Genomic DNA, 129335 nt, shown 5'->3' with positions numbered 1-129335 from the left:
ATTCCCATGACAACCCGATGAGAAATCTTCTTTGCAAGAAGTGATTTCAATGTGAAAATTCTCATATTTGTGGATCCCTCACACTATTTATGGAAAAATATTCCATTTCACATTATTATGTAAATTTTCTTTATTCAAATTATTGTAAAGTTGTCTCACCATATTTATACTTTACAGTAAAATTGATTCCATTGATTTGTGAACAGCACAAACAGCGTAAAAAAGTTGCATAAATTTGGTTTGCAATAAATTGGCTTAAGATATTATTGTATTTAGCTAATCTCAAGTTTTATAACCAAATCACCTACAATTTCACTTAAATTTTAATAAATGTAATTGATTTTTTTTCCTAGACAGGAGTTCAAAGCCTTAAACAGCATTAATTCCCGAGCATTAGGATGATGAAGTTCATACCAGCAATAAGAATCCATTAATTATAAGATGATACTGGGAGTGATTGATCATCCATCATTAATGACCATGCATTAAGATCTAACTAGTCACTTATGAGGAGGATAATGGGAAGTGAATGTGGTTAGGCCAACAAGCCAACAGATACTGCAAGTGCAACTCTTTCCAGGAAAAAATGGTTTTCCTCCATTATCAACATCAAGGCAAGGTTTATCTATTTCCTGAAGGACCCCTATTCAATATTGTGTCTGCAGGAGCAACTGAAACGCAGAACCATGAGGTGGAGATTCAGTGGATTTAACAGCTTGATGATCTCCTCACACAAGTTCAAGAGAGCCAGTGCAGGTATTCAGCACACAGTTCAGAAAGTTGAACTTAAATCACCTGACTAGAAGTCACTTTAGTTTTCTATAAATAGTCGAGCTTTTCAAGATTTACCTTCTGATTTTGTGCAATTAGAAATGCAAATGAGAAGCATAAAGCTTTAATTGAATTATATAGTCATCGGAGTACAATATCGATGAGTTAAAAAAAAAAAAAAAGACAGATGAATAGATCTTCATAAGCTGGCAGCAATTACGAAGATGGCGATAGCCATATACTGTATTAACAATCATGATGTACAAAAAAACTTTCATGAATTCTGAAGCGAGTTTGCTACAGATTGTTTATTAGAAAGATGTAGACCTGCATACTAATTTCTGCTGTTGCTGGCTTTGGCACTGTACATGACATGATCTGGCTTTATCTCTTAGTTCTTGGAATGCCCTCATTGTTTCAACATCAAACCCTCCAGCAAACTGGTGCATTAACCTCTCGTCAGCAAAATTAAACAAAAGCAAACACAGCTGTTGAACTTGAATGATTATAAATAAGTTTTCACCTGATGTACACGGAAGGCAAATCTAACACCTTGTACTATCAGCTCTTCTTCTTCTGGGCCCCCACAAACACTTTCAAGCTCTGCAGATACTCTCTTCATATACTTCATTGCTAGTTTTACAGAAGCCAACTTGATCTGCAATAATGTGGAGTAATTAGCCAACCCTCAACTAAGATACATTGGAAATTCTAGTTCTCCATCTGATCTCTATTCTGATGTGTTTTAGTAACATAAAATAAGCATTACAAGAAAAAGGGGAGAGAAGAAAAAGAGAGCTAGCCTATAGGTTAAAGATGGAGAATCTTTACTAAAGAATCCAAAGTAAGAAAGAAGCAGACAAGCAAATGCATTTTAAAATTCTGGGTATTCATATGTGCGCACGCAGGCATGGGCAGAGAAAATTAGGCAAATATCTTTCTTTCTTTTTGTCATCTAGTTACCACTACTCTTTGTTTAGTGATGCACATGCAGTGGATTGTGCGTCAAAAGCAAGTTTAGTTGGGCTCTCCAAGACAACCATGACGCATTAAAGGGACCATCAACTTAAATCCATCCCTAGAGTCTAGATTATAATAAAGGGATCTTGCTAATAATGCAAGATCCCTGTTTTTGGGTCTAAAAACCTGCCAGCTAAGCTGTGGTATACTTGGTCCTTCAATGGCTGATATTTGCAGTAAAAAAAAGAGAAGGTATAGGTTCAGTTACCTGGCTTACAATTCCAGTTTCAAGCATCCAATTCGTTGGAATTTGAAACCCCTTGTATCTGTTTGTAGCAGATTCTCGCATTCTTGATAGATTGTAAGCACCGTGCTCTAATCTGTGCAATTCAATCTCACACAAGTAACAGTTAATATAACCATAATGGTAGATGTTGAAGTGAAAGCACAAATTGAGCTGCTAAAAAAAATGTGTACTTTTCAAGCAAAGCCTGCATTTTCTTGAGAGCAGGACCACATGGATGACAAGCGTCATCACGAAACGATGACGCCTCTGATCCTAACTTCTTGAGATCACAGTAACCAAATGCAGCCTCACGCAATGCATCTGCCTTCTGCTCTGGCCAATCAAAGTGTTTAAGCACAGCTCTCTCGTCCACCTAAACAGGAGACACAAATAATCAAGTCTCTAAACAATATTCAAACACACAGTAAACTGATGGGTTTGGCAAAGGACTTGAAATTTTACCAGATAAGATAGCTCATCGTCTAGCCATTTAACAAAAGGCACCACATCTTCAATGTCTGTAAATGCAGCATTCTCCACTTCTTTGATCAGAAACCTAATAAAATCTCCCTGTGTTTCCACATCTGTTTTTATCTGTAGAATTGAATCTTATATTATTGGATTATCTACAAAGTAATCTGATAAAAAAATTATGCTAATCAATTTGGAGTAAATTGTCCATTTTGCCACCCAAATTTCTAGCTTTCCATACTTTAATTTCAAATACCAACTTTGAATCCAAAAACTGTCTTATATCACAAGAAACAATAAAATCTAAAACTAAAGAAAGTAAGGGTAGCAATAAAGCCACCAGACATGTCAGTTGTCACAGACTTTAAGTAGCAACAGTGGCAATTCCGTAATTATCATTAAACTTAGAACACCCAACCGGAACACGGCACTTACCGCCAGCAAATGCGTCGACCGGTTCTCGATTTCTCCTATCATATCGCGAGCATTGGCGGTTGCAGGTAACACATCCTGTGCTGCGGCACCAGATTCCTTCCGGGAATCTCTCCGCATTAGAGAATGATAAAACTCCACCACCTCTGGCACTCTCCTGACCTTAGCAGGCCCCATTCTAGTACCCTTTGGTGGTGGCGGAGGCGGAGGCGGTGCAGCTGGTTTGACAGCCGCTGGAGGATGGGGAGGAGGCGGAGGTGGCGGAGGTGGCGGTGGAGGTGGTGCTGAAACGGATTGATCGGACATGCTAGGTGAGGTTGATGAGGATCTTTTCGGTGGGGGTTTTGGAACCCTAGGAACGCGAGATCTCAGGTTAGACAGAGTGGAGTCGACGAGTTCCTCAGAGTTGCACCTGGAGTGCCTGGGTCTTTCAATTTCGGCTTCTTCTCTCTTGAAATCTGAAGTTTCAGACTTTTGAATTTGAGTCTCATGATTTAGACTTACAATGTCCGTACATTTCACTCCTTTTTTCAAATTCCTGATCAGATTAGACTTTGTCGAGAAATCCATTAACCCATGAAATCTCTGCGATGAAGAAAGCTCTTCACTTTCTTTATCCAACAATGTCTTCTTGAGCTCCACAATCTCAGCCTCCAAGGCTTTAACCTTATTCTCGCTTTCTCGTTTCCTTTCTTCAAACACAACCTTCGCTTCACTCAACTCTGTTCTAAGCTTCTCATTATCACTTTCCAAGCATTCAATTTTTTTCACTGCATTTTCAAGCTCAGCATTCTTTGTTGAAATCTCATTCTCAAGTATAGGAACTATAGCTACACTTTCTCTCATCAGTTTGAACTCCAGAAGCTCCGTTTTCAGTCTAGCTTCTCGGTCACGGAGCTCTTCCACAAGCTGTAAAAGTTCGGTAACGTCTGGAGGACGGGGCTGGACCTGGGAAGAGGAACGTGGGAAGTAAACACCGAAAGAGCGTGAGAACACCTTCTGAGGGGCAACTTTCCCGGAGCTGGGGGAAGGAAGCGGTGGTTTAGGCGGCGTTTGAGTTTTGGGATTCCCAGGAGACTTCTGCAAACCCATTGCCAACTTGACCTTCCCAGCAACCATTATCGCAAGCTTAAGAAGCCTTCTCTTGTTCTCCTCCTCCTCCCTGTTTGTTCCTTTTTTGACGGTCTCCTGGTTCTTGATCCGGTAGAGTTCAAGCTCAAGCATATACAAAAAGTCGCCGTCTCTGCGGTGTCTGTGAAGAGAGAGAGAGGTAAAGAGAGTTAAAAATTAATGGAAACTGAACTAAGCTGAAAGGGTTAGGCACTGATATCGATGAACGGTCTTCTTCTCTTTGATTCGGTTTGAAAAAAAAATTGACAGGACGAAAAATCATAAAAAAGAAAATAAAGGAAATTATTACCAATGCAGTAATGTGAAAAGAATTTATTTTTATAAACATTTAGATGAAAGTAGAAAATTGTTTTAAATGATAAAAATGAAAATGGAGAGATTCCTGAATACATTTTTTGTTATTAATTTTAACTGGGTGACAATTTTTATTTGGGGGAAACGTAGGATGTGGGCGCGTGGGAAATGTATTAGAGAACTGTTTATGGTTTTGTTTTTGGGGTAAAGTCTAGCTGAAAAAATAAGAGTGTAGTTAAATCAATCTACGAACGGTGGGAAATTTGGAAACCAGAAAGGTCTTCCTAACGGTCACCTTATTATTAACTCGTCAAATTCTAAGATGACCATTTTCTCGGAAGTTTATCGAGTAATTGACGATAAATTGACCCCAGTGGATAGCTGTTGACACTTAACCACTAACCTGCCAGGCGTAGTCAAAGCGCGTCTTTGACCGAGTGTTAACAGTTTCTCCTTTCAAAAAAATTAGCAATTTGTTGTTCATCTGCTAGATACCTGAAAGGAACTCCATGTTTTTCTCTTCTCTAAATGACAATAAGCTGCAGGATTTCTATAATGCAGATTGGCTCACCTGTAATGTAGCTTATGTCTGCTCTTATTTCATGGAAATAATTAAATAATATAGTGCAAAAAATAATTGCACCGAATGGTTTAATTTGTTGAAGTAAAAGATAAGAGAGGATAGCTAGCTAGCTAGCAAGAAGGAAAGCATGAAAGGAATGTAACACGAAGGAAATGAATGAGAGGGGTCCATACTCCATTTGAAAGACTCTTATCCTCCAAATCATGGGATGGCCAACGAAGCATTACTTAATGTGTTTCTCTTTCTCCTTTATATATTGAATCTACCAACTTTCACCCTTTGTCTCTACCCATAACTCATGCATGGATCGTCATCCGCCTCATCTGAGATGAATTTCGAAGCTGGGCTCATGTGTATTATGAAGGAGCGTAGTCACTCACGTGATGAGATTTATTTCGACCATTGCTTAACTCATGATAATGATCCAATCATGTGATTGTCACAGTCAGTTTGTCTTATGCTATAAAATATGGACATTTTGTTATTAATAGATTTGCTTAATTAATTACTTAACATGCTTATTTAATTATACACAGCAGCAATTTGAGAAATACGTCCACTATATTATTTATTATGTAACCATATAAAATTTGATTTATCTAGTAAGATGATAAAGGGTCCATAATTTTTTTTTTTTTAAAGAAAATAAAGATTGTCCATTTCCAAAGGGAACCCACATGAGAGGGAAGAGCGAAAACAGCACACCAATGGGCTAGATTTAGAATACCAAGTGGGCTCATTAAGAATGGGTCCACGACTGTTGTCTCACTTTTTTGTCCCTAAGACACTTTCAGGCTACAAGACAGACAATGATACGTTGGTGAATAGTAATTTGTCTGGGCTTGCATGGACAATGATATGTATATGAAATTGAAAGCATTTGTAAAATAGAATGCTCTACCTAAATTCCAATTGGCCCCATTTACTCTGTCTTGCTATGTGGTTTTTTTTTGAGAGCATAATTACATTGCACTCACCTGAACCTGTCACCTTTGACATAGGCCCCTCCACCCCAAAACAAATGGCATTTGAAAAACCACGCCTAAAGTTCCTTATGCAAGGCCAAGTGTTGCATAGATAGGCTACTAGAAGGCCCCTAGCCACAAACACCCACTTTAGCTATACTCATCATTCACAGGCCACACCCCGGTTACCACCATCAGTTTACATACGAAGCCCACCAGCATGGCCATGGAGACGAGAAAGGAAACCATCTTCCTTACAGCCAGTCCAGCCCACCAAAGCAAATCACTGTCGTCTCTACTGAAAAATTTTATAAGAAAAACTGTTCTATATACAACCACATCAGCGCCTAAAGTTTTTGGTATACGTTTACATCTTTAAACTTTATTAAGTAATATTTATGAGTTTAATTAATTTTATTTCATAATTATTAAAAATTAATAATTTTAGTAATATTTAAATTAATTTTTTTAGATAAAATTATTAAAATAATAATTTTAAATATTAATTAAAAATATTAAAATAATTATCATTATAAGATTTACATTTAAATATTAAATAATTATAAAATAATATAAAATAAAAATTTTATTAATATTAAATTATTCGATAATAAATGGTTCTTTTAATTATTAATAATTATATCAAAAATTAAAATTAAATGTTAATTAATTATAAAAATAATATTTTTGATAATATACAATTATTACATAATGTGTTGATTTTTTAATTATAACAATTGTATTTTATTTTTAAAGTAAAAATAATTTTATTATAAAAATTAATAAATATATAAATTTTTAGGATATACATAACTAGTAAAAATATTTAAATTTTAATATTAAAAATTATAAGATAATAAATGATAATATAACTCGAATAATGAATAAAAAATTTTAATTAAGAATATTTAATATTAAAATAAATGTAAAAATATTAAATTATTAGATAATAAATTTAAATTTATAAAATAATAATTAAACTGATTATAATAATTTTAAAAATCAACTATCAACTATATATAAAAACACTAACAATTTTAATATAATTTAAAAGCTTCTTTATGTAATTATAAAAGATTAATAATTTTAATTATATAAAATTATTTTGTTGCTTTAATTATTTAAAATTATATTTAAATTTTAAAGTGAATAGTAATTTTTATTATTTCAATTTATTTAAATTAATTAAATAAAATATGTAAATTATGATATATATATATAATAAAAAAGTCAAAATTTTGATAAAAGTTTATCAAAAAAACACATTTAAATATTGATAAATTTTGAAAAATAATAAAAAAATTAACTCAAAATTATAAAGAAAAGCAAATAATTACAGTGATAGATTATAATTTTAAAAATAAATTTAATTTTAAATGTTAATATTTTAATATTTTTTAAAAATTAATTGTATGCTATAAAATATTAATAAATTTAGTAATATTATATTATACAATAATAAGTTGCTGTTTATATTATTAACCATTATATTGAAAATTTAAAGTGAATAATAATTTTATTATCTAAATTAATTTGAAGTTAGTAAATAATTATTTTAATTTTAAAATATATGTAAATAGTAAAATAGATATTTTGAGGCAAGATTTTTAAAATAAATTTTGATAATATTAATCTTATATTTTTAGAAAAAAAAATAATAAAATAATCATATAATTAATTTTTTTAATATTTAAAAGAGCCATAAAACAATAGTTATATTCGTACAAATTATTTTTGATGCGTTAAATTAAATTTCAAGATAATCAAAATACTTTATTTATTATTTTTATTATTTTATGTGCATCTCTTTATTCTAAGAATTTTTAACATAGTTTTTTAACTTATAAATATTAATTATTTTCAACATCATTTTATTTTGTTTATACTTGTAGAATTAATTTATAGATGACATTATTAATATAAAAAAATAATAATAATTAATGCATAAATTATTTTTATCGATAATTTATAATTTTAATAAAAAATAAAAAATTATTAAATTTTATTGTTGATTTTAATACATAATTTTAAAATTAATTCTGATGATCTGAGATCCAGAGAAATAGGGTTTTTTACAATGAGCTCTGTAAAACTTAGAAAAAGTTTGGATATAGAGAGGAATATTTCTCCTTTTATATGTTTCCTTTTGTCTGCTAGTGACGTGCCAACAGAACGAGTATCATTAGACCACCTGTCCCTGCTACGCTGATACGGACGTACGAGGGAATCAGATCTCTGCCCCATGCGTAACGGCCTCTGATTCTCTCTGGGCGCGTGTAGGCGGGTCTACGAGGCGGATGGATGAATCCTTCTTCGGGTTCCGAGCTGGGCCGGAGGATAGGAACAAAGCTGGGCCCAAATGGGATCGGCCCAAGGTGCAGTGAAGAAGAGGCCGGCCTGGTGGAGAAAGCCAGATGAAACCCGGTTGTGAGGCTAAGCGGACTGGACCCAGTTCGCGTGAGTGGCTTGAGGATTTCTAAGTAATGGGCTATTGTCATGGGTCTGACCCTAGACTGGGGTGAGGTGAACCCAGAGATCATCAATTGCCCCTTTACCTTCTCGGCAGTTATTGCCCCAACTGTCGAGGGGGTAAACCCCTAGAATCATTATGACCGCGCCTGTTTGTATTCAGCTTGCCCTTTCATCTTATCGTGACTTGTAGCTTTAAATCTTCTCTGTCTTTTTTTTTCTATTTTTAGCTTTCCTCTGCTCTTTGTGCACATTGTTATCTTCACTTTCCTGCTTTTATCTTCCCGGTATGCTTTCTTTCCTTTCTGGTGAATAGCCTTTAAGGATTCTGATGCCGCTAGCCTAGGGTATAAAGTCGCCCTGTTTCACATTAAAAGCTCAGCCTCTGGCTATATATTACTAACATTTCCTTCTCATCCTTGGGATCCTTAACGGAACAGCGAGATCTCTCTTTTCGATCTTCCTTCCTCTTATTCAACCGATTTCCCGAAAGATGCGTGTTTAGTTTTCTTTGTTGTGTGGAAGAGGTATGGTTTGCCCTTCCCTTGCTCCAGCTCGGGCTTCCATGCCGAGCTCTCGAGGTTCCAAATCTTCAAGGTTGTACATCAGTGTCAAGTCAGTCTCAGCTGCTCTAATTGTTCGAACTCTCAGGTTCTCTCGAACTTTGAGATCAATCGAGGACTTCAGGTCGACAGGAACAAAGCCTACCCCACCTCCTGATGATGCCTTTCCACATATGTTTCAGGATATTGAAAGTTTAACCTACAAGCATATAAGTAATGATAATGCATCAGGGTCTTCGTTTGAATTAGGAAGCAGGGGTAATCTGCTAAAATTAGTCCAACATAGTATGTGTGTAGGTTCGCAATTTTCACTTGTTCCATTGCTCTTCAGAATGCCTCGCTGATTTTCCTGGGTGTGCACGAGTGTATCGTGCATCACATTTGGGCGTAGGTTTGCAACATTCACTTGTTCCATTGCTCTTCAGAATGCCTACCTATGACGGAACAGTGAGTGATGCTTATGGGGATCGGCTTGTTCAGTTCCCCTATAATAACGAGACAGAGCTCAGCCGGCCTGCGAAGCTCATCTTCCGAACTACGAGAATTCTTCTAAAGTCGAAAGCTAAGGTAGTGGTGTAGGTGATAATGATGTAAACGTAGATGATGATGTATCCGGGCATGTAAATCCTTTAAGGGTAGCCCTTTATCCCGTAGTATAGGTATCTGTGACATGCTGTAATGTGCTTTTCTTTTAATGAAATTTTGGTTTCTCGTTCATACTCGAGCTGTTCTTTCCTTATCATGAGCGAAGTATTTAGATCGCGTGTTTTGTAGTTTTGCTGAGGGATCCGCTGTATCATTTTTTCCTTCTCGCCTCCTAGCCGATCCGAACTAGAGTTTATTTAGCCGACCGAGCTTTCGGTTTACTCTTTCCGAGCTGGACTAACCGCTTTTGGTTTACTCTTTCTGAGCTGGACTAGCCGTACTCGCGAGCTCTGTTTTTAAACCGTGAGCTGAGCTCTTGACCTTCTTAGGTGATGAGCAGGTCTGGTCTTTATCGTGCTTCCATCTGCTTGCGCCTTTGAGCTTTTTATTTAGCTAATTTGTCCGAGCTGGACTAGTCGTACCCGCGAGCTCTGTTTATAACCAGTGAGCTGAGCTCTTGACCTTTTTGGGTGATGAGCAGGTCTGGTCTTTATCACTGGGTGAGAGGTCCAAGTGGAGCCCGGTTTTAAGGTTTGGGCGAGTTGGGTTTGTTTTAGGCAGATAGCATGTGGGCTTTCGGGTGATGGGCTATTGCCGTGGGCCCAACCTTTGACAGGGGTGGCGAAGTCCAGCGGCCATCAATTGCCCCTTTACCTTCTCGTCAGTTATTGTCCAACTGATGAGGGGGTAAACTTCGAGAGTAATTAATGACTGCGCCGTTCCAAGACAAAATTGTTCAGGGCGACACTTCGTCTCATTATTGCCTTTCATTTCGAATTCTCTCTGTCTCCTGAAGAAACTTGTTCTCATCTGTTCTCTGTTTTCCTTCGACTTCTTCTGCTTTCTCAACCTTATTGCATTTCAGGTACGCTCTCTTACTCTTCCATGGAGGGTTCTAGGCTTCCCGATGTTGCTAATCTCGAGTCGCACATTACTCCTTCTTCCATAACCAAGTATATTTCTCGGAGTTATTTAGACACTCCACTTTACCTTATTCGAGCTCCTCTCCGGAATGAAAGGATAGTTCTTCCAAACCCTTCCCCTCTTGGTTTGATAGATCCCCAAAGGGGTCGTTGCATAGTCTTCTTTCTTAAACAGAGGGATTTCGGTCTGACCTTCCCTTTTACCCCTTTCTTCATTGAGGTTTTTCGATACTTTGGGATAACCCCCCGGATGTTGTCCCCAAACTCCATTTTGTTCATGTCTTGTTTTGAATCTATCTGCTTGAGTTGGGGTTTTACACCCACGGCGTGTTTATTCGTCACTTTCTTCTGCCTCGTTAGGGCGATGCAGAATTTTTACTATTTTTCCCCCCGTAGCGGATTGTCTCTTTTCACGGGCTATAAGGATTCAATAAAGGGATGGGTAGAGAATTTCCTTGTGGCGGAGCTGAGAAAAGAGACCGCTTTATCGTGGGGAGTGGGGCTAGACTGGGAGGATGTCCCCCCTGGCATCAATGACCTGCCCCAACTAAGCCTCACCGAGCAGGTGGAGTATCTTCGACTGACTTCTGTTGACAAGAAGTATGACGTCGAGAAGTGTATGTTCGTGTCTAACCTTAGGGATATCCGAGACACGGGTATAGCGCCTTGTTCAGCAATTCTGCTTTTTCCTCGTGAGTGATATTAGAAAGTATGCTAACTCTTTCTGGTTTTGTGCTTTTTGGCAGCTTCCAACGTTAAAATGGATGAGATCAAGCCCCCGAAGAACTTAGTTCTGTCCCGGGAGAGTATGCACGCCGCCTTAGATGCCCTTCGGGCAGGGCGCCGCGTGCCTGAGATCATTGATGAGGTGGCTCAAATGGTGTCTTCCAAGAAGGTTAGCCGACCACCTGCCAGAGCTTCCTCTAAAGCTCCTAAGTCGAGCTCCCACAGTGCCAAGTCCTCTCGGCCGTCTGGCCGTGGCAGGTCGGCTCCTACCCTAAAACCTATTCAGGAGTCAGAGTCTGGTCAGGGTTCTACGGAGGATGCGGAGGGAGCTCCCCTAGTTGTTGTGAAGTAGGCTGGGGACATCGAACAGGCGAGGGTGGATCTTGCTCTTCCTTTTGAGGAGGCACCAAGGGGAAGGTTTGAATCCCCTATTATTGAGGAGGAGGCTCCTGGGACAGGACTGGAGATCATTCTTGTTGAGGATAGTGTCCCAGAGGCTCCTACCAGAGATGTAATACCCGGCTAGACTCCGGTATCGGAATCCCTACCGTCCGGTGGGATCTCGGATGTCGAAAACCTCTAGAAGGGTAAAACCATGTTTTTATAAAAATGTTTTAATATGTTTTATGATTTTAAGTAAAAAGGAAGTTAAGTTTTGAATGAAAATAGCCTTGGAGGAAGACCCAGGTTCGGCCGCCGAACCTCAAGTTCGGCCGTCGAACATGCATGCACTTCGGGAGTGCTTTAGGCCCCCGAAAGCATAAGTGAGGGAAGCCCAGGTTCGGCCGCTGAACCTTATGTTCGGCCGCCGAACATGGCATGCATGTGGAGGCACGTTCGGCTCCCGAATGTGGCCTGGCCAGCCACCTATAAAGGGGTCCTTTAGCCGAAAACGGGCAAGTTTTTCTCCCCACTTTCGGCCAAGGTGAGCTCTCCGCCGTCCCTCACCGATCTTGAGTTTCTTCCTTCAAATCTTTCACGATTTTCACTAGTTTTCACTTTGTTTTGAAGATTTTCAAGCATAAAGCAAGTTTTGGAGCTTTGAGGTTCAAGAAACTCAAATCTCTCCCATCTCCGAGCTAGGGCCGTTTTCCTCTCGATCTTCAAGAGGTAAGGGCCGATCTTGAGCTCACTTTATGTTTTAAACAAGTTATAGGTTGTTTCATGAAGTAGAAATGCATGTTTAGGTTGTTTTGAGTTTATGGGTTTAATGTGTGTTTTTGAGCAATGTGGGTAGGTTTGATGTGTTGTAGTTGGGGCTTAGGCTAGTTTAAGACCCCTATGAGCTTGTATGCTTGATTGTGTATGTTTGGGAGTGTTGTAGAATAGGCTTATGCATGTTTGAAAGGTTTGGGAGGCGTTTGTGCATGTTGGAGCTGAGTTTCTGCCACTTTGGAGAAACTCAGGTTCGGCCGCCGAAGGAACTTTCGGCCGCCGAACCCGCTTGTGGAAGCAGCCTTCTACTCCCAAAGCCTGCCCCCGAAAGAGGACTTTCGTCTCTGGAGGGCAGTTTTGGCCGCCGAAGGTGCCGCCGAAGGTGCCGCCGAACCTGCCTGACTTTCGGCTCTGGAGGGACTTTCGGCCGCCGAACCTGCCGCCGAAAGTGCCCTGTTCAACCTTCCTTTGCATGTTTTCCATGGATGTTTCATGATGTTCTAGGGGGTTTTTGGGGAGTAGTTTAGAGTTATGTTCATATATGTTTGGTCCCTCATTTGAGTCCACCTGTGTAGGTTCGGACCCGAGGAACCGAGGACCCCAGCAGTGAGTTCAGCTGCTTCTGTGTCTGTCAGAGCTAGCCAGAGGTGAGTGGAATAACTCTTTATGCTTTAAAATAAATAAATCAGTTTTAGCATGATTCATGCATCATGAATGCCATGAGATATAATAGGGTGTTTGCATTAGAACTCACGAATATGTTGCATTGCATAAGATGTTGATGATGCAGATGAATGTTGAATGATCCTTTAGTCCTCATATGTTACGATATGATGATGATACGATACGGAAGACTAGTGAGGCCCATTCTACGCCCCTGGCACCATGTAAGAGAAAGACCAGTGAGGCCCATTCTACGCCCCTGGCACAGTCGGAATGTTATGTTATGTTATGTTATGTAAGAGAAAGACCAGTGAGGCCTATTTTACGCCCCTGGCACAGTTGGACCATGTAGAGGACTATTGGTGACAACTTCATCCTTGATGTGATATGACTGTGATGTGATGCATTCCATGTTATCATATGTTTTAAATGTTTTATTATTCTGCTCACTGGGCTCTTGTAGCTCACCCCTCTCCCTTAACCCCCAGGTTTGCAGGTATAGGGTAGACCAGGAGGTCAGCAAGAGTAATGAAGTCTTGGTTATGTAATAGATAGTGTGGACATGAAAAGTGTTGAGATATTAAGTATAAGTATAGTATAGAAATGTAATGTAATGTAAAAATGTTCTTGGATGTTAGAGGTGTGCTTGACCATAGAGTATTGTTATCCCTTTTAATACATGATCTCAGATGTTTTATGATGTATGTGTAAACCAACTCAACGCATGTTATGTCACCCATTGGGGCTTTAATGAGATCCCAAAGAGGGGTCAATGTTTATAGTTATGTTTATGTTCAGTGCATGCACAGGTTGAGTTTGGTGTATGAGAGAATGTATGAAAGAAAAGTTTTAATTTTTATGTATATTCTTGATCATGTATGGGATTAAATAGGTTTACAGGTTTTATGTTAGGCTTGCTACGGGTTCCGGCTGCCTTAAGCCGACCTGGATCCTAGCGCCGGTAGCGGTCTGATTTCCGGGTCGTTACAGAATGGTATCAAAGCCCTAGGTTCATATGGTCGGACCTAGAGTGTCGGGCTCATAGAGGTTATAGAAGGTCAAGCACAATAGGAAGATCATGTCCACTAGGATAGGATGTGGAGTCCTGTCTTGCATGATGATGTGAAATGCCATGATTATATGCATGTGCATTAATGATATGTGATGTATGTGATGCGGGTTCATGTGTGCTCACATGATCCATATGATGCTAATGTTTTTGTGTAATGTGCACTGTTTTTTAGAAAACAGGATGAGAGGAACTCGTCGATCAGCAAGATTGACTGGAGTACCACTTGAGGATGAGGGAACGAGCGCCCGTCCTCCTGCATTGCCTAGGGCAATGTCAAGCAGGTCTAGCAGAGAAAGAGCAGTAAGAGACCCTAGAAGGTCTTTGGATCTGGGTAGAAGCAGATCAGTGAGGGGAACAGTTCAGGGAGGAATGTCAGAGGACATGGGGGATGATATGGATGTAGAGCAAAGGAGGGATGGCAGTCTGGGAGTTAGCATGTCAGAAGAAGGTATGGGAGAGTCTCAAGGAGGCACCCATGCCTCGGGATTTGTTCAGCCACCTTACTACCCACCCTTCTCACAAAACCCCGTGTAATACCCGGCTAGACTCCGGTATCGGGATTCCTACCGTCCGGTGGAATCTCGGATGTCGGAGACCTCTAGAAGGGTAGAATCATGTTTTATAAAAATGTTTTAAGGTGTTTTATGATTTTAAGTATGAAATTAAATGAGTTTTTACATAAAAAGTCCTTGGAGGAAAACCCAGGTTCGGCCGCCGAAAGTCAAGTTCGGCCGCCGAACATGCATGCGTTTTGGAGGCACGTTAGGCCCCCGAAAGCATGAGTGAGGGAAGTTCAGGTTCGGCCGCCGAAAGTGAAGTTCGGCCGCCGAACATTTGCATGGATGCGGAGGCACATTCGGCCCCCGAACGTGGTCTGGCCAGCCACTATAAAAGGGTCCCTTAGCCGAAAATGGGCGAGCTTTTTCTCCCCATTTCGGCCAAGGTGAGCTCTCCGCCGTCTCTCACCCATTTCTGATGTTCTTCCTCTAAATCTTTCGAGATTTTCACTTGTTTTCACTTGGTTGTGAAGATTTAAGCTTTTGAAACAAGTTTTGGAGCTTTGGGAACTCAGGAGCTCATTTCCGTGGATCTCCAAGTTTAGGTCGTCTTCCTCTCGATCTTCAAGAGGTAAGAGCCGATCTTAAGCTCCTTATGTGTTCTAAATGAGTTTTATGCAAGATCTAAGGGTAGAAATGCATGCTAGGGTATATGTTGAGTTATGGTTATATATATTGATGTTTTGAACAATGTGTGTTGTTTGAGTATGTTTGAAGTGTTGTAGATGGGGTATATGCATGTTTGAGGCCCCTAGGAACTTGTATGCATGCTTTGGTTGAAAAATATGCATGTTTGGAAGGTTTGGAGGCGAAATGTGCAAAGGGAGCCAAGTTTCTGCCCTTTGGCAGAAACCAGGTTCGGCAGCCGAAGGTACTTTCGGCCGCCGAACATGGCTGGGGAGGCAGGCCTTTCGGCTGCCGAAGTTGCCCCCGAAAAGAGACTTTCGTCTCTGTCTGGCACTTTCGGCCGCCGAAGGTGCCGCCGAACCTACCTGAGTTTCGTCTCTGTCCAGGACTTTCGGCCGCCGAAGGTGCCGCCGAAAGTGCCCTGTTCAGCCATTTCATGCATATTTTCTGTGATGTTTTCATGATGTTTTAGGGGGTTTTTGGGGGATATATTAGAGTCATGTTTATATATGTTTGGTCCCTCATTTGAGTCCACCTGTGTAGGTTCGGACCCGAGGAACCGAGGACCCCAGCAGTGAGTTCAGCTGCTTCGGTATTGTCAGAGTCAGCCAGAGGTGAGTGGAACTAAACTGAATCTTTTAAATAAAATGCTTTACCATGTTTCATGCATCATGATTATGCAGTAGGATGATTGCATTAGTTTTCACGAATATGCCGCATTGCATAAATTGTTGTTGATGTGGGTGAATGTTGGATGACCCAATTAGTCCAAGACAGGAAGACCAGGACCCCATGCTACGGCCTGGCACAGAGTAAGAAAGACCAGGCCCCAGTCTACAGGCCTGGCACAGAGTAAGGCATGGTTATGGGACTCGAAGACCAGGAGCCCAGAGGAGGCCCTGGAAAATGGTAAGTAATGTATGTATGACAGGAAGACCAGGACCCCATGCTACGGCCTGGCACAGAGTTAACTTGGACTATTTGGTGACAAGTTCACCCAACCCTTATGTGAATTGTCTGTGTTATGATGCATTCCATTTGAGCATAGTGTTAATGTGTTTTTACTAGCTCTACTCACTGGGCTTTTAGCTCACCCCTCTCCCTTTTCCCCCAGGCTTACAGGTACAGGATATAGTGCGGGAGTTCGGATAGAGTGAAGAAGTCATGCTTATGTAATAGATAGAAATGGACATGATCAAATTGTAATGTAAAAGTACAGTATAGTTATGTAATGAGTTTTATGGATGTTAGTGTGTGCTTGACCATAGATTGTTGTATCCCTTTTATACATGATCTTAGAGATTTTGATGATGTTTATGTAAACCAACTCAACAGATGTATGTTACCCATTGAGGGCATAGATGAGATCCCACAGAGGGATCAAAGTTATGTTAATGTTATGCACAGGTTGAGTTTGGTTGATGTTCAATGGAAAGAAAAGTTTTAATTTTTATGCATGTTGTTGATCATGTATGGGATTATACAGGTTTACAGGTTTTATGTTAGGCTTGCTACGGGTCCCGGCGGCCTTAAGTCGACCCGGATCCTAGCGCCGGTAGCGGTCCGATTTTCGGGTCGTTACAGAATGGTATCAGAGCCCTAGGTTCATATGGTCGGACCTAGAGTGTCGGGCTCATAGAGGTTATAGAAGGTCAAGCACAATAGGAAAAGATCATGTCCACTAGGATAGGATGTGGAGTCCTGTCTTGCATGATGATGTGAAATGCCATGATTTTATGCATGTGCATTAATGATATGCTATGATATGTGATGTATGTGATGAGGGTTCATGTGTGCCCACATGAACCATATGATGCTAATGTTGCTTGTGATGTGTACTGTTTTTCAGAAAACAGGATGAGAGGAACTCGTCGATCAGCAAGATTGACTGGAGTACCACCTGAGGATGAGGGCATGAGCGCCCGTCCTCCAGCATTGCCTAGGGCAATGTCTAGCAGGTCCAACAGGGACAGAGTAGCAAGAGACCCTAGAAGGTCTCTGGATCTGGGTAGGAGCAGATCAGTCAGAGGGACAGTTCAGGGAGGAGCGTCAGAGGATATGGGGGATGAAATGGACGTAGAGCAGAGGAGGGATGGCAGTTTGGGAGTCAATATGGCAGAAGAAGGAATGGGAGAGTCCCAAGGAGGCACTCAGGCCTCGGGATTTGTACAGCCACCTCACTACCCACATTTCTCACAACATCCCGGGTATTCGATGGGAGGTACATCGGATTACCCTAGTTTCACCCCTTATCCCACACAGATGCCATACCCACCATACTACCCACCATACTCTCAGTACCCAATGTATCCACCTCCACCCTACTATCCAAATCCAGCAAACCCTACCTCAGAAAATGTTGCACCACCTCCACCACCTGCAGAACCAGCAGCCCCAGTTGCTCAACCTCATAGACCTAGCTCAGCCAGTGGGAGCAAGGTTAAGATGACAGACTATATGAAGCTGGGTGCTCCCCAGTTTGAGACAGGTGATGATCCGTTCGTGTACTTGGAGCGGGTCAAGGCAATTACAGATGAGATAGGGGCGGATGACAGTAGAGCCATTCAGATGGCAGGGTTCACGCTTAAGTGCAAGAAGGCACGGGAGTGGTACAAGAATTATGTGAACCCGAGAGTGGACAGCATGACATGGGAAGAGTTTGCAAACGAGTTTGCAGGATGGGCATTCCCTGATAGTTCAAGGGAATTGAAGATGATAGAATTCGAGCAGTTGAGGCAGACTGACGACATGAGTGTAGACGAATATACCGACAGGTTTATGGAGTTGCTGCCATTTGCAGGGCAAGACCTTAGCACAGACCAGAAGAAGTCGAGGAGGTATATCATGAAGCTCCATCCCAGGTATTCCTCCTTGGTACAGTCAGCAGATAGAGAGAGTTTTCACGCCATAGTCGACATGGCTAGGAGAATGGAGGCTAGTGCCATCATTCAGGGGACAGTTAAGCAGTCAGTGGCACAGTCTTCCGGTTCTAAAACTCCGGGTGGGGGAAAATTAGATCCCTCTACCCTGAGTGCAGCAGCTTCAGGCAGTAAAAGATGGGGTAAACCCAAGGGTAAGAAGAACAAGTTCTGGAGTAAAGTCAAGTCCAGTCTGGGATTTGGGAGTGGCTCAAGCTCTGGTGCGGATAATGCAGTTTGTGCGAGGTGTGGTAAACCACACAGGGGAGTATGTCGGTTTGGGACGAACACCTGTTTCAGATGTGGTCAGGAGGGGCATATAGCTCGAGACTGTCCAAGAGCGGCCCCAATGGCTCAGTCCCAGCAGACAGCTTCAGGCAGTGTAGCGCAGCCAGCAGCTCCAGCCATGACTCAGGCCAGTGGCAGAGGCAGAGGGAGAGGGGCAGCCTCTTCTTCAGCGGGTTTCAGAGGTGAAGGTCCATCAGCTCCGGCACGGATCTTCACAATGACACAGCAAGAGGCAGATGCATCTAACACCGTGGTGGCAGGTAACTTAATTATTGGTTGTTCAGATGTATATGCCTTGATGGACCCTGGTGCATCTCATTCATTTGTTGCTCCGAGAGCCGTCCAGAGGTTGGGGTTGATGATCTCTGAGTTAGAGTGTCCTCTCTGGGTCAGTGGACCCAAGTGTGATCCATCAGTGGCAGAGTCAGTCTGTCAGTGTAGTCCAGTTTTTGTTGAGGGGAGATGCATGTCCGCCGACCTTGTGGTTCTAGATTTGACAGATTTTGACGTCATTCTAGGGATGGACTGGTTATCTACCCATGGTGCTACCTTGGACTGCAGGGACAAGGTAGTCAGGTTCAGAGGTCAGGATGGATCAGAGGTTGTCTTCAGAGGAGATAGGAGGGGTACACCTAGAGGTATGATCTCAGCTCTTCAGGCTCGTAGGTTGCTTAGGAGGGGATGTCAGGGGTATTTGGCTCATGTGAGAGAGCTAAATAGTCAGGTTAGAGAGCCCGCCTCGGTGCCAGTGGTTAGAGAGTTCTTAGATGTGTTCCCGGACGAGCTGCCAGGGTTACCACCTGCTAGGGAGATAGAGTTCGAGATTGAGTTAATGCCTGGTACCAGACCGATCTCTATCCCTCCCTACAGGATGGCACCAGCTGAATTGAAAGAGTTGAAGGAGCAGTTGCAGGAGCTGGTAGACAAGGGCTTCATCCGACCGAGTACCTCACCCTGGGGTGCTCCAGTTCTGTTTGTGAGGAAGAAGGATGGATCCCTTAGGCTTTGTATCGACTACAGGCAGTTGAACAAAGTCACTACCAAGAATAAGTACCCATTGCCAAGGATCGACGATCTATTTGACCAGCTAGCAGGAGCGGGTTGTTTCTCCAAAATAGATCTGAGATCGGGGTACCATCAGTTGAGGATCAGGGAAGAGGACGTACCAAAGACAGCTTTCAGGACCAGATATGGGCATTTTGAGTTCCTTGTGATGCCGTTCGGGTTAACTAACGCCCCTGCAGCATTCATGGACCTCATGAATAGAGTGTTTAGCCAGTACCTGGACCACTTCGTTATTGTCTTCATAGATGATATCTTAGTGTATTCCAGGAATGCAGAGGAGCATGCCCATCATCTGCGGTTGGTTCTACAGACCTTGAGGGAACATGGCTTGTATGCCAAGTTCTCTAAATGTGAGTTCTGGCTGAGGAGCATTTCGTTCTTGGGGCATGTAGTGTCAGAGAATGGTATAGAGGTAGACCCCAAGAAGACAGAAACTGTGGCTAACTGGCCTAGACCCACTTCAGTGACAGAGATCAGGAGTTTCTTGGGTTTGGCAGGTTACTACAGGAGGTTCGTTCAGGACTTCTCAAAGATAGCAGCTCCTCTGACCAGACTAACCAGGAAGAATCAGAAATTTCTGTGGACCGACCAGTGCGAGGAGAGTTTTGAAGAGCTCAAGAAGAGATTGACTTCAGCACCAGTTTTAGCTCTGCCATCTAGTGGTGAGGACTTTACAGTCTTTTGTGATGCGTCCCGTGTGGGACTGGGTTGTGTGCTTATGCAGAATGAGAGGGTGATTGCTTATGCTTCTAGGCAGCTAAAGAGGCATGAGTTGAATTACCCCACACATGACCTTGAGATGGCAGCAGTAATCTTTGCACTCAAGATGTGGAGGCACTACCTCTATGGGGTAAAATGTGAGATCTTCACAGATCATAAAAGCCTGCAGTACATCCTGAGTCAAAGAGATTTGAATTTGAGACAGAGGAGATGGGTAGAGTTGCTGAGTGACTATGATTGCAAGATTCAGTATCATCCGGGTAAGGCGAATGTCGTGGCAGACGCTCTAAGCCGGAAGTCACTAGGCAGTCTATCCCACATCATGGCAGAGAGGAGACCAGTGGTGAAGGAGTTTTACAAGCTCATTGAGGAAGGTCTACAGTTGGAGTTGTCTGGTACAGGTGCCTTGATCGCTCAGATGAAAGTGACACCCGTGTTTCTGGAGCAGGTGGCTCAGAAACAGCATGAGGACCCAGAGTTAGTGAAGATTGCCAGGACTGTTCAGTCAGGCAAGGACAGTGAGTTCAGATTTGACAATAGGGGGATCCTCCGCTATGGGAGTCGATTGTGTGTACCAGATGACATTGGGCTAAAAGGAGACATTATGAGAGAGGCTCATAATGCAAGATACAGCATTCACCCCGGAGCCACCAAGATGTATCAGGATCTAAAGAAGGTTTATTGGTGGCCAGCTATGAAGAGAGAAGTGGCACAGTTTGTGTCAGCCTGCGAGATATGTCAGAGGGTGAAGCTGGAACATCAGAAGCCGGCTGGAATGCTTAACCCGCTACCCATTCCAGAATGGAAATGGGAGAATATAACTATGGACTTCGTAGTGGGGTTACCGGCGACGTCCAACAGATTGGACTCCATATGGGTGATTGTGGACAGACTCACCAAATCTGCTCACTTCATCCCTGTCAGGAGTGGCTATTCTGTGGACAAGTTGGCGCAGGTGTATGTTGATGAGATAGTCAGACTGCATGGGGTTCCTGTTTCCATCGTGTCAGATAGAGGGCCCCAGTTCACCTCCAGGTTTTGGCGGAGTCTGCAGAACGCCATGGGTACTAGATTGGATTTTAGCACTGCCTTCCATCCACAGACAGACGGACAGTCAGAGAGGACCATCCAGACCATAGAAGATATGCTGAGAATGTGTGTGCTGGATTTTGGCGGTTCTTGGAGGCAGCATCTACCTTTGGTGGAGTTTGCCTACAATAACAGCCATCATGCTAGCATCGGGATGGCTCCATATGAAGCTTTATATGGAAGGAAGTGCAGATCACCTGTTTGCTGGGAAGAGGTAGGAGAGAGGTCCTTAGCAGGACCCGAGCTAGTAGAGATCACCAGCAGGGTGGTGCCCATGATCAGAGAAAGAATCAAAACGGCTACAAGCAGACAGAAGAGTTATGCAGACATCCGCAGAAGGCTAGTAGAGTTTCAGGAGGGGGATCTGGTATTGCTTAAGGTGTCTCCAATGAAAGGAGTGGTTCGGTTCGGGAAGAAAGGTAAGCTGGCTCCGCGGTACATCGGACCCTTTGAAGTCTTGCAAAAGATTGGGAATGTATCGTACAAGCTGGATTTACCTGCTTCAATGGAGAGAATCCATCCGGTTTTCCATGTTTCTATGTTGAGAAAATTCGTGTCAGATCCGGGCAAGGTTCTTAGTGAGCCTGATGTGGAGATCCAAGAGGATCTCACCTATGTTGAGCAGCCGGTACGGATCCTAGACACCCAGATCAGAAAGTTAAGAAATAAGGAAATCCCGATGGTGAAAGTCCTGTGGAACCACCACAATATGGAAGAATGTACTTGGGAGACACGGGAGTCCATGCTCCAACAGTATCCCCATCTCTTTTAAGGTTAGATCCTTATGTGTTTATGTATGTATGTTATGTTGATTGCTATGCATGTGCTAGTTGAGGAACATTCGGGGACGAATGTTCTTAAGGGGGGGAGAATGTAATACCCGGCTAGACTCCGGTATCGGAATTCCTACCGTCCGGTGGAATCTCGGATGTCGGAGACCTCTAGAAGGGTAGAATCATGTTTTATAAAAATGTTTTAAGGTGTTTTATGATTTTAAGTATGAAATTAAATGAGTTTTTACATGAAAAGTCCTTGGAGGAAAACCCAGGTTCGGCCGCCGAAAGTCAAGTTCGGCCGCCGAACATGCATGCGTTTTGGAGGCACGTTAGGCCCCCGAAAGCATGAGTGAGGGAAGTCAGGTTCGGCCGCCGAACCTCATGTTCGGCCGCCGAACATTTGCATGGATGCGGAGGCACATTCGGCCCCCGAACGTGGTCTGGCCAGCCACTATAAAAGGGTCCCTTAGCCGAAAATGGGCGAGCTTTTTCTCCCCATTTCGGCCAAGGTGAGCTCTCCGCCGTCTCTCACCCATTTCTGATGTTCTTCCTCTAAATCTTTCGAGATTTTCACTTGTTTTCACTTGGTTTGGAAGATTTAAGCTTTTGAAACAAGTTTTGGAGCTTTGGGAACTCAGGAGCTCATTTTCGTGGATCTCCAAGTTTAGGTCGTCTCCCTCTCGATCTTCAAGAGGTAAGAGCCGATCTTAAGCTCCTTATGTGTTCTAAATGAGTTTTATGCAAGATCTAAGGGTAGAAATGCATGCTAGGGTATATGTTGAGTTATGGTTATATATATTGATGTTTTGAACAATGTGTGTTGTTTGAGTATGTTTGAAGTGTTGTAGATGGGGTATATGCATGTTTGAGGCCCCTAGGAACTTGTATGCATGCTTTGGTTGAAAAATATGCATGTTTGGAAGGTTTGGAGGCGAAATGTGCAAAGGGAGCCAAGTTTCTGCCCTTTGGCAGAAACCAGGTTCGGCAGCCGAAGGTACTTTCGGCCGCCGAACATGGCTGGGGAGGCAAGCCTTTCGGCTGCCGAAGTTGCCCCCGAAAAGAGACTTTCGTCTCTGTCTGGCACTTTCGGCCGCCGAAGGTGCCGCCGAACCTACCTGAGTTTCGTCTCTGTCCAGGACTTTCGGCCGCCGAAGGTGCCGCCGAAAGTGCCCTGTTCAGCCATTTCATGCATATTTTCTGTGATGTTTTCATGATGTTTTAGGGGGTTTTTGGGGGATATATTAGAGTCATGTTTATATATGTTTGGTCCCTCATTTGAGTCCACCTGTGTAGGTTCGGACCCGAGGAACCGAGGACCCCAGCAGTGAGTTCAGCTGCTTCGGTATTGTCAGAGTCAGCCAGAGGTGAGTGGAACTAAACTGAATCTTTTAAATAAAATGCTTTACCATGTTTCATGCATCATGATTATGCAGTAGGATGATTGCATTAGTTTTCACGAATATGCCGCATTGCATAAATTGTTGTTGATGTGGGTGAATGTTGGATGACCCAATTAGTCCAAGACAGGAAGACCAGGACCCCATGCTACGGCCTGGCACAGAGTAAGAAAGACCAGGCCCCAGTCTACAGGCCTGGCACAGAGTAAGGCATGGTTATGGGACTCGAAGACCAGGAGCCCAGAGGAGGCCCTGGAAAATGGTAAGTAATGTATGTATGACAGGAAGACCAGGACCCCATGCTACGGCCTGGCACAGAGTTAACTTGGACTATTTGGTGACAAGTTCACCCAACCCTTATGTGAATTGTCTGTGTTATGATGCATTCCATTTGAGCATAGTGTTAATGTGTTTTTACTAGCTCTACTCACTGGGCTTTTAGCTCACCCCTCTCCCTTTTCCCCCAGGCTTACAGGTACAGGATATAGTGCGGGAGTTCGGATAGAGTGAAGAAGTCATGCTTATGTAATAGATAGAAATGGATATGATCAAATTGTAATGTAAAAGTACAGTATAGTTATGTAATGAGTTTTATGGATGTTAGTGTGTGCTTGACCATAGATTGTTGTATCCCTTTTATACATGATCTTAGAGATTTTGATGATGTTTATGTAAACCAGCTCAAAACAGGTTATGTTACCCTTTGAGGGCACAGATGAGATCCCACAGAGGGATCAAAGTTATGTTAATGTTATGCACAGGTTGAGTTTGGTTGATGTTCAATGGAAAGAAAAGTTTTAATTTTTATGCATGTTGTTGATCATGTATGGGATTATACAGGTTTTATGTTAGGCTTGCTACGGGTCCCGGCGGCCTTAAGTCGACCCGGATCCTAGCGCCGGTAGCGGTCCGATTTTCGGGTCGTTACACCCCGGGTATTCGATGGGAGGCACATCGGACTACCATAGCTTTAACCTTTATCCCACACAGATGCCATACCCATCTTACTACCCACCATACCCACAGTACCCCATGTACCCACCTCCACCCTACTATCCAAATCCAACAAACCCTATCCCAGGGGATGCTGCTCCTCCTCCACCAGCAGAACCCACAGTTCCAGAAAACCCAGTACCTAAGCCTAGCTCATCTGGTGGGAGCAAGGTCAAGATGACCGACTACATAAAGTTGGGTGCTCCTCAGTATGAAAAAGGGGATGACCCGTTTGTGTATCTTGAAAGGGTCAAGGTGATCACAGATGAGATTGGGGCTGATGACAGTAGAGCCATTCAGATGGCTGGGTTCACGCTTAAGTGCAAGAAGGCACGAGAGTGGTTTAAGAATTATGTGAACCCGAGGGTGGACAGCATGTCTTAGGAAGAGTTTGCAAACGAGTTTGCAGGATGGGCTTTCCCTGACAGCTCAAGGGAATTGAAGATGATAGAGTTTGAACAGTTGAGGCAGACTGATGATATGAGTATGGATGAGTTCACAGACAGATTCTTGGAGCTGTTGCCATTTGCAAGGCAAAATCTTGACTCAGACCAGAAGAAGTCAAGGAGGTATATCATGAAACTCCACTCCAGGTATTCCTCCTTGATCCAGTCAGCAGATAGAGAGAGCTTCCATGCCATAGTGGATATGGCCCGGAAGATGGAGGTCAGTGCCATCATTCAGGGGATGGTTAAGCAGTCAGTGGCACAGCCTTCTGGTTCTAAGACCCCAGGCTCTTCTTCTTTAAGTGCAGCAGCTTCAGGCAGCAAGAGGTGGAGCAATACCACCAAGAAGCCAAAGAAGAACAAGTTCTGGAATAAGATCAAGTCAGGTCCGGGATTAGGGAGTGGCTCAAGCTCTGGTGCAGATAATGCAGTATGCAAGAAGTGTGGGAGGCCGCACAAGGGAGTATGTCTGGTTGGGACGACAGCCTGCTTCAGATGTGGGCAGAAGGGACACATGGCTCGGGAGTGTCCTAGGGTAGCTTTTGGAGCACAGTCTCAGTAGACAGCTTCTGGTAGTATGGCTCAACCAGCAGCTCCAGCCGTGACTCAGGCTAGTGGCAGAGGCAGAGGAAGAGGGACAGCCTCTTCTTCAGCGGGTTTCAGGGGTGAGGGTTCGTCAGCTCCAGCGCAGATCTTCACCATGACTCAACAGGAGGCAAACACATCTAATACCGTGGTGTCAGGTAATCTCATCATTGGTTGTTCTGATGTGTATGCATTATTGGACCCTGGTGCATCTCATTCTTTCATTGCTCCGAGGGCCGTCGAGAGGTTGGGATTGATGGTCTCTGGGTTGGAGTATCCCCTATGGGTCAGTGGACCCAAGTGTGACCCGTCAGTGGCAGAGTCAGTCTGCCAGTATAGTCCAGTTTTTGTGGAGGGAAGATGCCTGTCCGCCGACCTTATGGTTCTAGACTTGACAGATTTTGACGTCATTCTAGGGATGGATTGGCTATCTACCCATGGTGCTACCTTGGACTGCAGGGACAAGGTAGTCAAGTTCAAATGTCAGGATGGGTCAGAGGTGGTCTTCAGAGGAGACCGGGGGAGTACACCTAGAGGTTTGATATCAGCCCTACAGGCTCGTAGGCTGCTCAGGAGGGGTTGTCAGGGTTTTTTGGCTCATGTGAGAGAGCTGGATAGTCATGTCAGAGAGCCCGCCTCAGTGCCCGTGGTCAGTGAGTTTTTAGATGTGTTCCCAGACGAACTGCCAGGTTTACCACCTGCTAGGGAGATAGAGTTCGAAATTGAATTGATGCCTGGAACTAGACCGATCTCTATCCCTCCCTACAGGATGGCACCAGCAGAATTGAAAGAGTTAAAAGATCAGTTGCAAGAGCTGGTAGATAGGGGTTTATCCGACCGAGTACCTCACCTTGGGGTGCTCCAGTGCTATTTGTGAAAAAGAAGGATGGATCTCTCAGACTTTATATCGACTACAGGCAGTTGAACAAGGTCACTACCAAGAATAAGTACCCGTTGCCAAGGATCGACGATCTATTTGACCAGCTAGCCGGAGCAGGTTGTTTTTCCAAAATAGATCTGAGATCGGGGTACCATCAGCTAAGGATAAGGGAAGAGGATGTGCCGAAGACAGCCTTCAGGACCAGATATGGGCATTATGAGTTGCTTGTTATGCCGTTCGGGTTAACCAACGCCCCTGCAGTATTCATGGATCTCATGAACAGAGTGTTTAGCCAATACCTGGATCACTTTGTTATTGTCTTCATAGATGATATCTTAGTGTATTCCAGGAATGCAGAGGAGCATGCCCATCATCTGAGGTTGGTTCTGCAGACCTTGAGGGAACATGGCTTGTATGCCAAGTTCTCCAACTGTGAGTTCTGGCTGAGGAGCATCTCATTCTTGGGGCATGTGGTGTCAGAGAATGGAATCGAGGTAGACCCCAAGAAAGTGGAAGCTATAGCAAACTGGCCTAGACCCACTACTGTAACAGAGATCAGGAGTTTCTTGGGTTTGGCAGGTTACTACAGGAGGTTCGTTCAGGACTTCTCAAAGATTGCAGCTCCTCTGACTAGATTGACCAGGAAGAATCAGAGGTTTGTGTGGACCGACCAATGCGAAGAGAGTTTTGACAAGCTTAAGAAGAGGTTGACTTCTGCACCAGTGTTGGCTCTACCATCTAGTAATGAAGACTTCTCAGTCTATTGTGATGCGTCCCGGGTGGGACTGGGTTGTGTGCTAATGCAGAATGAAAGGGTGATTGCTTATGCTTCTAGGCAGCTAAAGAAGCACGAGTTGAATTACCCTACACATGACCTAGAGATGGCAGCGGTAATCTTTGCACTCAAGATGTGGAGGCACTACCTTTATGGGGTAAAATGTGAGATCTTCACAGATCATAAAAGCCTGCAGTACATCCTGAGTCAGAGAGATTTGAACTTGAGACAGAGAAGGTGGGTAGAGCTGCTGAGTGATTATGATTGCAAGATTCAATACCATCCGGGTAAGGCGAATGTTGTGGTAGACGCCCTAAGCCGGAAGTCACTAGGCAGTCTATCCCACATCGCGGCAGAGAGGAGGCCAGTAGTGAGGGAGTTCTTCGAGCTCATGAATGAAGGTCTACAGTTGGAGTTGTCTGGTACAGGTGCTTTAGTAGCCCAGATGAGAGTGGCACCCGTGTTTCTGGAGCAGGTGGCTCAGAAACAGCATGAGGACACAGAGTTAGTGAAGTTTACCAGGACTGTTCAGTCAGACAAAGACAGTGAGTTCAGATTCGACAGTAAGGGGATCCTCCGCTATGGGAGCAGATTGTGTGTACCAGATGACATAGGGCTAAGAGGAGACATTATGAGAGAGGCTCATAATGCAAGATACAGCGTTCACCCTGGGGCCACCAAAATGTACCAAGATTTGAAGAAGGTCTATTGGTGGCCAGCTATGAAGAGAGAAGTGGCACAGTTCGTGTCAGCCTGCGAAGTGTGTCAGAGGGTGAAGCTAGAACATCAGAAGCCGGCTGGAATGCTTAACCCACTACCTATTCCAGAGTGGAAATGGGAGAATATAGCTATGGACTTCGTGGTGGGGCTACCGGCGACGTCCAACAGATTGGACTCCATATGGGTGATTGTGGACAGACTCACTAAATCTGCTCACTTCATCCCTGTCAGGAGTGGCTATTCTGTGGACAAGTTGGCGCAGGTGTATGTTGATGAGATCGTCAGACTGCATGGGGTTCCTGTTTTAATAGTGTCCGATAGAGGGCCCCAGTTCACCTCCAGGTTTTGGCGGAGTCTACAGAATGCCATGGGTACCAGGTTGGATTTTAGCACTGCTTTCCATCCACAGACGAACGGACAATCAGAAAAAACCATCCAGACGATAGAAGATATGCTTAGAATGTGTGTGCTGGATTTTGGTGGTTCTTGGAGGCAGCATCTACCCTTGGTGGAGTTTGCCTACAATAACAGCCATCATGCTAGCATCGGGATGGCTCCATATGAAGCTTTGTATGGGAGGAAGTGCAGATCACCTGTTTGCTGGGAAGAGGTTGGAGAAAAGGCCTTAGCAGGGCCTGAGCTAGTAGAGATCACCAGCAGGGTGGTACCCATAATCAGAGAAAGGATCAAGACTGCTGCAAGCAGACAGAAGAGTTATGCAGATATCCGCAGAAGGCAAGTAGAGTTTCAGGAGGGGGTTTTGGTTTTGCTCAAGGTATCTCCAATGAAAGGGGTGATTCGATTCAGGAAAAAAGGTAAGCTGGCTCCACGGTACATCGGACCCTTTGAAGTCTTGCAAAAGATTGGAAATGTATCGTACAAGCTGGACTTGCTTGCTTCAATGGAGAGAATCCATCCGGTTTTCCATGTTTTCATGTTGAGGAAGTTCGTGTTAGATCCGGGCAAGGTTCTTAGTGAGCCTAATGTGGAGATCCAAGAGAATCTCACCTATGTTGAGCAGCCAGTACGGATTCTAGACACCCAGATCAGAAAGCTAAGGAACAAGGAAATCCCGATGGTGAAGGTCCTTTGGAATCACCACGATATTGAGGAGTGTACCTGGGAGACACGGGAGTCCATGCTCCAGCAATATCCCCATCTTTTCTAAGGTAAGTCTTATGTGCTTTATGTGTATGTTATGTGTATGCCATGCTATGTGATGTTTGGTGAACATTCGGGGACGAATGTTCTTAAGGGGGGAAGAATGTAATACCCGGCTAGACTCCGGTATCGGAATCCCTACCGTCCGGTGGGATCTCAGATGTCGAAAACCTCTAGAAGGGTAAAACCATGTTTTTATAAAAATGTTTTAATATGTTTTATGATTTTAAGTAAAAAGGAAGTTAAGTTTTGAATGAAAATAGCCTTGGAGGAAGACCCAGGTTCGACCGCCGAACATGCATGCACTTCGGGAGTGCTTTAGGCCCCCGAAAGCATAAGTGAGGGAGGCCCAGGTTCGGCCGCCAAACCTTATATTCGGCAGCCGAACATGGCATGCATGCGGAGGCACGTTCGGCTCCCGAATGTGGCCTGAACAGCCACCTATAAAGGGGTCCCTTAGCCGAAAACGGGCGAGTTTTTCTCCCCACTTTCGGCCAAGGTGAGCTCTCCGCCGTCCCTCACCGATCTTGAGTTTCTTCCTTCAAATCTTTCACGATTTTCACTAGTTTTCACTTTGTTTTGAAGATTTTCATGCATAAAGCAAGTTTTGGAGCTTTGAGGTTCAAGAAACTCAAATCTCTCCCATCTCCGAGCTAGGGCCGTTTTCCTCTCGATCTTCAAGAGGTAAGGGCCGATCTTGAGCTCACTTTATGTTTTAAACAAGTTATAAGTTGTTTCATGAAGTAGAAATGCATGTTTAGGTTGTTTTGAGTTTATGGGTTTAATGTGTGTTTTTGAGCAATGTGGGTAGGTTTGATGTGTTGTAGTTAGGGTTTAGGCTAGTTTGAGACCCCTATGAGCTTGTATGCTTGATTGGGTATGTTTGGGAGTGTTGTAGAATAGGCTTATGCATGTTTGAAAGGTTTGGGAGGCGTTTGTGCATGTTGGAGCTGAGTTTCTGCCACTTTAGAGAAACTCAGGTTCGGCCGCCGAAGGAACTTTCGGCCGCTGAACCCGCTTATGGAAGCAGCCTTCGGCTGCCGAAGCCTGCCCCCGAAAGAGGACTTTCGTCTCTGGAGGGCAGTTTCGGCCGCTAAAAGTGCCGCCGAACATGCATGAGTTTCGTCTCTGTCTGGGAGTTTCGGCCGCCGAAGGTGCCGCCGAACCTGCCTGACTTTCGGCTCTGGAGGGACTTTCGGCCGCCGAACCTGCCGCCGAAAGTGCCCTGTTCAGTCTTCCTTTGCATGTTTTCCATGGATGTTTCATGATGTTCTAGGGGGTTTTTGAGGAGTAGTTTAGAGTTATGTTCATATATGTTTGGTCTCTCATTTGAGTCCACCTGTGTAGGTTCGGACCCGAGGAACCGAGGACCCCAGCAGTGAGTTCAGCTGCTTCTGCGTCTGTCAGAGCTAGCCAGAGGTGAGTGGAATAACTCTTTATGCTTTAAAATAAATAAATCAGTTTTAGCATGATTCACGCATCATGAATGCCATGAGATATAATAGGGTGTTTGCATTAGAACTCACGAATATGTTGCATTGCATAATATGTTGATGATGCGGATGAATGTTGAATGATCCTTTAGTCCTCATATGTTACGATATGATGATGATACGGTACGGAAGACCAGTGAGGCCCATTCTACGCCCCTGGCACCATGTAAGAGAAAGACCAGTGAGGCCCATTCTACGCCCCTGGCACAGTCGGAATGTTATGTTATGTTATGTTATGTAAGAGAAAGACCAGTGAGGCCCATTCTACGCCCCTGGCACAGTTGGACCATGTAGAGGACTATTGGTGACAACTTCATCCTTGATGTGATATGACTGTGATGTGATGCATTCCATGTTATCATATATTTTAAATGTTTTATTATTCTGCTCACTGGGCTCTTGTAGCTCACCCCTCTCCCTTAACCCCCAGGTTTGCAGGTACAGGGTAGACCAGGAGGTCAGCAAGAGTAATGAAGTCTTGGTTATGTAATAGATAGTGTGGACATGAAAAGTGTTGAGATATTAGGGTTAGAGATTACAAATTAGGAATTAGGAATTAGATTTAATTTTATTAGGGATTAGGGATTAATTAGATATTAGGGATTAGAGATTAGGATTAGGAATTAGGTTAGAGTATGGATGTAAACGGATCGGGTATTTTCGGGTATCCGATCCGACCGAACCCTAATAGAACGGATTTGGGTAGTTATAATCGGGTTTGGGACGGGTTCGGATTTTAAAAATAATATCCGTTGCAGGTTCGGATCAGATTCGGATTTTATGTACAGGTATCCACTATCCGAATTCGTTTATATAAATAATTAATCTAATATAAAAAAAATATATTTTATAATAATATTTATAAAATTTTTTTATATATTTTTATTTAAAAATTTAAATTTAAATATTCTTTAGAAATATTATATTTTTTATATGAAAATTATTAATGAAAAATATTTTTTATATAAATTATTAATTAAAATATATAAAATTAAACGGGTTCGGATTTTATTCGGATAATAATAATTGGGTTTGGAACGGATTCGGATAGTTTAAATTAATTTTTAATCGGATTCAGAACGGGTTCAGATATTACTAATATAAATCGGGTTCGAATTCGGATAGTTTAATTTTCACGGGTACCCTACCCGTTTACATCCCTAGATTAGAGCATCCTTAAATTGTCAAAACGACGTCGTTTTATATACCGAATTGAAATTACTTAATTTAAAATTTTAAATAAAATAAAATTTAATTAAAAATTAAATTAAAATTTTAAAAATAAAATGGTCGTTGATTAGTCGCTGATTGGTCGCTATTTAGCGACTAATTATTTTAGTCGCTAAATATGGTCGCTAAATATCCCTGCCCAAAAAGTTGTCGCAATTTCGTCGCAAATATGGTCGCTAATAACTCGCGCCATTAATTCCCGCTAAATTAGCGACCATTTTATATTTGGTCGCTAAATAGCGACCAATTAACGACCAAAAATTGGTCGTTAAGCTTTTTGTTAAATAAAAATATTATTTCATTCATTCAGTCGCAGAATGGTCGCTGATTGGTAGCTATATAGCGACCAAAAAATTTGGTCGCTAATTTTGGTCGCAATTTCACAATTTTTTTGTATTGATATATGTAATAGATAGTGTGGACATGAAAAGTGTTGAGATATTAAGTATAAGTACAGTATAGAAATGTAATGTAATGTAAAAATGTTCTTGGATGTTAGAGGTGTGCTTGACCATAGAGTATTGTAATCCCTTTTAATACATGATCTCAGATGTTTTATGATGTATATGTAAACCAACTCAACGCATGTTATGTCACCCATTGGGGCTTTGATGAGATCCCAAAGAGGGGTCAATGTTTATAGTTATGTTTATGTTCAGTGCATACATAGGTTGAGTTTGGTGTATGAGAGAATGTATGAAAGAAAAGTTTTAATTTTTATCTATATTCTTGATCATGTATGGGATTAAACAGGTTTACAGGTTTTATGTTAGGCTTGCTACGGGTTCCGGCGGCCTTAAGCCGACCTGGATCCTAGCGCCGGTAGCGGTCCGATTTCCGGGTCGTTACAAGAGATGCCCTTGAAGAGGTGGGGTCTGACCTTGCCAAGGACGAGGATGTCATAGAGAAGGTAGGGGACAAACGTCCTGCCTCCCTCGAAGTGCCATCCCCAGCTCCAGCTCGGAAGAAATCCAAAGCTTCCAAGGGATCAGCTCCAGCTCTCCCTCCTATTGGAAAAGAGAAAGAAGTCCCTGTGATACCACTGCTATCCGCTCCTGATAACGACATTCTGAACGCAGAGGATATCACTCATCAGTCCCCAGCGAGCGTGGTTGCTGAGATTGTCAAGGAACGGATGTTCGGTGGCGTCTTGGAGGCTTCGGATCCGCGCTTGCTTGCTCTCACTGGTCTCTTAGCCAGCTCTACTAGGGAGCAAGAAGCGTTCCGTTCCCGACCTCGTGGGGAGCTCGGAGACACGATCAGGGAGATGCTTCTGATGGTAAGCTAAGCTACCTCCTTTGTTTTCATTCTGGTTTTGTTTGTTTTAACAGTTTTTTCCTTTGTTTTAGGTGATGGGCCTCTTCATGGAGGTGGATGCCCGCGATCACTCTCTCCGGGAATCTGCAACTAGTGATGCTAGGGGCAACCTCACAGCAGCTCGAGCTCATACCCAGTGTAACGACCTGAAAATCGGACCGCTACCGGCGCTAGGATCCGGGTCGACTTAAGGCCGCCGGGACCCGTAGCAAGCCAAACATACATCCTGGAAACCTGTTTAATCCCATACATGATCAAGAAAATACATAAAAATTCAAAACCTTTCTTTCAAACATCCAACTCAACCTGAACATATACTATACATAGTCATAATCATAATTATGATCCCTCTGTGGGACCTCAACAATGCCTCAAAGGGCAAATACATCATGAGATGAGTTGGCTTCCATAACATTATAAAACATTTTGATCATGTAATAAAAGGGATACCTCAAAACATAATGTCAAGCACCATATCTAATCCTCAATATCATTACACATAACATAACTATAATATACTGAAAACTCTTACATTACATCATAATACAACTGTCATGTCCACAACTAACTATTACATACACACTTCATATCTCTGGCTAACCTCCTGGTCTACCCAGTACCTGCACATCTAGGGTTAGGGGAGAGGGGTGAGCTACAAAGCCCAGTGAGCAGAATAGAGAAAACATGTATTAAAATTTCATGCCATTATGTAATGCAACACATCACAACAAATCACATCTCGGATGGTATTGTCACCAATAGTCCTCTACATAGTCCAACTGTGCCGGGACGTAGAATGGGTACAACCGGTCTTTTCCTTAACATAACATATCATACAGTCCAACTGTGCCAGGGACGTAGAATGGGTACAACCAGGACTTCCTCTTACATCGTGCCAGGGATGTAGAATGGGTACAACCTGGACTTCCATACCATATCTCATGCCGTAGCATCATCATATCATATGAGGACTAAGGATCATCTAATGACCAATCCACATCAACATCATAAATGCAATGCAACATATTCGTGAATACTAATGCAAACAACCTACTATATCTCATGGCATTCATGATGCATGGATCATGCTCAAATTTCATATTTCATTTATTTTAAAACTTAAAGTTTATTCCACTCACCTCTGGCTAGCTCTGACAAACTCTGTAGCAGCTGGCTCACTGCTGGGGTCCTCGGTTCCTCGGGTCCGAACCTACACAGGTGGACTCCAATGAGGGACCAAACATACATGAGCATAACTCTAACATACTCCCCAAAAACCCCCTAAAACATCATGAAAATATCACATAAAATCATGCAAGAAATGGCTGGACAGGGCACTTTCGGCGGCAGGTTCGGCGGCCGAAAGTCCCTCCAGAGCCGAAAGTCAGGCAGGTTCGGCGGCACCTTCGGTGGCCGAAACTCCCAGACAGAGGCGAAACTCATGCATGTTCGGCGGCACCTTCGGCGGCCGAAAGTCCCAGACAGAGACGAAAGTCTCTTTTCGGGGGCAACTTCGGCAGCCGAAAGGCCTGCCTCCCCAGCCATGTTCGGCGGCCGAAAGCTCCTTCGGCTGCCGAACCTGGTTTCTGCCAAAGGGCAGAAACTTGGCTCCCTTATGCATTTTTGCCTCCAAACTCACCAATCATGCATAAACTTGTTCTAAAACATGCATAAACACCATAAATCACACCTAGGGGTCTCAAACTATCAAATACCCCAACTACAACACTTCAAACACACAAAATCAACATACATTGTTCATCAAAACATCAAAACCATAAACTCATCAACAAGCCTAAACATGCATTTCTACCTCATAAAACAACTTAAAACTTACTTAAAACACATAAGGAGCTTAAGATCGGCTCTTACCTCTTGAAGATCGAGAGGGAGACGACCTAAACTTGGAGATCCACGAAAATGAGCTCCTGAGTTCCCAAAGCTCCAAAACTTGTTTCAAAAGTTCAAAACCTTCAATGCAAGCTTAAAACTCAAGAAAATGGTGGGGATTTGAAGGAAGAACACTAGATTTGGGGAGAGGGAGGTCGGAAGCTAGCTGTGGCCGAAAATGGGAGAAAGCTCGCCCATTTCGGCTAAGTGCCCCTTTTATAGTGGCTGGCCAGACCACGTTCGGGGGCCGAACTTGCCTCCGCATGCATGCCATGTTCGGCGGCCGAACTTGACTTTCGGCGGCCGAACCTGAACTTCCCTCACTCATGCTTTCGGGGGCCTAACGTGCCTCCAAAACGCATGCATGTTCGGCGGCCGAACTTGACTTTCGGCGGCCGAACCTGGGTCTTCCTCCAAAGACTTTTCATGCAAAAACTCATTTAAAAAACATACTTAAAATTATTAAAAACATGAAAACATATCATAAAAACATACTTTTACCCTTCTAGATGTTTTCGACATCCGGGATTCCACCGGACGGTAGGAATTCCGATACCGGAGTCTAGCCGGGTATTACATTCTCCCCCCCTTAAGAACATTCGTCCCCGAATGTTCCTCAACTAGCACACATAGCATGGCATAAAACATAACATACATACATAGCACATAGACACAAAGAGGATACAAACCTCTAAAAGAGATGGGGATATTGCTGGAGCATGGACTCCCGTGTCTCCCAAGTGCATTCTTCTATATTGTGGTGGTTCCACAGGACTTTCACCATCGGGATTTCCTTGTTTCTTAACTTTCTGATCTGGGTGTCTATGATCCGTACTGGCTGTTCAACATAAGTGAGATCCTCTTGGACCTCCACATCAGGCTCACTAAGAACCTTGCTCGGATCTGACACAAACTTTCTCAACATGGAAACATGGAAAACCGGATGGATTCTTTCCATTGAAGCAGGTAAATCCAGCTTGTACGATACATTCCCAATCTTTTGCAAGATTTCAAAGGGTCCGATGTATCGTGGGGCTAGTTTACCTTTCTTCCCGAAGCGAACCACTCCCTTCATTGGAGACACCTTGAGCAATACCAGATCCCCCTCCTGAAACTCTAACTGTCTCCTGCGGACGTCTGCATAACTCTTCTGCCTGCTTGTAGCAGTCTTGATTCTCTCTCTGATAATGGGCACCACCCTGCTGGTGATCTCTACTAACTCAGGCCCTGCCAGGGCCTTCTCTCCTACTTCTTCCCAACAGACGGGTGATCTGCACTTCCTCCCATACAAAGCTTCATATGGAGCCATCCCGATGCTAGCATGATAGCTGTTATTGTAGGCGAACTCCACCAAGGGTAGATGTTGCCTCCAAGAATCGCCAAAATCTAGCACACACATTCTGAGCATATCCTCTATAGTCTGGATGGTCCTTTCTGACTGTCCATCAGTCTGGGGGTGGAAGGCAGTACTGAAATCCAACCTGGTACCCATGGCGTTCTGCAGACTCCGCCAAAACTTGGAGGTGAACTGGGGCCCTCTATCTGACACTATTGAAACAGAAACCCCATGCAGCCTGACGATCTCATCCACATATACCTGCGCTAACTTGTCCATAGAGTAGCCACTCCTGACAGGAATGAAGTGAGCAGATTTGGTGAGTCTGTCCACAATCACCCATATGGAGTCCACTCTGTTGGACGCCGCCGGTAACCCCACTACGAAGTCCATAGCTATATTTTCCCATTTCCATTCTGGAATAGGTAGTGGGTTAAGCATTCCAGCCGGCTTCTGATGTTCCAGCTTCACCCTCTGACACACTTCGCAGGCTGACACGAACTGTGCCACTTCTTTCTTCATAGTTGGCCACCAATAAACCTTCTTTAGATCTTGATACATCTTGGTGGCTCCGGGGTGAATGCTGTATCTTGCATTATGAGCCTCTCTCATAATGTCTCCTTTTAGCCCTATGTCATCTGGTACACATAGTCTGCTCCCATAGCGGAGGATCCCCTTGCTGTCGAATCTGAACTCACTACCATTGCCTGACTGAACAGTCCTGGCAATCTTCACTAACTCCGGGTCCTCATGCTGTTTCTGAGCCACCTGCTCCAGAAATACGGGTGCTACTCTCATCTGGGCCACCAAGGCACCTGTACCAGACAACTCCATCTGTAGACCTTCCTCAATAAGCTTGTAGAACTCCTTCACCACTGGCCTCCTCTCTGCCGATATGTGGGATAAACTGCCTAGTGACTTCCGGCTTAGGGCGTCTGCCACGACATTCGCCTTACCCGGATGATACTGAATCTTGCAATCATAGTCACTCAGCAGCTCCACCCATCTCCTCTGTCTCAAATTCAAATCTCTCTGACTCAAGATGTACTGCAGGCTCTTATGATCTGTAAAGATCTCACATTTTACCCCATAGAGGTAGTGCCTCCACATCTTGAGTGCAAAAATTACTGCTGCCATCTCCAGGTCATGTGTGGGGTAATTCAACTCATGCTTCTTTAGCTGCCTAGAAGCATAAGCAATCACCTTCTCATTCTGCATTAGTACACAACCCAGTCCCACACGGGATGCATCACAAAAGACTGTAAAGTCCTCCTCACTAGATGGCAGAGCTAAAACTGGTGCTGAAGTCAACCTCTTCTTAAGCTCTTCAAAACTGTCTTCGCACTGGTCGGTCCATAGAAACTTCTGATTCTTCCTGGTTAACCTGGTCAGAGGAGCTGCTATCTTTGAGAAGTCCTGAACGAACCTCCTGTAGTAACCTGCCAAACCCAAGAAACTTCTAATCTCTGTCACTGAAGTGGGTCTAGGCCAGTTAGCCACAGTTTCTGTCTTCTTGGGGTCTACCTCTATACCATTTTCCGACACCACATGCCCCAAGAACGAAATGCTCCTCAGCCAGAATTCACACTTAGAGAACTTGGCATACAAGCCATGTTCCCTCAAGGTCTGCAAGACCAACCGCAGATGATGGGCATGCTCCTCTGCATTCCTGGAATACACCAAGATATCATCTATGAAGACAATAACGAAGTGATCCAGGTACTGGCTAAATACTCTGTTCATGAGGTCCATGAATGCTGCAGGGGCGTTAGTTAACCCGAACGGCATCACAAGGAACTCAAAATGCCCATATCTGGTCCTGAAAGCTGTCTTCGGCACATCTTCATCCCTTATCCTCAGCTGATGGTACCCCGATCTCAGATCTATTTTGGAGAAACAACCCGCTCCTGCTAGCTGGTCGAATAAATCATCGATCCTTGGCAGAGGGTACCTATTCTTGGTAGTGACTTTGTTCAACTGTCTGTAGTCAATACAAAGTCTAAGGGATCCATCCTTCTTTCTGACAAACAAGACTGGTGCACCCCAAGGTGAGGTACTCTGTCGGATGAAACCCTTTTCTACCAGCTCTTGCAACTGTTCCTTCAACTCCTTTAACTCGGCTGGGGCCATCCTGTAGGGAGGGATAGAGATCGGTCTAGTTCCAGGCACCAACTCTATCTCGAACTCTATCTCCCTAGCAGGTGGTAAACCTGGAAGCTCATCAGGAAAGACATCCTGAAACTCTCTGACAACTGGCACCGAGGCCGGCTCCCTGACCTGACTGTCTAGCTCTCTCACATGAGCTAAGTACCCCTGACATCCCTTCCTAAGCAACCTACGAGCCTGAAGAGCTGATATCAAACCTCTAGGCGTGCCCCTCTTGTCTCCTCTGAAGACGACCTCTGACCCGTTCTGATCTCTGAACCTGACTACCTTGTCCCTGCAGTCCAAGGTAGCACCATGGGTAGATAGCCAATCCATCCCTAGAATGACGTCAAAGTCTGTTAAATCTAGAACCACAAGGTCGGCGGAGAGGCATCTTCCCTCAACAAAAACTGGACTGTACTGGCAGACTGACACTGCCACTGACGGGTCACACTTGGGTCCATTGACCCATAGGGGACACTCTAACCCAGAGACTATCAGACCCAACCTCTCAACGGCTCTCGGAGCAATAAATGAATGAGATGCACCCGGGTCCATTAATGCATACACATCAGAACACCCAATGACGAGATTACCTGACACCACGGTGTTGGATGTGTTAGCCTCCTGCTGAGTCATGGTGAAGATCCTGGCTGGAGCTGATGGACCTTCACCTCGGGAACCAGAAGAAGAGGCTGCCCCTCTCCCTCTACCTCTGCCACTGCCCTGAGTTGTGGCTGGAACTGCTGGCTGTGCCACACTACCAGAAGCTGTCTGCTGGGGCTGGCCCATAAAAGGTGCTCTAGGACAATCCCGAGCCATGTGTCCCTCCTGTCCACATCTGAAACATGTGTTAGTCCCAGCTCGACACACTCCCCTGTGTGGTCTTCCACATCTCTGACATTCTGTACCATCTGAGCCTGAGCTCGAGCCACCGCCAAATCCCAGACCGGATTTCAGCTTGCTCCAAAACTTATTCTTCTTCGACTTCCTGGTGGTGTTATCCCACCTTTTCTTACCTGAGCTCTGAGAAGAGAAACCTGGTCCTCCTCTGCCTGGGGTCTTAACCCCTGAAGACTGGGTCACTGACTGCTTCACTGACCCCTCAACTATAGCACTCGCTTCCATCCTTCGAGCCATATCCACCACAGTGTGGAAACTTTCTCTCTCAGCTGACTGAACCAACGAGGAGTACCTGGAATGCAGCTTCATAACATACCTCTTGGCTTTCTTCGTATCTGTATCTAGAGCTTGCCCTGAAAAAGGCAATAGCTCCAAGAATTTATCCGTGAACTCCTCTACACCCATGTGCTCTGACTGCCTCAGTTGCTCAAACTCAATCATCTTCAGTTCTCTAGAACTGTCTGGAAAAGCCCATCCAGCGAACTCATTTGCAAATTCTTCCCATGTCATACCGTCTAGTCTCGGGTCCACATAACACTTGAACCATTCCCGTGCCTTCTTGTACTTTAAAGTGAACCCTGCCATCTGAATGGCCCTGCTGTCACTTGCCCCTAGCTCATCAGTTATGGTCTTCACCACTCTCAGATACTCAAAGGGGTCATCCCCTGACTTGTATTTGGGAGCATCTAGCTTGAGGTAATCTGTCATCTTTACCTTGCTCCCATCAGCTGAGCTAGGTCTAGGAGGTTGAGTAACTGGGGCTGCTGGTCCTGTAGGTGGTGGAGGTGGAGGTGCAGCATTCCCCGAGATGGGGTTTGCCGGATTTGGATAGAAGGGTGAGGGTGGATAAGCTGGGTACTGTGTGTAAGGTGGATAGAAAGGTGGATAGGGCATGTAGGTAGGGTAGGGGTTAAAACTGGAGTAATCCGATGTACCTCCCATCGGATACCCTGAACCCTGTGGGAAGGGTGGATAGTGGGGTGGAAAACCATACCCCAAGGCCTGAACGCCTCCCTGAGACTCCCCTGTCCCTTCTTCCTGCATGCTCACATCCAGGTTCCCATCCCTCCTCTGATCCTCTTCCATAACTTCCCTCACATCTGATGAACTTCCTCCTCTATCAGTCCCCCTTCTGCTAGCATCAAAAGACCTTCTAGGGTCCCTTGAAACTCTTTCTCTGTTGGCTCTACAAGACATTGCCCTAGGCAATGTAGGAGGACGGGCGCTCGTGCCCTCATCCTCAGGTGGCACTCCAGTCAATCGTGCAGATCGACGAGTTCCTCTCATCCTATTTTCTGAAAAACAGTACACATCATACAAACATTAGCATCATATGGTTCATGTGGGCACACATGAACCCTCATCACATAAACATATCATAGCATATCATAGCATCAATGCACATGTATATAATCATGGCATTTCACATCATCATGTAAGACAGGACTCCACATCCTATCCTAGTGGACATGACCTTTCCTATTGTGCTTGACCTTCTATAACCTCTATGAGCCCGACACTCTAGGTCCGACCATATGAACCTAGGGCTCTGATACCATTCTGTAACGACCCAAAAATCGGACCGCTACCGGCGCTAGGATCCGGGTCGACTTAAGGCCGCCGGGACCCGTAGCAAGCCAAACATACATCCTGGAAACCTGTTTAATCCCATACATGATCAAGAAAATACATAAAAATTCAAAACCTTTCTTTCAAACATCCAACTCAACCTGAACATATACTGTACATAGTCATAATCATAATTATGATCCCTCTGTGGGACCTCAACAATGCCTCAAAGGGCAAATACATCATGAGATGAGTTGGCTTCCATAACATTATAAAACATTTTGATCATGTAATAAAAGGGATACCTCAAAACATAATGTCAAGCACCATATCTAATCCTCAATATCATTACACATAACATAACTATAATATACTGAAAACTCTTACATTACATCATAATACAACTGTCATGTCCACAACTAACTATTACATACACACTTCATATCTCTGGCTAACCTCCTGGTCTACCCTGTACCTGCACATCTGGGGTTAGGGGAGAGGGGTGAGCTACAAAGCCCAGTGAGCAGAATAGAGAAAACATGTATTAAAATTTCATGCCATTATGTAATGCAACACATCACAACAAATCACATCTCGGATGGTATTGTCACCAATAGTCCTCTACATAGTCCAACTGTGCCGGGACGTAGAATGGGTACAACCGGTCTTTCCCTTAACATAACATATCATACAGTCCAACTGTGCCAGGGACGTAGAATGGGTACAATCTGGACTTCCTCTTACATCGTGCCAGGGACGTAGAATGGGTACAACCTGGACTTCCATACCATATCTCATGCCGTAGCATCATCATATCATATGAGGACTAAGGATCATCCAATGACCAATCCACATCAACATCATAAATGCAATGCAACATATTCGTGAATACTAATGCAAACAACCTACTATATCTCATGGCATTCATGATGCATGGATCATGCTCAAATTTCATATTTCATTTATTTTAAAACTTAAAGTTTATTCCACTCACCTCTGGCTAGCTCTGACAAACTCTGTAGCAGCTGGCTCACTGCTGGGGTCCTCGGTTCCTCGGGTCCGAACCTACACAGGTGGACTCCAATGAGGGACCAAACATACATGAGCATAACTCTAACATACTCCCCAAAAACCCCCTAAAACATCATGAAAACATCACATAAAATCATGCAAGAAATGGCTGGACAGGGCACTTTCGGCGGCAGGTTCGGCGGCCGAAAGTCCCTCCAGAGCCGAAAGTCAGGCAGGTTCGGCGGCACCTTCGGCGGCCGAAACTCCCAGACAAAGGCGAAACTCATGCATGTTCGGCGGCACCTTCGGCGGCCGAAAGTCCCAGACAGAGACGAAAGTCTCTTTTCGGGGGCAACTTCGGCAGCCGAAAGGCCTGCCTCCCCAGCCATGTTCGGCGGCCGAAAGCTCCTTCGGCTGCCGAACCTGGTTTCTGCCAAAGGGCAGAAACTTGGCTCCCTTATGCATTTTTGCCTCCAAACTCACCAATCATGCATAAACTTGTTCTAAAACATGCATAAACACCATAAATCACACCTAGGGGTCTCAAACTATCAAATACCCCAACTACAACACTTCAAACACACAAAATCAACATACATTGTTCATCAAAACATCAAAACCATAAACTCATCAACAAGCCTAAACATGCATTTCTACCTCATAAAACAACTTAAAACTTACTTAAAACACATAAGGAGCTTAAGATCGGCTCTTACCTCTTGAAGATCGAGAGGGAGACGACCTAAACTTGGAGATCCACGAAAATGAGCTCCTGAGTTCCCAAAGCTCCAAAACTTGTTTCAAAAGTTCAAAACCTTCAATGCAAGCTTAAAACTCAAGAAAATGGTGGGGATTTGAAGGAAGAACACTAGATTTGGGGAGAGGGAGGTCGGAAGCTAGCTGTGGCCGAAAATGGGAGAAAGCTCGCCCATTTCGGCTAAGTGCCCCTTTTATAGTGGCTGGCCAGACCACGTTCGGGGGCCGAACTTGCCTCCGCATGCATGCCATGTTCGGCTGCCGAACTTGACTTTCGGCGGCCGAACCTGAACTTCCCTCACTCATGCTTTCGGGGGCCTAACGTGCCTCCAAAACGCATGCATGTTCGGCGGCCGAACTTGACTTTCGGCGGCCGAACCTGGGTCTTCCTCCAAAGACTTTTCATGCAAAAACTCATTTAAAAAACATACTTAAAATTATTAAAAACATGAAAACATATCATAAAAACATACTTTTACCCTTCTAGAGGTTTTCGACATCCGGGATTCCACCGGACGGTAGGAATTCCGATACCGGAGTCTAGCCGGGTATTACACCCAGTCCCTCCAGGCGGAGCTGCATTCTGCATTAGAGGCCCTCAAAAGAGCTGACGAGAGAACGGCTGAGGCGCAAGAGCACACCAAGTCCCTGGAAGCAGAGTTGTCTCATACTCGCAGGGTTCTCAAGGAGTCTGATGAGAGGGCGGCTGTAGCAGAGATTCGAAGTGAAGAAGTTTTGAAGCAGCTGTCCTCTATGGTGGAGACCCTTCGTGAAAGGGATGAGGCTATAAGCCAGAAGGAGGAGGTCCAGCGCCAGTATGAGGCCCTGAAGGCTGATTTTGAAGGGCTTCAAGTTCACCTGAATAAGGTGAATATTCAAAAGGAGAGGGCCTTGGTTCGGGTGGAGGTCCTTGAGCAGGAGCTGAGCACGAGTTCTGAACGTATCAGAGACCTGGCTTCATCGGCAGAGGAGTCTGTACTTCGTAATCAGTAGCTTAGCCATGAGTCAGGACTTTAGAACGTAAATGTTCAGCCCTGCTTTAGGTGGCTAGACATGCTGAGAGCAAGATCCAGCTGGAGTGCGAGAAGCGCCTAGGGGAGTATCAGGAGTCGGATGCGCTGAAAAGAAAGATTAAGCAGGCCTGTGAAGCTCACCTCCAAGACTATAAGGATTCCTCTGAGTTGAAGGGAGTTATAGCTGAGGCCTGCGAGTCACATCTGGCGGAGTATAAAGCCTCTGCGGAGATGAAGACTGCTATTTGGCAGAAAGCCTTCCATATGTATAGGACTGGCTACAATCGGGGCTTAAGAGATGCCAGATATGCCCCTGATACTCCTCTGGCGGAACTTCGAGCTGCCGAAGTGGATTCTGACGGCGAGAATGTTCTTTATGGAGAAGATGATTTCCCCTTGCCTAGAGGAACCTCTCGCATTGCAGCTGGGTCTTCTGGGGAAGAGTCCGAGCAACAGGGGGACAATATGGAGGACTTCGGGACTAAAGGCGATGACCCCGAGCCTGAAGAGGGAGACCCTGGCCCAGGGTTGGAGGGTGCCAGATCTCCTCCGGATGTAAATGTAAATAAAGATACTATAGGCGATGACATTCTTAGAAATGTAAGTCCCTTAAGGACTGTTTTTCCCTCAAATTCATCAGATAAATAAGTTGTACTATCTTCTTCTTCTAATGAAATTTTAATTTCTTTTACTTGGACTATTTTTGCTTTTATTTCATTCTTGAGCTTACCTCTTCTTATCGTAACTGGAGCACTTAAACTTCATACCTCGTGATTTTTCTTGAAAGGTCCTCTGTGATGTCTTCTTCTTTTTGCCTTTAGGTCCATTAGAACTGAAATTCTGGATCAGCACTGAAATTCTGGCTTGTAGATTTATCTATTTTACTAAGATATTTCACTAAGAAATTTTTATTCATGAGCTTTTTCCGATCTGAGCTAGTCGAGCTGAACTAGTCTTTAGCCATGAGCTCGGCTTTTAGCTAATTGTCCGAGCTTATGAGAAGTCAGATCACGTACCTTTTAATGGTGAATAACAGGGCTGACTTTTTGCTTTTAGTTCTGTCTTGTCTGGGAATGAAGTTGAGGTTTCTCCTGTTTATACCATTGGGTTTCTCCCCGAGTTGCCCCTTTACCTCCTCAACACGTCATTACATGAGTGGTGAGGGGGTAAATCCCTAAACTTTGGTCGTATTCTACCTTTCTTCTTGGTTATGAGTTCGGATGTCTGTTCATGGCAAACTGACTCGAGTTGTGAGCATAGCTCTTCGCCTTCGTTTATCCTCTTATGCGCTCCTACATTTATGGGCCTTTTCACAGAGGGAGCTCGGTTCTCTTATTATTTCCTCCATACTTAGCTTCATTTTACCTGAGTGTTTTATGTTGCGAGTCTATCCGAGCTGGAAGCTCGGCCCTTCCCTCTTTGCTTAGGCTTTTCTGCTTACAGCCCGTGATGCTTCTTATACCCCTGAGTATTTTCCGAACTCTTTGCTGTTTAGACCTCTCTCTAGGCTAGTTGAGCCAGTTTAGTGCCAGCGGTCACTTCTCGAGGTCGACGTCTCTTGACTATTATGCTTCGAGTTCCTTCGGGAGGTCGGAGTCTGGTTTTTCATTGATAACTTAGGCCTTCACCGACCGTTTTTGTTTTGTTTTCTCGGGAGTTTTAGGGGATCCCGGTCTTCTTTGTTTTTCCGGGAGTTCTACGGGATCCCGGTCTTCTTTTTTTTCCCGAGAGTTCTAGGGGATCCCGGTCTTCATGCTCCGGGAGGTCTTTTAAGATCCTCACCGGCCGTTTTTGTTTTGTTTTTCCGGGAGTTCTAGGGGATCCCGGTCTTCTTTGTTTTCCCGGGAGTTCTAGGGGATCCCGGTCTTCATGCTCCGGGAGGTCTTTTAAGATCCTCACCGGCCGTTTTTGTTTTGTTTTTCCGGGAGTTCCAGGGGATCCCGGTCTTCTTTGTTTTCCCGGGAGTTCTAGGGGATCCCGGTCTTCATGCTCCGGGAGGTCTTTTAAGATCCTCACCGGCCGTTTTTGTTTTGTTTTCCCGGGAGTTCTAGGGGATCCCGGTCTTCATGCTCCGGGAGGTCTTTTAAGATCCTCACCGGCCGTTTTTGTTTTATTTTCCTGGGAGTTCTAGGGGATCCCGGTCTTCTTTGTTTTTCCGGGAGTTCTAGGGGATCCCGGTTTTCATGCTCCGGGAGGTCTTTTTGAGTCCTGTTCTTTTCTTTTCTGGGGAGAGTTATTATTCATAATAATAGAGATAATCTCATTGCAAATAACGGTGTTGTTTTATTTATTCATGTTTGTCAAAGTACAATGCTTTTTCTTTTACAAATATATCAGGGGAAATACCTCTTTAGGTGCTGAATATTCCAGGCGTGGGGCTCCGGGTTTCCTTGCATATCTTCAATTCGGTATACTCTTGGTTTGACTACTTTTGTTATCCTGAATGGGCCCTCCCAGGTCGGTGCTAACTTGCCCGCTGCCGCTCTTTTTCCTGTAGCCTCCAGGTTTCTCAAGGCTAGGTCTCCCACTTTCAAGCTTCTTTCTCTGACTTTTTGGTTGTAATATCGTGCTGCCCGTTGTTGATAAGCGGCAGTTCGGACTTGAGCTTCTTCTCTAATTTCTTCGAGAGCATCCAGGTTACTTCTTAACTTGTCATTATTAGTGTTCTCGCTAACGAATTGGACTCGATGAGTGGGGATTTGCAACTCCACTGGGACTATAGCCTATGTGCCGTAGGCAAGTGCAAAAGGTATTTCTTTAGTGGACGTTCTGGGGGTAGTTCGGAGTGCCCACAGGATACTGTTGAGCTCTTCCGCCCAGTTCGCCTTTGCTCCATCCAGCCATTTCTTTAATCCTTGGAGGATAGCTCTATTAGTAACCTCTGTTTGGCCATTAGTCTGAGGATGGGCCATGGAGGAGAATTTGTGCCATATGCCCACGTTTGCCGTAAATGCTTTGAAAGTACTACAGTCGAACTGTCTGCCATTATCTGAGATAAGCACTCTTGGTATGCCAAATCTGCAGATGATGTTTCCCCATACAAAGTCTATCATCTTGCGAGCTGTGATCGTGGCTATTGCTTCTGCCTCTGGCCATTTTGAGAAGTATTCTACAGCCACCACCATGAACTTCCTCTGCCCCGTGGTCTTGGGGAAGGGTCCCAGGATGTCTATTCCCCATTGTGAGAATGGCCATGGGCTGGATATGCTGGCTTGAGGAGTGGCTGGGACTCTAATGGCATTAGCAAATCTTTGGCATACGTCACACCTTCGGACAAACTCTTCTGCTTCCCTTTTAACAGTGGGCCAGTAGTACCCTTGCCTGAATATTTTATTGGCTAATGTCCCTGCCCCTTCGTGAGCTCCACATATTCCCCTGTGTATCTCTTCCATCACCTTTGTAGCCTCCTCCGAGCTCACACACCGGAGCCACGGGCTGGATTTCCCTTTTCTGTACAAGGTCCCCCTTACTGCTTGATAGTTGGCGGCACGAGTTGCTATCTTTCTGGCCTCGTCGTTATCCTCGGGGAGCTTTCCCTTCTCCAAGTATTCTAGGTATGGGGTCATCCAAGTTGGGCTTTGTTCCACCTGTAGCACCGTGTTTGTTTTACTAAAAGTAGGCGTAAGGACGTGTTGTATGTACACTTCGTCGGGGAGCTGTTCTAGTTCTTCTTTGGACAACCGACTAAGCAGGTCTGCTTCCTTATTTTCTTCTCGTGGTATTCTTTGAAATTTGATGGTAACTCCCTGATCTATGAACTCAGCCTCTATTGCTTTTACTTTTGCTAGATAACTCTGCATGGTTGGATCCCTGGCCTGATATGCCCCAGTTACTTGATTGACCACCAGTTGTGAGTCGCTATTTACTTCGAGGTCGGTTGCCCCTACCTCCATTGCCACCATCATTCCATTTATTAGGGCTTCATACTCCGCCACATTATTGGAGGCCTTGAATCCTAAGCGCAGGGCGTAGCAAACCTTAAATTCTCTAGGCCCCTTAAGCATTATTCCTGCACCGCTGCCTCCGGCGCCTGAAGCCCCGTCCACATATAACTTCCAGCTGAACTTTTGGAAGAGTTCTTCCTTTCTTTCCTTCCTCGATACTTCTGAAGATGATTCTCCTTGTTCCTTACTGAATGTGCACTCTGCTATGAAGTCGGCAAGGTTATGAGATTTTATAGCTGTTCGAGGTCGGTACTCTAGGCAGTAAGGACTGATCTCAAGGGACCATGCTAGCATCCGGCCTGAGGTCTCTGGTTTATGTAGAATCTTCTTGAATGGTTGATCTGTCATCACTACTCCTTGGTGGCTTTCCAGATAAACCCTGAACTTCTGGACTGCCAGCAGTAGAGCATACGCTATCTTCTCAATATTCAAATATCTGACCTCGGCATCTTTAAGCACCTTGCTGACATAGAAAACAGGCTTCTGCTCTCCTTCTTCCACCCTTACCAATATGGCGCTGACTGCTTGTTCAGAGGCTGCCAGGTATATCAGAAGTTCCTCACCTTCTATGGGACTACTAAGCACGTGAGGCGAGCTGAGATAACTTTTGAGTTCTTTGAAGGCTTCTCGACAGTCTTCTGTCCATTCGAAGTTTGGCACTTTCCTCAACTTCCTGAAGAATGGTAAACGCTTTTCTGCCGACCTTGACATGAATCGATTAAGTGCCACTACTCTCCCGGTCAGTCTCTGGACGTCCCTTACGCAGGTCGGTTCTGGCATATTTAATATGGCCTCTACCTTCTCCGGGTTGGGCTCGATGCCTTTCCCACTCACCATGTATCCCAGGAATTTTCCTCCTCTGATGAAGAAGGCACACTTTGCTGGATTTAGCTTCATTCTGTACTGATCTAATACTCCGAACACCTCCCTCAAATCTGCCACGTGCTGTTGGAAAGTTAGACTCTTGACCACCATATCGTCCACATAAACTTCTACGTTTCTGCCGATCTGTTCTTTGAAGATTTTGTTCATCAGTCTTTGGTAAGTTGCCCCAGCGTTTTTCAATCCGAAAGACATGGCTCTATAGCAATAAGTCCCATCTTCTGTTATGAACGAGGTCTTTTCTTCATCCGACCTATCCATTGGGATTTGATGATAACCAGACATTGCGTCCAAAGAGGACATATAATCAAAACCGGCCGTAGAATCGACCATTTTATTAATATCAGGGAGGGAATAACAATCTTTAGGGCAAGCCTGATTCAAGTCAGTGAAATCTATGCACATCCTATATTTGCCATTGGCTTTTTTGACTAGTACAGGATTAGCTAACCACTGCGGGTACATGACTTCCCTAATGAAGCCTGCCTCTTCTAACTTCTTGTAATACCCGGCTAGACTCCGGTATCGGAATTCCTACCGTCCGGTGGAATCTCGGATGTCGGAGACCTCTAGAAGGGTAGAGTCATGTTTTTATAAAATGTTTTTATGTTTTAAATGATTTTAAGTATGAATTAAATGAGTTTTTGCATGAAAATAGCTTTGGGGGAAAACCCAGGTTCGGCCGCCGAAAGTCAAGTTCGGCCGCCGAACATGCATGCGTTTTGGAGGCACGTTAGGCCCCCGAAAGCATGAGTGAGGGAAGTCAAGGTTCGGCCGCCGAACCTCATGTTCGGCCGCCGAACATTGCATGGATACGGAGGCACATTCGGCCCCCGAACGTGGCCTGGCCAGCCACATATAAAAGGGTCCCTTTGGTCCGCACGGGCGAGCTTTTTCTCTCCCATTGTCGGCCAAGGTGAGTCTCCACCGCTCCTCCCTCAATCTTGAGTGTTTTCCCTAGATCTTTCATGGTTTTCACGAGTTTTAACTTCTATTTTGAAGATTTGTGAACAAAGAGCAAGTTTTGGGAGCTTGGAGGTTCAAGGAGCTCAATCTCTTCATCTCCAAGCTAGGATCGTCTTCCCTCTCATTTCTTCAAGAGGTAAGCTCGGATCCACCCTTATTATGTGTTCTAAATAAGTTTTATGCAAGATCTAAGGGTAGAAATGCATGCTAGGGTATATGTTGAGTTATGGGTATATATATTGATGTTTTGAGCAATGTGTGTTGTTTGAGTATGTTTGAAGTGTTGTAGATGGGGTATATGTTTGTTTGAGGCCCCTAGGAACTTGTATGCATGCTTTGGTTGAAAAATATGCATGTTTGGAAGGTTTGGAGGCGAAATGTGCTAAGGGAACCAAGTTTCTGCCCTTTGGCAGAAACCAGGTTCGGCAGCCGAAGGTACTTTCGGCCGCCGAACATGGCTGGGGAGGCAGGCCATTCGGCTGCCGAAGTTGCCCCCGAAAAGAGACTTTCGTCTCTGTCTGGGACTTTCGGCCGCCGAAGGTGCCGCCGAACCTGCCTGAGTTTCGTCTCTGTCCAGGACTTTCGGCCGCCGAAGGTGCCGCCGAAAGTGCCCTGTTCAGCCATTTCATGCATGTTTTCTGTGATATTTTCAGGATGTTTTAGGGGGTTTTTGGGGGATATTTTAGAGATCTGTTCAGGTATGTTTGGTCCCTCATTTGAGTCCACCTGTGTAGGTTCGGACCCGAGGAACCGAGGACCCCAGCAGTGAGTTCAGCTGCGGTGTTGTCAGAGTCAGCCAGAGGTGAGTGGAACTAAACTGAATCTTTTAAATTAAATGTTTTATCATGTTTCATGCATCATGATTATGCAATAGGATGATTGCATTAGTTTTCACGAATATGCCGCATTGCATAAATTGTTGTTGTTGTGGGTGAATGTTGGATGACCCAATTAGTCCAAGACAGGAAGACCAGGACCCCATGCTACGGCCTGGCACAGAGTAAGAAAGACCAGGCCCCAGTCTACAGGCCTGGCACAGAGTAAGGCACGGTTATGGGACTCGAAGACCAGGAGCCCAGAGGAGGCCCTGGAAAATGGTAAGTAATGTATGTTATGACAGGAAGACCAGGCCCCATTCTACAGGCCTGGCACAGAGTTCACTTGGACTATTTGGTGACAAGTTCACCCAACCCTTATGTGAATTGTCTGTGTTATGATGCATTCCATTTGAGCATAGTGTTAATGGATTTTACTAGCTCTACTCACTGGGCTTTTAGCTCACCCCTCTCCCTTTACCCCCAGGCTTGCAGGTACAGTCTAGTGCGGGAGTCCGGATAGAGTAAAGAAGTTATGCCTTTGTAATAGCTAGTAATGGACATGATCAAAATTGTAATGTAAAAGTACAGTATAGTTATGTAATGAGTTTTATGGATGTTAGTATGTGCTTGACCATAGAATGTTGTATCCCTTTTCTTACATGATCTTAGAGATTCATATGATGTTTATGTAAACCAGCTCAACACAGGTTATGTTACCCCTTGGGGGCACAGATGAGATCCCACAGAGGGATCAATGTTATATTCATGTTTATGTACAGGTTGAGTTTGGTTGATGAGTATGCAAAGGAAAGTTTTAATTTTTATGCTTATTGTTGATCATGTATGGGATGATACAGGTTTACAGGTATTATGTTAGGCTTGCTACGGGTCCCGGCGGCCTTAAGTCGACCCGGATCCTAGCGCCGGTAGCGGTCCGATTTTCGGGTCGTTACAGAATGGTATCAGAGCCCTAGGTTCATATGGTCGGACCTAGAGTGTCGGGCTCATAGAGGTCATAGAAGGTCAAGCACAATAGGAAAAGATCATGTCCACTAGGATAGGATGTGGAGTCCTGTCTTGCATGATGATGTGAAATGCCATGACTTTATGCATGTGCATTAATGATATGCTATGATATGTGATTGTATGTGATGAGGGTTCATGTGTGCCCACATGAACCATATGATGCTAATGTTGCTTGTGATGTGTACTGTTTTTCAGAAAACAGGATGAGAGGAACTCGTCGATCAGCAAGATTGACTGGAGTACCACCTGAGGATGAGGGCATGAGCGCCCGTCCTCCAGCATTGCCTAGGGCAATGTCTAGCAGGTCCAACAGGGACAGAGCAGTAAGAGACCCTAGAAGGTCTTTGGATCTGAGTAGAAGCAGATCAGTAAGGGGAACAGTGCAGGGAGGAGTGTCTGAGGATATGGAAGTAGACCAGAGGAGGGATGGCAGTCTCGGTGTGAGCATGCCGGAAGAGGGCATGGGAGAATCAGAAGGAGGCATTCAGGCCTCGAGTTATGTCCAGCCACATCATTACCCACCCTATTCACACCATCCAGGGTATTCGATGGGAGGTACATCGGATAACCCTAGTTTTAGCCCTTATCCCACACATATGCCATACCCACCATACTACCCACCATACTCTCAGTATCCAATGTATCCACCTCCACCCTACTATCCAAATCCAGCAAACCCTACCTCAGAAAATGTTGTGCCACCTCCACCACCTGCAGAACCAGCAGCCCCAGTTGTTCAGCCACCTAGATCTAGCTCAGCCAGTGGGAGCAAGGTTAAGATGACAGACTATATGAAGCTGGGTGCTCCCCAGTTTGAGACCGGTGATGATCCGTTCGTGTACTTGGAGCGGGTCAAGGCAATTACAGATGAGATAGGAGCGGATGACAGTAGAGCCATTCAGATGGCCGGGTTCACGCTTAAGTGCAAGAAGGCACGGGAGTGGTTCAAGAACTATATGAACCCGAAAGTGGACAGCATGACTTGGGAAGAGTTTGCAAACGAGTTTGCAGGATGGGCTTTTCCTGATAGTTCAAGGGAATTGAAGATGATAGAATTCGAGCAGTTGAGGCAGACGGATGACATGAGTGTAGACGAATATACTGACAGGTTTATGGAGTTACTGCCATTTGCAGGGCAAGACCTTAGCACAGACCAGAAGAAGTCGAGGAGGTATATCATGAAGCTCCATCCCAGGTATTCCTCCTTGGTACAGTCAGCAGATAGAGAGAGTTTTCACGCCATAGTAGACATGGCTAGGAGAATGGAGGCTAGTGCCATCGTACAGGGGACAGTTAAGCAGACAGTGGCACAAGCTTCTGGTTCTAAAACTCCGGGAGGGGGAAGGGTAGATCCCTCTACCTTGAGTGCAGCAGCTTCAGGCAGTAAGAGATGGGGTAAACCCAAGGGTAAAAAGAACAAGTTCTGGAACAAGGTCAAATCTAGTCTGGGATTTGGGAGTGGCTCAAGCTCTGGTGCGGATAATGCATTATGTGCGAGGTGTGGAAGGCCACACAGGGGAGTATGTCGGTTTGGGACAAACACTTGCTTCAGATGTGGTCAGGAGGGGCATATGGCTCGAGATTGTCCAAGAGCGGCCCCGATGGCTCAGTCCCAGCAGACAGCTTCAGGCAGTGTAGCACAGCCAGCAGCTCCAGCCATGACTCAGGCCAGTGGCAGAGGCAGAGGGAGAGGAGCAGCCTCTTCTTCAGCGGGTTTCAGAGGTGAAGGTCCGTCAGCCCCAGCACGGATCTTCACAATGACACAGCAGGAGGCAGACGCATCCAACACCGTGGTGGCAGGTAATCTCGTCATTGGATGTTCGGATGTATATGCATTGATGGACCCTGGTGCATCTCATTCATTTATTGCTCCGAGAGCCGTACAGAGGTTGGGGTTGATGATCTCTGAGTTAGAGTGTCCTCTCTGGGTCAGTGGACCCAAGTGTGATCCATCAGTGGCAGAGTCAGTCTGTCAGTGTAGTCCTGTGTTTGTTGAGGGGAGATGCATGTCCGCCGACCTTGTGGTTCTAGATTTGACAGACTTTGACGTCATTCTAGGGATGGACTGGTTATCTACCCATGGTGCTACCTTGGACTGCAGGGACAAGGTAGTCAGGTTCAGAGGTCAGGATGGATCAGAGGTTGTCTTCAGAGGAGACAGGAGGGGCACACCTAGAGGTATGATCTCAGCTCTTCAGGCTCGTAGGTTGCTTAGGAAGGGATGTCAGGGGTATTTGGCTCATGTGAGAGAGCTTAATAGTCAGGTTAGAGAGCCCGCCTCGGTGCCAGTGGTTAGAGAGTTCTTAGATGTGTTCCCAGACGAGCTGCCAGGTTTACCACCTGCTAGGGAGATAGAGTTCGAGATAGAACTGATGCCTGGAACCCGACCGATCTCTATCCCTCCCTACAGGATGGCACCAGCAGAATTAAAAGAGTTGAAGGAGCAGTTGCAGGAGCTGGTAGACAAGGGCTTCATCCGACCGAGTACCTCACCCTGGGGTGCTCCAGTTCTGTTTGTGAAAAAGAAGGATGGATCTCTTAGACTTTGTATCGACTACAGGCAGTTGAACAAAGTCACTACCAAGAACAAGTACCCATTGCCAAGGATCGACGATCTATTTGACCAGCTAGCAGGAGCGGGTTGTTTCTCCAAAATAGATCTGAGATCGGGGTACCATCAGTTGAGGATCAGGGAAGAGGACGTACCAAAGACAGCTTTCAGGACCAGATATGGGCATTTTGAGTTCCTTGTGATGCCGTTCGGGTTAACTAACGCCCCTGCAGCATTCATGGATCTCATGAACAGAGTGTTTAGCCAGTACCTGGATCACTTTGTTATTGTCTTCATAGATGATATCTTAGTGTATTCCAGGAATGCAGAGGAGCATGCCCATCATCTGCGGTTGATTTTGCAGACCTTGAGGGAACATGGCTTGTATGCCAAGTTCTCTAAATGTGAGTTCTGGCTGAGGAGCATTTCGTTCTTGGGGCATGTAGTGTCAGAGAATGGTATAGAGGTAGACCCCAAGAAGACAGAGACTGTGGCTAACTGGCCTAGACCCACTTCAGTAACAGAGATCAGGAGTTTCTTGGGTTTGGCAGGTTACTACAGGAGGTTCGTTCAGGACTTCTCAAAGATAGCAGCTCCTCTGACCAGACTAACCAGGAAGAATCAGAAATTTCTGTGGACCGACCAGTGCGAGGAGAGTTTTGAAGAGCTCAAGAAGAGGTTGACTTCAGCACCAGTTTTAGCTCTGCCATCTAGTGGAGAGGACTTTACAGTCTTTTGTGACGCGTCCCGTGTGGGACTGGGTTGTGTGCTTATGCAGAACGAACGGGTGATTGCTTATGCTTCTAGGCAGCTAAAGAAGCATGAGTTGAATTACCCCACACATGACCTTGAGATGGCAGCAGTAATCTTTGCACTCAAGATGTGGAGGCATTACCTCTATGGGGTAAAATGTGAGATCTTCACAGATCATAAAAGTCTGCAGTACATCCTGAGTCAAAGAGATTTGAATTTGAGACAGAGGAGATGGGTAGAGTTGCTGAGTGACTATGATTGCAAGATTCAGTATCATCCGGGTAAGGCGAATGTCGTGGCAGACGCCCTAAGCCGGAAGTCACTAGGCAGTCTATCCCACATCACGGCAGAGAGGAGACCAGTGGTGAAGGAGTTTTACAAGCTCATTGAGGAAGGTCTACAGTTGGAGTTATCTGGTACAGGTGCCTTGGTTGCTCAGATGAAAGTGACACCCGTGTTTCTGGAGCAGGTGGCTCAGAAACAGCATGAGGACCCAGAGTTAGTGAAGATTGCCAGGACTGTTCAGTCAGGCAAGGACAGCGAATTCAGATTTGACAATAGGGGGATCCTCCGCTATGGGAGTCGATTATGTGTACCAGATGACATTGGGCTAAAAGGAGACATTATGAGAGAGGCTCATAATGCAAGATACAGCATTCACCCCGGAGCCACCAAAATGTATCAGGATCTGAAGAAAGTTTACTGGTGGCCAGCTATGAAGAAAGAAGTGGCACAGTTTGTGTCAGCCTGCGAAGTATGTCAGAGGGTGAAGCTGGAACATCAGAAGCCGGCTGGAATGCTTAACCCGCTACCTATTCCAGAGTGGAAATGGGAGAATATAGCTATGGACTTCGTAGTGGGGTTACCGGCGACGTCCAACAGATTGGACTCCATATGGGTGATTGTGGACAGACTCACCAAATCTGCTCACTTCATCCCTGTCAGGAGTGGCTATTCTGTGGACAAGTTGGCGCAGGTATATGTTGATGAGATAGTCAGACTGCACGGGGTTCCTGTTTCAATAGTATCAGATAGAGGGCCCCAGTTCACCTCCAGGTTTTGGCGGAGTCTGCAGAACGCCATGGGTACTAGATTGGATTTTAGCACTGCCTTCCACCCACAGACAGACGGACAGTCAGAGAGGACCATCCAGACCATAGAAGATATGCTAAGAATGTGTGTGCTGGACTTTGGCGGTTCTTGGAGGCAGCATCTACCTTTGGTGGAGTTTGCCTACAATAACAGCCATCATGCTAGCATTGGGATGGCTCCATATGAAGCTTTATATGGAAGGAAGTGCAGATCACCTGTTTGCTGGGAAGAGGTAGGAGAGAGGTCCTTAGCAGGACCCGAGCTAGTAGAGGTCACCAGCAGGGTGGTGCCCATGATCAGAGAAAGAATCAAGACAGCTGCAAGCAGACAGAAGAGTTATGCAGACATCCGCAGAAGACTAGTAGAGTTTCAGGAGGGGGATCTGGTATTGCTCAAGGTGTCTCCAATGAAAGGAGTGGTTCGGTTCGGGAAAAAGGGTAAGCTGGCTCCGCGGTACATCGGACCCTTCGAAGTCTTGCAAAAGATTGGGAATGTATCGTACAAGCTGGATTTACCTGCTTCAATGGAGAGAATCCATCCGGTTTTCCATGTTTCTATGTTGAGGAAATTTGTGTCAGATCCGGGCAAGGTTCTTAGTGAGCCTGATGTGGAGATCCAAGAGGATCTCACCTATGTTGAGCAGCCAATACGGATCCTAGACACCCAGATCAGAAAACTAAGGAACAAGGAAATCCCGATGGTGAAAGTCCTGTGGAACCACCACAATTTAGAGGAATGCACTTGGGAGACACGGGAGTCCATGCTCCGGCAATATCCTCATCTCTTTTAAGGTTAGATCTTTATGTGTTTATGTATGTATGTTATATTGATTGCTATGCATGTGCTAGTTGAGGAACATTCGGGGACGAATGTTCTTAAGGGGGGGAGAATGTAATACCCGGCTAGACTCCGGTATCGGAATTCCTACCGTCCGGTGGAATCTCGGATGTCGGAGACCTCTAGAAGGGTAGAGTCATGTTTTTATAAAATGTTTTTATGTTTTAAATGATTTTAAGTATGAATTAAATGAGTTTTTGCATGAAAATAGCTTTGGGGGAAAACCCAGGTTCGGCCGCCGAAAGTCAAGTTCGGCCGCCGAACATGCATGCGTTTTGGAGGCACGTTAGGCCCCCGAAAGCATGAGTGAGGGAAGTCAAGGTTCGGCCGCCGAACCTCATGTTCGGCCGCCGAACATTGCATGGATACGGAGGCACATTCGGCCCCCGAACGTGGCCTGGCCAGCCACATATAAAAGGGTCCCTTTGGTCCGCACGGGCGAGCTTTTTCTCTCCCATTGTCGGCCAAGGTGAGTCTCCACCGCTCCTCCCTCAATCTTGAGTGTTTTCCCTAGATCTTTCATGGTTTTCACGAGTTTTAACTTCTATTTTGAAGATTTGTGAACAAAGAGCAAGTTTTGGGAGCTTGGAGGTTCAAGGAGCTCAATCTCTTCATCTCCAAGCTAGGATCGTCTTCCCTCTCATTTCTTCAAGAGGTAAGCTCGGATCCACCCTTATTATGTGTTCTAAATAAGTTTTATGCAAGATCTAAGGGTAGAAATGCATGCTAGGGTATATGTTGAGTTATGGGTATATATATTGATGTTTTGAGCAATGTGTGTTGTTTGAGTATGTTTGAAGTGTTGTAGATGGGGTATATGTTTGTTTGAGGCCCCTAGGAACTTGTATGCATGCTTTGGTTGAAAAATATGCATGTTTGGAAGGTTTGGAGGCGAAATGTGCTAAGGGAACCAAGTTTCTGCCCTTTGGCAGAAACCAGGTTCGGCAGCCGAAGGTACTTTCGGCCGCCGAACATGGCTGGGGAGGCAGGCCATTCGGCTGCCGAAGTTGCCCCCGAAAAGAGACTTTCGTCTCTGTCTGGGACTTTCGGCCGCCGAAGGTGCCGCCGAACCTGCCTGAGTTTCGTCTCTGTCCAGGACTTTCGGCCGCCGAAGGTGCCGCCGAAAGTGCCCTGTTCAGCCATTTCATGCATGTTTTCTGTGATATTTTCAGGATGTTTTAGGGGGTTTTTGGGGGATATTTTAGAGATATGTTCAGGTATGTTTGGTCCCTCATTTGAGTCCACCTGTGTAGGTTCGGACCCGAGGAACCGAGGACCCCAGCAGTGAGTTCAGCTGCGGTGTTGTCAGAGTCAGCCAGAGGTGAGTGGAACTAAACTGAATCTTTTAAATTAAATGTTTTATCATGTTTCATGCATCATGATTATGCAATAGGATGATTGCATTAGTTTTCACGAATATGCCGCATTGCATAAATTGTTGTTGTTGTGGGTGAATGTTGGATGACCCAATTAGTCCAAGACAGGAAGACCAGGACCCCATGCTACGGCCTGGCACAGAGTAAGAAAGACCAGGCCCCAGTCTACAGGCCTGGCACAGAGTAAGGCACGGTTATGGGACTCGAAGACCAGGAGCCCAGAGGAGGCCCTGGAAAATGGTAAGTAATGTATGTTATGACAGGAAGACCAGGCCCCATTCTACAGGCCTGGCACAGAGTTCACTTGGACTATTTGGTGACAAGTTCACCCAACCCTTATGTGAATTGTCTGTGTTATGATGCATTCCATTTGAGCATAGTGTTAATGGATTTTACTAGCTCTACTCACTGGGCTTTTAGCTCACCCCTCTCCCTTTACCCCCAGGCTTGCAGGTACAGTCTAGTGCGGGAGTCCGGATAGAGTAAAGAAGTTATGCCTTTGTAATAGCTAGTAATGGACATGATCAAAATTGTAATGTAAAAGTACAGTATAGTTATGTAATGAGTTTTATGGATGTTAGTATGTGCTTGACCATAGAATGTTGTATCCCTTTTCTTACATGATCTTAGAGATTCATATGATGTTTATGTAAACCAGCTCAACACAGGTTATGTTACCCCTTGGGGGCACAGATGAGATCCCACAGAGGGATCAATGTTATATTCATGTTTATGTACAGGTTGAGTTTGGTTGATGAGTATGCAAAGGAAAGTTTTAATTTTTATGCTTATTGTTGATCATGTATGGGATGATACAGGTTTACAGGTATTATGTTAGGCTTGCTACGGGTCCCGGCGGCCTTAAGTCGACCCGGATCCTAGCGCCGGTAGCGGTCCGATTTTCGGGTCGTTACACTTCTGTACTTCCTCCCTGGTAGCCTGTTGCTTTTCCCTTCCTACAACCCTCTTCTTCTGCTTTACTGGTCTGGCTTCGGGGAGGACATTCAGCTTATGTGTCATCACTTCGGGATCAATTCCGGGCATGTTAGAAGGCTTCCAGGCGAAGCTTGGTGCGTGACTTCGGACCAGAGTCATGACCTCTATTTTCTGCTCTTTTGTGAGGCCGGCGTTGAGACTGAAGACTTTATCTGTTTCCACCTCTGACAAGGGAAAAGTCTCCAGTTCCCCTACCGGCTCTGTCCTGGCCTCTATTTTCTCGTCCCTGACCTCTAAGACTTCTGAATCCAGCCCTTCCTCTGTTATGCTCGGCTCTGCCACCGTAGCCAGGTATACTGCCCTTGCTTCCTCCTGGCTTCCCCGAACTATCCCCACCCCTACTTCTGTTGGGAACTTCATCGCAAGATATCTGATACTGCTGACGGCCCCAAAGTCGAACAGCACAGGTCTCCCCAGGATCGCGTTGTAGCTCAGGGGGAGTTTAGCCACCAGGAACACCGCATAATGGGTGCGGGCCCTCGGAGCCTCTCCCAAAGTAAGGGCTAGCTTTACTTTCCCTTCCACCGTCACTGGTGTTCCTCCAATCCCTTTAATCGGGGCTTGATCCCGAACCAGTTGCTCTTCAGGAATTTCCATCTGCTGGAAGACTCGATAAGGCAACAGGTTCACCTTGCTTCCGTTGTAATACCCGGCTAGATTCCGGCATCGGAATCCCTACCTTCTGGGGGAATCTCCATTGAAATCTGGAATTTTGATGATGCCAGAGTCTTCTACAGGGGTAAAAGGTGGTTTCTAAAATGTTTTTACTGATTTCATGGTTTTAAATGAAAAAGAATTGAGTTTTGAAAGGAAAAGACCAAGGAGGCTTTTGCCAGGTTCGGCCGCCGAAAGTTAAGTTCGGCCGCCGAACATGGAAAGGTTCGGGAGCACTTTTGGCCTCCGAAAGCCTTGTTTGAACGAGCCAAGGTTTAGCCGCCGAACATCAAGTTCGGCCGTCGAACATCAAGTTCGGCCGCCGAACATCAAGTTCGGCCGCCGAACATCAAGTTCGGCCACCGAACATGCATGAGTTTAGGGGGCACGTTAGGCTGCCGAAGGTGGTTCAGCAGGCCACCTATAAAGAGCCCTCAGATCGGAAATGGCGAGTTTTCTCCCCATTCTCGAGCTCATGTGAGTTTTGGTCCTCCTTTGGTCGTTTTCATGTTTTCCTCTACCCATCCTTCAAGTTTTTTTATGAGATCTACCATTGTTTTGAAGTTTTGACGCTTTGATCAAGGTTCTGAGAGCTTGGAGACTTGTAGAGCTTGGGTTCTCCATATCTCAAGCTTTGGGTCACACCAACCCTCGATCTTCAAGAGGTAAGTGTAGATCCTTGCTTTTCTTGTGTTTTTAATGAAGTTTTAAGTGAGTTTAAGGAGTTTTAATGCTTGAGTATGGGTAGATATGCATGTTAGGGTTTATGTGGGTTTTGTGCCCAATATGTGTTTATGTGATGATATGTTGAAGGTTTAAGCTAGGTTATGCATGTGGGTGAGTGTATCCATGATTGGGAAAGAGTAAGTGAGATTATGGGTTGTTTTGATGGTTTTGGCCTATGTGGGTCATAAACTATCTATGTATGCTTTTGATGTTGTTTTTGGAGTTTAATCAAGTTGTTAAGCTCCTTTGTGCATGGTTAAAGGTTTATGCATGTTTTGGTAAAGTTGGGGTGTTTGGAAGGTTTGGGAGGCTGGAATGCATGAGAAGCTGAGTTCTGCCCTTCTGGGAAGAACTCAGGTTCGGCCGTCGAAAGTAGCTTCGGCCGCCAAACCTGCCTTTGGATGCATGGTTTGGCCGCCTAACCTTGCCCCCGAAAGTTGAGTTTTGGCTTGAAAGCAGACTTTCGGCCGTCGAAGGAAAGTTCGGCCGCCGAAAGTGCCTGACTTTCGTCTCTGGAGAGGGACTTTCGGCCGCCGAAGGTGCCGCCGAAAGTGCCCGAGTTCCGTCTCTGGAGAGAGGGTTCGGCCGCCGAAGGTGCCGCCGAAAGCACCCTGTCCAGCCATTTCTTAGGTGTTTTCTATGCATGTTTAAGTGATATTTTAGGGGGTTTTTGGGTAGTTGTTTATGAGTTGTTTAGAGTGTGTTTGGCACCTCACTAGAATCCACCTGTGTAGGATCGGACCCGAGGAACCAAGGTGTTTAGCAGTGTTAGCTGCTTCAGTGTCGGTCCAGAGCTAGTCAAGGTGAGTAGAACATAACTCTTTTAATATTAAAGAAATTAAATGTTTAAAGCATGTTCATGCATCACGAATACCATGATTATGTAATAGGTTGTTTGCATTAGAGTTCACGAATATGTTGCATTGCATAATACAGTGATGATGATGTGGATGAATATTGGATGATCCATTAGCCCTCAGTATGATGTGTTATGATATAACATGATATGACATGATAGGATATGTATGGCATGATATGAGATGATAAGACCAGGTGTGGCCGTATCGCCCCTGGCATAGAGTTATGTGAAGTCCAGGCGTGGCCGTATCGCCCCTGGCATAGAGTATTGTTGGACTTGTTATGAGATGAGATCTAGATGTAGAGGGCTAATGGTGACGAATTCATCCTTGATGTGTATTGTTTGTGATGTGATGCATGTCATGAAAGCATATGAAATAATAAACTGTTTTCTCTATAGTTCTGCTCACTGGGCTTTATAGCTCACCCCTCTTCCCTAACCCCAGGTTTGCAGGGTCAGAGATAGTCGGGAGATCAGCAGGTTATGTCTATGGTCATGTTTATGTAATAGATTAGTAGTGGACATGATGTAAGGTAAAGATATGTAATGAAATAGATTATGATGTAATTGTTATAATGTAATGTAATAGTTAGAGTTGTGCTTTGCCCTAGAAGTGTGGTTAATCCCTTTGTACATGGTCCTTATGTATGTTTTATATGAGGCGACAGCCAAGCTTAATGTATGTTGCCCCACGTGAGTAGTTGATGAGAACTCTAGCGTTGGGGTTTATGTTATGAATTATGCATGCACAGGTTAAGCTTGGTGTATGAAAGAAAGAAAAAGTTTACAGTTTTATGTTTTAAGGTTTTTTTTATGTTTGTGTTTGATCATGTATGGGATTATACCAGATGTACAGGATGTATGCTAGGCTTGCTACGGGTCCCGGTGACCTTATGTCGATCTGGATCCTAGCGCCGGTAGCGGTCCAATTTTCGGGTCGTTACAGAATGGTATCAGAGCCCTAGGTTCACATGGTCGGACCTATAGTGTGTCGGGCTCATAGAGGTTATAGAAGGGCAAGCACAATAGGAGAGATCATGTCCACTAGGATAGGATGTGGAGTCCTGTCTTGTATGATGATGTGAAATGCCATGATTTTAGGCATGTGCAATAATGTTATGCTATGTATGTAATGTATGTGAAGAAGGTTCGTGTGTTTCCACATGAACCGTATGATGCTAATGTTTTGTGGTATGTTATGCTTTCAGAAGTCAAGATGAGAGGAACTCGTCGATCTGCTAGGTTGACTGGAGCTCCGCCAGAGAATGAGGGCATGGATGCCCATTCCCCCGCTCTGCAGAGGGCAAGATCTTGTAGGACAGTCAGAGAAGGTACATCAAGGGACCCTAGAAGGTCTTTTGAGGCAAGTCGGAGGAGATCAGTTCATGGTGGTATGTCAGCGGATGTGATGGGAACAGAGGAGGATAACCAGAGAAGAGATAGCAGTTTGGGCGTGAGTATGTCAGAAGAGGATACGGAAGAGTCCCAAGGAGGCACTCAGGCCTCAGGCTTTGTTCCACCACAGTATACACCCTATCCTCAGGGGCTCGGGTATCCGATGGGAAGCACATCGGATTTCTCTAGCTATGACCCATACCCCACCTTTATGCCCTACCCTCCCTTTTACCCACCATACCCACAGTACCCCATGTTTCCACCCTCACCCTTTTATCCAGGTCCAGTAAACCCTAACCCAGGGAATGCTGCACCTCCTCCTCCACCAGCAGAGCCATTTGTCCCTGATGCCCAAATACCCAAACCTAGCTCATCAGTTGGGGGTAAGGTAAAGATGACAGATTATCTGAAGTTGGATGCCCCCAAGTTTGAAACGGGTGATGACCCTTTTGAATACCTCAGAACGGTGAAGATGATAACTGATGAGTTGGGAGCAAATGACAGTAAAGCCATTCAGATGGCAGGGTTCACATTGAAATGCAAGAAGGCAAGGGAATGGTTCAAAAACTATATGGACCCCAGGTTGGAAAGCTTATCCTGGGAACAGTTTGCCAATGAGTTTACAGGATGGGCTTTTCCAGATAGTTCCAGAGAACTGAAGATGATTGAGTTTGAGCAACTAAGACAGACGGAAGAGATGAGTGTAGATGAGTTTACAGACAGGTTCCTGGAGCTATTGCCGTTTGCAGGACAAGGTCTTGACACAGACCTGAAGAAGTCTAGGAGATATGTTATGAAGCTTCACTCCAGGTATTCCTCGTTGATTCAATCAGCAGAAAGGGAGAGCTTCCATGCTATAGTAGATATGGCACGGAGAATGGAGGCTAGTGCCATTATCCAAGGGACAGTTAAGCAGTCAGTGGCACAGTCTTCGGGTCTCAAAATCCCGGGGACAAGTGATGCTAATCTCTCCTCTCTGGGTGAGGATGTCACGAAAAGTAAGAAGGGAGACAGAGGTCTCAGAAGATCAAAGAAGAACAAGTTCTGGAATCGGGTAAAGTCTGGTCTGGGATTAGAAGGAGGCTCGAGCTCAGGCACAGAGGTTGCAGAGTGTGCAAGGTGCGGTAGGCCGCACAAGGGAGTTTGTCGGTTTGGGACTACAGCATATTACAGATGCGGCCAGGAGGGACACATAGCTCGGGAGTGTCCTAAGGCAGCTTTTATGGCACCGTCCCATCAGACAACTCCAGGCAGTATGGCTCAACCATCAACTCCAGCCATGTTTCAGGGTAGTGGTCGAGGCAGAGGAAGGGGGACGGCCCCTTCTTCAGCAGGTTCCCTAGGTGAAGGTCCATCAATTCCGGCTTGGATCTTCTCCATGACGCAATAAGAAGCTAACACATCGGACATGATGGTGACAGGTAATCTCACTCTCTTATGTTTGATGGGTATGCTTTTGTGAACCCTGATGTGTTTCTCTTTCCTTGTGGCTTCGAGAGCCGTAGATAGGTCGGGTTGATAGCTTATGGGTTAGGCTATTCCCTTTGGGTCAGTGGACCCAAGTGTGATCCATCAGTGGCAGATTCAGTCTGCCGGTATAGTTCAGAGTATGTGTGAGTAGATGCCTTCCAGCTGGCCTAGCGGTTCTAGATTTGACTGTTTGACGTCATTCTAGGGTTGGATTGGTTCTTCTACTAGTGGTGCTACCTGAGTCTGCAGAGACAAGGTAGTCAAGTTCAGAGGTCTGGATGGATCAGAGGTAGTCCTTAGAGGGGGACAAAGTAGGGATACCTAGAGGTTCGATATCAGCCCTGCAGGCTCATAGGTTGGCCAGGAGAGGTTGTCAGGAGTTTCTAACTCGTGCAGGAGAGTTTAGTAGTCATATCAAGGAGCCGCCTCAGTACCAGTAGTGAGTTCTTAGATGTTTCCCCAGACGAGTTCCCAGGACTACCACCTGTCAGGGAGATAGAGTTCAAAATAGGAGTAATGTATAGAAGTGGACCAATCTCTATCCCTCCCCACAGGATGGTATTATCAGAGTTAAAAGAGTTGTAAGAGCAGCTGCAAGAGTTAGTAGACAAGGGTTTCATCCAATTGAGTACCTCGCCCTGCGATACTCTAGTGTTGGTTATGAAAATGAAGGATGGATCCCTAGGACTTTGTATCGACTACAAGTCGTTGAACAAAGTTACTACCCAGAACAAGTATTTGTTACCTTGGATCGACAATCTATTTTAAGCCAGCTAATAGGAGCCGGTTGCCTTTCCAAAATAGATCTGAAGTCTAGGTACCATCAGTTAAGATCAAGGAAGATGTACACAGAGCAGTGTTTAGAACCAGATATGGGCACTATGAGTTCCTAGGAATGTCGTTCGGGTTAATGAACGCCCCTACACCATTCATGGATCTCATAAGCAGAGTTTTAGTCTGTTTCTGGATCACTCTGTTATTGTCTTCATTGACGGTACCTTGGTGAGTTCCAGAGATACAGAAGGGTATGCCCATTATCTGAAATCAGGATTGTAGATCCTGAGAGAACATGGCCTAGATGCCCAGTTCTCCAAATGTGAGTTCTGGTCAAGGAGCATATCTTTCTTGGGTCATGATATGTTGGAAAAACAAAAGTGAGGTAGACCCGAGGAAGTTGAAGTTGTAGCGGACTAGCCCAGGCCCATTGTAGTGACAAAGATCAAGAGTTTTTTTTTGGGTTGGGCAGGTCACCTACTGGAGGTTCATCCAGAACTTCTCTAGAGTTGCCGCTCCTATGACCAGATGGACCAAGAAGAATCAGAGGATTGTGTGATGATGTTAAGTGGCAGGATGATTGCTTATGCTTCTAGGTAGCTGAAGAAGCATGAGTTGAATCATCTTACACTTGATCTAGAGATGGCGATGGTAATCCCTGCACTCAAGATGTGGAGGCGATACCTGTATAAGGTATGATGACAGATCTTTACAGATCGAAAGAGTTTGCAATACATCTTGAGTCAAGGGAGGAGAATCTGAGCCAGAGAAAATGGGTAAGAACTGCATGGTTAGAAAAAGGAGGAATCAAAACTGCTGTGAGTCAGCAGGAGAGTTATGAATTGTCCGCAAGAGGCTTGTAGAGTTTCAGAAAAGAGAAGAGTTTTGTCAGAGTGCGCAGCGGAAGCATGTTGAGGTTCTCGAGAAAGTCGAGGTTTGCTGAAGGTGTCTCCTAAAGAGAGGGTGATTTGTTATGGGCAGAAAGGTAAATTAGCTCTCAAATACATTGGACCCTTTGAAATCCTGCAAAGGATTGGGAATGTATCCCACGAGTTAGATTTACCCACTTCAATGGAAGAGATCCATCCGTTTTTCCATGTTTCCACGGTATATGAATTCGTGTCGGGTCCGAGTGAGGTTCTGAAAGGAACCAGAGGTGGAGATCGTAGAGGATCTCACCTATGTGGAGCAGCTAGTACGGACCGCAGACACACAAGTTAGAAAGGGTGGAAACAAGGAAACCCCGATGGTGAAAGTCCCTTAGAATCACCTTAAAATGAAAAGTGCACCAGGGAGACCGAGAGTTCATACTCCAGTGATACCGTGTTTCTTTTTAGATTAGAGCTTATGTGTTGTTATGATTGTGCTTATGTTATGTTTATGCATGTACCTGTTTGTTTAAACATTCGGGGACGAATGTTCTTAAAGGGGGGAAGAATGTAATACCCGGCTAGATTCCAGAATCGGAATCCCTACCTTCTGGCGGAATCTCCATTGGAATCTGGAATTTTGATGATGCCAGAGTCTTCTAGAGAGGTAAAAGGTGGTTTCTAAAATGTTTTTATTGATTTCATGGTTTTAAATGAAAAAGAATTGAGTTTTGAAAGGAAAAGACCAAGGAGGCTTTTGTCAGGTTCGGCCGCCGAAAGTTAAGTTCGGCCGCCGAACATGGAAAGGTTCGGGAGCGCTTTTGGCCTCCGAAAGCCTTGTTTGAACGAGCCAAGGTTCGGCCGCCGAACCTCAAGTTCGGCCGCCGAAAATGCATGAGTTTAGGGGGCACGTTAGGCTGTCGAAGGTGGTTCAGCAGGCCACCTATAAAGAGCCCTCAGATCGGAAATGGGCGAGTTTTCTCCCTATTCTCGAGCTCAGGTGAGTTTTGGTCCTCCTTTGGTCGTTTTCATGTTTTCCTCTACCCATCCTTCAAGTTTTTTTATGAGATCTACCATTGTTTTGAAGTTTTGACGCTTTGATCAAGGTTCTGCGAGCTTGGAGACTTGTAGAGCTTGGGTTCTCCATATCTCAAGCTTTGGGTCACACCAACCCTCGATCTTCAAGAGGTAAGTGTAGATCCTTGCTTTTCTTGTGTTTTTAATGAAGTTTTAAGTGAGTTTAAGGAGTTTTAATGCTTGAGTATGGGTAGATATGTATGTTAGGGTTTATGTGGGTTTTGTGCCCAATATGTGTTTATGTGATGATATGTTGAAGGTTTAAGCTAGGTTATGCATGTGGGTGAGTGTATCCATGATTGGGAAAGAGTAAGTGAGATTATGGGTTGTTTTGATGGTTTTGGCCTATGTGGGTCATAAACTATCTATGTATGCTTTTGATGTTGTTTTTGGAGTTTAATCAAGTTGTTAAGCTCCTTTGTGCATGGTTAAAGGTTTATGCATGTTTTGGTAAAGTTGGGGTGTTTGGAAGGTTTGGGAGGCTGGAATGCATGAGAAGCTGAGTTCTGCCCTTCTGGGAAGAACTCAGGTTCGGCCGCCGAAAGTAGCTTCGGCCGCCGAACCTGCCTTTGGATGCATGGTTTGGCCGCCTAACCTTGCCCCCAAAAGTTGAGTTTTGGCTTGAAAGCAGACTTTCGGCCGCCGAAGGAAAGTTTGGCCGCCGAAAGTGCCTGACTTTCGTCTCTGGAGAGGGACTTTCGGCCGCCGAAGGTGCCGCCGAAAGTGCCCTGTCCAGCCATTTCTTGGGTGTTTTCTATGCATGTTTAAGTGATGTTTTAGGGGGTTTTTGGGTAGTTGTTTATGAGTTGTTTAGAGTGTGTTTGGCACCTCACTGGAGTCCACCTGTGTAGGATCGGACCCGAGGAACCAAGGTGTTTAGTAGTATTAGCTGCTTCAGCGTCGGTCCAGAGCTAGTCAAGGTGAGTAGAACATAACTCTTTTAATATTAAAGAAATTAAATGTTTAAAGCACGTTCATGCATAACGAATACCATGATTATGTAATAGGTTGTTTGCATTAGAGTTCACGAATATGTTGCATTGCATAATACGGTGATGATGATGTGGATGAATATTGGATGATCCATTAGCCCTCAGTATGATGTGTTATGATATAACATGATATGACATGATAGGATATGTATGGCATGATATGAGATGATAAGACCAGGTGTGGCCGTATCGCCCCTGGCATAGAGATGGAAAGAAGTCCAGGTGTGGCCGTATCGCCCCTGGCATAGAGTTATGTGAAGTCCAGGCGTGGCCGTATCGCCCCTGGCATAGAGCATTGTTGGACTTGTTATGAGATGAGATCTAGATGTAGAGGGATAATGGTGACGAATTCATCCTTGATGTGTATTGTTTGTGATGTGATGCATGTCATGAAAGCATATGATATAATAAACTGTTTTCTCTATAGTTCTGCTCACTGGACTTTATAGCTCACCCCTCTTCCCTAACCCCAGGTTTGCAGGCAGAGATAGTCGAGAGATCAGCAGGTTATGTCTATGGTCATGTTTATGTAATAGATTAGTAGTGGACATGATGTAAGGTAAAGATATGTAATGAAATAGATTATGATGTAATTGTTATAATGTAATGTAATAGTTAGAGTTGTGCTTTGCCCTAGAAGTGTGGTTAATCCCTTTGTACATGGTCCTTATGTATGTTTTATATGAGGCGACAGCCAAACTTAATGTATGTTGCCCCACATGAGTAGTTGATGAGAACTCTAGCGTTGGGGTTTATGTTATGAGTTGTGCATGCACAGGTTAAGCTTGGTGTATGAAAGAAAGAAAAAGTTTACAGTTTTATGTTTTAAGGTTTTTTTTATGTTTGTGTTTGATCATGTATGGGATTATACCAGATGTACAGGATGTATGCTAGGCTTGCTACGGGTCCCGACGACCTTATGTCGATCTGGATCCTAGCGCCGGTAGCGGTCAGATTTTCGGGTCGTTACATCCGTCATCCACCAAGATCTTCTTTACCCAGTAGTTGTGAATGACAGCTTCAATGACAAGGGCGTCGTCATGAGGCATCTAAACACCCTGAGCGTCCTCCGAGGAGAAAGTGATGGTTGCCGAAGAGTGTTCGACGATCTGCATGACCTCAGCACTGCTGTTTTCTCCCTCTCGGCTTCTCTTTTTCCCCCTTTGGCTCATCCGACCTCCTGTGCCTCCTACGATCATATTGATGGTTCCACTGGACCTGTCATTCAAAGTGTTAGCTCCTGCTCTTCTCGGCGTTTGGACTGCCAGATTGGGTTGAGGTCTCTGTCCTTCCGGTTTCTTTACAAAGTTCTTCAGGTGCCCTCTCTTTATCAACCTCTCGATTTCTGCAATCAACTGGAAACAGTTATTGGTGTCGTGACCATGAGTACGATGGAACTGATAGTATTTGTCAGGATTTCGCTGGTCGGCTTCCGATTTCAGGGGCTTGGGCCATTGTAAGAATTCTTTGTCTTGGACGGCTACGAGCACTTCGGCTCTAGAGGCATTAAGTGGGGTCGGCTTCTCCGGAACGCATGAAGGGAGTAGCCTTTGCTCTGAGGCCCGAGGGGGAAGAGGTCTTTGGTCCCTTCGCTCCCAGGGCTGTCTGTAAGGCTCAGACCTTTTGCCATGTTTCTTTTCATGCTTCTTCGGCCTCCTTTCCTCCGGGGTTTTCTCCTTGCCTGCCACTCCCTTGGCGAATCAGCTTGTCATCAGAGCATCATCCTGTCTTATATACTTCTCAGCCCTCTTCATCAGCTCGGCCAGTGAGGTCGGAGGCTTCCTGCTTAATGAGCCGAAAAACTCGGCAGAGGTCGTCCCCTTCTGCATGGCCTCCACCGCCCTTCCCTCATTGAGCTCGGGAATCTGCAGGGCTTTCGTATTGAAACGAGCTACATACTCTCTAAGCGATTCCTCCCTTCTCTGCCTTATTGTTTCCAGATAGCTCGTCTTCCTATCCGCTGGCACCCCGGCGATGAACTGGCTGATGAAACGAGTGGCCAGATCTCCAAAACTTCCAATGCTTCCGGTCTCCAGGCTGTTGAACCACGCTCGCGCTGGCCCCAAGAGCGTCGTTGGGAATACCTTGCACATCAAGGCATCCGATAAAGTTTGTAGTTCCATGAAGGTCTTGTAGTTCATGACGTGCTCCCTCGGGTTACCAGCTCCGTCATAGGCTGCCATTGATGGCATCATAAACTTCTTAGGGACAGTCTCCTGCTGCACCCACTTCGAGAAAGGCGAAGAAGTGGGCAGGAAGGTTTGGCTTTGATCCTTCTTTCCCAGCTCGGCCAAGAGCTGCTCTCTCAACTTCTGCAGCTTCTGGTCCACATCCTCATCTTCCGGCCTGGGCTTCTTCTCCAGGCGATATTCCTCCTCCTCTGCTTCACTTCTGGTCCACCTGGTTGTCCCGACGGAACAGTTGTCAGCCTCATCATTTTCTATCATCTCCCTCACCCTCCTTCTATGGATTCGGGCCTCCGGCTCTTCCTCTTCTCCGGCTCTTCTCTCCCTTTCCCCGGCACCGCGGCTGCTGGTTTGAAGGCGGTCGGGGATAGGTTGGGGCTCGTTGGTTTGGGGTTCTTCTACCACTGGGAGTGTATTCATCGGGGTGCTGAGGCCCCTTTGTTGCATTATCTGCCCTAACCAGTGGGCGGTATTCTGTAGTTGGAGGGCCATGGTTTGAAGGTCCTGGTTGGATAAGGTAGCGGTGGGAGCATTCCCTGCCAAACTTGGCGAGGGATTGAGAGGAATGGGTGTTTGGTTGTTTAGTGTTGTAGGGCTAGAAAAGGAGAACTGATGCCCCTCTTGGGCGGAGCTCAGGTCATTTGGGATGTTAAGGTTGCTTTCATTGTGATTAGCCATCGTGGATCTCAGTGGGTTTGGTTAAGAGTGAAACTCCGGTGATGAAAAGATCTCCTTCGTTTCCCACAGACGGCGCCAATTGATGATCTGAGATCCAGAGAAATAGGGTTTTTTATAATGGGCTCTGTAAAACTTAGAAAAAGCTTGGACATAGAGAGGAGTATTTCTCCTTTTATATGTTTCCTTTTGTCTGCTAGTGACGTGCCAACAGAACGAGTATCATTAGTCCACATGTCCCTGCTACGCTGATACGGACGTACGAGGGAATCAGATCTCTGCCCCATGCGTAACGGCCTCTGATTCTCTCTGGGCGCGTGTAGGCGGGTCTACGAGGCGGATGGATGAATCCTTCTTCGGGTTCCGGGCTGGGCCGGAGGATAGGAACAAAGCTGGGCCCAAATGGGATCGGCCCGAGGTGCAGTGAAGACGAGGCCGGCCTAGTGGAGAAAGCCAGATGAAGCCCGGTTGTGAGGCTGAGCGGACTAGACTCAGTTCGCGTGAGTGGCTTGAGAATTTCTAAGTAATGGGCTATTGTCATGGGCCTGACCCTAAACCGGGGTGAGGTGAACCCAAAGATCATCAAATTCAATCAATTAAAAATTAATATTAAATAATTTAAAAATAAATATTATATTTTATAATAAATTATATTTTCATATATTTTATATTTATTTTATTATTATAAATTTTATAACAATTTATTTTTTATAAAAAATAAAAATAAAAAGTATTATTTTTAAAATTGATATATTTAAATATTCATCTGAAAAGAACAATTCTACTATTTATTTTAATGTTTAGAAAATGTTTGAATTAATCAAAATTTTACATTATTTTATATTAATACTTATATATTATTAATTACGTTTTTCTATTATATATAATACTAATAATTATTTTGTTTATGTTGTGAAAACATTAATTGAAATAAATATTATTTAATTATTCTTCCCATTAATACCTTATCTTCTTTCTTTATTACTTTCCTACACCACAACTCAAAATCTAAAACCGTTTCTCGACTAATTTCCAAGCTCTTTGTTTTTAAAATGAAAATTGATGATGATAAATGGAAAGTATAACATGATATCTCTCAGATTTATTCAGATATATTTATTAACAGATTAAATTTTTGAATATAAAATTAAATTTTTAAGTATAAAATTAAGCTTTCTATTAATTCCATTTTATATAAAAAGATTTTAAAAATTGAATTTTTTTTAATTTAAAAAATTTATTTATTTTTTTGAGTTATTTTGAATAAAATAAATATTTTTGAGATGATAAATTTAAATTTTCAATTAAGTAAATTAACTCAACAAGTTATATAAATTGTCGAATCAATATTTAATTAAATATTAATTTTGATTTTTTAATTCTAACGATATAGTCAAAATTAGGGATTTGATGTCTTAGGCCATCTTCAACGCTGCGCCAATCTTCATTTTGGCGTTGGAGATGGTCCTCCAACGCTGCGCCAAAATCCAGCAGGATTTTGGCGCTCGCTACAGTGTCACGCCAAATATGGTGTGACACTGTAGCAGCGCTATTTTCTGTTTTTTTTTTTTAATTTATAATATAATTTAAAATTTGTTTTTTTTATTTTTTTAAATTATAATATAATTCAAAATTTATATATATTTTCAATTAAATTTATTTTTTTTTCACTCTCATAATTTATTATATTTTTAATTTATTTTATATTTTTATAATTATTAAAATTTAATTTAAATTAATATATTCACAATTATAAATAATATTTATAATAAATTAATTTATTTATAATATATTACATAGAATAATATAAATAAATTAGTAAAGTAACACATATTATAATTGAACCATATATATTAATTCAAAATACAATTATTTACGATACATTAAATATTTAATATTCCGGAAGGTCAGACCCGGATCCAGCAATATCATTGAGATATTGACCATATACATTAGATGCGGATGGCGGTGGTGGTTGTTGACGCTGAGCTCTTTTCTCTGATATTCGAATTTTTTTTTGGCGAAATGTTTCACGAGCAATTGGATCAGAAATAGAATTTAAATCAAGCAATAAAATTTTATTTTCTTCTTTAAATTCCTTTAAGTCCAAAGCTCTACTTTTCATTAGTCTTCCCTTCTCCCTTTCTGCAGTTGCATTCGCCAATGATTCCACAAGCTTTTCATTATCAGCATGTAAGCATTTCAGAGCGGATGAAAAAGATTCGTCAAGTTTTTTCTTCAATTTTGCTTTTTTGACACCAAGAGGTCGATCCGATGATGTATAATCTCCTGCAATATCCTCATTTAAATGGATTGAAAAAGATGATAAGTTTGGAGATGGTACCATAGGTGAGTCAGGAGTAGGATTGTCCGATTCTGAGGACACATAAGAAGAGCTTTGATTTTGAACTATTTTTTTTTTTAGAGCTACAATCTTTAAATTTCTCAGCATCTTTCATCATGTTCCAAACATGGTCAAATTTGAATCCTCTTTTGTAGCTTGGATCTTGCATTAGTAAAGTTTTCGCTTGATTGAGCTGCATAATTAGAAAAATATTAAGAAAAATTCTAATATTTATGTACAAAGTAATTACCAAAAAAATACTCACCAGATCTTGCTCTGAAGCACCACTAGGATGTAAGTTTTCAACTTGTCGATAACAACCATTCAATTTTCTTATAGCCTTCTCAATAACTTGCAATCGACATTGCAAAGATCGTGGGTTGCGGGACTCCCAACACTCATTCTTTGCAAGTTCATATGCTTCTGCCACCCGACTCCAAAAACGTTGACTAGATTGTTGTTTACCTACAATGGGATCTTGTGAAACATCTAGATAAACTCCGCATAATAGCACATCTTCATTGGTAGAATATCCTGCAGATCTTGAAGTCATCGTTTACAAAGTGATTAAATATTGAAGGATATGGCTAACTTATGGTAAGTTGTAGATGTTGGCATTCCAATATATATAAGTGAGATGGAATCTCAAATAATAATTGCACCAATAGTATTCTGATAGATCTTATCAAAAAATCGACCGTTGGATGGATTTCATTTCGATCTCGACCTTCAGATAGTATGCAACCCTATCCCCATGTTTTTCAATGAAGTCAGATGGAATCTCATATAATAATTACACCAATAGTATTCTGATAGATCTTATCAAAAAATCGACCGTTGGATGGATTTCATTTCGATCTCGACCTTCAGATAGTATGCAACCATATCCCCACGTTTTTCAATGAAGTCAGATGGAATCTCATATAATAATTACACCAACAGTATTCTGATAGATCTTATCAAAAAATTGACTGTTGGATGGATTTCATTTCGATCTCGACCTTCAGATAGTATGCAACCCTATCCCCACTTTTTTCAATGAAGTCAGATGGAATCTCATATAATAATTACACCAACAGTATTCTGATAGATCTTATCAAAAAATCGACCGTTGGATGGATTTCATCTCGATCTCGACCTTCAGATAGTATGCATCCCTATCCCCACATTTTTCAATGAAGTCAGATGGAATCTCATATAATAATTACACCAACAGTATTCTGATAGATCTTATCAAAAAATCGACCGTTGGATGGATTTCACTTCGATCTCGACCTTCAGATAGTATGCATCCCTACCCCCACTTTTTTCCTATTAAATCATGTTTTCTTTAAAGATATAAATATAACTCATATTTTTCAGTTCATCTTAAATTCGAGTCAAGAAAATTATACAGATCGTTACTCAAAATGGATTTCTATGTTGGAGATACATCACATAATGATGCTGAAAATTCATCATCGTCTTCTTCAGATATTGATGATTATATTTCAGATGATAATGAGTTTGTAGTGGAAACACAAGCAGTTCATCAAGCATTAGCTCGAAATAAGATGGTTTTGCAGCAAATACAAGATCAACATCGAGTTTCTAGAGGTGGCTCTGTTTTAGGTCATGTAGTAATCAATCGAGATCGTGAAGCGGCTGATCGTAATTTATTTCTGGATTATTTTTCAGATAATCCACGTTTCAATGATGTAATGTTTCGTCGACGATATAGAATGTCTCGAAATTTATTTCTTCGTATTGTCGATGCAATAAAAGCGCATGATACGTACTTTGAACAACAAAGAGATGCAGTAGGTAAAATTGGATTATCTACTCTTCAAAAAATCACAGCTGTGTTTCGAATGTTAGCGTATGGTTTGCCGGCGGACGCTACAGACGAATATGTGAAAATTGGGGAGTCCACTGCAATTGAAAGTCTAAAGAGATTTTGTCGAGCCACCGTTGAGGTATTTGGTGAGCAGTATCTGAGATCACCAACTGCCGAGGATGTTGCAAGGCTTCTTTATATTGGTGAGCAACGTGGCTTTCCTGGCATGTTAGGTAGTCTCGATTGCATGCATTGGAAATGGAAAAATTGTCCTACTGCATAGGCTGGCCAATATACAAGTCGTAGTGGATCGCCAACAATTATTTTAGAAGCTGTAGCTGATTATGACCTTTGGATATGGCATGCATATTTTGGAATGCCTGGCTCTAATAACGATATTAATGTTTTGGAGTCATCGCATTTATTTTCCGACCTTGCTAAAGGTATTGCTCCTCCCACTCATTATATTATTCAAGGAAACGTATACAATATGGGTTATTATTTAGCTGATGGTATATATCCGAAATGGTCAACTATTGTGCAAACTATTCGTGAACCACAAACAAGGAAGAAGAAGTATTTTGCAATGAAACAAGAATCATGTCGAAAAGATGTTGAACGTGCTTTCGGAGTGTTACAGTCACGTTTTGCAATAGTTGCAGGGCCATCACGTTTTTGGAAAAAAGAAGTGTTGCATAATATTTTTACTACATGTATTATCATGCATAATATGATAATCGAGGATGAACGTGATTTTAGTGCACCTATTGAAGATGGTAGAGAATTTTCAGCTCCAACTGTTGAAATAGTTGTCGATGAAACTACTCGATTTGAACAATTTTTAGCTCGACACAAAAAAATTAAGGATAAAGATGCTCATTTTGCACTTCGTAATGCATTAATAGAGCATTTGTGGGAGCAATATACAAATTCAAATGATCATATCAATTAGCTTGTAATTTTTTATTGATAATTTAATATGTATGAGTTTATTTTATTTTTAATTTGCTAATTAATATTTAATTAATGTATGTTTAGAATTAATGTTTAAGTAATGTTTTTTTTATAATTATTATTTAATTAATAATTTTTATAATTAATATGTTTTTTATTTATTTATAAAATAATTAAATATTTGAATATTGGATGGAAATATAAAATATATAAATATTTAGAGTGAATATATAAAATTATATGAATTTTTTAAGTGAAATATATAAATAAAATTAAAGTAAAATAAATAATATAATATTAAAGAGAGTGAAGAATATAAATAAAATATTTTTTTTGGTGTTAAAATTGGTGTAAAAAGTTGGAGATAATATTGCACCATTTTAGTGCAAAGCACCAAAATGGTGCAAAAAATGGTGCATAGGATTGGAGATGGCCTTAATCAAAACTACCGCATGCTGTTTACTGTCATAACACCTGAACTTATCTAATTAAGCTTAACTAATGTGGCTTTGAGCAGAATCAGTCAACTAATCCATCTGTAATTCATTGTCATAACACATAATCAAGCTTAATTTTGAAAGATTCTCTAATATTTTTTTAAAAAAAATTAAAATACCTATTGAGAAACATTCAGCCTAATTATAAAATTAACTTGTAGAGTGAGATTTTATATAATTAATTAATTTAAATATTTTAGCAGCCTTAACTTGAATTATAATTTTATTTATTTATAAGAGGATTTGAGATTAAGAGAATACAAAATTTGTTTTATGTGAATTCCTGATATGGAAAAAACAATATTGTAATGACTAAAAAAAGAATCATTGGGGTCTAGAAGTCGTGGAAAAAAGATTTGTCTCGCAGAAGATCCTTCAATTTGGCAAGTTGATAATTCAATACAATATAAATAATTCCATAAACCCATTCAAATTCAGTGGACCAAGACTTTAGACCTACCTACACGCACCGTTTTAAATGATTTTTTTTTTCATAAAAATTGTACTTGGATGTTGTCGTCTTACATTTTTTAAATTAAGAAAAATTTACTATTTTTCTTTTTAATTTTTGAGATACATCGTAATTAATAAATTATTTTTTTACTTTTAAAATTTAATATTCCCTATTTTTAAAATTTAATATTTTTATTTCTGAAATTTAATTCTATCAAAATTAGAGATTTCTCTCTAAAAAATATAATAACTGAACTACCATTTTTATAATCCAATACTTTAGTTTTTAAAATTTAATTCTTACAAATTTATAAATCTCACTCAAAAAATTGAAAAAGAAAATATATTTTTATCTCTAAAATATTACATAATTAATAAATTTATTTCTCGATTTTTTCAAATTTAAAATTTTAGTTTCTAAAGTTTAATTTTATTAAAATTTTTTAAAAAAAATAAACTTAATTTTTATAAATAAATAAAAATTTTAATAAATTTAAAATTCAAATTTAGCGATAATAAAAATCAAAATATATAAAATTTAAATTATTAAAAATAAAAAATTAAAACTCAATATAAATTATTTTTGTAATACTTTGGATCACTACTCATCATTTAAAAAATTTATTAAAATATTTTTGATATTTTTAAAAGTCTATTAATTATTATTTTCATTAATTTTATTCCTTAAATATTATAAAAAAATTTAAAATACTTTTGATATAGAGAGACTAATTAATAAATTTTTTAATAATCTAAAAGACCAACTAATAATTTTTTCTAAACTATAGAGACTAAATAGTAGAATATTTAGTGATAAAATTAATAAAAACTAGTAGATTTTTTAAAATATTAGAAATATTTTAATATATAACGGGTTTTTTTATATTATAGAAATTAAATAATAATTTTTTTATTTTATTATTGATAAGATTTTTTTAAAAATTATATTTAATTTTAGCATGCATCTTAATGTATTAATTAATTAATTATGTGGAGAGGAAATATTTAAAATTAATAAAATATTTAAGCATGCATCTTATTGTATTAATTAATTAATTATGTGGAGTTGGAAGGGGAATTTGTTCTACATGTTGGTCTATTCTCTTTTTTTTTTTTTTTTTTCTTTTAAAATTATATAGTCTACTTTTATTCTGGTCTAAAAAAGCATAATCGTATTCCAAATAAAGTCCAAAGAAATAAATGGAAGATTGTGCTCAGAATTCAAAGAAATTTAAAATTATGAAAAAATCATTGTATATGATCTCCTTGCTAATAATATTGACTAAATTATCCTTAATTATTAAGACACTATTTATCTGTGCAATCATTTAATATTTCTCAATATTCCTCCTGAAAATAAAATATAAATTTTTTGATATATAATTTCTACCTAAAGAAGATAAATCTATACAACTTATCTTTTAACTTTTAGCTCTCTAGAGATAAACACCAGTAAAAATGTTGAATTTATATGGCAAATTTAATTTAATAATTAAATAATACTAATAATATGATATTCAGAAAAATAAGGTTTTACAATGGTTTAGTGAGTGTAGGTGAGAAGAAGGTGCTCTTTGTCCGTTAGTCATGTCTAATGGCCCCTCAGCTACATTGTCACCTATTTTTGTCATACAGGTCCGTATGTACAAAAGCGTTAGGCGCTCTCTCCATGCTAGGCGGCCATTTAATTTCTCCGGACGCGCGTCTAGACAGGGCTGCAAAGTGTCTGGGCCTACCGTCCTTTCTCCTATCACGTTTCAGGGCCAAACTTGGTGTGAAAGGACTGAGGCCCACGAGAGATCCGACCTCAAGGTTGGGTGGTTCAGGCCGGTTCGTTGAAGAGGCCCCATAACCTTTGAATCCAAGTCGCTATCATGGCTAGGTTTTATACTGGAATGGTGAAATTCAGCGGTCATCAAATACAAAATGACCAGTTTAAAAAATTATAATATCTTATACATAATTATTAATTTAAATTAATTATTTTAAATTTAATAGTAAAAAAATTTAAAAATTATTTTGATGGATTGAAATTAAGCTATTATAATTAAAATTAACATTAATCTAAATCATAAAATTGTGAAACACTAATAAATATATAAATAAGTTTTACAACTAATATTAGATTTATTTAATATAATATAATTTTAAATTAAATCAATTAATTACTTAATATGATGAAATTACTCGATACATCAACTAACCATAATAGTCAATGAGCTCGCAATGCAATGGATACAATACATCACTATTGCTGTGAGAAAGGAGAGACAAACTTTCCACATTGGTGGGAGATTGAAATTGTAAAGGTGAGGCTGTTTCGTCTTCCATATGGCGTCGTTTCCCTCTTTGCCAAAATCATTAGCAGGTCTTTAATATTCTAATTTCGTATTATTAGAGTTTTTTTTTAAAGGAAATGAAATTGTTTGAAAAGAATGAAAATACTTAGAGAGTTTTTTTTTTTTTTTCATAAATTGTTTTATTTTTCATTTTCTTTGCGATTTTTTTTTTATTGAACTCTTGTATAGTTTACTTCATTGTAGACTTTACCAAGTCTTTTTGTCCATATTCTTCTTCTAGGTCCAAGTCTTCTAAATTTGTATTTTCTACCAGTCTTATTTTTCAGCTAAGGGTTTGACTTTTCGTTGCGCCGGAAAGTGAGGTGGAGGAATTTTAGAGGGAAAAGAAAAAGAAAATGAAAAATATATCAGTTACAAGCCTTTATAAATAGCCAGCTTTGCATCCAAAAGAGCTCAACATCTTTTGAATCTATATCTCAGTCTTCTTTTTCTGCAAGTCATTCTTGTTTCTCTCTTCTCTCGGAGAAAAAGATGCAGAACCCAGTGAGGTTTTCAAGCTGCCGAGGAGTGGCGTTTGAAATCAAACCTCATGTTGATCCATTTGCACTTCCACCACCCACCCAAGATGAGTCACAAGAGAGTAGCCGAATTGAGCGTTCTTGGTTTCAAAGCGGCTCTTCCAAAGTGTTCCCTTCTTCTTTACAAAGATCTGCGAGTCGAGCCAGTAGCCATTTCTGTGATCTTGACATCAGTGAAGAAGAAGAAGAAGAAGAGGAAGACATCAGTTTGGAAGTATTAGAAGCAGGAAAAAAGGCTGAGAAAGAGCATATAGCAGACCCACTTCCATCTGCTAGTAAGCGTGAGCAACCACCAAAGCCTGCTAAAAAGAATGAATCAAGATTGTCAATTATACTGCTCGATCAAGGCCTGTTTACAGTGTACAAGAGGCTTTTTGTCGTTTGCTTGACCTTGAACGTGATAGGTTTGGTTCTTGCAGCCACAGGGAACTTTCCATATGCAAGAAATAGAGCTGCCCTCTTTTCCATAGCCAATATTCTTGCTTTGACACTGTGCAGGAGCGAGGCCTTCCTGCGAGTTGTTTTCTGGCTCGCTGTCAAATTCCTGGGGAGGTCTTGGGTTCCGCTCCCAATCAAGACTGCCACCACCTCTCTTCTTCAAAGTCTTGGTGGAATACATAGCGGCTGTGGGGTTTCTTCCGTTGCCTGGCTCATATATGCTTTAGTTCTAACTCTCAAGGACAGAGAAAACACTTCCTCAGAGATCATAGGTGTGGCTTCCGCCATTCTTTCGCTTCTCTGCTTATCTTCCCTAGCAGCATTCCCACTCGTCCGCCATCTCCATCATAATATATTCGAAAGGACTCACAGATTTGCTGGATGGACAGCTTTAGCTCTCCTGTGGGCGTTTGTAATGCTCACTATCTCTTACGATCCAGAAACCAAATCCTATAGCAACGAACTTGGCTCAAGGTTGATCAAACAGCAAGAGTTCTGGTTCACTGTAGCAATCACAGTTCTAATTATCATCCCATGGGTGACAGTGAGACGTGTACCTGTCAAAGTATCCTCTCCTTCTGGCCATGCCTCCATAATAAAGTTCCAAGGAGGAGTAAAAGCTGGTATTTTGGGAAGGATTAGTCCATCCCCTTTATCTGAATGGCATGCTTTTGGCATAATTTCTGATGGAAAAACAGAACACATGATGCTAGCTGGTGCAGTTGGTGACTTCACCAAATCTTTAGTCTCAAATCCACCGAGCCACTTGTGGGTTAGGCAAGTGCACTTTGCAGGCTTGCCTTACCTAGTGAACATGTATGACAGGGTTCTGTTGGTGGCCACAGGTTCAGGTATTTGCGTGTTCTTATCATTCCTTTTGCAGCCATGTAGAGCTAGTGTCTGCTTGTTGTGGGTGGCCAAAGGGATAGAGCAAAACTTCGGTAGAGAAATAAAAGAGATGATGAGTGGGCACCCTAAAGACAAGGTAATTGTGCACGATACGGCTGTTTTAGGTCGGCCCAAAGTGTCTGAAATGAGTGTTGAAGCTGCTAGAAAATGGGGCGCTGAAGTGGTCATCGTTACCAGCAATCCTGAAGGTAGCAGAGATGTCGTCAACGCCTGCAAAGCTTCAGGCTTCTCAGCCTTCGGTCCTATCTGGGATTCTTGAACTCATATCATTGCATGAACAATTAATGTTTATGTCCAAATTTCATGTTCCATATACTCTCTTTTCCGTTGGAAATAGTTTACGCAACTGTGGCCGAAGGGGCAATATTCCAAGGTATATAATTTTATAATTAATTTCTCAATAACAGCTAGTTAAATTGTTGATTTAATGCTTTTAAAATGATGGTAAGTGCATCTGATTAAAATTGAGAGATCTAAAATTTTATTTTCTCAATTCTTAATTAAAAAAGTTTAATTTAATACTTTAATAATAATTTAAAATTACTTAATTAAAAAATTTTAATTTTATTTTTGAAATGAAAATTGAAAATAAAAAAAAGTAAAAGTTGAAATACGAAGCTGGGCGTAAATTTTAACAATAATAATATATTACTATATAATAATATATATATATAATAATAATATATTTAACAATATAATAATATATATATAATAATCATATATTTTAATAAGCATTTTATTTTATATTTAACAATATTACAAAAATTTTTAGCAATTTTTTTCCATTGTCAAAGCATAATAATAAGTAATACAATTAGATCCATTATTAGTCGAGTTTTTGCAGCTTCTCAATAACCAAATTATTGACAAATTATAATATGACTAATTATCATCTACAATTTGTTTAATAATAAATAAAATAAATTGTAATAATATAATTAATTACAAAATTTATTTAACAACATTTTAATTTTACTAGTAATTAATATTATAAAATATAGAAATTAATATAAATGAAGACTTTAAGGTTGATTTCATCTAACTCCCTAATAATTAGGATTAGTTAAATAATCATCCTAAAATTTTTAAGTTTCGAATTTAAATCCATAATGAAAAGTATAAAAAAATATTATCTAATTTTATTGATTTTTTATTTTAAAATTTATAGTTTAAATTGTGTTAAAATATTATTTCGAAATATTAATTTAACATAAATTAAATTATAAATTTTGAAATAAAAAGGAATGAAATCTTAATATATTTTTTTATGTTTTTATATTTTAATTAATAATTATATTTTATTATTATGTTAATATTTTTTACCGTAAAAAATTATAATATTATTTTAATATAAAATAAACAAAACCACATGATATTTATTTTTTCAGAAAAATTCATTAAAGATAACAACGGACAGAATTGGACAATGCTTTGGAGTTTCATAATTACAAGAAATTAAATAATTAATAAATAATAACTTATTTTATACATCAACAAACGCTCCACCTGTTGATTCAGTGATGCAATTTCTGTCCATTTTTAGATTTAGCTGTCTCTGTTAGCCATGCTTCTCAAAAGTTCAAAGGCATTAAAAAATTAATAATAAATAATGAGTTTTATTTTATCCCAACAAAATGCCAAAATCCCACGTAAGAGATACTTGGAGGAAAGATTTTTAGTATTTTTTATATTAGAAATAGTCAATATTAACTCATCTCATCATCTTATTACTTAATGAGATCTCAAACTTTAGAATAATTTCAATCATAATCATCTTCTTTTTTTATTTAATAAAATTATTTTTTTACATACAAAAAATTACATTACAATACTCTAAACTTACACGTAAAAGAAAGGGATAATTACAATTAAATCTTTGAATTTTTAATAATTTATTAATTTATTCTATAATTCTTTAATCAAATTAATTAAAAGATCGCTTTTCATCTTAAAATACAATTAATTGGTTCTTTTATTATTATTTTTTTTAAGTCAAAGAACTAAAATCTATAATAATGGAATGGTGAGGGATTAATCTTTCTCTGACTAATGCAGCCAGCAGCCAGCAGCTGTTATTGTGAATGTGATCTTGAAGAAGATGAAGATGACGACATCATTCTTAATTAAAATAAGACAAGGCTTTAAATCAGAAAGAAACAAGTTGTTCCATATAGCGTCAGAAACTAATCTCAAGACATCATCAAAAGCTGCAATAAGCAAAGATGAAGGTTAATTATGTAGCTTGATCAGAGGCATGGTTTCAAATAATGGCCGTTACGTAACGTAACGGTCATTATTTACAGGTAATGGAGGCAGCCGTGGCCGTTACGGCCTTCTTTAAACAACGATAAAAAAAAATTATTTGCGTAACGGCCGTTACCGGCCGTAACGACCGTTACTTTCCTTTACAGCAAATCACCAAGAATCTTGCAATTGTCCAGCACTCCAGCAGCTCCAGGAATCTTGCAGAAGTTGTCCAGCACTCCAGCAGCTCCTCCGGCCTGTTTCACGTGAAAAACAAAATATGCAATTTGCAAAAATGTTTTTCTATCTTTTCTACTTCTTTTTATTCTTTAGCCTTTACTTTACTCTCTCCTCTCTTTCATCCAGCAGACCAGCACCTTGAGTCTCTTATCCTTCTCCATTTCCTCCAGCCTCCAGCAAGTCCTTCTCCATTTCCTCCAGCCTCCAGCAAGCAGCAGCCTCAGCAGTAGCAGTGTAGCACTTCTCCTTCAGCTTCAGTCCTTCTCCATTTCCTCCAGCAGACTCCAGCCTCCAGCTGTCCAGCAGGCAGCAGCAGCAGCATAAAGACTAAAGAGAGTTCTCTTCTTCTTCCATAAATCCATAGTGTTTTTCTTCCATAATCCATACTTATTTCCAACTTTCATTGAGGTAAGTTACTAATTACTATATATAATGTTTAAAATTTATGAATTTTATGTTTATTTGATATATTTGTACTTATTATTAAGTTATATAATTTAATTTTAATTATATCTTTTAATTTCATGAACTTTACAAATTATAAGTTATAACTTATCAGTTATAGCATACAAGTTACTTTATTATAATATATTTTTTGTTTACACATTAATTTGAGTTTAAGTTAATTTGCACATTAATTTGATAATATATTTTTTATTTTACAGTATATTATTTGATAATTTGAAAATGCCGAGAGGGGGATCTGATAAACCAAGTCAAGATATTGGATGAAATTTTGCCACTCCTACAGGAAAAAAAAGGAGAAATGACGTGTAATTTTTGTGGTAAAAAAATAACTGGGGGGATAACTCGTTTGAAGCAGCATTTGACAAATATACCAGGGCAAGTTGCTGGTTGTCAAAAAGTTTCTGCGCAAGTAAAAAAAGATATGGGAAATATGTTGAGGGGTTTTGAAGCTGCAAAAAGAGAAAAAGCAAAGAGGGCAAGGGAGTTGGAAGATGAAATCATGAAGATGACATAAGTTGAGGGTTCAAATTCAGACGAAGAAGATATTGAACTAGAAATTGCTAGACGTGAAAGCATGTGGCAGTTTGACGAAGATGCTTATAGAAGGAGAGCTTCTCATTATGAAAGTGGTGGGAGTAGCCATCAAGCTCCTCCTCACTCGGGAATTAGTCGTTCAGCGACCGTTCGTAAAAGAGGTAGAGAAGCATCAAGATATATTAAGCAAACATCAACACCTGCTTCTAGATTAGCAGCAGTTGAAATTGAAATAGAAAAGAACAGAAGTCTGAAACAACCAAAGATTAAAACCAAATGGCTTAAGTCACAGAAAGAAAAGTTACTTAAAGCCTTTGGTAATTTTGTTATCCACAACAGATTACCTTTCAGTGTGGTTGAGTCACCATGGACAAAGCCATTACTCAGAACGGCCGCTGAAGTGGGACCTAATGTATCACCACCTTCAGCATATGAGATCTCTGAAGTATATTTGAAAAATGAATACAAAGAAATGAAGAAATATATTGCTTCATTTGAGGGCATGTGGAACGAAAGATGAGTTAACATTATGTGTGATGGATGGAGCGGACCAACCAGAATGAGTATAATTAATTTTCTAGTCTACTCTCCTCGTGGAACAGTGTTCCATAAATTCATAGATGCAAGTAATGTTGAGTGAAAAGATGGAGAATATTACTTCAAGATCATGAAGGAAGTGGTTGAAGAAATTGGCCCAAGCAAAATTGTCCAAGTGGTGACTGATAATGAAGCTGCTATTAAATCTGGTGGCAAAAAGTTGATGGAGAAGTTTCCAAATTTGTATTGGACAGCATGCAGTGCACATTGCATTGATTTAATTTTAGAAGATTTTGGAAAGAGAAAGAATATAAAGACCGTCATTGAGCAAGGAAAAGTTATCACCCAATTTATTTACAATCATAATTGGGTGGTAAATTACATGAAGAATTCACTGATGGTCGAGATATAATTCGCCTCGGGATTACTAGATTTGCAATTAATTTTATTGCATTGGAGAGTCTTCTTCGATGTAGAACGGGGTTAAGAAATATGTTTGAATTCGAGCAATGGATATGAAGTAAATATGGCCAGGCTACCGGTGGACCAGCTTATGAAGCTAAGAAAATTGTTCTTAGCTTGGATAGAGAGGGAAGAAATTTTTGGGAGAAAGCCGAGCAAATTATGAAAATTCAATAGCCATTGCTTAAAGTGTTGAGATTAGTGGATGGTGACGAAAAACCAACAATGGGATTTATATATGAAGCAATGGAACGAGCAAAGTTGGCCATTAAGCAAAATTCCAGAAGTTACATAGACTACTGAAAAATTATTGATGCTCGTTGGAATTTTCAATTATATCATGATTTGCATGCGGCTGGTAAGAAGCACATAAACTTAATACTTAATACTTAATACTTTAATAATTTCTATATCTTATAAATTTTAATAATATTTTTATGATTTGCAGGATATTTTTTGAATCCTCAATATCAGTATGATACACACGATATTGAAAATGATAGTGAAATTATGGCAGGCCTTAAAAATGTTATTCAAAGGCTAGAGAGTGATTTGGTAAATCAAGCCAATGCATTGAACCAAGTAAGTATATAATATATAGCTAACTTGAATAATTTTAATAAATAATTTTAGCAGTATAATAAAGCAAATAATTTTTTTTATTGGTGTAGACACAACTTTATAAGCATAAAATGGAGAGTTTTGGGTCCGCCTTAGCACAAAAAGCCATTAAATTCACTGATCCAGGTAAAAATATAAGATTTACACATTATGTTATATTTTTAGTGTTCTAAAATATAAAATCAAATATTTGAGAAAATAACCTATATTATTAAAATTATTATATGTTTTAATGCAGCTGAATGGTGGATACATTATGGTGAAAGTGCTCCTGAACTACAGAGAATTGCAGTAAGAGTGTTGAGTCAAACCACTTCTGCATCTAATTGTGAAATAAATTGGAGCACTTTTTCACTTATATATACAAAGACGAGGAACAGATTACGGTATCAAAAATTGCATGTACTCGTCTTTGTTCACTACAATATGCGGCTGAAGTTGAGAAATTTGAGCAGAAAGAGTCAGCATGAGCTATAAAAGAGTTATAATCCAATTAATTTGGATTACATTTTCGAGGAAGATGATCCACTAAATCCTTAGTTGGAGGAAAGGGAAGATCCTGTACTTGATGGTGAAGAAAATCCTTGGCTAGAGGAGGATGAGCCCGCTCCATCACAATCACAACAAGTTAATGCTCCAACTCATGGACATAATATTGGAGGTAGTGGTGATGCTGAACCTGAAGATTCTTTTATACTATCTAGTTCTAGTGATGATGATGGTGGTAGTGGTCAGGGTGGAAGAGGTGAAGGTCGTGGAGCTACTAGTTCATTACAATCACATGATGATCCCTCTTCATATCAGAGGCATAGTCCATCTCCATCTCCAGCTCCAGCTCCAGCTCCAACTTTGCAACATACATATCACAGATCCCGTAGTTCTGGTGGTAGCAGTGATAAGGGAAAATGTGTTGCACATGGAGAGTGTTCTATGGATGCAGATAATTATGGATATGGAACTTATGGTGCAAGTGAATCTTCAATGGAAGCAACCTCTACTAGTGATTATGGATATAGAGGAAATTTTCAATGGGAATACTCAAATCCATATCCATATCAGCCTCCTCCATCGTATTCTGATTTATCTTTGTCAGAGCAATCATTCTCCCACACTCAAACCCAGTCCAATCCTAGTGATCAATTTGGTATGGGTTCATTCTTCAGCTTTGATCCATCTCAATACTATCAATATCATCAAGATCAAAACTCTCAATCACAAGATGAAGGTGGTGGATCTACTCAAGAACCTGCTAGACGCTCATTCTGGTGGTAATTGAGGTAAGTTACTACATATAATGTTTAAATTTTATGTATTTTATGTTTATTCAATATATTTGTACTTGTTTATAAGTTGTATAACTTAATTTTCGTTATATCTTTCAATATATTTTAATTTCATGGACTTTATAAATTTTCTAAAAAAATTTATGCAGGCCTGTTTCCGTTACCCGCGACCGCGATTTGAAACCATGATCAGAGGTTGTTGGTGCTTGTTCTGGTAGGCAGGTAGCCAAGGGATGGAGGAGATGGTGATCGAGCAGGCATAATCCAGAAGACAAGGTAATTGTGCTTGCATGGCATTGCCTGCCTTGATCAGTATGCAAAATCTCAAAACAAGGGGTATTAGAACAAAGTTGCTTTCGTTGAGAGTCGAACTCAAGACCTCCCGCTTACTAAACGGGTGCTCTAACCAACTGAGCTACGAAAGCAGTTGCTTTGATGTTTCGATGATAGATATAAGTCTGAAACTATGCTAAATCTGACTAACATGCTATGTTTTTAACCCAACCCAGTTGCAGTCATGCGTACTCCAGGAGAGTTGACAAGTTTACGGCGGTTAATTATTTTGATAAAATAATTAAGTTTAGTTGCAAGGAAATAGCATTTCATGTATGTAGCATAAAATTCAGGAAGTTGGTCTAGTATTGTTAGTTTTTGTCCCTACAAAAGGGAGGCTGTTGCAACAAGAAAACTGATAGAGAAAAGAGAGTTGGAGAGGAGAGTTGTATGAAGACACAGTGTTGAAAAATGAAAATGAAAAGAAGAAGACAATTTTTTTTCTCTTGTGCTTCATGGTTTAAACATTTCTTAATCATTTTGTTTTGGTTTTCTTCTCTCCAACTCCAAACTCAACATATTTATACCTTAACATTCACTTCATACTTGTTACATCAAAGAAATTCTAAAGGCATATATGGTATACTATTTCTTTTTATTGATTACTTATAAAGAAGGGGACCTTACACAAACTGAAAGATGCACGCAGCACCTCTAGGAATCCCATATAGGGCCAAAGGCTGGAATTCCTGAAGCCTTGCATGCACTAACAACATCCCTGCTTCCTTCTGGATTGCTAGTAACAATGACAACTTCGGCTCCCCAATTTTTAGCTGCCTCCACGCTCATCTTCGCCACACTTGGACGACCCAGTACAGCTGTGTCATGGACAATAATTTTGTCCTTTGAATACCCACTTACCATGTCCATAATTTCCTTCCCAAAGTTCTCCTCTATTCCCTTGGCCACCCACAGTAAACACACATCAGCTGAAGATGGTTGCAACAGAAAGGATAGGAAGACACAAATGCCTGACCCTGTAGCAACCATCAGGACCTTTTTGTACAAGTTTATGAGATAGGGCAGGCCTGCAAAGTGTAATTTTCGAATCCACAGGTAGTTTGGAGGATTTGAGACCAAGGACTTGGTGAAGTCACCAACTGCACCTGCCAACATCATATGTTCTTTTTCTCCATTTGATATAATTCCAAAAGCATGCCACTCTGATAGCGGCGACGGGCTAATTCTACCTAATAAGCCTGCTTGAACTCCACCTTCAAATTTGATAATGGACGCATGACTTGAAGTTGATGAAACCTTGACAGGAACCCGGCTCACCGTTAGCCAAGGCAGAAATATTATTGCAGTAATGACCAGAGTGAACCAGAATTCTTGCTTTTTGTAAAAATGTGAACCGCAAAAATCAACATAGGTTTTTGAATTGGGATTATAGCTGGTTGTCAGAACCACGAAGATCCACAGGAGGCCTAGAGCAGTCCAACCAGCGAAACGATGAGTTCTTTCAAACACATTGTGATGCAAATGGCGGACAAGAGGGAAGGCTGCCAAGGAAGAGACGCAAAGCAAGGACAAAATAGTGGAGGCAACAGCTATGATCTCTGTTGGATTGTTTTCCCTGTCTTTAAACGACAATACAATGGCGTAAACTAGCCAAGCTATAGAGGAGACACCACAGCCACTGTGAATTCCTCCAACGCTCTGGAGAAATGATGTGATCGCAGTTTTGAGAAATAGAGGAACCCATTGCCTGCCAAATAATTTCACTGCCAGCCAAAAAACCACCCGTAAAAAGGCTTCACTTCTGCACAGGCTCAAAGCAAGAATGTTGCCAATGGCAAAGAGAGCTGGGTTGCGCTTGCCATATGGGAAATGTCCCGTGGCTGAAAGGATCAGAGCAAGTATATTTAACGTCAAGGAAACCATGAAAAGACGCTTGTAGACTGTGAAGAGACCTTGGTCTAAAAGTATAATAGATAATCTTGATACTTTCCCTGGCTTTGCTGGTTTGGCCTTAGGTGTTTGATCCTGCTTTTCAACATCACCAACTTTGTTCTGCTTCTCCAATTGGCAGGGCTCTTCATTCTCTACCAACTCTTGCAATCGATTCTCCTCATCGGCGACAGCTACATCAGTGAAATCCAAGTCGCAGAAGTGACTGCTTGATCGACTCATTGTCCTTTCAAGATAATTGTCGAATGGAATGACGTTGGAGAAAACTTTACTCTGGCTCCTTGGAATCCAGACCCATCTCCCACTTTGGCCGTTCTGAGAAAACGATGGTGGGGCTGTTAGCCTGAGTCTGTCGCAGTTGCTCTCGAATGCCACCCCGCGACAGCTCGTGCTCTTGCCCACCGCTCTCACTGGCACCTCCATTTGTTAGAAATTTGCAATTGTTGTGGCACGAAACAACTCAGTTTCCGTTTGCTTTGGGCTTCACAGACGTAGCCTTAAATAGAGAACCAATTTGAAAGAGGAATAATAAATTTTTGGAAATCTAATTAGGCAAGTCAAACTGATTACTACTATTGGTCCATCAGGATCATTACAACAAAGAAAAATTTCGGCGATTATGGCAAATAGAAGTGGGCTTAATGGTAATGATGAAATTGATGACTGAGGAGAGCAAGGAAACTGAGCCGATACCCGATTTCTAGAACGCTTTTTAAAGTTTTTGTTTTTTTTTTTAAGAGCAAGGATACTGAGCCGATACCCGATTTCTAGAACGCTTTTTAAAGTTTTTTTTTTTTTTTCTTTTTTAGAAAAAAAAACCGTTGTATCAACTATCAAGTTAATTAATGAGGTTATTTAAATAATTATTAATTTTTACTAAATTAAATTTTTTTTTAAAAGAATAAAGACCTTTGATTATGATTAGGGGTGTGCAATCGCTCGGTTCGATTTTGAATTGAATCGAACTAAAAAAATTAAAAATTGAATTATAAAAATATTAAAAATTAAAAAAATCGATTATAAAAATATAATCGAATCAAATTGAACTGATAAAAATCGATTCGGTTCGGTTCGATTCAAATTAAAATCTATAATTTTTTTTAATTTTCTACTTTTAATTTCAGTAGAATAATTTAATAAATATTTCACATAAATTTATCAATAAATATTGTTTGAATACATAATAATAATAATACTTAAAAAACCCATAAAAATCCATATAAAATTTAAAAATATATTTAAAATCAGTATTTCTATGTATAAAATTAGTTTTTCAGTTTGTTAGTTATTTAACATGTTTAAACCCAATCGAACCGAAAACTGAATAAATTGAAAAATACTAACCGAAACGAATCGAACCTTTCGATTAACCGAACCATTAAACCGAAATTGATCGGTTCGGTTCGGTTTTTTGATTCAGACCGATTTATGCTCTCCCCAAATTATGATAGAATCCAATTGAGCATAATAAATGTGAATCAATCCCATCTCTCAATTAAAATTTTTATTATATAAAAGATTATAATATTTTTAAAATGATTTTACCAATAGTTTTTTATTTAATTTTAATTTATTAACAACAAATTAAATATATAAATAAATTATTGATTTTACTGTCATTGCACATAGCATATTAAGTATCCATCTCTCCTATTAATACTTATGAGAAATTTCACTTGTTAATAAATAACTTAATAATTTAATTTTATATACATTTCAATTAAGGAAAATAATTAACAGAAAAAAAGCATAATTTTAATATTTTTTACACCTTTTGAGTTAGTAAATTGAGTTATTCAAATCACACCGTTGTGATGCGGTTAGCGGTGAATATTCGATCGGTTTGATTAAACTAAATAAATTAAAAATTAAAATTTTAATATTTATAAAAATTAAACCGAACTGATTTTGATCAGAAACTGAACCGAATCGATCTAATTCAATTCAATCATTTTAAATTTTTAATAAATTTTTTATTTTTTACCCTTTATTTTTAATATTTTAAAATTTAATTAAAATATTTTAATTTTAATATGATTTAATTTCTCTATATTATTAAAAATAATATATTATTGTCCCTAATTGGTTCGATTTAATTTTTTTTATTAAAATTTAACTAAATTAAAATACCTAAAATTTTTAAAATTAAAAATCAAATCGAATCGAAATAAATAAAAAATTAAATTAAAATTTTAAATTAATTCAATTTAATCTATTTTTTAAATTTAAACCTAATATTTTTTTATTCTATTTTATTATTATTATTTTCAAATCACTTTAAAAATACTTAGATATTTTCGTTTTACTTTCAATAGTTACCTTATCATCTGTCACTGCCATCGTCTACCATTTTGGAACACTATTCATTCGTTGAAAGCTACGACACATGGTCCAGAACTTTGTTTGCCTCCCAATAAGCTCTTGATGTTTTATTAATTATTTAAAATCAGGCTTTTCTAATTACGTTTGAAAAATAAATAAGATTATTTAGTTTTATAAAAAAATATTTAGTTCACTTGACTAATAATTTTTTATCTAATACTTATTAAGATTGATATTCATAAACTTGACTCTCATATCAAATATAAAATCAATATTTATCATCATACCAAAAATTTAATTATATTATTAGCAGATGTATAATTACAATTTGTTATATAATAGCAGTGCAAATAGGCAAGATTATGGCCTGTATTTAAGTTGTTATGCTGTAAGGAAGTAGAATTGTGTGATGGTAAGAAATATCCTATCTTGCAATAATAGTGGTGGTAGTTAAATAATCAATTAAAATTTTGAGAAAGCTAAATAATCTAAAGTGGTTGACTTGGACTTAGAAATTGTGGACTCAAATCTCGTTGATTGTCTCTGCTCACAAATTCCAAATATTAATTTAAATATAAAAATGTAAAGTATATGTAATTACAAACTGAATAAATAAATTCAATTTTACTTAAAACATTAATAATCCTAAGGCTAATGAAAATAAAAATCTAATACCGTTTGATCACATCTGGGTCTCGAACAATAAAGTCGCGGTCAGCCCGTGATAAAGAGGTCAGATCTGATCTCTGCGACAGCCCAAAGCATTGATTCATTTTAAGAAGGTCGATCCAAGGCTTATAGCAACAGACTTGATTGGATAAGACCTAAACCCAATAGAAAAAGACCCGGTTTGGTCGATCAGCTAAGTCCACGAAGCAGCAGATCCCATACATTCGAGATCATGATAAGGTAGATGCCGAAAGAAATTCAATAGCTATCTGACAGTAGAGGGAAGGGCCGTACGTCCGTCTGTACGGTCCTGTATGATAACAGCACAGGGTACTGTAATAGGGTGGCGGTTATTTGTCACAAAACGACAAAAGGAAAAGGGAATAAAAGGATACGCAGAGAAGATAGAAATCAAGCTCACACACACTCTAACCCGACCCTTTTTCGGATCTCAGATCATCAATTGGCGCCGCCTGTGGGAACAAAAGAGATTTTTTCATCACCGGAGTTTTCATCCTCATAACACCCGCTGAGATCCACATGACCAACCATGATGAAAACCACACCAAAACCATCCCGAATGACTTGAGCTCCACCCATGAAGGTCCATAGTTTTCATTCTCCAACCCTACAGCCCCATTAAACCAACCACCTGTATTGTTTAATCCTTCTTCAAACTCAACAGGGAACGTGCCTAGAACCACTCTATCTGACCAAAAGCTAAAAAACATGGCTCTCCAACTATAAAACACTGCCTATTGGCTGGAGCAAATGTTACAGCAAAGGGGATTCAACACCCCATTGAGCGTACCACCTGTGGCCGAGGGCTTCAACGTTAATGAACCCCACCTACCTTGAACCACCAAGTCCCTCAACAAAGCAGCAGGAGGACAGACGAAGAAGAAGGAGAGGCTTGCAGAAGAAATGAGCCCATGGTTAGAGCAAGGGGCCGGATAGTAAGAGAGCTCATTAAAAACGAGGAAGTTAAAAACTATTCCTCCAAGCCAATGCGAGGATCAGGAAGTGAAGAGCCGGAGGGAGGCTATCGTCTGGAGAAGCGACCGAGAAGGTAAGAAGTGGATGTAGACCAAAAACTGGAGAGGCTGAGGGAGTAGCTCTTGGCAGAACCGGGGGCAAGGGATAACAGCAACCCCTTACTACCTACCTCATCCCCGTTCGCAGATGGGTGCAATAGGAGACTATTCCTAATAAGTTTATGATGCCATCGATGGCTGCATACGATGGCATGAGAAACCCCCGAGAGCATGTCCTTAATTAAAAAACATTTATGGAGCTTCAAACCCATTCTGATGCTCTGATGTGCAAAGTCTTTTCTACCACCCTCACCAGACCAGTTCGGGCGTGGTTTAATAGCCTAGAAGCAAGGAGCATTAAGAGCTTCATGGACTTGGCTAGTGTATTTATCAGCAGGTTCATTACAGGAGTCCCGGCGAAGAGAAAAACAAGCTACTTGGAGATAGTTAGGCAAAGAAGAAATGAGTCTCGGAAGGAGTACGTAACTAGATTCAACTCTGAGGCCCTGTAGATTCCTGTGCTCAACGAGGTCAGAGCGGTAGAGGCCATGCAGAAAGGGACCACATCCCTAGAGTTTTTTTGGCTCGTTATACAGAAAGCTGCCCACCACCCTGGCCGAACTAATGAAAAGGGCTAAAAAATACATAAGGCAAAATGACGCCTTAACCACCAGTAGGTTCGCCAGGGAAATAGGAGATAGGAGCAAGGCAGTGGAGGACAAACGACCTGAAAGGCAGGAGGGGAGACAAAATCGGGGGCTAGAGACGCTAAACAGACACCCGAGGGAGAGCAAAGAGCAGAGGCCGTACCACCCGCGGATCCCCGAGATAATCACTCCTCTGAATGTGTCTAGGGTCGTGGTGCTTGTGGCTGTACAAGACAAGGACTTTATACATTGGCCCAAACCCATGAAAGTCGAGGCCATCCAAAGAGATCCAGACAAGTACTGTCAATATCACTGGAAGTATGACCACAACACTAACGACTGCTATTAACTGATAAATGAGATAGAGAGGCTCATCAAAAGAGGGCATCTCAGGAACTTTGTGAAGAAACTAGAGGGGCAGAGACCTCAGCAAAATGCAGTGGCAGAGAGATCTCATAGGTAAACAGGAGGACCTGTGAATGACGGCTCCAGCAGGACGATCAACATGATCATAGGAGGAACTGAGGGACGAATGAGCAGGAGAGGGAAGAAGAGGAGCGGGAATGGAGAAGGGAGTAGTACCGAAATCATGCAGATAGTAGAACACTCCCCTGTGACCATCTCTTTCTCTCCAGAAGACGCCCATGGAGTCCAAATGCCTCATGATGATGCCCTGGTCATCGAGGCCGTCATTCACAACTTTCAGATTTGTAAAGTTCTAGTGGATGATGGGAGCAAGGTAAATCTACTACCTTATCGGATCTTTCAACAAATGAACATACCCGAATAGCAACTGGTAAGGGATCAAGCCCCAGTTAAGGGGATAGGCGAAACCCCGCGGCGATAGAAGGAAAGGTGAAAGTAGCTTTGACACTAGGAGAATCACCTTTGTCCCGCACCCACTATGCAGTATTCCTTGTGGTGAAGCTGCCCCTAAATTACAATGTTATTTTGGGAAGGCCAATGTTGTACGACTTCGAGGCAGTAACCAGCATCCGGTACCTGACCATGAAGTTTCCAATAAATTCAGGGGTGGGCATAGTGTGAGGAAGGCAGGAGGAGGCTCAGGCTGTATATTTGGCCACTGTAGAAGAACCAGGAAGAAATAAACCTGGAGGTCATGGAGGTTCGAGATGAGAAGAAGGAAGCCAGGACAGAGTCGGTTGATAAGCTAGAGACATTCCCACTGTTTGAGGAAGAAAGCGACAAGGTCTTCAATATCAACCTGAGCCTTGAAAAAGACCAGAAAGAGACAACAATGGCTCTTATAAGAGGACATGCCTCAAGTTTTGCCTGGAGGCCTTCAGACATCCCGAGGATAGACCTTGAGGTGATGACGCACAAGTTGAATGTCTTCCCTGGAGTCAAACCAATAAAGCAGAAGAAAAGAGTGTTAGGGAATGAGAAGCAGCAAGCCATAAGGGAAGAGGTACAAAAGCTGAAGGATGCTGAATTCATTAGGAAAGTCATGTACCCACAGTGGTTAGCCAATGTTGTGCTAGTCAAAAAGGCAAATGGAAAATATAGAATGTGTATAGACTTTACCAATCTTAGTCAGGCATGCCCAAAAGATTGTTATCCCTTCCAAATATTAATAAAATGGTCGATTCTACGACCGGTTTTGATTACATGTCATTCCTTAATACAATGTCAGGGTACCACTAGATCCTTATGGACAGGTCGGATGAAGAAAAGATCTCATTCATTACTGAAGATGGGACATATTGTTATAAGGCCATGCCCTTCGGGCTGAAAAACACAGGGGCGACATACCAATAGTTGATGAATAAGATCTTTAAGGATCAGATAGGAAGGAACGTGGAGGTTTACGTTGATGACATGGTAGTAAAGAGCCAAACCTTACAACAGCACCTAGCCGACCTAGAAGAGGTATTCGGAGTGCTACAACGATACAATATGATGTTAAACTCGGTGAAGTATTCCTTCTTTATCAGAGGAGGAAAGTTCCTGGGATACATGGTCAGTGAGAAGGGCATAGAGCAAAACCCGGAGAAGGTAGAGGCCATACTGAGAATGCCCAAACTGACCTGCGTGAGGGATGTGCAAAAACTTACAGGGAGAGTGGTGGTGCTCAATCGGTTCATATCGAAATCTACAAAAGATGCTTACCATTCTTCAAAAAGCTGAGGAAAGTTTCAAACTTTGAATGGACAAAGGATTGCCAAGAAGTGTTTAAAAACCTCAAGCAGTATCTCAGTTCTCCACATGTGCTCAGTAGCCCTTTAGCTGGAGAGGAATTTCTGATATATTTAGCTGCCTCTGAACAAGCTATAAGCATTGTGCTGGTAAGGGATGAAGCTGGGGTACATAAGCCTATTTTCTATGTTAGTAAGGTGCTCAAGGATGCCAAGGTTAGGTACATGAACATTGAGAAGTTAGCATTTGCCCTATTGCTGGTGGTAAGGAAGTTCAGAGTGTACCTGGAGTGTCACCAAGGGGTAGTGATGACTGACCAACCTTTGAAGAAAATCTTACATAGACCTGAGACCTCGGGACGGATGCTAGCCTAGTCCGCAGAAATTAGCCCATACTGCCTCATTTACTGGCCTCAAAATGCCATCAAAGCCTAAGCCTTAGATAACTTCATAGTTGAGTGCTCCTTCAACTTGGACCAAGAGGAACAGAGTGAAAGGCCATCGAGCCCAACAAAAGAGAAGGAAGGAGATCAACAGCCACGTGAGTTCAGATGGAACCTATTCACAGACAGGGCATCCAGTATCGCTGGTAGCGGGGCAGGGGTACTTTTGAAAGGGCCAGTCAGATTCAGGGTGTGCTACGCTCTGCGCTTTGGGTTCCCTGCATCTAATAATATGGTAGAGTATGAAGCCTTCATAAATGGAATGCAAATAACATTAGAAGTGGGGGCAACCAACCTAAAAAAAACAGTGACTCCCAACTTGTGATCAACCAAATAACAGGAGCATACTAGGTAAAAGACTTCGTCATGCAGAAATATTTGGCCAGGGTACGGGCTGTAGAAGTCGAGCTCGGAGAGCAGGGGGTCGCTGTGTAGTATCAAAGAATACCTTGGAGGGAAAATGAAGACCATAGAGGATATGCTAAGAATGTGTGTGTTAGACTTTGGCGGTTCTTGGAGGCAGCATCTACCTTTGGTGGAGTTTGCCTACAATAACAGCCATCATGCTAGCATAGGGATGGCCCCTTATGAAGCTTTGTATGGAAGGAAGTGCAGATCACCTGTTTGCTGGGAAGAAGTAGGAGAGGCGGCTCTTGCAGGGCCGGAGTTAGTTGAGATCATCAGCAGAGTGGTGCCAATGATCAGAGAGAGAATCAGGACTGCTCAGAGTAGATAGAAAAGCTATGCAGATGTCCGTAGGAAGCAGACCTGCTTAGTAAGCTGTCCGAAGAAGAACTAGAGCAGCTTCCAGACAAAGTATATATACAACACATTAATGCCCTACTTTCGAAAAACCAGCCCCAGTCATGCAGATTGAAAAGGAACGGAGCTGGATGACTCTATACTTAGAGTACTTAGAGTACCTAGAGGTAGGAAAGTTACCCGAGGATAAAGCAGAAGCTAGAAAAATTGTGGTTAAGGCCGCCAATTATCAAGCAGTGAGGGGGACCCTATATCGAAGGGGAAAATCCAGCTCGTGGCTAAGGTGCATGGGCTTGGAAGAGGCTACTAGAGTAGTTCAGGAGATACATCAGGGAGTTTGTAGGGTTCATGAAGGAGCAATCATATTGGCAAACAAGATTTTCAGGTAAGGGTACTATTGGCCCACGATTAAAAAGGAAGCAGAAGAGTTCGTCAGAAGATGTGATGTATGTCAAAGGTTTGCCAATGCCATTAATAGCCCGGCCACACCATAGTCAAGCATATCTAGCCCTTGGCCGTTCTTGCAGTGGAGGATCGACATTTTGGGTCCCTTCCCAAAGATTGTGGGGCAGAAGAGGTTCATGATAATGGATGTAGAATACTTCTCCAAGTGGCCTGAGGCAGAAGCTGCACCCACAATCATAGCTCGCAAGGTGATAGACTTGGTCTGGGACAATATCATATGTTGATTTAGGATACCAAGGATACTCATATCAGACAATGGCAAGCAGTTTAATTGTAGGTCCTTTAGGAACTTCACAAGAAACATAGACATATGACACAAGTTCTCTTCGGTAGCTCATTTCCCAAACAAATGTCCAACCGGAAGTAACTAACTGGGCTATCCTCCAAAGACTGAAAAAATGGCTGGATGCAGCTAAAAAGAATTAGGCAGCCAAACTAAATAGCATCCTATGGGCATTTCGGACTACACCTTGGACACTGATAGGAGAGACACCATTTGCACTAACATTCAGAATCGAAGCTGTAGTCCCCATAGAGCTACAGATCCCCTCCCACCGAGTCTAGCTCAGTGATGAGGATACTAATGGGGAGAAGTTGAGGAGCAACTTGGATGCCTTGGAGGAAATCAGAGAAGAAGCTTAAATAAGAACAGTTGCTTATCAACAGAAAGTAGCCCGATACTATAGAGGAGCCTGAAGGTTGGAGATTTAGCCTTGAAGAGATTAGAAGCAACGAGGAAGAGAGAAGCCGTGGAAAAACTGGCACCAACCTAGGAAGGCCCCTTCAGGATAAGCAAAGTTGTCAAGTCGAGGGTGTACCGAATTGAAGACCTACAAGGAAATCCGGAGCCTCACGCCTGGAACATCCAACACTTGAGGAGGTATTTCCCGTAAAAAAAGCACATAATGTAAACCCTCGTCCTTTGAGATATGAATAAAAATTGCTATTTCTATTAGTATCCCTAAAGCAGGTATAGAAGGCCTTAGTGAGATAGGTGACCGATCTCGGAACATGACCACCGACACCACAAAACCGGCTGAGGAGAAGAAGACCTGACTGAGGTAGGTGACCGGTCTCGAAACATGACCACTGGCACCACAAAACCGACTGAGGAGAAGAAGACCTCAGTGAGGTAGGTGACCGATCTCGAAACATGGCCACTGACACCATAAAATCTGCTGAGGAGAAGAAGACTTCAATGAGGTAGGTGACCGGTCTCGAAACATGACCACCAGTACCACAAAATAGGCTGAGAAGAAGAAGACTTCAGTGAGGTAGGTGATCGGTCTCGGAATATGACCACTGGCACCACAAAACCGACTGAGAAGAAGAAGGCCTCAGTGAGGTGGGTGACCGGTCTCAGAATATGACCACTGACTCCACAAAACTAGCTGAGGAAAAAAAGACCAACACAAAAAGAACAGCATCAAACAAAGGCCATAAGCCTCCAAGAGAAAAACCGAGCAACAAGCAGCCGACCTAAAAAAAGGACCTCGGCTCAAGTAAGACTCAGCAAATAGGTAAAAACCCAGTCCCGACCTTGCAAAAGAGCTCGAAAAACCCAAGAACAAACAAATAAAAATCCGATTTTGACCTCACTTAAAGGCTCGAAATGCGAAATCACGAATCATAAACTCAAATTCGACCTCACTAGAGGACAGAGATCTCAACAACATTAGAGAAAGGCTTAATCCCGACTTAATTAAAAGGTTTGATGTATAGGAAAAAGAGGTCCCAATACCATAAAAACGAGCTCGGCCCAGTTAAAGGTCTTGGACAAATGAGAGGTAAATCGGGAAAACCTAGCTAGCCAAATGTAACGACCCGAAAATCAGACCGCTACCGGCGCTAGGATCCAGATCGGCTTAAGGCCGCCGGGACCCGTAGCAAGCCTGACATGCAACCTGAAAACCTATTTAATCCCATACATGATCAACAACATGCATAAAAATTTAAAACTTTTCCTTCAAACATCCAACTCAACCTGAGCATACACTGTACATATTCATAATCATGACCCCTCTGTGGGATCTCATCAATACCCCAAAGGGCGCTAAAACATGAGATGAGTTGGCTTACATGAACATTATAAAACATCTAAGATCATGTATTAAAAGGGATACCTCAAACATAAAGTCAAGCACAATCTCTAATCCTCAATATCTTTACATGACTGAAACTGTACTTTTACATAACATTAATACATTTATCATGTCCACACTATCTATTTCATATACCAGACTTCATTATTCTTGTAAACCTCCTGGTCTACCCTGTACCTGCAAACCTGGGGAAATGGGAGAGGGGTGAGCTACTAGAGCCCAGTGAGCAGAATAATAAAACATTTAAAATCATATGATAACATGGAATGCATCACATCACAGCTAATCACATCAAGGATGAACCTGTCACCAATAGCCCTCTACATGGTCCAACTGTGCCAAAACGTAGAATGGGTCCTGGTCTTTCCCTTACATCTCATAACATAACAGTGTCCAACTGTGCCAGAACGTAGAATGGGTCCTGGTCTTTCCCTTACATAGTGCCAGCGAACGTAGAATGGGTCCCACTGGTCTTACATTCCGTACCGTACATATCACATCGCCATATCATAGATCGAGGGCTATGGATCATCCAGCATTCATCCACATCAACATTTAAAATGTGCAATGCAACATATTCGTGAATTCTAATGCAAGCAACCTAATTCATCACATGGCATTCATGATGCATGAACATGCTCAAAACTATACGATTAATTTGCTTAAAAACATAAAGGTTTATTCCACTCACCTCTGGATAGCTCTGACCAGACACTGGGGCAACAGACTCACTGCTGGGGTCCTCGGTTCCTCAGGTCCGAACCTACACAGGTGGACTCAAATGAGGGACCAAACATACATGAACATAACTCTAAACTATTCCCCAAAAACCCCCTAAAACATCATGGAATAATCATAGAAAAACATGCAAGAAAGGGCTCGACAGGGCACTTTCGGCGGCAGGTTCAGCGGCCGAAAGTCCCTCCAGAGCCGAAAGTCAGGTAGGTTCGGCGGCACCTTCGGCGGCCGAAACTCCCGGACAGAGGCGAAACTCATGCATGTTCGGCGGCACCTTCGGCGGCCGAAAGTCCCAGACAGAGACGAAAGTCTCCTTTCGGGGGCAAGCTTCGGCAGCCGAAGGCTGCCTCCACAAGCATGTTCGGCGGCCGAAAGTTCCTTCGGCTGCCGAACCTGGTTTCTCCCAGAATGGCAGAAACTCAGCTCCCCTATGCATTTATGCCTCCTATCTCATCCAAACATGCATAAACCTATTCTACAACACTCATACACAAGCATACAAGTTCCTAGGGGCATCAACTAACTAAAACCCCATCTATCACACATCCAACATACATTTGCAAGCCACATTGTTCAAAATCACATCAAAAACCCATAAGCTCAACATAAGCTACACATGCATTTTCTAACCCATGAACTTGCATAAAACTTGCTTAAAACATAAAGTAAGCTAGAGATCGACCCTTACCTCTTGAAGATCGAGGGTAGAGGCGATCTAACTTGGAGTTGGAAGAGATTTGAGTTCTTGAACCTCAAAGCTCCAAAACTTGCTCAAAACTCGGAAATCTTCAAAACAAGATGAAAACTAGTGAAAAACTCGAAAGATCTGAAGGAAAAGACTCAAGATCGGTGAGGGGTGGCGGAGAACTCACCTTGGCCGGAAATGGGGAAAAAGCTCGCCCGTTTTCGGCTAAGGGACCCTTTTATAGTGGCTGGCCAGGCCACGTTCGGGGGCCGAACGTGCCTCCGCATGCATGCCATGTTCGGCGGCCGAACTTGAACTTTCCTCACTTATGCTTTCAGGGGCCTAAAGGCGCTCCCGAAGGCATGCATGTTTGGCGGCCAAACTTGAGGTTTGGCGGCCGAACCTGAGTTTTCCTTCAAGGTTGTTTTTATGCAAAAACTCGTTTCCATTTTACTTAAAACCATGAAATACCTTAAAATATTTTATAAAAACATGATTCTACCCTACTAGAGGCTTCCGACATCCGAGATTCCACCGGACGGTAGGAATTCCGATACCGGAGTCTAGCCGGGTATTACACCAAAGAACAGCAAAAGAGGAAGGGCTGTAAAGAAAACAGCCTAAGTATAATATAATTGAGCTCACAGCCCGAATGAGCTCGCAGCCTAGACACGCAAAAAATAGCCTAAGTATAATGTAATCGAACTCACAACCTAGATGAGATCGTAAGGCTAAAAAGTCAAAAATAGCTAGAGTATCTCAAATGTAAGCGAGCTCATAGCCTAGATAGGCTCACAGGCCAAATACATAACAATGGCTTAAGTATATCAATATAATTGCGCTCATAGCCCATATAAACTTTATTGACAAATTATGCAGAAACATCCTAAGTACATTTACATATGCTAAATAAACTAAACAACCCGGCTAAGCTCGTAGGCTGAATAACTAAAAATAACTTCAGTATGCTAAAGCAAATTAGGCTAAAAAGAGCTCACAGGTTGAAGATATAAAAACAATCCACCATACAAGCATAAATAAACTAAGTTCCAATGGACCAACAACCTGGGAAAACGCAAAAAGTTACACATTCAAAAGACCGATTCTCTTGTACTCCTTCCAACTTAGGCTAAAAAGAGCTCGCAGGCTGAACATTACCGCATGTTATCTCATTGGAGGCCTTATACTCCTCAAGTCGCGTTTCACAAGCTTGTTGAATTCTGGCCTTCAGTTCAGCAGAGTTCTTGTACTCTTGAAGACGTTCCTCACAGGCCAGTTGGACCCTATCTTTAGCAGCCCGGGCATCCTTCAGTACGGCAGAACACCTCTTCTCCAGAGCAGTGACCTCTTGGCGGAGTTGTTATTGCTGGAGGCGAGACTCCTCCGCTACCAAGGCCATGCCCTTCAGGTCCTCAATGTATTTACTGAGCTCCTGCCGGAGGACTGCAGTGCGAGCTAAGGCCTCATCATGCTTGGCCTTGGCCTCATCACGCTGGTGGCTGGACTCCTTTAAAGAGGACAGTTGTGCTAAGGCCTCATCTCGCTGAGACTCAGCCGTAGAAGCTCAATGGGAAGCCCAGGCGACCTCCTCCCTCATGTCCCCCCCACCGCTTGGTGAGGTCCTCGATAACTCCTTCCAACTTGATAATCTGCCCACGGGCCTCACCAGTGGCATAATGTTCTCATCCCGGCGAACCTTGGCGATATGCTGCTCCATTGAATTCTGAAAAGACCAATTCTGAGCATCAATCTCGAGGAACACTCCAAAGGCCTGCCACAAGGAAAGAAAGACAAAATTAGAAAAAACAAGGGAGCTATAAATACTCTCGAGGAAAACATACGGCTTACCATAAGGAGCATCTCCCTCAGACTGTCTCTGAGGTCATCCATGGAGCAAGTATTGAATGTTGCTGTCTAGTGGAGCAGGAAAGATGGCTAACGAGGGCCAAAAAATCGGGATCTGAGGCATTGGGAGTTCCCCCAAACATCTTATTACGGAGCTCCTTGGCAGCTGAAGCCGGCGTAGATTTAGGAGTCACCTCGGCAGCATTAAGAAACTCGTTGTCAGGAGCTGACAACAAAAACTCTACAACTCCTTTCCCTTTGTCAGTAGAGGAGGGAGGCACTGTCTTTGCAGGCTCTGCAGCCCGAGCCCTCTTAGCAGCTTTACCTTTAGAAATGGGCTCAGAGGTCCTCGCCCGCTTACCAGCAGCCCCTTCGATCACGATGGCAGTGACAGTTTGAAGAGGCTGGATGTCCAAAGGAGTGACCTCAGCGCCCCTTTACAACTGCCCTTGGGGGTCTGCTTGGAGGCTGCTGGGGATTTGGTTGAGGCCGACGCCTTAGCAGGAACAGAGGCCTTGGAAGCTGCAGAATGAGAGCCCCTTGCAATAGATGCCAACACTAGAGAAGGGGTAGGAGCAAGGGTCTAGTTCACAGAGGTAGGGACAAGGACCTGAAAAACCTCACGAGTCATGTCCGCCATGGACTTGCCAGCCTTGAAGGCTTCCAGCGTGGCCTTTCATGCTCTCCCTAGATAGGGTAAAGTTCTTTGGCAGTCTGGTGTTGTCCATGGGCAAGGAAGAAGCTAGAAAAGTGAAAATAATACAAGTCAGGATTCAGAATAACAGAAAGAAAATACAACCAGAAAAGAAAAAGCAAGAAAATAATCATTAACAGTACCAGTTTCCCGGCAGTCCCGGAGGTTAGGCATAAACATGCACTTTTCGACATTATACTTCTTCTGTAAAGAGGTCAGTCGGAGAAGACAGATCTGGTCTACCAGGGTCAGCCGGGGAAGGTCATTGCAGCCCTGAGGGACCTCCCTCCAAGAGAGATCAACATCCCAGTTGATCTTTGAGCTCTTCTTTAGCTCGACCACTACGAAGGCCTTAGCCCAGCCTTTTATTGAATCTTTGTACCCAGCAAAGATGGATAACCCTCCCCAGGGAGAAATATAGTAAAACCTATGGTTAGCTCAGATGAGGCGAAAGAAAGTGGAGAACAAAGTAATAGACGGGGCAAAATCCAGGCAAACCGACTCATAGGAGCACATGAAGAGAATGGAATTTGGAGATAATATGCAAAGGGTCACTCCAAAATGATTAAAAACCTCGATGAAAAAGGGGTGAAGGGGAAGGTCAGCCTAAAGTTGCATTGCTTAATGAAGAAAACTAAGCTACGACACTGCTGGGGTCTATCAAGCTAACTGGAGGCGGGTTGGGAAGAACAATCCTCTCATTATGAAGAGGAGCCCTAATTCTATAAATGGAGGTATCAACATATTCGCTGGAGAAAAAATTAGAAAGGGAATAATGAGTGACAAAGGATATCAAACCCACGATGTCACGAATTCTAATGGAAGCCATGAGAAAAACAGGATGTACCTCAAAGTAAAATTTGCAGAAGAGAAGGAAGACAGATTAATGGAAGCAGAGCAAGAGGAAGAATCTAGAGAAAAACTAAAAGTGCGAATTTAAAATGGGTAGAGGCAGAGAAAAGACGTTTTGGCAAAAGCACACTTAGAGCCGTGCAATAATAATTGGAATTTCGGGATTTACCCCATCATTAATCATGGAATAATTAATGAGCGGGCAAAGGGGCACTTGATAACCTGTAGGCCTCGAATACCAAAACCGCGGTCAGGCCCACGATAGAGAGGCTAGGCCTGACTCCTGCGACAGCCCAAAGCATTGATTCATCTCAGGAGGTCGGCCCAAGACTCGTATCAATATGTCTGACTAAATAAGACCTGAGCCTAATAGAAAAAGACTCGGTTCGGTCGATCAGCTAAACCCACAAAGCAGCAGATCCCACACATTCAGAATCATGCTAAGATAAACGCCGAAAGGAATTCAATAGCTGCCTGACAACAGAGGGAAGGACCGTTCGTCCATATAGTCTTACATAATAATAACACAAAATACTATAATAGGTGGCAGTTATATGTCACAAAATGATAAAAAGAAAATAAAATTAAAAAAATAGGTAGAGAATATAAATACCAAGCTCAAACACATTCTGACCCGATTCTCTTTTGAATCTCAAATCATCGCGGTCTTTAAATTTCATTACTGGGTCTCTAATTATTATTAACTTATATTGTGGGGGATAAAAAACAGTGGAAGTTCAGGAAGAATTGGAAGGCCATCGATCCTTACACGTGGGTCATGAGTGATGAGTCTATTATTTATTTGTCATCTCTCGAAAGTGCATTAACTATAACTAGTCTAAGTCACGCACATAAGAAACTTGACCAATCCTTAAATCCTTGGCATGCCTATTAAACTCAACAATTTTCCACCCACAATATATGCCACTCATTGCATTTTTTAATTTATGGCTAAAAATGTTCATATTAAAGACTGATATAAAATGTTCGTAATTTATAATTTATATAAAATTTTATATATTTTTTGAAATAAAAATTAAGAATTAAAATAGTAAAACATGATATCTCTTAGATTTATTTAGATACATTTATTATTATATTAAAATTGTAAGTATAAAATTTTTATATAAAATTAAATGATTTAATTAATAATGAAAATGATAAATTCAAATAATGTAATTTGAAATTAATTTTAATTTAGTTTAATTAATAAAATTATTTTTAAAATAAAAACTTTAATTCTAAAAACTCATAACTACTAAACAGTATATATTTTATGGAGGACATTAGGCAGTATTGCTTGTCATCATCATATGAGCAACTACTACAGCTATTCAACTTTTGGGCTTGGTATTTTCACACCTTGTCCAAGTTTGACCCATTCTATATTGAAGTTGGACCTTAATCAATCGATTAATTTGAAAGTAAATTTTATTTTTCACAAAAGAAATGGTATTGATATGTCGTTTTTGATATAGTACGAGTTTACAGGGGAAATGTTCTAAGTGGTGGTGTAGAAAAAGGGCCATTGATCAAACCCATGGCTATGATCCCATATGCAGCTTCTGTCAAGTGAATCCCATCCCAGTTTGCATAAGTTGATGGATTTGGACATGCTTCCGAACCTATTTGACCACATCTCGCCGAAGTGTTGAAATTGTACGGTCCGCCTCCTCCACAACAGGCGGTTAGAGCTCCATTGTAAAACCCTGCATTTATTTCAGTCCATCATTAACTAAACTCCATTGTAAAACCCTCCACAACAGGCGTTGAATTTATGAGAAAAAGAAAAAACTGACCGTAATGTTTTGGTGAGCGATAGAAACGCTTGGCTGCAGCGTAATAATCAGCATAAATAATCCTCGCATGAGGATACTTGTGTCTCAGGATCTCCAAGGCTTGTTTGAGCTGTTTATTATGGAACTTGGAGAATGCATTGTAAGCTTTCAGGCACCCATTTTCATCGTAATCTGCTTTGTTAGGGCTTTGAAACGAGGCCAGGTAAATTGTTGAGCATCCGATTGGCAAATTGCCTGGCACCAATAATTCTACTGCACCTTCTTCTATCAAAATCTAACCCAATATCCCCAAAAAGAAAATACATATAAATGAATTAAAATTTTAATGGTTTTATATGAAAATAATAAAAGGGTCATGACCATAACTAATATAGATCTTACAGTGGCAGCTTCAGCTATTGCTTGAACAACGAGTGGTACAAAAGCTCGAACTTGTTTAATGCTCCCACCGACTAAAAATGCGTAATTATAGTCATTTCCACCAATTTCTCCCAGAAGAAATAGTGAATTTTTGAAGTAATTATCACATTCTGGCGAAAAAAAAAAGAAAAAGGAAAAATAATGTTACGTGAACTTAATAGATGAGCCTAAATATTGATTAGCTTTTGTTTTCACGGTAACCTTGTTTGTTAGTGCAAAGTGAAGGCTTCAACTTCTTGAACCAACCAAGCTGAACACTCAATGAATCGTTTGTCCACAAAACTTGCCCAATCTTTTGCTCATAGAAGAATTTAGAGTCAAGAGCTGTAGCTCCGGCGACTGCAAAATTCACCCCATGTTTGAAATCTTGGCCTTTGCCAAGTCCTAGAAAGGGTGGCAAAAATGGCAACCTAGCTGCCTCAGCTGCATAAATCATACTTTTTCGTAAGCGTACAATGTATTGCAGATTTGAACTATAAAATCAAGAAGAGAAAGGAGTACCAATGAAATCGACCACTAGACGTCCGTCGGAGCACCGCCCTGTTGGGTGGTGAAAGAAGGTTTCGCCATAGGGGAGCTTTCTAATGACAGGAAATGCCAAGGCACCAGTAAGAAGGAAATTTCCAGTGTCACTAAGAGAGTCACCAAAGTTGAAAATTGAGTGATATTGTAAAGGAATTGCAAACGATGTCCCAGAGAAGCCAAGAGCGAGGAGAAGTGGGAGAAAGGTGATGAAAATTTTCATGATCGAGTATTTGGAAATAAGAAAAATTGTGGGTTCTTATTTGCTCTTGTTAGAAAGTGCTGGTAGATGTTCTTCTGACTTCACTCAAATTTTTGCTTGGTGTAGGCCAGATTGCTGGCATAAACCAATTTGAACATATTCTATGGGGCAATATGCTCTGGACTACTCTTTTTATAACAGTTTATGAACGACTCACAGGTGAGCAAATGGATAGTTTAAAATCATCCAAATCGATCTGCCCCTTATTTAACATATGAGTTTAGTTAGCGTAGTTGAGTACAGGTGGACGCAAATTCATATATATATATATACACTTGCTCAAAATTATATAATTTTAATTTTATAAGAATGGAAATTTAGGGTTACGTGTGATATTAAATCCAAAAGATCAAAATTTGACCTGAATATTGTATACCAAATATATAAAAAGTAGTTGAAAATATGGGGCAGGTGACAAGCAGAGTTGAAATAAACCCAGACGAGTTTCTTTTGAAAGTGTTGAAAGTAACATTCTAACAATTAGCATTTGAATATAGATTAATTTCCAGTGTCTTGCATTATTGTTTATTTCAAGGCACACAATATTCAATTTAACCAACACAACTATCAAATTAGTGATGGATTTCTCTTAATCGCTACTTCAAATTAATAGAGTTGACACAATGCTTCATGCTTATTTAAGTTGTACTGCAAAATAAGTTTGTAGTTTTTTTTTAATTTTTAAGGATAATTATTTAGCCGTTCGGAGCAACTAATCTCTAATTTTTGTAATCGATGTCTGATGACAACTCATAATAATTTTTTAAAAAGTAAAATTTAAGATGCATAACTTTTAAAATTGTGACGAGTACCACAAATTTATAATAAAATTTAATATGAAAATTTCACCGTTTAAAAATTAATTTTATATTTTAATTTTTTTTAAAAATATTTTTATAATTTTACACATTAAAATTTTTTTTATTATAAATAGTCTTTTTTTTACTATTTATAGTTCACTTTCAATCTTTCAAAAATTCTAATAAAACTTTTCTATTTTTGACTTCTTTTTCCATAATACCGTATTAGAAGTCTAATCAGGTCTTTTTCAATTTCTTTTAAAATTAATAAATTTTAATTATGAAAAATACAGATATAATTCCTTTATTTATAATTTAATTCTTATAATTTCATAAAAAAATTAATTCTATATTAAACAAGTTAGTTAACTTGTTTAAAATTTTATGGACCAAATAGCTAATACTTCAAAAAGCAAAGGCTAATTTATAGTTTCATTGAACTACAGGAATGGAATTATAATTTATCCATTTAAATTTTTTGCTGTATCTGGTTTCCATTTAATCAATAAAGCAATGGCTTGGGATTAAACGACGACGTATACGTGCAGGCCAATTTCATTGTAATTAGATGGATCGACAGGTGTTTAAGGAGGAAGAGAAAAATCACACCCTCATCACCAAGTAATTTTCTGACATACCTTGTCGGCCCATCTACGTAGACGGCAGACCATTTAGATAGAACTAGTCACAGTAGGAATTGAAATTTTGTCAGAAAGTAACTCCTTCAGTCTGAAATTTGTAGTGGCCTAAATCATGTCAGTAGAAATCTCAATTGAAAAACCCGCACCATTACAAGTTTAATATTTCTGATCAGATTGAATTCTTCACCGCATCCCACCTTAAAGTTTAATGTACAACACATAATGGTTACAAAAACATGGCTTGAAAGGAAAACCAGAAAAAGAGTGACAGGACCAGAGATATCTCATGCAAACATGCAATTATTTCTAGCTCTGATGTAGATCATGGTACCAAATCTCATGTTACTTGCATTTCCAATCATCAGCTTATTTGTGAACATCGAAAACACCAAAATCATTATTGTGGATTTGGAGGACGGCTGTTAGCAGCAGAAACTCTGGATCCCCATTCCAGCAGCTCTTTGCTAGTATCATCCTTGTGCACCAAAACTTCAATGAAACATAGAGCGTCCTTTTGTTCTCCTGTTGCTCTTGCAATTGCTTCTGTCAATTCATCTTCTGTTCGAACCTGTATTAATAACTCAATCCATCAGTACATCCAAAATAAATAGTCATTATAATCTTAACTGCACAGGTTATATCTACATATCATGCTAACCTTTGCTGTCCAGCATTTGCCTTCACCATTGTGGATGGCATCGACAAGGCCGGTGTAATTCCAGTTCTTGATCACATTGTAGGGGCCATCGTGAATTTCTACTTCGATTGTGTAACCGCCATTGTTGATAAGGAATATTATACTCCTCTGTCCGGAACGGATCATTGTTGAAATATCCTGAGCTGTTACCTGAATAAAGAGAGTTTTACCACACATTACACTTCAGCAATTTCTTCTATTATTCTTTTTCTCTGTTATCATGGTGAATACGTGCTTATCAGAATATGTCACTCACCTGGAAACTCCCATCACCAATGCAAGCAATCACTCGCTTATTTCTGGCAGCCTGAGCATATCCAAGAGTTGCACCAACAGACCAGCCAATAGACCCATACTGCATCTGGAATTCATACCTGAACAACATTGTTGCAAACAATTTCCAGCTAGTTAATGATGATAGCAATATTAGGATCACATTCAACACAATTCTTGCATAATGGATAACTCACCCACAATTCTCAGGGAGACGGAGTTTTTGACAGTTGAACCAAGAATCTCCAGTTTCAGCAATTACTGCAGTGTCTCCACTTAGCATTTGCTATTTCATGTTCAAAGAAATGTTAAAAAAGATTGGCAGTACAATGAAGACGCACGAAAGCATAACAGCAATGAGCTATGAAGGAAGAATGTCACTTTTCAATATTTAAGTTATGAGGATTTAGAAGTGTCAGATTCTGTACTGTTAAAGCCAAAACACAAGAGACCTATCGAAAATAACAAATTCATATTTTCACTTAGACCTTTTGTAAAATGACTCTGATTTATCAAAAAAAGAAAAAGACCAACCACACCAAGAAACCAACCAAGAAACAGAGTGAAAGTCTCTATAATCATCTATCTCATGTAATCTACAACATTAGCAAGATTATTTTAGATTGTGCATGTTTCCTTACCTGAATGTGCTTGAAGAGTATGTTGACCCTAAGAGGTTCATCTTTCTCACACTTCAGAGGGATGCCTGGAGGTACAAAGATACGTTTGTAATTTTCCATGGCTGTGCTGTTCTTTTTCAACTTCTTGGCCAATGCACTTAAGAAGTCAGCCATAAATACCCAGCCAAAGGAAGGGCCATTGGCGATAGTCACACGATTAGGCTGCACCATGATTGCTTTCTCCTTCCTGATCAGCAAGGAATATCCAACAGAGCTGTAATCATTGAAGATGGGGCCAACAAAAATGTAGGCATCGGCAGACTCCACAATCTCTGCGCAAAAGCTAGTGCTAACAGCACCCCAGTATGTCCCAATGAAATGTGGATGATGTTCTGGTACTAGCCCTTTCCCTGAGGGCATAACAGCTAATGGATATTCAGTGGCATCTGCGAGCTCTAAAAAGGCCTTCTGTGCCTTTGCCACCCTTAATTTAGGTCCCCCCACAATGACAGGTTTCACAGCTTTATTTAGAAATTCAGCAGCTGCTTCAACAGCTGCCTCTAATCCTAACTGATTGCTTACACTGCATGAAAAAGAAGTAAAGAGCACCACTTCAGGTTCTGTAAACACAAGATTTTCATGATAATGATATTCAATAAAGGATATTAAACAAGCTAAAATACAATCCGTTCTCTAGTCTGGTTCCCTGTTCGATAGAACAAACAAGCACATTTGAGAAAAGAATGCATCAAGGACATACTTCTGAGTAAAATATGGGGTTCACAGTAAACAAACTGAGATCCATGCATATAATTCTCACTCCTCGACAAGGCTATGATTAATTTCCAGAAAACCAGTCGAATTGCATTAAATTTCATCAAAATACCAAACAAACCCACAAATTCTACAAACAAGGAATAAGAATAGAAGAGAAGGAATACTTTGGAGAAAGAAGAAACGGCACTGGCTCCCTAGTGAAGGTAGGATGAGGAATTCCGGGCAAATTACAACTTATGCTAATATAAGCGGGCTTGCTTTCCTTCAAAGCAGTAGAAATTGCAGTGTCAATTTGCTCATGTGCATCATCCAAGTTATTCACGACTACCTGCCATATTACCACCATCATGATTCATGAGCATCACCAGACAGTATATATAAAAATATATATACGCATATACATATGTTTAACACTATAAACAAGTCTAAACGTACGAATTCTACTTGATATATGTACACACAGATCAAACTTACTTGAACACAGGTGACTGCCTGGAAGCACCTGAGCTCCTGGCTAAAATCAGGCAACCCAATAGTGTGATGCAAAATCCGGTTAGTCCCATAATCATTAGAATTGGGGCCACCGACGATACAAATCACAGGCAAATTCTCACTATAAGCACCAGCAATAGCATTAATCACACTGAGACCACCCACAGTGAAAGTCACCACGCAAGCCCCCACGCCTCTTGACCGTGCATACCCATCAGCAGCATATCCAGCGTTAAGCTCGTTACAGCAGCCGATATTGTTCAACCCTGGCTCTGCAATCAGATGATCCAAAAGTGTCAAGTTGAAGTCTCCAGGGACTGAGAAAACATCGTTGACACCAATCTCCACCAGTCGCCGAGCCAAATGGCGCCCCAAAGTTCCTGTAGAGGCGATGCCAGGGACAGGAGCAGGTGTCGAGCTAGGATGAGCAGTTGACCCGAGTTGATTAGCAGCTTCCATGTAATAACACAAAGGTATAAACGTTAAAAAGATGGAATTTTTACAAAGTGGGGTTTAAGACAGCAATGGAAGAGTTGATTAATTGTCGGTTTTGAGGAGTTTTGGGTGATCAATATATATTTAGCGAGGTGCGAGGAAGCAGGGTCGGTTTTGGGAACGGTTTTGGAAACTATGGGCAATAGACGGTCTTTTGGAGAATTGAAAATGGAAATTAAGAATTATAAGTGAGAGAGAACAAAGAGAAAGAAGAGAAGTCATTGACAGACGATCTGGAGTGGGAATGTTCAAAGGGTTTCTGGAGCTGTTTTGGTTTCAGCGGCGGTGGTTTTGTTTCTGCAGTCGGTTTTGTCCCTTTGATTAGTATTTTAATCATATAATTTTGATGGGTTGCGACTGAGGAGAGATGCGGATGCGCTGGCCATTCTAGAGTAAATAATAATGAATTTGCAATTTTGCATGGCCATATGCTTTTTTTTTTTTTTTAATTATATTTGCATTATAATTTTTTTTTCTAGAAATGGAAACACACGAATCATCCCAAATATTTACATATACAGATGAACACCGTGCAATGCACGGTAGTGATATATATAGTTTTTTTTTTTTATAAATAATGTATTAATTTTATTTTTATTTTTAAATTTGGTCATCCCTAGGTCTTCGGTTGCCCTTGCTTTTCGTCGACGTTCCCAGCTTGATTTGGTCCTAGCTGATTTTCTAGCTTGGAGGGCGCTGTATGACCGAGTGGCTTGATTTTTGGGCTACACGAGGCCCTTGGCAGCGTGCTGGTGGACCCTATGATCAAGGGAGGTGGTATGAGGTTTTGTCTTCTCCTTTGATTATTATTTTCTCTCTTTTTAAAAAGCTGGATGTATTTAATATTTATTTAGAGTTTACCGAAAAAAATAATAATTTATTCTATCTCTTTTCAAATAAAATGTAAAATTAAGTGGCTATTCTTAATGAATGTGTTTACTCTGTTCCTGCTTAGGAATTTTATTTATTTGGATTTCAGAAGGCTGGGACTTTTTTTAATGAATCTACCATATTTTGGAAAGTAAAAAAAAAAAAACAGTTCAGTTTGAATTTGCCTAATGGCCCAAATTCGATAATACTACCCAAAAGGGCCCAATTCAATTTGAGTTTAATTAATTTCATTAAGCGTAGTTGCAAAAAAGGAAGAATTGTATTGCAGCCCTTCAACTTTTTAAGATTCTAGAAAACTGTAGCTTACTTTTTTTTTTTTTTTGTTCCACATGCAAACAATAATTTAGATGATGCGGAGAACTATGAATGACATGGTCCTAAAAGTTCACAATGAAAAATAAGATAAAATTGATATTACATTATAATTATTTTAAAAAAATTATGTTCTGGTATTTAAAAAAAAAACCACAAGAAAAAAGAATCTAATCAGATAATATTTTATTCCACCGAATGAAAAAAAAAACGAGTGATTTAGAATGGTTTAATTCGTCAGAACTCACCATTTAACCATAAAACGAGATTCCATAAAACGGTATCGTTAACCGTTATAATTTAGCATATCATTTTTATGTCTATAATCACATAATTTTCAATCAATTAACCGACAAAATTCTTTATTAACGAGCCAGTCTCATCACTGTCGAATCTATAAAAAATACTATAATTAATGGTATTTTTTTATAGTATAGAAATTAATAATCATAGAGATAAAAATATATAATTCTTACACAAGTACTCCTATATTCTAAGCTATTTTTTATTCTAATCTTATTCTCTATGTTACTAATTTGACCATCAAATTGGTTGCCGTTTAGTAAACACTAACCATCTCTTTTTTTTCTTATAGAATTGATCAATTAATTACAATATAATTCTTTAAATTAATATTTTTACTATATAAATAATTTCATTACCAGAAATTAAATTTTAATTAAAATATTAAACTCTTAATTATATAAAATTTTTAAATTATATAATTAAAATGCTTAATTTTCTACTATTTACATAACATTTTAATTTAAAATTTTAAAATTTTAATTAAAATTTAATTTAAATTAATTAAATTATTTATATAATAAAAATAATAATATTAAATATGCTATGTGAATTAATTTAAATTTAACTAAAATTAATTTTAAAAAATTATTATAATTATAATAAAATTTTAAAGTCACAAGTTAGGAATTATTTATTGAGTTTTATTTTTATGGAACCTTACCGACCACTAGGTTTTTGACCTTTTAACACACGTAAAGCCTAATAAGCCTTGCCTTTTTCAGGATGGACCAGACCACTGTAACATGCCATTTGCTAATAATTATATATATATATATATATATATATATAAAGGTTTGTACTAATTTTTCTTTTTCCAACTTGCACTAGCTCTGAGTGCGTAGCAAAGGACAGCAACGATTATGCTTTAACTCTTTTGTTCAAAATTTATTTTAATTTGAGTTAAATATTTAAATAATATGAATATTTTAAAATTATATAAATTAAATAATACATTATAGAGATTAAAAATATAAATATTTAAAACAGTAAATGATTTTTTTTAGTAAAGGGACTTATAGAATATAGAAGTATTTTAATTAAATGATTTTAAAAAATTCAAAGGATTGACAATATATAATTCTAGAAAAAATTGTGGTATTGATTAAAATAACAGTGACCGAATTCGCAAAATAATTAAAAATCCAACTTTAGTGAAGTTCTTCGTCAATAACTTTAATAAAGATGAATATGTGGTGTTTTTGTTTATCGTTTACGTCCAATCATCCACCACCAAGACATTATGTGCATAAACTACCAATGGGAATTGTATGTTATTTGGTTCAGTTTCCTTCAGTGAACTTGTTTATTATATCAGCGATTCAGAACAGGCTACCTAGCTAGTTCTACTTCACATTCTTCAAAAAGGGAGCGTCAATATCATTTTGTGATGGCCAGGTTTAGAATTTCTCTGTGTCTGATATTTCTTTCATTTTCATGGTCAGCAACCCACCACCTTAATCCAGACAAAGAGGAGAACAAGAGCATAATCGGATCAATTCAAGCATTGGTGGAAAACGCCAAGGGAAATATCAACTTTGGGCTGCTTAATTTTTCATCGGCTAGAGATCTGGGGGATCAAGACTCTGCCAGGCGCAAGTGCTCTATTCCTCCGGGAGATCCCCATCCACACCATCACTAAATTAACGTGTCTCTTTTAACCGTGTTTATAGTGCGAAATGGCTGCTAACGCCTTGAGAGATTTAAATTTCTTTAATAAGTTCAATCTGCAGATGTACTTCCTGTCGTAGCCCATTTTGGGTGTTAATGCAATTATATCATTGCCTTAAAAAGAAGTAGGCACTTGGGTATTTGCAATTTCTTTTTAATTGTTCCTTTTAGAAACGGCTGAAGGGGGAAGATCAATTTATCGTTGTTAATAAAATTTACCTGTACTTTTGCTGGTCTTTAATTTAGATCTTTGTAATTCGTAACTCTATGAAAATTGAAAAGCATTTTAAGCGATCATGATCCAGAGAATATCAGATAAGTTCATCTGAAATGGAAACTCTCCCTACGCAAATTCTCTTTCTTCTTTCTCCTTCTCTCTAACTTTCTCTTTGCAATACATTCCTTAAAGTGATACGTTGAGATCCAATTCAATCCCCATTCTCCCCTCGAATTTCGAGTGGAAAAGATGATCGGACTCATTCTACAACTTCAAATAAGTTGTCGGCTTCAGTTGTAGGGAAAAATTCAAGGCAAAGGAGAATTTGGATCCATCGCTAAGCCACTCAACCACGCTTCTGCGACCTTCACTTCGCAGTCCGATTTGCTTGCCTTGAGGCTGTCGCAGATTGCTAGCTGCCGTTTTCTACTCCGCTAAAGTCGTCCCTTGAACTGTTAACGCTCGAGCAATTGATATGTTAATTGCTCAAACTGATGCCCTCCATGGCCATGTTCATATTGGTTGCTTCCATGTCCCAACAGATTTGTTAATGATTTAATTCCTATGTTTTTGGAAAATACATTAATTAAGGATAAACATTTTTGTTTTTGAGCAAATGTCATTGAATTTCATTTGTGATAATGGTGGGATCCGGCGGGTTTTCAGAACAGAACACTTGGGTAGAAGCTTAATTTGATAGATTGATCATCGATTGGTTCTGTTGGGTCCCTCTATGCTTGGCTCTGAGAAAGATGACATGTAAAATGGAAGAAAACAATTAGAGGTCCACCAGGAAAGCTCCCAGTAAAATCTGAGAGCTCAGTGTTGTTAAGGAAAATAAAATAGAAAAAAGAAAAGAATAGCCGTTTTGAGTTCTCTCTATGTGACAATTGAGAGAGGGAAATAGGGTTTTTCTTCTAGAGAAGGAGAAATCTCCCTTTTAGGGTTAGTGTGGTATATAAAAACAATAAAGTTGATGCTCCTGGTGTCATGTCCCATTCTGACGGGGCAGAAATACTTTTGTGCAGGTGTGTCAGGCGATACATTAATGATGGGCTACATGACAATAAATGTGGAGCTGACTGGTTCATACCCTCTGCATGTGCATTTGTGATCTTTGTGCTATACTAAAGAGATGACCAGCTCATAGAAGGTTGGCATCCTTATCTTGACTACATGAGCTCTTTCCGGTCACTGAGGTCGACCACTTCGGCATTCAAAGTCTTGTTGTAGTATGGGATTTTGAGAAGGTATGTTCGTCCTCTTTGGTTTTTGAAAAGGTCAGTCTGTCTGTTTCAGGGTTTAGTAAACTCAGGAGTGTTGCTGGTCTGATTCTTTATGCTTAATAGGTCGGGCTACTTACTACCCGATTCGACCAAATGGAAAAACTTTCGATTCACGTGTACACATGTCATGATCTTGGAGGGTCCTATTTTTTTTTTATAAGTTATCAGTTACCCTTTCGCTTTTTCGATGGTTATTTATGACCGTCGGAGAAGGAAACCCGCTCTGCTAATTCGGCACCACCTATTCACTTGGCTGACGCTTATGAATTACGATCAATTGAATTGATCGACTTATCATAGGTTGAAATAAGGGAGTGAACTTTATCCCTGCTTCTAGAGGTCTTTTTATTCGAAGTCTTATGTTGACGATCTTCTCTTTAGGAGATATGACCTTTGGTGGTCTTCTATGGAAAATTTGATGTCGATTGTTCTCCTTTTGAAAGGTCTATCTTTGGTGGTCTGGCCTTTCGACCTGACTTTACTGGTCTGCTTTCTTAGGTCTCTTCCATGGAAGGTCGCATCTTGATTATCTAGTGAATTCTTGCTTCATCTGAGAAAGTTCAAGAGTAATTTATTTATAAATATGTGATAGGTCTGTTTTCGTCTTGCTCTTATTGTAGAAAATTTTAATTTCTTGTGATGCACATCTTTTTTAAGCGTTTTTTGTTTGTGATCTTCCGGGTTCCTTGTGGCCTTCTGGACTCTTTAGCCCTGATTTTTCTTTCGAATTCTTTACTCTTTGCATTATTTATCTAAGCCCTTTTGCTCTTTCGGGCTCTTAGCCTTGACTCCTTTCTTTGAGCATTTTACTTATCAGGCCCAAGCCCAAGCCCACAAAAAAAAAAAAGAGAAAAGTGAGCATTAAAGCTCTGGTTTCGGGAATGTCCCGAAACATTCCCGAAACAGCACAGTATTTTAGCTAAATATTTGGTACTATTAAGTACCTAAACTTATCTTTTCCCCTTTGTTATTTATTTATCCGCTCACTGAGTAGTTTGTACTCACCCCTTATATTTCTTTTAATATTTCAGTTCCTTGTTGGTGATCCGCTCAGCAGTCCTCATCTTCTAGTTTACCCTTCCTTCCACATCGTCCACTCAGAGTCTAGAGGAGGTCGGACCAATTCTAGGTCTTTTGTCTTTTCTTTTGTAATTTTGATAAATCATGTATAGATTGTACAGCCCAGTGAAGAATGTATTTTGTTTATTGTAAATATATTATGGATTGACTAGTCCAGCTATTAATCCTCTCTTATATGTTTTATAATTTGAAATTATAGTAGGTTATATGTTCTTATATGTATAAATATCAGGGGAAGTTCTGTCAGTTTTCCGGGTCATATCCGTCTCTACAGTTTGGGATTGGGTGTGACATTACTCTTTTGCATCTTCTGGGTACTTAGCCTTAAGTATGCTCTCGGGCTTTTCTGCCTTTAGCCGTTTGTGAGAATTTCTGCTTTTTTGCATATTTTGTGCTCCTAGCCCTGATTTTTCCATTCGAGCTCTTTTTACTTTTGTCTCGTTCCGGACTCTTCTAGTCTTGGACCATAGTTTGAGCACTTTTGCTCTATGTTTCCTTGTGGGTTTTTAGTCTGAGTTTTCATCCAAACTGTTTAGCTTTTTGTTGTCTTCCAGGCTATTAGTCCTGATTCTTTATCCCAGCACTTTTTGCTTTTATCTTTTTCCAGTCTCTTAGCGCTGGATCTCATATGAGCACTTTTGCTCTATGTATTCTTCCTGGCTCTTCAATCTTTTCAGGGGTCCACCAGGGAAGCCCCCGGTAGAGACCTTCTGATGCTTATGTCAGATCTGGGAGCTTAGTGGAGTTAAGAGAAGTAAAACAGAGAAGAGAAGAGAATAGCGGTTTTAGGTTCTCTCTATGTGACAGTAAGAGAGAGAGATAGGGTTTTTCTTTTAAAAAATGAGAGATTCTCATTTTAGGGTTAGTTTGGTGTATAAATACCTATGAATAAAGTTGATGCTTCTAGTGTCGTGTCCCCTTTTGACAGGGTAGGGATGTTTTTATATAAGTGTGTCAAACGGTACATTAATGGTGGGCTATAGAATAATAAATGCAGACCTGACCAGTTCGTATTCTCTGCACGTGCACTTATGATCCATGTATTGTACTAAGGAGACGACTAGCTTGCTACAATAGGTCATGCCTAGTTCATCCAACCTACGTAGAAGTGAGCCTTTCTGGTCACTAATGTAATACCCGGCTAGATTCCGGCATCGGAATCCCTACCTTCCGGCGGAATCTCCATTGGAATCTGAAATTCTGAAGATGCCAGAGGCTTCTAGAGGGGTAAAATGTATTTTCTAAAATGTTTTTACTGATTTTATGGTTTTAAATGAAAAAGAATTGAGTTTTGAAAAGAAAAGACCAAGGAGGCGCTTGCCAGGTTCGGCCGCCGAAAGTGAAGTTCGGCCGCCGAACATGGGAAGATTTCGGGAGCGCTTTTGGCCTCTGAAAGCCTTGTTTGAACTAACCAAGGTTCAGCCGCCGAACCTCAAGTTCGGCCGCCGAACATGCATGAGTTTAGGGGGCACATTAGGCTGCTGAAGGTCTTCGACCAGGCCACCTATAAAGAGTCCTCAGATCGGAAATGGGCGAGTTTTCTCCCCATTCTCGAGCTCAAGTGAGTTTTTGTCCTTCTTTGGTCATTTTCATGTTTTTCTTCATCTCCTTCACGTTTTCATGAGTTTTATGGATGTTTTGAAGAGTTTTCAAGCTTAGATCAAGTTTTGGGAACTTGGAGACCCAAGGAGTTGGTTCCACCCATCTTCAAGTTAGAGCTTGCACAAACCCTCGATCTTCAAGAGGTAAGTGTGGATCTATGCTTTCCTTTATGTTTCATGAAGTTTTAAGTGAGTTTTAAGAGGTTTTGATGGTTGAGTATGGGTAGATATGCATGTTAGGGTCTATGTGGATTTTATGCCCAATGTATGTTTATATATGTGTATGTGATGATATGTTGGAAGTTTAAGCTAGTCTATGCATGTGGGAGTGAGTATGCATGATGGGGAGAGAGTATGTGAGAATTTGGGTTGTTTTGATGGTTTTGGCCTATGTGGGTCATAAGCTATCTATGTATGTTTTTGATGTTGTTTTCGGAGTTTAATCAAGTTGTTAAGCTCCTTTGTGCATGGTTAAAGGTTTATGCATGTTTCTATGATGTTTTAGGGGGTTTTTGGGGAGTTGTTTATGAGTTGTTTAGAGTGTGTTTGGCACCTCATTCGAGTCCACCTGTGTAGGATCGGACCCGAGGGACCGAGGAGGCCATCAGTGTTAGCTGTTGCAGCGTCAGTCCAGCGTCTGCTAGTTGTGAGTAGAACTAAACTAAATCTTTTAATTTATGAAATCAAATGCCTAAAGCATGCTCATGCATCACGTTTATATGTAGTAGGTTGATTGCACTAGTTTCACGAATATGGCGCATTGCATAATTTGATGACTATGATGATGTGGATGGACCAAGGCGACCCCACTAGCCCTAGAGATGTTGTAAGACCTGGCCGGGCCAGGCATACATATACAGTTGTTGTAAGACCTGGCCGGGCCAGGCATATGAAGGTTGTAAGACCCGGCCGGGCCGGGCATACTGAGACTGGAAGGAATGTTGGTGCTCGGGTCCAATCCGTGATGTGAATTGTTTGTGCTATGACGCATTTCATGAAAGCATGTAATTAATGAACTGTTTTCTTTGTTTCTACTCACTGGGCTTTTTAGCTCACCCCTCTCCCCTAACCCCAGTTTTGCAGGTCAGAGGTAGTCCAGGAAGACGTCAAGGGTAATGTGATGCTTTTGTAACAGTAATCGATTAGCGTTTTAGTGTGGACATGTAATGTAAATTGATATAATGTATTGTAAGAGAATGTAATGTAAAGTTAAGTGGAGTTATGTTTATGGATTAGAACTGTGCTTGGCCCTAAGACTTGGTTAGTCCCTGTTTAATACATGATGTATGTAATGTTTTAGATGTTGAGTTGTGTTTGAACTAAACTGGTGGCATGTGTTGTTTACCACGCTAGTGTTTGATGAGGACCCTAGTGGAGGTCCTACGCTTATGGTTTTAATGCATGCACAGGTTAGTTTTGGTTCTAGCTCTTTGGATGTGACTCCGGCTTGATGTATGTTGTGTTGACTCAGCTAGAGTTTTGATGAGGGCTCTAGTAGGGGGGTTTCCTTATATTTTCAGTTATGTTGTATACAGGTCAAGCTCGGTATTTACATCAGATGTTTCAATTTTTATGTTAAAGTTTTGATCATGTATGGGATTTGACCAGGTGATAGGAGGTATGTTTGGCTTGCTACGGGTCCCGGCGGCCTTAAGACAATCTAGATCCTAGCGCCGGTGGCGGTTCGGGTCGTTACAGAGGGGTATCGGTTTTCGGGACGTTACAGAGTGATATCAGAGCTTTGGGCCTCATTAGTACGGTGTGTTGAGCAAAGATGCTCAAGGATTAGAGATATCCCACATCGGAAAGAGGTTGGTTTAGATGTCGTAGAAGGGCAAGTACAATAGTTAAAATCATGTCCACTAGGATAGGGTGTAGAGTCATGTCTTGTTTGATGATGATGAGGAATGCCATGATTTTATGCATGTGCATTAATGTATGTATGTTATGCTATGTATGCTATGTAGGTTGCAGGTTCATGTGTTTTCATATGAACCGTATGATGCTAATGATTGATTGATTGCTTGTGTGTTGTTCTTCAGAGGAGCCAGAATGCGAGGTGCTCGTCGATCTGTGGAATCGATTGGAGTTCCATATGAGAGGGAAGGTATGGACACCTTTCCCCCTACTCTGCCAAGAGCGCAGTCATGGGGAGTCAGCAGATGGGGAACATCAAGGGACCCTGGAAGGTCTTTTGATATAAGCAGAGAAGGAATGGCTCCAAGAAGGATGTCAGCTAGTATGAGGGAAGTAGAGATGGATGTTCAGAGAAGAGATGTCAGTTTGGGAATCAGAGTTCCAGAGGAAGGCATGGGAGATTCTCAGGTGGATGCTCAGACTCAGGATTCCAGGATCTCAGGTTCAGGAGGGATTGATCCCTCCACTTTGAGTACAGCTGCCTCAAGAGATAAAAGGTGGGGGAACACCACTAAGAAGTGGAGCAGAGGCCTCAGAAGGTCGAAGAAGAAGTTTTGGAAGAATTTGAAGGCTAGTCTGGGTTTTGGTGGCTCAAGCTCTGGCTCAGGCAGTTCAAAATGCTTGAGGTGCGGTAGGCCGCACAAGGGAGTCTGTCTGGTGGGAACAACGGCATGTTTCAGATGCAGGTAGGAAGGACACATAGCACGTGAGTGTCCTACTGTGCCCCGGGTAGCACAGTCTCAGCCAGCGGCTTCAGCCATGCTGCAGGTTAGTGGTCGAGGCAGAGGAAGAGGGTCAGCCTTTTCTTCTGAGGGTTTCCGTGGAGAAGGTCCGTCAGCTGCAGCTCGGATCTTCACCCAAGCTCAGCAAGAGGCAGACACATCGAACCCAGTAGTGCCAGGTACGCTCACTTTTGAATGTTCTGATGTGCATGTTTTTGTGAAACCTAGTGTTTCTCTTTCTTTAGTTGCTCTAGGAGCCGTCGAGAGGTTGAGTTGATAGCTTCTGGGCTAGAGTGTTCTCTTTGGGTCAGTGGACCCGAGTGTGATCCATCTGTGGCAGAGTCTATCTGCCGGTTCAGTTCTGTGTCAGTTGAGGGTAGATATTGTCCACCCGACTTTGAGGTCCTAGACTTGACTGTCTGGACGTCAGTTTAGGGTTGGACTGGGTTTTTCTACTCGTAGTGCTATCTTGGTCTGTAGAGACAAGGTAGTCAGGTTCAGAGGACAGGATGGGTCAGAGGTGGTCTTCTAAAGGAACATAGTAGGGATGCCTAGAGGTTTGATGTCAGCCTGTCAGGTTCGTAGGGTACGTAGGAGGGGTTGTCAGAGGGTTCTAGCTCTTGTTTGAAAGTTTAGCAGTCAGGTCCGGGAACCAGCCTCAGTGCCAGTCATAGAGAGAGAGTCTTAGATGTCTTCCCAGGCGAGCTGTCAGGTTTACCATTAGTTAGGGCGATAAAGTTTGGAATGGAAGTGGTACTTAGTACCAGAACCATTTCTATCTATCCCCACAGGATGACACCTGCAGAGTTATAGGAGCAGTAGAGTAGTGGCGAGAGCTTGGTAGAAAAGGAGTTTTATCCGACCTAGTACCTCACCCTGGAGTGTTCCAGTGTTGTGGTGAGAAACAGAGGATGGATCCTTGAGATTTTGTGACGACTGTAAGCAGTTGACCAAGGTCACTACCAAGGGCAGGTATTCCCATGCAGGATGGATGATCTATTGGGACAGCTAGTAGGAGCTGTTTGTTTTCCAAGATAGATCTGAAATCCGGGTACTACCTGTGAGAGTTAGAGTTAGTTTTGGGTTCTGTGAGAAGAAGCCAGTTTAGTAAAGATGAAGAGAGAGAAGAGTAAGGATCAGAGAAGCGCAGCGGAAGCCAGTGGAGGTTTAGGAGAAGGTTGGGTATTGCTAAGGCGTTTCTTTTGGGAAAAAGGTGTACCTGGGAAACCCAAGAGTTTATACTCCAGCAGTACCAGTGTCTCTCTTTTAGGAGAGAGGTTTTTAAGTTTTGCTTGCTTGTTGCTTGCTTGTTTATGCATGATTGATGTTATGTTTTTAAGAATGCCTGTTTGTTTGTTGAACATTCGGGGACGAATGTTCTTAAAGGGGGGAAGAATGTAATACCCGGCTAGATTCTGGCATCGAAATCCCTACCTTTCGGCGGAATCTCCGTTGGAATCTGAAATTCTGAAGATACCAGAGGCTTCTAGAGGGGTAAAATGTGTTTCTAAAATGTTTTTACTGATTTTATGGTTTTAAATGGAAAAGAATTGAGTTTTGAAAAGAAAAGACCAAGGAGGCGTTTGCCAGGTTCGGCCGCCGAAAGTGAAGTTCGGCCGCCGAACATGGGAAGATTTCGGGAGCGCTTTTGGCCTCCGAAAGCCTTGTTTGAACTAACTAAGGTTCGGCCGCCGAACCTCAAGTTCGGCCGCCGAACATGCATGAGTTTAGGGGATAGTTAGGCTGCCGAAGGTCTTCGACCAGGCCACCTATAAAGAGTCCTCAGATCGGAAATGGGCGAGTTTTCTCTCCATTCTCGAGCTCAGGTGATTTTTTGTCCTCCTTTAGTCATTTTCGTGTTTTTCTTCATCTCCTTCACGTTTTCATGAGTTTTATGGCTGTTTTGAAGAGTTTTCAAGCTTAGATCAAGTTTTGGAAACTTGGAGACCCAATGAGTTGGTTCCTCCCATCTCCAAGTTAGAGCTTGCACAAACCCTCGATCTTCAAGAGGTAAGTGTGGATCTATGCTTTCCTTTATGTTTCATGAAGTTTTAAGTGAGTTTTAAGAGGTTTTGATGGTTGAGTATGGGTAGATATGCATGTTAGGGTCTATGTGGATTTTATGCCCAATGTATGTTTATATATGTGTATGTGATGATATGTTGGAAGTTTAAGCTAGTCTATGCATGTGGGAGTGAGTATGCATGATGGGGAGAGAGTATGTGAGGATTTGGGTTGTTTTGATGGTTTTAGCCTATGTGGGTCATAAGCTATCTATGTATGTTTTTGATGTTGTTTTCGGAGTTTAATCAAGTTGTTAAGCTCCTTTGTGCATGGTTAAAGGTTTATGCATGTTTCTATGATGTTTTAGGGGGGTTTTTGGGGAGTTGTTTATGAGTTGTTTAGAGTGTGTTTGGCACCTCATTCGAGTCCACCTATGTAGGATCGGACCCGAAGGACCGAGGAGGCCATCAGTGTTAGCTGTTGCAGCGTCAGTCCAGCGTCTGCCAGTTGTGAGTAGAACTAAACTAAATCTTTTAATTTATGAAATCAAATGCCTAAAGCATGCTCATGCATCACGTTTATATGTAGTAGGTTGATTGCACTAGTTTCACGAATATGGCGCATTGCATAATTTGATGACTATGATGATGTGGATGGACCAAGGCGACCCCACTAGCCCTAGAGATGTTGTAAGACCTGGCCGGGCCAGGCATACATATACAGTTGTCGTAAGACTTGGCCGGGCCAGACATACGAAGGTTGTAAGACCCGGCCGGGCCGGGCATACTGAGACTGGAAGGAATATTAGTGGTCGGGTCCAATCCGTGATGTGAATTATTTGTGCTATGACGCATTTCATGAAAGCATGTAATTAATGAACTGTTTTCTTTGTTTCTACTCACTGGGCTTTTTAGCTCACCCCTCTCCCCTAACCCCAGTTTTGCAGGTCAGAGGTAGTCCAGGAAGACGTCAAGGGTAATGTCATGCTTTTGTAACAGTAATCGATTAGCGTTTTAGTGTGGACATGTAATGTAAATTAATATAATGTATTGTAAGAGAATGTAATGTAAAGTTAAGTGGAGTTATGTTTATGGATTAGAACTGTGCTTGGCCCTAAGACTTGGTTAGTCCCTGTTTAATACATGATGTATGTAATGTTTTAGATGTTGAGTTGTGTTTGAACTAAACTAGTGGCATGTGTTGTTTACCACGCTAGTGTTTGATGAGGACCCTAGTGGAGGTCCTACGCTTATGGTTTTAATGCATGCACAGGTTAGTTTTGGTTCTAGCTCTTTGGATGTGACTCCGGCTTGATGTATGTTGTGTTGACCCAGCTAGAGTTTTGATGAGGGCTCTAGTAGGGGGGTTTCCTTATGTTTTCAGTTATGTTGCATACAGGTCAAGCTCGGTATTTACATCAGATGTTTCAGTTTTTATGTTAAAGTTGTGATCATGTATGGGATTTGACCAGGTGATAGGAGGTATGTTTGGCTTGCTACGGGTCCCGGCGGCCTTAAGCCGATCTGGATCCTAGCGCCGGTGGCGGTTCGGGCTGTAATACCCGGATAGACTCCGATATCGGAATTCCAACCGTCCGGTGGAATCTCGGATGTCGGAAACCTCTAGAAGGGTAAAACCAGGTTTTTATAAAATGTTTTCATGTATTTTAATGTTTTAAGTATGAAATTAAATGAGTTTTTGCATGAAAGGTCATAGGAGGAAAACCCAGGTTCGGCCGCCGAAAGGCAAGTTCGGCCGCCGAAAGGCAAGTTCGGCCACCGAACATGTATGCGTTTTGGAGGCACGTTAGGCCCCCGAAAGCATGAGTGAGGGAAGTCCAGGTTCGGCCGCCGAAAGTCAAGTTCGGCCGCCGAACATTTCATGGATTCGGAGGCACATTCGGCCCCCGAACGTGGTCTGGCCAGCCACCTATAAAAAGGGGACTTAGCCGAAATGGGTGAGTTTTCTCCCATTTTCGGCCACAGCTAGCTTCCAACCTCCCTCTCCCAAATCTTTTGTTCTTCCTCCAAATCCCCACCATTTTTCTTAAGTTTTGAGCTTGCATTGAAGGTTTTGAGCTTTTAAAACAAGTTTTGGAGCTTGGGAGACTCAGGAGCCCTTTTGCTTGGATCTCCGAGTTTAGGTCGTCTCTCTCTCGATCTTCAAGAGGTAAGAGCCGATCTTAAGCTCCTTATGTGTTTTAAATAAGTTTTATGCAAGATCTATGGGTAGAGATGCATGTTTAGGCTTATTGATGAGTTTATGGGTTTTGATGCTTGGATGAGCAATGTAGCTTGTTTATGTGTTGTTTGAAGTGTTGTAGATGGGGTATATGATGGTTTGAGACCCCTAGGTGTGATGTATGATGTGTATGCATGTTTTAGAACTAGTTTTTGCATGATTTGAGCTTGGGAGGTGAAATGTGCATAGAGGAGCTGAGTTTCTGCCCTTCGGGAGAAGCTCAGGTTCGGCCGCCGAACCCCCTTTGTGGAGGCAGTATTCGGCTGCCGAAGTTGCCCCCGAAAAGAGACTTTCGTCTCTGTCTGGGACTTTCGGCCGCCGAAGGTGCCGCCGAAAGTGCCTGACTTTCGGTTTTGGAGAGACTTTCGGCCGCCGAACCTGCCGCCGAAAGCGCCCTGTCCAGCCATTTCATGCATGTGTTTCTATGATTATTTCATGATGTTTTAGGCGGTTTTTGGGGAGTAGATTAGAGTTATGTTCATAATGTCAGGTCCCTCATTTGAGTCCACCTGTGTAGGTTCGGACCCGAGGAACCGAGGGCCCCAGCAGTGAGATAGCTGCTTCAGAGTCTGTAGAGCTTCAGCCAGAGGTGAGTGGAATTAAACCTTAAGTTTTTAAATAAATGAAATATAACTTTTTGAGCATGTTCATGCATCATATATACCATGTGATATTATAGGGTGTTTGCATTAGTAATCACGAATATGTTGCATTGCATATTATGATGTGGATGCGGATTGGCTATTGGATGACCCTCTAGTCCTCCTATGATATGATATGATGAGGATACGGTATGGATTGCCAGTGAGGCCCATTCTACGCCCCTGGACTATGTTAAGAGAAAGACCAGTGAGGCCCATTCTATGCCCCTGTCATATTGGAATGTTATGTTATGTTATGTATGTAAGGGAAAGACCAGTGAGGCCCATTCTACGCCCCTGGCACGATTGGACTATGTTGAGGACTATAGGTGACAATACCATCCTTATGTGAAATGTTTGTGATGTGTTGCATTTCATGGAAGCATGAAATATTTTAATATATGTTTTCTCTATTCTGCTCACTGGGCTTTGTAGCTCACCCCTCTCCCCTAACCCCAGATGTGCAGGTACAGGGTAGATCAAGAGGTTAGCCAGAGTATGGAAGCTATGTTTATGTAATAGTTAGATTGTGGACATGACAATTGTATTATGATGTAATGTAAAAGTGTTTTAAGTTATGTTATGTAATTTGAACATTGAGGATAGAGTTGTGCTTGACCAATACAGTTTGTCAATCCCACTTGTATGTACATGGTCTTTATGATATGAGATATGAGGTTATGTTTCAACCAAGCTTATGTATGATGAGATACCCCATTGGAGCATTTGATGAGGGCTCCAGTGGAGGTTTATGTTATGTTTATGTTTATGTACAGGTTGAGCTTGGTTGTTATATGAAAATGTTTACAGGTTTATGAGTATTGTTGATCATGTATGGGATTAAACAGGATCGCAGGTTATGTCAGGCTTGCTACGGTTCCCGGCGGCCTTATGCCGATCTGGATCCTAGCGCCGGTAGCGGTCCGGATTTCCGGGGCGTTACAGAGTGGTATCAGAGCCCTAGGTTATTATGGTCGGACCTAGAGTGTCGGGCTCATAGATGTTATAGCAGGTCAAGCACAATAGGAAAAGTCATGTCCACTAGGATAGGATGTGGAGTCCTGTCTTACCTGATAATGTGATATGCCATGATTATATACATGTGCATAAATGATATGTTATGTATGCGATGTATGTGATGCGGGTTCATGTGTGCCCACATGAACCATATGATGCTAATGTTTGTGCTATGTGTGCTGTTTTCAGAAAACAGGATGAGAGGAACTCGTCGATCTGCAAGATTGACTGGAGTGCCACCTGAGGATGAGGGCATGAGCGCCCGTCCTCCTACATTGCCTAGGGCAATGTCAAGCAGGTCCAACCGGGACAGAGCAGTGAGAGACCCTAGACGGTCTCTGGATCTGGTTAGAAGCAGGTCAGTACGAGGAACAGTTCAGGGAGGAATGTCAGAAGATGTGGGAGATGATATGGATGTAGACCAGAGGAGGGATGGCAGTTTGGGGATGAGTATGTCAGAGGAAGGTATGGGAGAGTCCCAAGGAGGCACTCAGGCCTCGGGTTTTGTTCAGCCACCTCATTACCCACCTTTCTCACAGAATCCCGGGTATTCGATGGGAGGTACATTGGATTACCCTAGTTTTAGCCCTTACCCCACACAGATGCCATAC

The 129335-nt window shown here is 41.8% G+C and overlaps 8 protein-coding genes and 1 non-coding gene across 9 annotated transcripts; 3 read left to right on the top strand and 6 right to left on the bottom strand.

The window, feature by feature from the left end:
• Positions 1-873: 873 nt before the first annotated feature.
• Positions 874-4304, bottom strand: LOC110604731 (protein CHUP1, chloroplastic). The gene is made up of 6 exons (XM_021743011.2): positions 2924-4304; positions 2480-2611; positions 2209-2390; positions 2000-2111; positions 1295-1429; positions 874-1211 (listed from the first exon to the last, which is right to left on the bottom strand). Exons 1-6 carry the CDS (start codon positions 4142-4144, stop codon positions 1083-1085), a joined length of 1911 nt encoding a protein of 636 aa, XP_021598703.1. The 5' UTR covers positions 4145-4304; the 3' UTR covers positions 874-1082.
• A 65475-nt stretch (positions 4305-69779) lies between these two features.
• Positions 69780-73740, bottom strand: LOC110604892 (glutathione S-transferase T3-like). The gene is made up of 3 exons (XM_021743182.2): positions 73297-73740; positions 73119-73224; positions 69780-69910 (listed from the first exon to the last, which is right to left on the bottom strand). The coding sequence occupies exons 1-3, from the start codon at positions 73582-73584 to the stop codon at positions 69780-69782; spliced, it is 525 nt and encodes a 174-aa protein (XP_021598874.1). The 5' UTR covers positions 73585-73740.
• Positions 73741-74440: 700 nt separating this feature from the next.
• On the top strand, positions 74441-75278 carry LOC122722237. The gene has a single exon (XM_043952426.1). The coding sequence runs from the start codon at positions 74441-74443 to the stop codon at positions 75128-75130; it is 690 nt and encodes a 229-aa protein (XP_043808361.1). The 3' UTR covers positions 75131-75278.
• A 59-nt stretch (positions 75279-75337) lies between these two features.
• Positions 75338-75799, top strand: LOC110604891. Its single transcript, XM_021743181.2, has one exon. It carries the CDS (start codon positions 75338-75340, stop codon positions 75797-75799), a length of 462 nt encoding a protein of 153 aa, XP_021598873.2.
• Positions 75800-79517: 3718 nt separating this feature from the next.
• Positions 79518-81370, top strand: LOC110604719 (adenylate-forming reductase 03009). Its single transcript, XM_021742998.2, has one exon. The coding sequence runs from the start codon at positions 79583-79585 to the stop codon at positions 81233-81235; it is 1653 nt and encodes a 550-aa protein (XP_021598690.1). The 5' UTR covers positions 79518-79582; the 3' UTR covers positions 81236-81370.
• A 6346-nt stretch (positions 81371-87716) lies between these two features.
• On the bottom strand, positions 87717-87790 carry TRNAT-AGU. Its single transcript has one exon. It is a non-coding gene; the product is annotated as a tRNA-Thr (tRNA).
• Positions 87791-88261: 471 nt separating this feature from the next.
• Positions 88262-90105, bottom strand: LOC110605085 (adenylate-forming reductase 06235). The gene has a single exon (XM_021743391.2). It carries the CDS (start codon positions 90030-90032, stop codon positions 88353-88355), a length of 1680 nt encoding a protein of 559 aa, XP_021599083.1. The 5' UTR covers positions 90033-90105; the 3' UTR covers positions 88262-88352.
• Positions 90106-106436: 16331 nt separating this feature from the next.
• Positions 106437-108207, bottom strand: LOC110605600 (GDSL esterase/lipase At5g45910). Its single transcript, XM_021744230.2, has 5 exons — positions 107744-108207; positions 107444-107665; positions 107204-107352; positions 106823-107096; positions 106437-106732 (listed from the first exon to the last, which is right to left on the bottom strand). Exons 1-5 carry the CDS (start codon positions 107985-107987, stop codon positions 106509-106511), a joined length of 1113 nt encoding a protein of 370 aa, XP_021599922.1. The 5' UTR covers positions 107988-108207; the 3' UTR covers positions 106437-106508.
• A 1408-nt stretch (positions 108208-109615) lies between these two features.
• LOC110605229 (pyruvate decarboxylase 1) lies at positions 109616-113188 on the bottom strand. Its single transcript, XM_021743645.2, has 7 exons — positions 112309-113188; positions 111999-112162; positions 111079-111640; positions 110635-110723; positions 110421-110538; positions 110126-110314; positions 109616-110035 (listed from the first exon to the last, which is right to left on the bottom strand). The coding sequence occupies exons 1-7, from the start codon at positions 112783-112785 to the stop codon at positions 109865-109867; spliced, it is 1770 nt and encodes a 589-aa protein (XP_021599337.1). The 5' UTR covers positions 112786-113188; the 3' UTR covers positions 109616-109864.
• Positions 113189-129335: the final 16147 nt, after the last annotated feature.

This window comes from Manihot esculenta, chromosome 17, assembly GCF_001659605.2.
Source record: "Manihot esculenta cultivar AM560-2 chromosome 17, M.esculenta_v8, whole genome shotgun sequence".
Lineage (NCBI taxonomy): Eukaryota > Viridiplantae > Streptophyta > Magnoliopsida > Malpighiales > Euphorbiaceae > Manihot > Manihot esculenta.
This window is presented reverse-complemented; position numbering and strand designations above follow the sequence as displayed.

Bases quoted from the DNA above. Each gene is read 5' to 3' on its own strand.
- LOC110604719 (XM_021742998.2), top strand. From the start codon at position 79,583: ATGCAGAACCCAGTGAGGTTTTCAAGCTGCCGAGGAGTGGCGTTTGAA.
- LOC110605085 (XM_021743391.2), bottom strand. From the start codon at position 90,032: ATGGAGGTGCCAGTGAGAGCGGTGGGCAAGAGCACGAGCTGTCGCGGG.
- LOC110605600 (XM_021744230.2), bottom strand. From the start codon at position 107,987: ATGAAAATTTTCATCACCTTTCTCCCACTTCTCCTCGCTCTTGGCTTC. The intron at 107,353-107,443 runs GTTACCGTGAAA...TTTTTTCGCCAG, and splicing joins ACTTTGCACTAACAAACAAG to AATGTGATAATTACTTCAAA. The intron at 107,097-107,203 runs GTAAGATCTATA...ATATTGGGTTAG, and splicing joins CAATAGCTGAAGCTGCCACT to ATTTTGATAGAAGAAGGTGC.
- LOC110604891 (XM_021743181.2), top strand. From the start codon at position 75,338: ATGGGTTATTATTTAGCTGATGGTATATATCCGAAATGGTCAACTATT.
- LOC110605229 (XM_021743645.2), bottom strand. From the start codon at position 112,785: ATGGAAGCTGCTAATCAACTCGGGTCAACTGCTCATCCTAGCTCGACA. The intron at 112,163-112,308 runs GTAAGTTTGATC...GTAATATGGCAG, and splicing joins AGGCAGTCACCTGTGTTCAA to GTAGTCGTGAATAACTTGGA. The intron at 111,641-111,998 runs GTATTCCTTCTC...TTTTTCATGCAG, and splicing joins CCGTTTCTTCTTTCTCCAAA to TGTAAGCAATCAGTTAGGAT.
- LOC110604731 (XM_021743011.2), bottom strand. From the start codon at position 4,144: ATGCTTGAGCTTGAACTCTACCGGATCAAGAACCAGGAGACCGTCAAA. The intron at 2,612-2,923 runs GTAAGTGCCGTG...TCAATTCTACAG, and splicing joins GGTCGACGCATTTGCTGGCG to ATAAAAACAGATGTGGAAAC. The intron at 1,212-1,294 runs GTGAAAACTTAT...TTAATGCACCAG, and splicing joins TTGCCTTCCGTGTACATCAG to TTTGCTGGAGGGTTTGATGT.
- LOC122722237 (XM_043952426.1), top strand. From the start codon at position 74,441: ATGGATTTCTATGTTGGAGATACATCACATAATGATGCTGAAAATTCA.
- LOC110604892 (XM_021743182.2), bottom strand. From the start codon at position 73,584: ATGACTTCAAGATCTGCAGGATATTCTACCAATGAAGATGTGCTATTA. The intron at 73,225-73,296 runs GTGAGTATTTTT...CTAATTATGCAG, and splicing joins GTGCTTCAGAGCAAGATCTG to CTCAATCAAGCGAAAACTTT. The intron at 69,911-73,118 runs GTAGCTCTAAAA...TTGATGTGCAAG, and splicing joins TGCTGAGAAATTTAAAGATT to GTATTCCCAACGACGCTCTT.